This window comes from Ursus maritimus, unplaced genomic scaffold (assembly GCF_017311325.1).
Source record: "Ursus maritimus isolate PB19 unplaced genomic scaffold, ASM1731132v1 scaffold_12, whole genome shotgun sequence".
Taxonomy (NCBI): Eukaryota; Metazoa; Chordata; class Mammalia; order Carnivora; family Ursidae; genus Ursus; species Ursus maritimus.
The window spans coordinates 49,916,393-50,044,103 of record NW_024423564.1 but is presented as its reverse complement, the minus strand read 5'-3'; the positions used below and the strand labels follow the sequence as shown (position 1 = coordinate 50,044,103).

General features: G+C 42.1%; 1 protein-coding gene and 3 long non-coding RNA genes across 6 annotated transcripts; 2 read left to right on the top strand and 2 right to left on the bottom strand.

The window, feature by feature from the left end:
• The first annotated feature begins 32,075 nt into the window (after positions 1–32,075).
• On the top strand, positions 32,076–72,377 carry PDE4B (phosphodiesterase 4B). The gene is made up of 10 exons (XM_008690765.2): positions 32,076–32,628; positions 53,726–53,819; positions 59,929–60,107; positions 61,356–61,454; positions 61,600–61,764; positions 63,823–63,922; positions 65,822–65,976; positions 66,084–66,206; positions 66,918–67,100; positions 70,079–72,377. Exons 1-10 carry the CDS (start codon positions 32,398–32,400, stop codon positions 70,442–70,444), a joined length of 1,695 nt encoding a protein of 564 aa, XP_008688987.2. The 5' UTR covers positions 32,076–32,397; the 3' UTR covers positions 70,445–72,377.
• LOC103663043 lies at positions 33,220–40,289 on the bottom strand. 2 transcript variants are annotated; one of them, XR_005834143.1, is made up of 3 exons: positions 35,560–40,289; positions 35,263–35,325; positions 33,220–34,535 (listed from the first exon to the last, which is right to left on the bottom strand). It is a non-coding gene; the product is annotated as an uncharacterized LOC103663043 (long non-coding RNA). The 2 variants fall into 2 exon arrangements; XR_005834144.1 differs by having other exon boundaries at positions 35,263–35,322.
• A 137-nt stretch (positions 72,378–72,514) lies between the features above and the next one.
• LOC103663042 lies at positions 72,515–94,043 on the bottom strand. Of its 2 annotated transcripts, XR_568642.2 has the most exons (4): positions 93,918–94,043; positions 80,161–80,573; positions 76,391–76,468; positions 72,515–72,892 (listed from the first exon to the last, which is right to left on the bottom strand). It is a non-coding gene; the product is annotated as an uncharacterized LOC103663042 (long non-coding RNA). The 2 variants fall into 2 exon arrangements; XR_568643.2 differs by lacking the exon at positions 76,391–76,468.
• A 1,050-nt stretch (positions 94,044–95,093) lies between these two features.
• Positions 95,094–101,492, top strand: LOC121102077. The gene is made up of 2 exons (XR_005834142.1): positions 95,094–95,230; positions 101,168–101,492. It is a non-coding gene; the product is annotated as an uncharacterized LOC121102077 (long non-coding RNA).
• The last annotated feature ends 26,219 nt before the right edge of the window (positions 101,493–127,711 follow it).

The window sequence follows — 127,711 nt, the reverse complement described above, 5'->3', positions numbered from 1 at the left end:
AACATTGGTCTTCCTAAAGAAGGTTGTATTTCATGCTGTTAGGATAGAATTTTTAGCCTTTTCAAAGTTGATTTCATGGAGGTTCTTTAGTTCTCTTTTTGAGTTGCCACGTATATGGCTGTTTGATTCTTGCTTTGTTCCTTATCTCTCTCTTCTAGTTCCATGAGCCATATCATCATTCACTACGTGTTCAGTAGACTCATGCAGATTCTGATTCAGGGTCTTGAGGAAAATGACTGCATTTCTCAGTGTTCCTAGACTTGTTTCCCTCCCTTCCTCTACAGAGATTTTGTGTGAGATCCATAAAGATGGAAAATCCATTATTACCTAATGTCCTTCACTGTTTCCCATATCATGAATGGATGTTTGTATTCCAAGGTCTCATCTTAGGCCTTTCCCATTTTCAGTACTTTTATAAGTCACTTCTTGTGCCACATAATAAAGGTATTGTTTTAAGTTTTTCCGAATGTCATCAGCTTACAGACATCTCTCATTTCTACCAGGAAGAAAAACAAAGAAACAAATTTTAAAAAGCAATTCTCAAACTCCTCCACAAACCAGGACAAATAAAGTGATGGCATTGCTTATTTTTATAATCCATCCAAATGAAAAGAATAAAAAGAATTCTCATAAGCACATACTCACCTAGCCTTCACTTCTTCATGCATTTATTCAAAATCCACTTGATTATAATATTTGCCACAGAATCTTTTAAGTAGTTGTGTTAAATGATCCAGATTATAGCCATTGTGTTTGCTTGCCTTATATTTCACATGGTAAGAACAGGGTTGTCCTATTATTCCCTACTCTATATAAAGGTCTTCCAAAAGCTGTTTTACTCATTTGTGAATGAATTTAGGTATCGTTTCAAAGTGTATTCCTTATCATAAATTCCTCAGATATATACTAAGAAACCATGTATTAAAAAGAATGGTACATCCTGTGATATTATGCTAATTTAATATCTTACTAAATTCATCAACAGAATGATACATTACAACATTTTTGTTCTCACATTGATTTTTGTTCTCAAACTTATGATTACGCCTATCACTATAGTCATATCAGGCTGGTGAGGCTCTTCATTAAAATTTTGGAAATAGGAGGACAACTATATTTTGGGGGAAAGAGAATACATTTTGGTAAGTGGAATTAAAAGAAGGAGAAGCTGGGGCGCCTGGGTGGCACAACGGTTAAGCATCTGCCTTCGGCTCAGGGCGTGATCCCGGCGTTATGGGATCGAGCCCCACATCGAGCCCCACATCGTGCTCCTCCGCTATGAGCCTGCTTCTTCCTCTCCCACTCCCCCTGCTTGTGTTCCCTCTCTCGCTGGCTGTCTCTATCTCTGTCGAATAAATAAAATCTTAAAAAAAAAAAAAAGAAAGAGAAGCTTGCCTGACTAGGCAATAGGTCTCACTTAGTGGGTTCAGCGACGAGGGACAGAGGAGACCACAGAAGGGCAGAGCTTTCAGGAGAAACAAAGATGGTTAACATTTACGGGGCACCTACTATGTGCTAAGTGCTTCCCAGTCTTTTACATCCACACTGAAACTATGGGGAAGCTTATTGCATATGTTTGAAAGATAAGTAAACTACTGCCCATAGAAACAAAATTTTTTTAGTCACCTGTCCAAAGTCACTCAGCTCTAGGAGGCAGAGTTCAGACATGAACCCATGTCTTTAAAAACTCGTGCTCTCTCAATTGACTACACAGTCCCAGGATACTCCAACCTCTATGCAGCCATTCAGGTGCATGTTGCACTTGACATCATCTAGATTTCCACCTTAAAAGCATTCCCAGACAAACTGAGGAGAGGTTCCACGCAGTGGAATTGAGATATCATTTTCTCCATCTTGTACCCTGAGGCCATCGCTATAGCCTGAAATGTCTTTTATATGGATCTGAAAACATACAGTGAAGCAGAAAGCACTGTGTTCATGGTAGCCATTCCTATAGTACTTCTAAATAATAATAAATTTGATTGCAGAATGAAAATATTACAAGGAAAATAGCATACTATGATATAAACTCATAAAGGCGTGAATATTAAAATCCAACTGAATGCATCTTGGGGCCATTTGCTCTATTGCACAAACACAGGCATCCAGAGGGATGTTTCTCTACAGGGTTCTTGCTTCTATCTCCATGTGAGAAGACTTTCAAGGGTCCTGTTTCATTCTCAGAGTTGAAAGGTTTATCCTGCAGTTAGCAGAGTGGCTGGTTGAAGCCAATATTTTTCTTGAGTAAATTTATTTTCTGGTGATTTTAGTTCCCCTCATGATGAGACTTCCTGAGATACCGACTCTAGAAGGGAATATTATCAGTTTAGTTCTGGGAGCCTGGTCAGCACTCAGATTGCATTACTGGCTGCAGCCTGGGACATCGCTTCTGGCTGGACTCACTTTTCCTTCCCGCCCAGCTGCCTGAAAACTTTAGTATGGTGGAGAGGAGACTGTAGCAACATCTCCCAGCTAAGAGATCAGCTAAGTCACTGCATTTTATTGATTGTGAGCTCCTTATTTATTCTACCCTCTCATTTCATAGGTGAGGGGCAGATTTGGAATGACTTCCTTATGCTCACAGTGCTGATGATAGAGTATGGGCTCAAATCACATCCCCTGGTTTGAGTCCAGAACTCCTTCCATTCCCCAGCCACTCACTTATTAATACATTCATCAAACATTTATTGGATGCCTACAGCGTGTGAGTAGCTGTGAGTTCAAAGGTGAATTATGACTTGGACCCTGCATTCAAGGCCTTTTACCCTGCTTGGTGTTTTTTATTTCCCAGAGGGTCTGAGTTCTACTCAGAAAGTGACTCATTGCCAGGGCAATCTCTCTACCTTGGATGGATTGGACAATCACATTTGGTCATGTACAACTCCATTTCTAGTATCCAAATATATTCTTCATAAATGGCCTATTCTTTGGTCTTCTAACTTTCTGACAGGGGTGCCTCAACCAAACATGGCATTATTGATAAACAGTATTTAAATGGGTGAACTCTGAAGATCAAGCTAGTAATACTACCAGTAGGCTCCATCTTCTCCCTAGTAAAAGAGAGTCAGTACAGACACATATGCTTGAGTGTATATGTGTGCATATGTGTGCATATATGTGCATGGGGTATGGTTCTCTGAAACAGAAGAAGAGTGTTTGTTTGCTCATGAATGGACCACAGTAGAAACTACGAATATATTCTTGCCCTTACACAGCTGCAACACTCATCAGTCTACCACTATTGATTGAATAAGCAGAATTTTTGTCAATTGGTAATTTTTAAGAATTTAAGAACACTCTCTTCCCTTTATTTTAAGAACCTATCGTAGAACTTCTCCATTTGACTGGCCAGTATTTCCTGAGGGCTTGCTGCGTTCCCAGCCCCGTAAGCCCTTTGGGCTATGGGAGACTGAGTCAGAGGTCCTGATCCTCAAGCCACTTTCACATTCTTCTTGGGGCTGTCATTCTTTATCCAGCTGATCCTGAGGTAGAACTCATAATGTTATCTCTGTGTCACAGAGAAGGAAGCTGAATCCCAGAGAGGTTTAGTGACGTGCCAAGACCCTCAACACTAGTGACTAATAAAACTGGGACTGGATCCCCATTCTTCTTGCCACTAGGACAGTGCTCTTTTTGGTTTTTGTCCTGTTTTGTTTTGTTTTGTGTTGTTTTCATCTATACCAGTTTGCCCGCCCTTTTTAAAAAAAGCAAAAACCAAAGCAGAGATTAGAGAAATTCTTGCAAACTTGTGTGACCTCATGATACAAGTATGAAATAAAAATGGTAAACTTCATTTTAAATACTACCTGAAACTTGGTCACAAATCTCTTCTGTAATTCTTTCTTCCCCTGGGCATAACCAAGTTCCTTTCCCAAATGACAGGTTTGGTTTTTCCATGCATGTGAGTTGTTACAAGGACCTTTTCCTTGCAGGAATTGCTGCTGAACTTCTCCTAAGGAATGACTTTGTGATGGGAGAAATACAAGAAACATGTTCACTAGACTTTTACAACTGTGGAGAAAGCTCCTGCTGAAGCTTGGAGCTTGCTGTTCACGCAGCTGATCAACTTTGCTGGAAGGTGGCCATTAGCCTCCTGAACCACAGAGGCTTGCACTAGTCAGTTACAGTAAGCCTAGAAGCAGAGAGGGATTAGAACACAGCTTCACCCAGTGAAAATGGGGAAAACTACACTGCTTGCAGATCCTACTGCGCTGTTTCTATACTGGTTGCTAGAGGATTTAAGAAGGACCAGAAAAGAAGGGACCCAGGGGCTTTGGAGAAAGGAGGTGATAGAAACAAAACAGACCCTGTGTAGCACCACTCCCTAGTTGGGTGACATTCATGAGACCTTCCCCTGCACCAGTTTCCACATTTGTCAAATGAGCAAGAAAAACAAAAAGAATTACAGCTTGCTCAGTTTGCTAAGTTTCCCTGATGGTCATCCTCCTGTTATCTGTGACCACAGCGTGGGCCCTCATGTTGTGTGGTGTGGGAGAATCTAAAAACTGGTTTTTGGCTGCTGATCACCTTATTTGATTTATTGTCAGCAGATGACATTCAAATGAGCTTGCATTTGCTGAGCAAATCTGGATGGGCAGTGGAAGGTGGAAACAGGGAGTGGCCTGGGTGGCGGCAGGAATTAGAATAATAATCCCTTGCATTTTAGAGATTGCAGAGCACTTTCCCACACATTGTGCCATTGGATCCCTGCAAAGTCCTGAGAGGGCAGGTGGTATTTTTAGCCCCATTTGACAAATCAGAAAATTGATATGCTAAAAGGTGAAGTAATGGCCAGAATTCACAAAAAAATGCTAGTGGTAATATAAAAAGTAGAATAAAAGCCAAGCCCTTGCTTCCTTTTGCAACACACCAGAGAGTGATTAGAATCTACCATAAGGCATTTTAGCTATACTCAGATAATCGGCAACTGATTGTAGCATACTGTTAACACAGGACTCCGACATCATTTTCCTTCTGGGCCTTTAGAACTTCTTTGCCTTCACCTCCCCTCCCCAGCCTCCTCTTCACCCAGTAATTCCTTCATTTTATCAGTCAGATGCCACATTCTTCAAGAAGTCCCCAAGACTGTGTTAGGTGACCATCCTATAGGTTCTCTTGACTCCCAACGATCACCATTCTCTCCTTACCACTGTGATTTAATTGCCTGTATCGAAATATAACTCTACCTAGACACTAAGATTAGTTATTCATAAATCATTCAGTAGTGGTTATTTCTTCACCATTATAACCCCAACCCCTAGCACGATAAACTGTCTAGATAAATATTTCTTGAATAAATGCTGCATGATCTGCTGTAGCCAAGAGGGCATTTTGCTTCCACATTACCGTCAGCACTAGTCAGAGGAGATTGAAAGCTCTTTTAAAACCATCTAGGACAGTACTGTTTCCAGAAGAAGGCTCTTAGGAAATGAAACTCCAGCCATTTGCCTAAAATGTTAGGTCATTCCCAGAAGAGGTAGAGTTGAAAGAGGACAAGAAGTGTGATAAGGATGGAGGTTAGTGTTCGTGTAGCTATATGGGGAAAGAGGTAAGAGCAGATATTTTTGGAGTTACTGGAAAACTTAGCCATGACACCCGGACTGCTCATGTGTCTGGTGCTATTGCTGGGAACCAAGCTTCACGCCATTCCTCTATCAGATACCAGTTTCCAGAAAGAGACTTGAACTTGCTATGGGGTTATTTATAACTGTATCTTACTAGTTTGTGCCAGGTTAAAATACCCTACTATACCACTGATGTATATTATCAGAACCACATATACATAGAATATGATAAATATGGTAGATGAAGAGCAAGGCTTAGGACTCACAAGTCGTCCATGAAACCCAGCACTTAACCTAGTACCTAAATATACAAAATCCGTTGAAGTATTCAGGAATTAACGAATATATGAATGTAATCATCATAAAAAATCAATTAGTCCAACCTTGGCAGTGAGGCCATTTCTGCAGTGGCAGAATCTTAAAGAACATGCAGAGCTTGACAAGGGAGGAGCATTACAGGCACTGGACTGAACTTTTAGCAAAAGCAGTCATAGGCAGTAGTAAACAGATGGGCAGCATTCTAGTAAAACATTATTTGCAAAAATAGGCAGCCGATTGTGTTTGGTACACCATAGTTTCCTGACCCAGGTGTAAATTAATAGCTACTCAGTCTCATTTTTACGATTTCATTTCCTTCTGAAAAATCTCTCCTTTGTTCTCTGTTGCCTACAGACTGAAGCACAAACTCCTGATCTGGGTGGTGCTTTCATACCCCCCTGATACTTTTTCTTCTTTGTGCTCAACTCACATTGTTCTGTACCAGTGACACCACTCCTAATGCTTTCTACTTAACCAAATTCTACCCATTCTTCATAGTAGATATTCCCAAATGGGGATAGAGGGGACATATCAGAGTCATCTGGGAAGCCTTTGACATTAACAGTGCTCATCTCCCACCCTAAATTCTGATAATGGGTGGTGGGGAGGTGGGGGTAGGGACAGGTATAGCTTGAAAATGTTGCTAAGCTTATTCAGACAATTCACAATTCCCACTCTCCCCTCAAACCACTGCTTTATAGCACTACTAAAATCCCACTTCCTCCAAGAAGCCTTCCCATACCCCACTCTCTTTCTTTGGACTCCCTTAGCCCCTCATTGGTCAAAAAATTCATTTTTAGCACTTATGATATTTTTTGGCTATTTAAGTGTTTCACGTGCCCCGGCATTGCTCTAGGTTCTGGGGATACAGTAATGAACAGGACAGTAAAGGGCCTTCCCTCTGCAGATTACATTCTAGTGACAAGAGAGACAGAAAATAAACACGTGCCCATGAGAGTGAAGAAGATCATTTCAGATAATGAAAACAAAACAAGCTAATGGGATAAGGAGTGACTGGAGAGGGTAGATGGAAGGATACAAAGGTGCTACTTTATTTAGGAGAGTCAGGAAGGGCTTAGGGAATCTATCACTGAGCTAAAATCTGAGTGCAGAGACCCAGGGGAAGATAATTATAAGCCAAGGGGATAACACATTTACCTTTCTTTTCTCTGAAAATGTCATTGAACATAGCATGCTGTAGTAGAAAGCCTAGGAGATGATTAAGAACAGTTCTCTCATTTAGGATTGCCAGATAAAATATGGATGCTCTTTTCAAATGTGAATTTCAGATAAATAACAACTATTTCTACTTTTAGGGCTAATTATAGTATAAGAACTAAAAATATATATGTTATTTATCCGAAATTTAAATTTAACTGGATTCTTTGTTTGTTTCTTGCCAAATCTGACAACTCTACATTTTACTCATAGGAAAAAGTGACCCAGGGCGATTTGTGTCTAACATCATCCAACTTCTTGGAGCTGAGCTAGAATAAAATCTGAATCTAAAGCAGAAGCAATTCAATTTCGTGTTGATATTTTAGAAAATTTTATATTGCTTTCTAATTGTTTCACTGGGTAGTAATTTGTCTCCTTGACAACTCCTCAAAGGCATGTTCTCCGTGAATATTTATTTATTTATTTATTTATTTATTTATTTATTTATTTATTTTTTGTCATACACTAAGTACATTAATATTTAATTCATTCTTGTGTCCCCCTACAATTGCAGGACTGCAATAGAAGTACTATTCTGGGTACAAAAGGGACATGGCCTCTGTCATCCAGATAATAGGGAAAATGTGAATCCCTAAGTCATTTTAAGTCAGCTTAGAACATGACAATGGGTCCCTGCAGCAGAATGCGATGGCACTGGTATTTCTAGCAGGGAGAGATGGCCTCCAGTGTGGGAATCAAGGAAGCCTTCAAGTGGAAGTTAACATCTGACTTGGGTTTTGATTGTGGTAAGGATTTCAGCGAAGGGGATAGGGCATCATCCAGGCACAGAAAACAGCACATGCTAGGATTGGGTGGTGAAAATAATAGGACTTGTCTGGGGAGCGAGTCCATCTCTGTGGTCGCAGCACAGAAGAAGAGGAGAAGAGTGTGTGACGTTGGACCTGGGTTATGTAGAACTGTGAATACCGAATGACGGTATTCAGATGCATTTGATAGGTCATGGGAGTCATGACCAAAAACTTAAAGAAGTTTTTGAGTTGGCACTCAATGTAAGAAGAGGTACAGATGAAGAAACTCAGTCGTTCAGTGGTGCAAAACATGGAGAACCATGAGAAAGTGACTGTAAATGCCCTGGCTAGTTAAGTGAGGGCCGGACTCTAATGGACAATGAGAAAAAAGAGGAACTGGATGCAATGGATATTTCTGCAGTAGAACCCACTGAGCCTGCTAACTGGTGGATTATAGAAATTGAGAAAAGATGGAGGCATGAAGAGAAAGCTGGGATTTGAAGTTTAGATGAGTAAGAGAATGGTGGCACCATTCATAAAAATATGGAGGTCTGGGTAAAGGGTGGATGGTAGGTCAGAAGAAGATAATGGCTTTATCTTTTTAAACACAGCATTATGGAATTTCATAGCTACAAAAAGTCATGATTATGCCCAATCCCTTTGCATGAAGGGGTACAGGTGATGGAGTTCAACTTGGCCTTTATCTTGTCAGTGAGGTAGGAAATTGTATCTAGGGTAAAAGTGAGAAGACAGAAGTGGGAATGTTCACCTGTGGGGAATCTGTATCGAGATGATAAAACTGCACTTAGGGCCCTGCTGGGGTTAGAGTCAGGCATGTGGGGTGGATGTAATGAACTTCGCCTTGGTGCTTTCAACTATGGCAGCAGAAGAGAAAATATGGGCAGTGGGGTTTCCTAGGAGTTCCCAGGTGGTGGTGAGTGTCGCTGTTTTATGTATCACTGTTGATGGGATTTGTGTTGGATAGAGTCAAGCAGACCAGGCGATATGGGGAGGAATTAAGGGCAAAAGTCACGTTTACATTTATGAGATTCATCCCTCTTGTCCGTGGCGATTGAATGATTGATTTGACCACCACACAACCTTGCAAATACATAGCTACCCCCTTCTCTAGTGGAAAGAGAGTCTGATTATGGGAGGTGGTTAAACAAAGGGTTATTTACATTTCTTTTCTATATGCTTTCCTTGGGTAGAAAATGGGGGGGGCTTGATAGATATGTTTCTGATATATACAAAACTCTGTTAAAATTGCATTTAGACACAGTTTGTAGAAGATTTGCTAACAAGGTCTTCATGATCTACTCTATAGCACTACATACACCCTGTGTGTAGAAAAGAGGTTGCAACATGTTCTACGTAGTTTTCGTATACCCTGTCAACTCAGTCAAGAGGGTGAGGTTCAATGAACATACTGGTATTTTGAAAGAAGAAAATTGTAACATTATGAGGGTTTGAAACTTTAGCATTCACTGAACTATTCTTAGTTATGTGGAAATGATACACACTTAGTCCTGGAAAAAGATGTAAGGGAATACTAACTGCCATTTGGTCATATCTCTCCGGGAAGGCCCTCTGCTAACCACTGTGCAATCCAAATATAAATAACTGGGTACACTTTAAGACGTAAGACATAATGTTCTGAAAAATGATGTACCAGAATGGTCAGAAATGTAGACAAGTATGTGATTGGTATGTCAAGTGGGTTTAAGAAACCTCCAAATTACTCAACCTCCCTTGAGACTCAGTTTCTTCTTCTATAAAATAGAGATAATGCTCCTTCTAACTCTCCAGCATCTATGAGAATCAGATGACGGGACATATGAAAGAGCACTTTGCAAATCGTAAGGTAAGTATGATATGATGCTTAGTGGGTGTATGTCCTTTTCAGTCGCTCATTGCAGGTGAAAGTGAAGGAAGACTACCCAGATTGGAAGCCTCAGAAGTGTACAAAGTGTAGCAGGAGGATGAAGAGCTGTGCCTTTGAAGTCGGACCGTGAGGGTAGAACATACTAGGGCTATGGTTTCAGGCAAGGTATTTAACCCTCTTGAGACACAGATTCATCTGTAGAGTAGAGATAAGAACACTCCGTACATTTACCAAGAGAAATAGATAGTTGTAAGAAAGCGCTCCTCGTGGCACCTTGTGCGTAGAAGACTCCCCATGAATGGTGTTTGTTACTGGAATTCTGTAACGACAATAGCAATTGTAATAGTATCAAAGCCTCCAGCAGCCACTTAGTGCTGCTGATGTGCAAGCTATCTGACAAACATGGACCTCTTGGGTACCTGTTTTATGGTTTCATTGTTTAGGGGAACCCTTGCCAGGCTGAGAACAGAGAGCAGGCCTGGGACCCTGGCAGCTCGAGTCAGGCGGCCACTGGGCACTTATAAGACTCCGTGCCAAAGGCATCTCAGGTAGGAGGGCTTCTGAGGAGGTGAACTATTCTCTCCCTTCCCACCCCACTCTCCCAGCTAAGCCCTTTCCCTGTACTTCTTGATGAGTCTTAGAATAATAGAACATCAGAGCTAAAAGAGACCCCAGGACATCATCTCTTCCAACACTTGCTTTTCACAGCTGAAGACATGGAGCTCAGAGAAGCTGAGGAGCTTGTCTAGGGTGAAGTGATGATAAACCTGGAATGAGAACCCAAATCTTTTACTCTCAGTTCAGAACTTGCCCTTGGGAGGTGGTTTCACCCTCATTGTCTCAGTGCGAGTGCAGGATTATCTCCTTGAGAGTTGGACTTGAATCTGCACGGAATTCCCTGGACAATGCTTTGCACCTAATAATTACCCTGAAAAATATTTTTAAATGGAATCAAATTTCTGGAATACTTAATTTCTCATATTCAGTTTTTAGAACTGGAGATCAACTTGGAGATCGTCTTTAAATGACCTGGTTCGTTTCTCTATGCTTCAGTACATTCAAATGCACCCTTCCGGCGGCAAGCTTCCTTCTCGAATTCTGCCGGACAGCCGATCCGTCTGTCCCCGGCTCTCTCGCTATCCCAGTGCAGAGCTCTGTGCCAGTGCTTTTGTTGACATAACACAGGATAGTGACTAAGAGTGAGATCTGGAATCAGCAGAGAATGAAGATCCTGGCTGCAACTTACAAGATACTCAGTGACTCTAACCCTACGTTTCCTTGTCTGTAAAACGGGGAAGATGATACGTACGTCCTAAGGTGTTCAACATTAACAGTGTGCAAAGTCCTTAGTACGGGGCCTGGCGCATGGAGCACTGAGTCAGTGCCTTAGATTGTATCTGCATTTGCGCCTTGGTGTGTCTGCTTGCCCCCGCTAAACCCCGATCTTTTTCAGGTGCAGAAACTTGTCTTGGTTAGTTTTGTTTCTGTGGGGCCTTGGATGGTGTTGTCTGGTACATGATAGATACTCAGTGTTTCCAGAAGGGAGGAAGAAAGAGAAAGGAAGGAAGAAGGGAGGGAGGAACCCTTGTGGGATGCGGCTGAGCTCCAACCGAAGGAACCAAAAACCTGGCTTCAGGCCCCACTTCCCAGTTGCTAGCTGTGGAGTGTTCAACTAGTCACTCAACGTGTGTGAAACTCATCCGCTTTATCAGCAAAGCGGGTTTCCTAGCATCTTCACCGCATCCTTAGGAGGATAATTTGAGGCAATGTACGTGAGAATGTTTTGTAAATTAAAATGGACTTGCTGAATTTGTTACGAGAATCATCATCGTTATGACAAGATCCACCTTCTCTGTCTTCTTGAATTTACTTAATAATTAGTTAGCCACTGTGCAGCGATGCCTGTCTGTGGAGTAGAAGGCACTGTGTCAGCCGCTGTGACAAGGTCTCTGCCTTCAAGATGTTTACAGCATGGAAGGGAGGTTAGGACCCGTGGCTTCGACCTGCCTCCGTGAGTGGCCAGCGGCTGTGGCTTCCGAAGTGACCCCTAACAGCACACACATGCCAGGCTTGCCCAAGCTCGTCTTTGGAATGCTGCCTCCTTTGTGAAATGTCACCAGCGTCATGTTCTCATTTCCCTCATAACACACATTTTAAAGCAGCAAGCTGTATTCCCCATGACGTAAATGGTACAGTGGCACAGCAGCAGGGCAGAGGGGGGCATGATGCCAACGGAACAGAAAGTCAGGGGCTGATTCCCGGCAGCCACTTCCCCACTCTGAGCACCGCATACGGGACGCTCTGGGACTTCCGTCTTCACTCCCACGCCCAGACCATCTCTTTCCTTAGGTATAAATCCCCAAGTGTGTAGGTCTGAGAGCCCCTGGAGAAACACAAATAAAGAGAAATTTTGTTTCAGTGCCTCTTATACTCCATCAGGGAGCCATAAAGCCTTTTCAGTGTAAAAGTAGCTCCTTATTATAGACACTCCCTGAAAGCATTGCCTCATTTCCCCAAATCCAAATGCAGATTTTTTTTTTTTCACCTACTCCTTTCATCTAAATGAAGCATTTAAGTGGATAGGAAACCTGCCTTCTTAACTCTGGAGGCTCTGCTTTCTCCAGAGTGTTTAGAAGGTTTAGCTCACGTGGGTATTGTATTAGTTTTCTATTGCTCTTGTAACAAATTGCACAAACTTTGTGGCTTGAAGCAACACAAATCAGGGTCTTGGCAAGGCCGTTCCTTTCTGGAGATTCTAAAGGAAAATCCATTTTCTTGCCTTTTCCAGCTTCTAAAGGCTGCCTGCATTCCTTGGCTCTTGGCCCTAGTCCATATTCAAAGCCAGCAATGGCTGGTTGAATCTTTCTCACATTCCATCACTCTGACACTGACACATCTGCTTCCCTCTTCCACAAAGACTTTTATACACTGGGTCTTCGGTGATAATCCAAAGCAATCTCCTTATTTTAAGGTTAGCTCATAAGCAACCTTATTCTCATCTGCTACCTTAATTCTCCTTTGCCATGTGAGATAATATATTCACAGGTTGCAAGGATTAGTGCAGACTTCTCTTTGAGAGACCATTGCTCTGTGTACCACAAGTATTGAGAGTGACGTCAAGATCTCTGGATGTCTCTATAGCAGTGTTTGGCAAACAGGGTCCGTGGCCAGCCACTTGTTTTTGCAAATAAAGTTTTATTGGAACCCAGCCATGTGCATTTGTTTATGTATTGTCTGTGGCTGCTTTCATGCTTAAATGACAGAGCCAAATATTCACACAGAGACCATATGGGCCACAAACTTGAAAGGATTTCTGTCTGGCCTTTTTAAAAAGTTCACTGACTATTCTCTGTAGCACCGCATCTATCTCTGATTGTGAGCATACCTCCACAGAACATCGCTCGGGGAACTTCTGGATAGCTTCTTCATGTTCCACTCCCTACCCCACCCCCAACACTTGTACTTTGTAAAGTTCTAGCAGTGCTTTGCCTGCCTCTCCTGCTCTTCCCCTCAATGCCAGAAAACTACTGAATCTTCATAGTAACTCCAAGCACTGTACTGTATTCTCTCTTTACTTTGATACATGCTGGTCCCTTTGCTTAGAGTGAATTTACCTTCTTTCTCTGTCTCCTGCCAGGCAAGCTCCTACTCATCCTTTAAAATCCTCCCAAGGCATAATTTCCTCCAAGAAGCCTTCCCCAGCACCCCTACCCAAGGAGAAGTAATTACTCCTATTCTCAAAACAGTCTCTCAGACTATAAGTACCTTGGTGGCAATGACGGCTGTATTTACCCTTCTTGGTATCCTAGCATAGGGGCTGATGTATTATGTATTCAATAATTATTAGTCTAATTGAATAGTACTTTAAATATTGCCAGTCAGAGATGAGGCACAATATAGTGGCAATTACAACAAGTTCTATAAAAATTCAGAATTGGTGTCTGCTGTTACATGGAGGCTGTATGATCTTGCAGATGTCAATTCTCTTCTCCTGGCCTTGGTCTCAATGCCTATGAACCAAGGAGTTGGGTCTCTGAGACCCCTCCAGCTCTAATGGTTCTCTCCATTATGGAAAATTTGGCCTGGTTCCTTGCTGATGCTGAGGATAGAGAAATCTCCTGCATTAGGTTTGTGCCCTGCAGAGCTGGAAATCACCCAAGGTATATATCACTCATGGCATTGCTTTGACTGTGTGGCAACTGGGAACTGAGGAAATGGGGGAGGAGGCAGTGGAGGAAAATAAGGAGTTGGTGAGCTAATCTGGGGGAATTATGAATTTGTTATTGACCTTTCTCCTGGAACCAATTAGAAGATAGACACATGCCTTCAAGAGCCATGTCCAAGTAGTATGTGCTCACAATCCCTAGCCTATGATCCTTGTGGCAATCCATGCCCAGAGCTCTGACCACTCACTAGAGACACACCCCAAATCCTTGTAACCGTATGGGAATCACACCAAACTCAATGTGGTCCATGTTTCTCCCTCCCTCTCCTCCAAATCCCTCACATCTGTCCGTGGTTCTCTTCTTATGTCCCACTATAGGACTAGAAACCTTGGTGACAGTTTTGGACACCTTCCTCTCCCTAGTCCTCTATATACCATCTCTTACGAAGAGACATCTTTTTTTTCTTCCAGGCATTACTTAGTATTTAACTCTTTTCTTCTATCCTATTGTCACCCTCTATTCTAGCCTGCATTGTTTTTAACTTAAGTCCCTGCCCTAGGGTCTTCCTGGGGTCCCTAACTCTAGCTACTTCCCATTGAGAACCATCTGACATAGTCCTGCTGGCCTACTTGTCCTCAATCGCAACTTCCCTCATGTGTATCCTCTGTTTAAGAGTCTTCAGTAGTCCAGATTCTTCTGCTTCGCTTCATAATTAGACCCATTCTGACTCTCTAACCATTTTTCTTCAACACCCTCTGCTCAGTAAGACTTGTCTCCCCACTGCTTTGCATTTCAGTATGGATTCCATGTCTTTCCTTCTTTGGTTACCTTTACCTGGCTCTTAATTAAGTTCAGTGCTCTTCCACAAACATTTATTAAGCACCTGTTCTGTTCATAGCACAGCACACCTTTGCGGCTCCCAGTTCTTTTCCAGTGGTCTGATGCTCAGTCCAGGGCACCCTTGCCATTTTCATTCTGTGTCCGTGCATCCCTGCCCCCCTCCCAGACTACACATTCCTTGAGGATGGCAATGACTGTGTCTTGTACTTCTGTGTACTCCCCACCGGGGCCCGCCATTAAGTCCAGATGCCCAGGCCACCTTTCCAGCCTCATTTCCCATCTCCCTTCCCACCTGTTCTGTCTTCTATACATTAATGATAATGCAGTCCACCTCACAAGGTTCTTTTGCAGATTAGAGATATTTTTTTCACGCCGACTCTCAGTTAATTATTGCTGTGATTAACAAGCTCTGTCTTATCCATCCTTCCCGTAGTTCTCCGGGTTTTGGTGTGCAGGCTCTTGAGCATTTGGAGTTAGAGAAAGTAACAAAAGAGATTTTATCACTACTAGACATAGAATTGCTTTTGCCTCCACATCCTGATTGGGACATTCCACACTCGACCCCATCGATGATGGAGGTTATTGCATTTTATTTTGCCTGTATATAAGGCAAGCATTTATTAAGTGCCTGCTGTTTGCCGGGTACTGTTCAGGGCTTGCCATTAGCAAATTTCAGTGGCCTTTTTTGTAGATGAGTCATTTTGGCTTCCTCATCTCAGACCCAGCCCTCCCTCCCTAAGAGGAAGTGCGGTATGGGAACTGCAATTCAAAGTTTTCACTGAGGGCTTGGTCCGGAGCCTTGGCCATGTAAAACTCACTCGCTCTCCACCCTCTCCAGTTCTCCTGAGGCCGCCAGGTGCCAGCTGGGGCCTTCTGTCTGCTGGCTGCCTGGGTTATTCAGTTTCAGAAAAATAATTTCTAATCCAAACTACAACCATTTGAAATTCATTCAAAGTGTAGCAGTAATTCATTCATTCAGTAAATTCAGTCAGTGAATAAATTCAATTCAGTAAGCGTTCGCTAAATTAAAGCAATCGCTCACCTGGACTGACTTAATCTCAAAATGCCTACATTGTATGGTTCCACAGTGAGCTTTGTAGTATAAGCTGTGTTTTAAAAGATCACGATTCCCTTGTTTACTCCTATTTCAAATAATACAAAGTCTCATAATTCAAGGACACTTTTTAAACTAGATGACATGGCAGTGTGTGGTGAGTGCTAGAACCGCCGCCATACAAAAACAAAACAAAACAAATTAAATAACAACACACCTTGGCTAGAGAAACAACTTTTTGAAAAATCACTATGGGAACCTATTATCTAGATTACGCCAGTTTTAAGGCTGCTCTGAGTCTGTGTTAAATTGATAGATGTGCGAAGCTGAAGCAAAGAGGCCAGAACGTCAGAAGTGACACATAAAACATTTACAGCCCTTCTCTGTATGTGTGTGTTCAGGGGGAGATTGATTTAGGCCAATATTTTTTACCTCGCCTGCACATTTTTGTTGGCGGGATTTCCCTGGTAAATATTGGTTTAAACCAAACACTGAAATCTTGAATCACGGTTAAACAGACACTGCATTATACTGCGTTAGACACTGCATGCGAAAGGGAGAAGCAGAGAAAGAGTGAGCACAGCTTATAGCTACCATCTTTCAAAGACAGAAAGGGAAAGTTAGAATTAACTGAAATTCTTCAGAGCTCGAGATGCCAAGAAAACCATTGCTGAAATACAAAATTCTGTTTTTCTACTGTCTGGAGTTGAGTTCAGTTAAGTGACGTAGTTTACAAACCAGGGGAAATGAGGGCAAGAGCGGAAGTACTGCTAAATCAGGAGAGATTGGCCAAAGGAAGCCAAGCTGTCTGTGCCATACGGGCTTGACTTCTTCTATATCCTCAATTTTTGTTCGCTGCTGTGTCAAGTTGGGTTGCCATGAAACTTGGGACCTGATTTTATATTTCGATGCTTTCTAGTTAGAAGTTCTGAATCTGTCACAGAAAACGACCGCTTGTCTACCTGCAAACAAGGCTGCAAAAATCATACTATTAACCTTTCTTACCACACACACACATGCACAAACCCCACCCCAAGGGAGTTGCTTGACTTTATTCATTCTGTGTCTACATTCACATCCAGAACTCCATAAATCGCCTGGAGAGCCTCTAAGTCTTGGTCTATGTTCCTTCCTTCCACCCCCACCACACCTGCACTCCCTACATTCCCACCCATCTCATTTTGGACACAGCCCAGGGCTGCTCAGGTGTTTCTAAGAATGTCTTCAGGAGGACCAGCTGTTCTATCTCTGAAATCTATGATTATCTCTGTTTAATTAAGTCATTGCAGCCCGCATTTGGGGGTAGATGATGATCAGATTTGAAAGAAGCAGGGACCCTGCTGAAATGAATGGTCAGCTCTACTGGAGACTGCCTGAGGGGAATACTGTTTTTATGTGGTTCCTTTGGTTTTGTTTGATTTTGTTCGGTCTCTCTTCTCTTTCTTTTCTTCCTTTTCTTTTCTTTCTTGTCTTTCTTTTCTGTCTTGTCTTTCTTTTTCTTTCTTTCTTTCTTTCTTTCTTTCTTTCTTTCTTTCTTTCTTCCTCCTTTCCTCCCTTCCTCCCTACCTCCCCTCCTTCCTCCCTTTTCTAAAAAATGTTTTTCATCAAATCCCAGGAGAGTTTGAGGTGGCAGAACTTGTAGGAAAAAAAAATTACTGAAAATGAAATACTCATCACACCTGGCTGAGGATGGGGGTCATCTGGACCAATTTTTTTTTTCTTATGTTCAGTTAGCCACCGTATAGTACATCATTAGTTTTTGATGTACTGTTCAAAGAATTCTAAATAGGACAAACTTCCAGAGGCCACCCTCGAGAGAGACTGTGTCAGTTCTAAAAGGTTTAGCCTGGGAATCACCCCCAGGAGACCAACATAATGATCGAGTATCAACTTTAGATTCAGACTTGGTTAAAAACTGAGTTCCAGCATGTATGTAGTATAACTTTGGGCAGACCTCAGTTTGCTCACCTATAAAATAGGAATAATAACTACTTAACGGGGTTGTTGCAAAAATTAAATGAGATAATATATAAAGTCTCTCGGATTAAAATAAAATGAAGCCCATCCGAATGTCTCCTTGGGATTTAGTAAACAGAGGCAGCCACGGAGGCATTCCTAATGGCACTGGAAGTAGACTGCCTAACTTTGAATTCCGGCTCTACTAAATCTCTGACCCTGGGAAAGTTACTGAATTTCTATGTTTCTCGTCTGTAAAATAAAATGATCTATTATATATAAAATAATACTCAGGTCACAAAATTCTGATGAAGATAAAATTAGTTCATGAATGTAAAGTGCCTAGAAAGTGTGACTGGTACTCAATGAATATTAACTATGATCATTATCGTTATTACTATGCCTTTTAAGACAAGCATCTGTGGGGTTATGAATGTTGGGGTGTTCAAGTCCTGGCTACAGGCTATGACCTAAAACAGTGCTGTCCAACAAAAATAAAATGCAAGCCCCATAGATAGTTCTAAATTTTATACTAAACATATAAAAAGAAACAGATGCAATTAGATTTAATAATGTACTTTACTTAATATCTAAAATATTGTAATTTCAACATTAACCAAATATGAAAATTTATTGAGCTATTTTGCATCATTTTTTTCCACCCAAAGTCCATGAACTCCAGTGTGTATATTACCCATGCACACTGACTAGCCACATCATATCACATCAGACTAGCCAAGTCTTAGTGCTCGGTAGCCACACATGACTGGTAACTTCCATGTTGGACAAGGCAGAAATTCCAGATTCTAAAGCAAGTCCCTTTGCCTTGATGAGCCTCAGTGATTTCATTTGTAAACATGGAGATGACTTTCATGGCTTTGTTTGCAGAAGAAAATGAGCAAACTTGAAAGTGCTTTGTCAACTAGAAAAGGCTATATGGAGTAGGCTTTCTGCTCTCTGCAACTCTTGACTGTCAAATGCAATACCGTTCTCACATGGTGAAGTTCCCAAAGTCCTGTGATCTGAGACGTCACCCAGGAGAGCACCAGGTGAGTGGAGCTTTTCTACAGGTAGTTGAAAGAGATTTGGCTAATAATATCTTGAGAGGCAGGAAAATTTCTAGCCCTCTTTTATTCCCCACCTACCATGTTTATTCCTAATGGCAAAAACCTTTGCTTCTACTCTTCTACTCTCTATTCTTGAAATTCCTTTGACAACTTTCATTCTACAGGCAAAAATAAAGTTAAGGTATAAATGACCCTTCCACTCCCTCTGATAACACCCTAGTTTGGGACCCCATTTCTTCTTAAGTCCTAACTTTTCCTGCAAGTAATAATCCCTGATATTAATAATTTATCTAGTGCTTATTCTTTACTCCATCCTATAATCCTTACAATTTACTGCTATCAGATCAATAATTCATTTTCATATAAGCATCATTGTAATAGCAAGAACATTGAACTTGGAGTCAGAAAGCCTTGATTCAATCTCTAGGTTCTACTTTTACCACTTATGGGATTTGGAATGAGACACTAAAACTCCCTGGACATCGGTCTCTTCCTCCATAAAATAGAGACAATAATACATCTCTCATAAAGTATGGTGAAGATTGAAAGAGAGTATACATATGAAAGAAATCTATAACTGCAAAGCATTGCACAACTGTAAAACAGTGTAAAGTATTTATAAACCACTTCTGTGTGCCATTCTTCTGTTGAACAATTTTCAATAACTCTTCATTGCCTGATAAGTCAAGTCAGTTACCTTAGTCTAGCATAAAAAGTTCTTCAAAATTGCCCTGATCACCCTACTTTTGCAAATTTATTCCACTCTACTCCCTTACTAAGACCCAGTGTTCTAACCAAATAGAACTGTTGTGTTCGATCGCCCCAAACAGAACAAAATGGTGTGGCATGTTTCTACTTTTATACCTTTATTCATGCTGTTCATTGCCTCACCTCATTTTTTTCATCTCTCAAAATTCCATCCATTCTTCTTTACCTGGCCTCCAAATCTCTCTTGATCTCCCTTTCCCCTATGTCTTTAAGATATATCTCTGCTGCTTCTGAACTTTCTTGTATCTTTCTTATGACAGTTGTCAAAATATTTGGGATTCTAGTATTGCTTGATGTACAGAGACCTTCAGTAAGGGGCCTGAATATAGCTCTTCAGTGAGAGTCAAATAACAAGTTCTACGTGTGATTTTGCCGAAGTCTCCTTAAATGTCCCTCATATTAAAATTAGCCAGCCTAGCGGCACCTAGCTGATTCAGTTTGTAGAGCATGTGACTCTTGGTCTCGGGGTCATGAGTTCAAGCACCATGTTGGGCTTGGAGCCTACTTAAAAAAAAAAAAAACAACTTAACCAACCTAGAAATGTAATCAAGATATGAATGCAAAAGAAACGTAGAGCCCACTAATTATGGTAACTTTGAATAAATCAGCAAAAAAGAAGGTAGTTTATTTGATAACTAATAAAAAAGAGTACCAAGAACGAGAATTCCTGACATTGTTTCTCCAATACTGTTCAGTAGCAGCGGCCCCATTCCTCTTGGTTAATTGAGATTCCATCTATTGATATGTTGGGCAAGTCAGCAGGGCAAACAATATTTTTTCAGCTTCTACTAGACAATAGATGCTGTGCTGCATAAATGATCAGGCAAAAAGTTATGTTCCCTTCTCTCAAGAGGGTTATCTAATGGGTGTGATAAACCAAGAGAAAGAATTTAAATGAAATGTGGTCAGTCGGACGTAAAGGGAAGGGAGCTTAATCCAACCTTAAAATACTTAGAAAACTTTGTAAAGAGACAACTCTAGACTGAATCCTAAAAGAGATGTAAAAATTAGCCAGGTGAATAAAGCTGGGAAGGGTACTTCAGATAGAGCAGAAAAAACTACAATCTGCTTCAGCAGTGGAGTTGAGTATATCAGGCTTGAGGAAAGCGGCGTAATCATCCCACTAACCCCTCCGCTCTGATTTCATGCTTGCCCAGCAATCTTATGAATAGAAATTGGTCTCCCATGTCAAGGAATGTGGAATGACTAGATGACATGAAAAACTCCCCATAAATTATTACTGTCTGTAAATTGATTGTTTGGTCTCTTCTCAGTGTGTTCTTGTGAATTGGACTAATATAAACAGAATGAAGTCAAATCACACTGACAAAAATCACATTCTGGACCTGAAAAGCCAAAGTGACTGGGAGTTTTGGTCACCAGCCAAATACCACCCTCCTAGGGGCCATTTGATTTCGACTCCTGAGCATCTCAAGCCCATTTACCTGTCTCCATCTCCATTGCTCTGTAATTCTAGCCACACCAGCTCCTGCACAGGTTACTGCAATAAAATACATAATAATGCTACTAGCAACTGGCATGCAGACTTTAGTAGGTGCTGGGTACTATGCTACGTGTTTTGATGTGGATACTTCTTTTACTCTGCATACAACCTGGTGGGAAAGATATACAATGCTGTGGGAAAGATGAGGAAATTAAGACTTAAAAGAAATGAAGTAACTTGTCCAGGTTCACACTGCTAATAAAACAAATGGTAGAGCCAGAAATCAAACTCCTATTTGTCTTCCGCCAGACCCTAGGCTTTTAAATGCAATTTAGCTGGCCTCCTTCCTACCTTCAGATTTATTCTCCAAATTGCAGGTAGAGTGATCTTTTTAAAATGCAAATTTGACTAGGCCACTCATTGAATAAAGCTCCATAGAAGGTTTCCCATTACTTTCAGAACAAGGTCCAAAGTCCTCTCCATGGCCTTCCTTGGCTCTGTATGACCTGATCTAAACTTCTCGTACTAGTCTTTTCTGTCTGTGTTCCTGCCACAGGTACTGCTCTCTGTTCCATGAGCATACCCTGCTATTATCCCTGCCTAGAATGCTGCCTTTTCTCTTTGCACCCAAGTCTTGTGGATTTGTTTTGTTTTGTTTTTTTAAGATTTATTTATTTATTTATTTATTTATTATTTATTTATGAGAGAGAGAGTGGGAGAGCACACTCGTGAGAGAGAGAGACCGAGCTAGGGAAATGGGCAGAGGAAGGGACTCTCAAGCAGACTCCTTGCCTACGCAGGGCTCAGTCCCACGACCCCGAGATCACAACCTGAGCCAAAACCAAGAGTCGGACATTCAACCCCAATTCTTATTCCTTTGAATCTCATAACCTCTCCTGAACTCTCTCTGTCACATCCCTGCTCCTCAAAGTTTTGGGTCCCTTGTTATCCCTGTGGCAAATTCCTAAGACAATTGCACTTGTTACTGGCTCCTTTCCCAATTTTAATTAAATAAGTTCTTGTTTAAGCGTTTATTTCTGCTAGAATATAGCCTTCAAATAAGCAAAAACAATGTCTATAAAATTTACCACTGTATCCTTAGAGTTTCCTGCTGAGCCTAAGACATAATAGGCTCAAAAAATATATTAATTAATATGGTGTGTATGTATGTTGGTGTGTGTGTATATGTATGTATATATATAGGTATACATATATAATAGTGTATATATAGTGTATATGTGTGTGTATATATATTACATATACATATATGTCTATTACACAGTCATAAAAAAGGATGAAATGCCGTTTGCTGTGGCATCAATGGACCTAGAGGGGATTATGTTAAGTGAAATAAGTCAGACTGAGAAAAGCAAATACCATATGATTTCACTCATATGTGGGATCTAAAAGAACAAATGAATAAGCAAACAAAAAAAACCCAGAATCACACCTGTAAATTTAGGGAATAAAATGATGGTTGCAGGAGGTGGCAAGGAGGAGGGGCAAAATGAGTGAAGGGGAGTGGGAGACACAGGCCTCCAGTTACGGAATGAATAAGTCACAGGAATAAAGGACACAGCATAGGGAATGTGGTTGATGACATGGTAACCGTGTTGTGTGCTGACAGCGGATAGCTGCACGTGTCGTGAGCATAGCATAACTTTTGGGAAGTTGAACCACTATGTTGTGCACCTGAAACTAATTGTGTGTCAAATATACTCAAAACATTTTTTAAAAATCGGCTCATTATTTATTGGGTCATATTCAACAAACAACAAATAATCAGTATTTCTCTGGTATTTATAATACACCAGGTACTGCCCTAAGCATTTTACATGTATTTACTAATTAAATACTCCAATCTATTATATAGTTACTGTTTTTTTCTCATTACATGGGTGAGGAAACGGAGACATAGAGAAGTTAAGTTAACTTCTTTAGTGTTAGTTAACTGTAAGTGGTGGTATTGGAATGTGAGCCCAGGAGTCTGGTTCTAGAGACTAAGCTTTTAACCACTATTGCGTATTCTTCATAAATATTTCTTGCATAGAGTTAACGTATTAGAAAAATATTTGGATAGCAGCTTACCTCCATCTCTGATCCCCTTCTTGGGTCGCTGCGCTTTAACGCTAACGCAGGTGGACAATGAAGTTCCTTGAGTTAATGCTTAGATGAGTACAGATGCCCCTCAGTAAGTAAAGACCTTCTGAAGAGCTGGTTTCTGTAAGGGGAAGGACATTGGAAGAGGGGTAGGTGGGACAGAAGGGAATAGAGCTTGAAGCTGGCACATCAAAACCATAGTTTTACCCTGTCTAAGCCCACCTGGGTGAAAGAAAAAGTTGGACCATGTGTTTATAACAGGCCCCATTGTTTAGTAAAAATTTCCATGGAATTTAGAATCAGAGAAGTTAGGTTCTCTCCCTCAGTGCTGGCTGTCCCCTTTCCCTCTCCCTCCCTCCTTCCTCTCAATCATCTCTCTCTCTCTCTCTCTCTCTCTCTCTCATTGGATGACTTTGACCAAATTATTAAACACCAACAAGCCCCAATTTCTCACATGCATAGTGGAAAATGTTTAATAATAATGCATAGTAATGGTTTCTTTTTCATGAGATTTCTTTTTCAGGGAAAAAAACTAAGATTTGCAAGTGAAGGTACTTGGTAAACTGTCAAGTTGTAGGTACAAAAGCTAGTTCTGATTGGAGGTTTTTTTAACTTGCAGTCTTAGAGGAGTTTGCTAAAGAAATCTGCATCAAAATGACCTACTTTTCACTGTTATTTCTCTGGAGGGCAGTGAACCTCTTCTTCCGTGAATCCCCCCACAGTGAAATCCCTGTCATATGCAATTGCAGAGTTCCATATTTGTAAAGACACATTGGCAAAGTCCTGCCTAGAGAAAAGACCACATAGGGCTTACAGACTGCCTTTGGAAGAACTGTGTTACAGAATGTGTAAATGTCCTCCAGTTTCTGTGATTTATTCTAAGAATGTTTTACTCAAGGTTAAACAAGGCACCTTCTTGAAATGTTGCACTCTAACACAGGTACATTTCATTTACCAGATATTCATCAGAAGAAAAGAAGTACCTTTGGACATAAGAACTTACAATGAAAAGAAAACTGCTAATGTAAGGGGAAAAATCATAACCAAGACCACTAAATAAATAGGCCAATAGCTGCAACTTAACACCTTGAAATAAAGAGAGGCTGATTTCCATATGTATGAAACTGTTTTGCATTTTAACAAATACTTATTGCACTGTGAGGAGCAACAGAGGAATGAAATAAGCCTGCTAACTTCAAGGCACAAAGAACCTAGAGAGGACATCTACAGGGTGAGAAGCTTGTGGCTAAAGCTAGAGTCATAAGCTGAATACAGAGAATCCAATTAATACACACTTCTCACTTCCAAGGATCAGAAGAGTGGTTTCTTAGTTTTCCTGATGAAGGACTTCTTTAATATTTTTCTTCCTCCTGTGGAGCCCTTGCTTTAGAAGTTTTGTCTACAAAAACAAAAACTGTATTTAAGGGGAATAATTAGTCTATCAAATTAAATTTTTAAGCTGTTTTATAGAGGCCTATTTAATGCTATTTCGGTTATTATGATATTCACAAATTAGGAGCTAGGGAAGGTCTTGGGATACTTTCCTTTCAATGTCAAGGGTTTGCTTTATTTTGAGGTTAAAAGTGTGGATTTTGCTGTGACTCTGTTCTGTGCTCTGCTCTCACAGAGCACTCCCGGTCATGTGAGGGAAAGCTCCATGCTGGTTTGCCCCCGTATCCATGTGCCACTGGGCCATTGCGTAAGGTCATGGTGTAGTTTGGATACTGATCAAAGGTACTCAGCCAGGTGATGGGGAGAGCTGAAATTCAGCCCATGCATCACTTCCCAAGCTTTCTGCCCAAGGGCTATGTCTGCCAAGAGAGGCACATTTTTTAAATTTTCACCAAGGCAATGTATACATTTGGGACAGGGGGCAGTGGTGTGGAGGAAGCTGCTAAGGCCCCCAGTTTCACAGACAGACCATTTTGGAGAATGGGAAAGGCGTTTCTTATTTAATCATTCAGTGCAATGGACCATGCCTTGTTCGTTGCTGTAACACCCAGCCCCTAGCATGAGGCGTGGCATATACCAAATACTCAATGTATTTTTGTGGAATGAATAAATGAACAAACAGCTGTCTTGAATAGTTTTCTACATCTGAAGGTCCACTGATCTGGTGTATCAGTCAGGATTTGGTGAAAGCAGAATGATCTCTCAGGCCAGGTCTGTATTTTAGAAGTGAACACCAACAAACTCTAACCTAACCAAGAGGCGGGTCTGTCTGAGGTCAGACAGTGGGAGGGACACTTTGGGATTTCATGGCCACTTACACATACTCCTCTCCCTAGGACCAGACCAAAACTCCACCCAAATATGTGGCAATCTCCCTTCAGGAGAGTGACCAGGAATGAGGAGAGGGGTGGGGATTGGGGGAGGGGGGGCAACAAAATTTCCTGACATGTGCCAGCGCTGGACCAAACCCTTGGCATAGGTTGCTTCCCTTCATTCTCACAGCTGTTTATGCCATCTTCCTGTTTTACAGGTAGAGAAACAGAGGTATAGTCAGGAGACTCACCTCGTCTGAGGTTACACAGCTAGTAAATGAAAGGGCACCATCAGGATTTATAAACGTCTGGGTCAGACTCCCATGTGTGCCACTGAATTTTGAGTTAGTAGAAGCACCCTGGTCTGTGTGATATAAACTTAACATATTTGGGGGAGCTGTTTTTCAGCTGTGTTAGGTTTATTCAAATTCTGTTCATACCCATTGCTGTAGTTCAACAAAAGGAAAGGAAATGTGTGTTTTTTTAGAAATCCTGTTCTTTGTTTTTTAAAGTGGGCTTCCCTAGATGGGACTATCTGTTGAAAGCATGCATGGAAAATCAGAAAGATGGAGAACAGTGCACAAATCACAAGAGTTAGGAGTCAGTGAATTTTCATAGAATGAACACACTCATGTAACCAGTAGTCAGAGCAAAGAATGGACCCTTACCAGCCCTGTAGAAGCCCCCCCTTAAGTCCCTTCCAGTCACTAGCCCTCCACAGTAACTAGCATCTTGACTTCTGATTTCATAGATCCGTTTTTTCCCTCTTTTGAACTTTATTTAAATGAATCCCATTTTTGTGTCCTTTGCAATATCTGGTTTCTTTTGCTGGGCATTTACATTTATTAGATTCAGCCCTGTTGTTGCATGTGGCACTTGTTCTGATTGATTTAACGACTACATAACCTTGCAAATTACTACCACCTTTGCTACTGGGAAGAGTTTGATTATGTGAGGCAGCTAAGTAAGAGGTTCTTTACATTTCTTTTCTGTGTGCTATCTTTGGGTAGAAAGTGGAATGACTTGATGGCTATGTTTCTGATACATATGGAGCTATCTTAAAATTGCAGTTAGAATGATCCGATCCCTTCTATCAGGAATCTAGAATAGTAAAACAGATAAAAACTGAGAGTGGAATGGTACTTAGCAAGTCTTGGGGGAAAGGGGATGGGGAAGGTGTTGGTCAAAAGGTACATAGTTTCAGATATGAAAGTGAGTAAGTCCTAAAGATTATAGCATGGTGCATATAGTTAGCAATCATGTATCATATACTTAAAAATTGGTTAAGAGGGTAGATCCTATGTTAAATATTCTCATAATACACACATGCACACCCACATACACACACACAGAGGGAGGGAGAAAGCTTTTAGAGGTGATGGTTAAGTTTATGACATTGTTTATAGTGATGGCCTCACAGGTGTATGCTTATCTTCAAACTCATCAAGATGTACACATTAAATATGCACAGCTCTTTTGTATGTCAATCATGCCTCAGTAAAAAATTGCATTGAGATATCATTTGTAGAAAATTTATATTGGGGCTATAATGTGATGCTCTCACTTGCTAAATTCTCATCTGTATTAAGAGTTATGATACTTAAGGTTTCAAAGTTTAAATGATATCGGTGTGTAAATGGCCTCTGTCTCCACTTTTCCCAGAGATCAGGGGGATAATAACACTTCCCTGCACTGAGTGTGGGACCAACTCTTAGCGTACCTGAGGTCTGTCGCTACCTGGGCCACTAACTTCATTCCTGCTAAAATCTATTTCCATGTTTTCCAGCCATGAGAAGCTAGCTCTTTGTGGTGGGCTGAGATTTCTTATTACACTTTCCTTTCCCATCTCTGGGTCTGTCCTTTCCCACACCTCTCTCTCTCTCCACATACACACACACACACACACATACACACACATACACACACATACACTTCTACCTGATTTGTGTGGAAAAAAACCTGGGGAAATTGGAATGTGGGCTAACTATTAGCTGAATTGGAAAATTATTAAAACAGAAAAGGGGACATCATTGACTGAAAAGAAAGAGTGTAACTCAATAGTTTATGGTAGTATGATCTCCACGCACATACAGGACCAGATATGCACATTCACGAACAGATATGCACGTTAATAACGGTGACCTTAGTAGAAAGGTGACATTTTTGCTATTTCAAATTTTTGCTTCTCTGTAATGTTCTCTAATGTACCTATATCCCATCTGTACTAATGCATGTGATATTTACAAAATGTGCACAGTACTTGAAAGTTGACAGTCTGGTTTTGTGTGCATTCTCTTATTTTACCTTCCCTGTGAGAACATGGTACGTCTTCTTCTTAACCCTCATTCTCCAGATAAAGAAATTTAGTCTCAGCACACTTAGGTAACTTGCCTTAGGTCAGCCACTGAAGCAAGATGAAGGGTCAGAACCACACCAGATCTTCTGAGTAAATACTGCACAGCTTCCCTGCGCTACTGACTGCGTTAGATACAGGAGAAAAGGGAAGAGACTCAAGAAGGTGACAACATTTAAGAAAGCAGTTACACAATTTTAAGTAGAAAATACCCAAGGGTAAGACGCCACTTTAAATCAGCATTTTCAGGGATTCGTGCATTTTTAGTGTGAAGCTGAATCCTTTAGTTCATGGACCAAGATATGGTCTTGCCGGGAATCTTGCTCTAGTAATTTAACCTCTGACTTCTTGGCTTGTGCCTTAAGGTGAATTGGAGATAATCATACCTCTTCAGTGGCTATCACAGAGATGTTGCAAGGATAAATGAGTAGCATGCTTGGAGCTCCTTTGAGAAGAGGGCTTGATGAATGTCACATATTATTACCAGATGAATATTAACTATAATTATTTATCCATTCTCTCTTCCTGTTTCTCAGGGTCAAATACAATACCTGCCAGTCCTACAAGAGGAAGTAAATCTCCCTTTGCCACTCTTATTAGAGGGAAGGACAGATAGGAGGTTGGTTCTCCTTTTCCCTCTGGAAATTTGTGACAAATAGGGTCAACCCCATGACCATACATGGTCCCTTCATCTGCTCTTATCCCCTTGAGGCTTGCTCCTGGTGGTATTAAGCATTGTTCCTTCTCAGAGCCATTTTGGCAAGACAGGACATGACCAGCTTCGTGGGCATGTGACCCGCACAGGATGCATAGAGCCCCACATCCAGCAAGGCCCCATCGCTGCTGTCTTGAAACATGTAATAATTTTATCTTTGATCTTGTGTTTGGAAGTGAAGTCTGAGGGGAAAATAGAGTATGCTCCAGTGGCTTGGAGCCTTGGTTCATATGCTGTCCCACCTTTTTTTGGCTACTTGCCTGCCCCCCGGACATGTTCTCGGGCACCCATTTCCCTGATCCCTGGCACCCCAAAACTCATCCAGTGTCCCTTATCCTTGCCATCCGTTCCCAGAGGGGCCCTGGGTGCAGGTGCAGAGAGGGCCTGAGTTGGGCATGTGTGCCTTGCAAAGTCTCAGGTGGGGCATGGTAGCAGCCATCCCTGGCCTGGGCTGGCCTGGCTGTACCATGGTAGACGAGGCTATGTCTTGGTGGGAGTGAGCCTCTTGTCCAGCCCTGACCTAGGTATCTAGTATGTCCCAATGCAGAGCTTGTGGCCTCCTTAGGAGCCAGCTATCTGCTGTGGAGTGAGGCATCAGTACTGTGGGGAAGGGATATGTCCGACTTCCCCAGAGCCTGCCCCTGGCTGGGGCACAGCACATCAGTCTGGCAGCTGGTGGATAGGGGTACCCCAGTAGCTTGTGAACTGTGTATTATCCTAAGTCACCAGATACAGGGCTTGGGGTCCTCTGAGGGTCTTCCCTCTCCTCATGGTATCCTTATGCCTGAGGGAGCACAATACCAGAGAGTAAATAAAACACACCATGCCATTCATTAACTGTGCTAAACGTGCCATGATCATGTAAGATGTCAACAATAGGGAAACCTAAATGTGGGTTATCTGCGAACTCTCTATATTAGCTTTGCAGCTTTTCTGTAAATCTGGAGTTACTCTAAAATAAAAAATTTAAACAAAAAACAAAAAAACACCACTATGACAGGTTGAGAGAGACTCCAGAAGAAAGAAAAAAAGCTTCATATTTTACTACCTTCCACAGCACTTTTCCTGCTGTTCGAATAAGGGCCCCCCCCTTTTCATTTTGCACTGAACCCTGCAAATTATGTAGCTGATTGTGCCTGTAAAGCCCTTCATGAAGAACACAAGTCCTCTATCCTCCCTACTCCCACAGGCCAGGCCCCTGGGGTACTTTGATTACCACCAATAGTTATGCTCCTATGTATTGATCATCTACTGAGAACTGGCTACCATACCAGAAGCTTTGTATACTTTATCTCTAATCCCTTTATAACTTTATGAGGTAAGTATTCTTACCCTTATTTTAAGATGTAGGAAATTGAGATCCGGGATCACACAGTAAACAGTAGAAGAGAAACTCAAAATGCGTGAGTCTCACTCCAAAGCTCGTGCTCTCTCCGTAGTAAGACAGATGGCCATTCAGCCTCTAGATAGCCAAGTATTTGCAGGCTGCTTGGGCAGGCCCTTTGGTCACCATTCCTCTGCGTATTTACTGAGCATCCGGTAGGCACCCAATGTGGCTCTGGTGCTGGAGCCAGGAAGGTAGAGTGTGGAGGCCAGTCCTGAGCAGCACCGGTCCTTTGACTGTACCCAGAAGTAGCAGGGGTATGATTTCCATACACTCAGCCCACTGACATTGTGCCTCCAGCCTTAGTTACTGGGATAAGAAGGATCTAAAATGGGACACGAAGTGTTGACTATAATTAAAAATCTGAAAAGGAGCAAATCCTCAATAACTTCAACGCTAAGTTCAAAAAACTTTCACTTAAAAAATGTAGCTGACCACAATGAGAAAGGGCAGTAGTGTAAGGGTCTGTCACATCCACTGGCCGGCCACTGGTATGTCACTACTATTCCAATTCTAGGAGTTCACCTGGGCTTATTCTGGGTCATAGACCGTGAATGAGCTATGCAGGTAACCCTTCATCGGTGGATCTTTGAAAAGTCCTCCTTCTTCCTAGTACTTCTGCTGCTATAATTATTATATTTCCATTGTCAACCCTGAGTGGAAATTGGATCCCTTTTTTCCCCTCTCCATGAAGGAGAAATGGGATAGATCATCTTACAGTCCTTTTGCATATTGTCCCATTCAAAAGGCTCAGAGCATCCTAGGTACCGAGAACCATAGGTTGCGATGCAGAAGAAACCAAGGTCGTAAAGCCCAAGTCATTGGGAAGTGGCTGGACTTTTCCTTTGATGAGAGGCTGGGAATGGGACGGGGAGTTCTGGCACTTCAGGAAAAGCTGCTTCCTTGGCAGAAGTGCTCCTCTGGAAGGAACTAGAGGAGACAAAGGGGTGCTTTGGACACACTAGAGAGTAAGTGCCGAGATCCTGCATGTTGAAGCAGCCCAGCAAGACTGAGGAGGAAAGGAGAGAAGGTATGTGTAAGTCTGGCTTGAAATGAGTTTTACTGAAAACACCTCAATTCTTGTCTGCATATTTTTGAGGAGTGTGAAAAAATGGAGGAAGTCACCTCCAGTGGTTTTGTGGCTTTTTAAGTATGACATACAGGATATTGAGTTTTAACCCCACATTATCCTGAGGTGTATGCATATTTGAGGGGTAAATAAAACATCTATTCTTTGAAATGTGCATCTGTGGACAAGCGATCCCCGTCCCTTGGGGGTCTCTACTTTTCTGCTTCAAGTGTGAGTGTCACACAAAATGTCAAATAATAATAAAAGGGTATGTGGTCTCCCTCGGATTTCTGTATGAACATAGGAAAAATGTATTCTAAATTTGACAGGAATGTATGTGGCCTTCTCTATAATAGAATTCCATGCAAGACTTTTGGTTGTATTAGTGCCTATTGTGAGTTGTATTCCAGAAAGCTTGAGAGAATTAATGAACGTTGTTCCCCTCAAAATCAGGCACGGATGCAGGAGAGTCTGACTGGCTTTTATCACTGTCTATAGAATCATTCATTCATCCAGCATTTATAAAGCTAATTCAGTGTTTATTAGCATAGAGTTCTTAAGTCAATACTCTTGAGTATTCGACTCACAAACGTTTGGGTAGGGAATGACATGCTGTGACCATTCAGAAAGAGCTTTATTAACCAGCAAAAAACATGATCTTAAAAACAGTGTTTTTTGAATGGACCACTAAGAAATATTTCCAGAAAGTCTTGAGAGCCCCTGGCTTTAATCGAAGTGAAAATCTGTGGTGTTCACATCTGGCTCCACCTGAAAGTCCGGTTCAGCATTTCCCTGTGATCCTGGCAGTTGCAGAAGAGAAGTTTTAGCTTTGTTTAGTATAACAAGAGCTGCGACTGGGGGCCAATAAATGTGTTCCTATAAAACTCCAGTTTCTCTTAGACCTACGTCTTATCAGGGAAACCTCATTTTGCCTTTACTTAAAGGAGGGATTCAGAAGAGGGGAGGAGTAGTCTACTCCTCTTGCTTGTGTGGGTCAGTGTTTGCTGAGTTAAAAGTTACTCCAACATGTACACGTTCCCCGGAATGAATGACTGCCTAGCCTTCCAACGTAACCGTCCCTCCCCCCGCCGCCCCTCCAAGCTTTTGACTGTGTGTTTCATTTAGAAGAAAAGCAAAATGAGAAAATGCTTTCCTCATTTCTCCTCCAGACTGCAAACACTCAGAAATGACATCACGCACCCTAAAGAGCCCCAGGATGACTAAGGCAGAGAGAGCCTGAGAAAACTCACTGCTTCTGCCTTTAGTTTTAGGACACATGTATGCAGATGAGCTTCTAAGAGATGGTTCCCCGCCTCCTTGCTCAGAGGAAGTTTCTTGGTAGATCGCGGACACCTCATCGCCGCGGGGGGGTGGGTAGGAGGGGTGGTGGTGAAAACTTGGCACCAACCGTCCCAGGCAGAGCACCGCGGTGATTTGTTCTCCTGGTGGAGAGAGCTGGAAGGAAGGAGTCGGCGCGCAAATAATGAAGGAGCACGGGGCCACCTTCAGTAGCTCCGGAATCAGCGGCGGCAGCGGGGGCTCGGCTATGGACAGCCTGCAGCCGCTCCAGCCTAACTACATGCCTGTGTGTTTGTTTGCAGAAGAATCTTATCAAAAATTAGCAATGGAGACGCTGGAGGAATTGGACTGGTGCTTAGACCAGCTAGAGACCATCCAGACCTACCGCTCTGTCAGTGAGATGGCTTCGAACAAGGTAAGAGATGAGCGTGTTCATTAAAGCTCCCCCGCTCCCCTGGGCTCCCCTGGGCTCTGGCTGCGGCGGAGGGGCACCCGAGGACGCCGGCGGTCGGAATGAGTTTGCTGACCTGCCTCAGAAGATTCTGTCCCCAAGTGCCACACTTTGCTTGTATCTGGATGCTACAGCAAAAGTTAAATAACCCTCAGTACGGTTTAATTCTCAGAAACCAAACTTCGTTGTTATTGATGTAGTTTGGGAATATGTTTAAGGGGAGAGGTGCTTATAAATCTTATTCATGTACAAATGAAAATCCTTTTTTAAAAAACAATTATCAGGAAGATAAAATCTGAATGAATTCATAGGGTAAAATGGATAACCCCCGTTGCACTGCATTCAGGTGTTAGACATGTTTTTTTGAACAAGAAAATAACAGTGATCTCCACATATCAGTGGAGAGAATGGGCTGCTCTGAAGTTTTATGAATTCTGAAATTCTTTGCAGAGGGACATTCTGGGATTTTCTAACATTTCTTTTGTGATGCTGGCATGACCTAAAATAAAGAAAGAAAGAAAGAAAGAAAGAAAGAAAGAAAGAAAGAAAGAAAGAATATACTTTATCTCCAAAAAAGAAAGTTATTTTCTAAAAGTTCACTGCTTTTCAAAGTAGAATAATTTGAAATTAAGTTCCACCCGTACTGCAAAGAAATAGTTTTGTTTACAATCCCCAGACAAAACTTAGTGTGGAACAGTTTTAATTGTCTATCATTATATCATTTGTTTAATTAACGCCTGGATTTAGAGTGCTAATTTATGTAGTGAGAGTTGTTGCTTTTCGTTTGTTTTCCCCCCCTTGGAGAATGTTAACTTTATAAATATATATAGGATGTGCGTGCATATATGTATATACGTACTGCTTTGTTTTTAATGGAAAACCTTACCACTGTACCTTTTTAAGTACACATTTTAAGAATCCTCAGTCATCCTAGCCTGAGGTATTGTCTTACTGTCTTATGGTTCTGAGGCCAGGAAAAGATTTTGCTCCACACCTGCCAACATGCCCTTTCCAGCACGAGGTTCACTAGGGAATGTGTGTCCCTCCTCCCTCTTTCCTGGGGTTAAAAGTATCACCTTCCTATCAAGGCTTACTGGCTCTTGCTGAAAGGATCCGAGCAGAGGGAGCATTGTGTCCTTAGGTCTTGAAGGGGGCTAGAGGTGGGGGGATAGACTCTTCTTACTCTACTTATTGGTTAATGAAAGGGCAAAAAATGATTTAAGTCTCTTTCTCACATTTTAGCTTAGATTCAAGTTGGAAAAAAGAAGAAGAGTTTTGAGATTTAACTCTTTGCTGATTTTTTTCTGAAGTTCTTAATTGAAAGCCAAATTCTGGGATTTTCCAGGCTGTTGTAAATCTCAACCAACTGCTTCCCCATGAGGAGGGCTTAAGTGCGTAACTTCTCCAAACCACGCTGGGTTCTGAGTAGAAAGATTTTCACACATGCTTTAGCCTACAGAGGAGCATTCACAGATCCTCTATTTCCTGCGTGTTGTGAGCACTGATACCCATATGAGATGTGGATCCAATATTTAAGGGTAGTTTTTCATCAGGTTTCGCCATAAAAGACATGCTGAACTTCCTTCTTGAGTTGCTAAAATAAAGGAGCCAACTAACTCCAGGGGAGAAAAAGAATACTCACCGAGAAACTGCAAATTGTCATGATTTTTCATTTTGAGTGTTGATGCCCTACAGATTCTAACCAGGTCTGTGGCTGGAGTACTGAAATTATACATCGTCTGTTTTGCAAATTTACTTTAAAAACTTCTCGTGTTCAGTGTAATGGTCAATCAGGCTCTGAGACCGAGGACTGTGTAGGTCCTGGTGAGAATTCCAATCACTTCAGGCTTCCGCTCCTCCTTTATGGTGTCCTGTGCAGGAAGCAATGAAAGTTGAATAGAGCTAACCCTAAAGAAAGGGTAAACTTAATGCTGACACAGTTAGCTTTAGTAGAAGGCATGCACCTATTTTCTACATCTACAGTGGAAAGGTTGTAGGGCGAAGCAATTATCCAGTGCTCAACTAACAGCGAAAGTCAATTTCATTTGTAAAAAGATCTTTTTCTTTTTTTACTTAGCAACCATGTCCCCCCCATCTTGATTATGCAGATAATTGTCTCAGGTAACGCTTAATCTGTGGCACATATGACATAATAAGAATATTCTGGTGGCCACCAAAAAGAAATGGATCTATATCAGCTACATTTGATGTGTGGTAAAAATAAAGTCCCACATTTAATTTCAAATGTTGTTGAAATTATTTGAACATTCCATCCAAGTCACTGTTCAAAAATGTCATCATCATCGTCATCATCGTCATCATCGTCATCATCATCACTGTGTATTTAGTTGTATCTAAGCTTTTGCTTCCCCTCACTGAACAAAACAGCCATGGCAAATCTCTGAGTTACAGACTCGGAAGTGAGTCTGAAGACGTTCTATACAGGAAGTATGTGAAAAGCATGGGCTCTGGAGTCAAAAGATCATGCTTCAAATCCTATCTCTAGCATTTACTAGCTATTTGACCTCGGCTAACTTACATGACTGTTCTAAGACTTAATTTACTTATCTGGAATACAGGGATAAAAATGGTACCTACCTTACTGGGTCACCGTGAAGATTAAATGAGATAATGCATCTGAAACACTCCACAAGGCACCTGCTGGGTAGTAAAGATTCAATAAATGATGGCTTTGTAATAGCATCCGCTACATCTTTGCAAAAATATATGCCCTTAGGTTTGATCAGCTAAGTGATTTACTGAGTTTTTACCTACTCAGCAGTGGTGATGGGAAAGCCAGTGCTTTACGTGGGGGGTGTTTGGGAACTTGTGAGTGGTAGAGAGTTGACTGTGCCCAGTGGAGGACAAGCAAGCAGTCTTTCATATTTACCTCACCTGGGTAGGGTTGTGTGTTTGTTGTTTTTCTCAGTCCTTTTATATTTTGAAGAAAATTATGACTCAAAGATTATGACTGGTTTTCCCAAGTATGTTTCAGAGCCTGAGAGATAAGGAACTGTTTCTGTGACCTATAGAAACGTAGTCTCCTCCTTGGCCCCAATTTCCCTCATCTCTGAATGCTGGCCACAGGCCAGGTGGAATTCCAGGATTATAGAGAAAGACGTAGCCGGGTGGGTGAATATAGTAGGTTATTTTTCCCCAAGAATTACAAGACGAAATAAGCAGTTTTACGAGGCAATGACACTGTTTTGCAAGATGAAAAGGATGTCGAGTGAACCTTCTGCCAGCAGTCCAAGTTCAGTTAGACGTGTTAGAACTGTTTTCTGTAACGACAGATTGGCTTCTTAGACTTGTTCATTAATTTTTGTTTCGACTTTTATCGCCTCCTGAATTAGAAGAATTGTCTTACACTTCAGCGAAGTGCATCAGAGCATGAGTTCCTCGGTGGCAAAACAGTCAGATGTTTTCAAAACAGGATGCTTTGGCTCTGCGTTATAAAAAGAGGAACGGAAAGAGAAACAGTATAGCAAGGAAGAAAGCGAATAGCCTCAGCAGGGTCCCCAGCCCAACAACGGCATAAACACTGACCTATCTTCCTGACCTTCACTGTGGCTCAGTTCCTGACCTCGTGTCACCAAAGCCAACCGACGTCATTGGAGGAGGATAGGAGGAATGGCGCAGCTGCTGTGCGGGTGACTAGAATTTCCTGTCTCCTTCCTGACAGACTCAGTCAGAAAAGTACAGAGTTGCAACAACAGTGACTGAGGAAGGACCAGCACAGGCTACAAAACAATCCTAGTGAGGCGTAGTTGTGACTGACAAGGACAGGGAGCTTTTACTGAGAAACAGAGTCTCTCGCCTCAACTTTTCAGGAGAAAGTGTCAAAGGGGTCATTTGTGCCCAGCATGTGGAAGGTTTTCAAAAGAAGAACAGCCTGTGGTATGCAGCAAGGAGCTATCTTCACGCAACTTGTCACTATCCTGACTTCCCCACCAACACTCTCCATTCTCCTGTTCTTTCTTGACTGGCTTTGCCCTGGGGCTGTTTTATGTGGAGGACAAAGGTTTGGGGCTCTGTCTGTGAAAATGGATGTTTCATTGTTGAAAAGAGCAGTCCTGCATAATATCAGTAGTCTCTTTAGAATGAAGCCTCAGGACCTAGCACTTCAGTCCATGTTTGCGAAGGAAATCTGTAAGATAAGAACGGGAGATAGAAGGTCCTTTTGCTTTGAAGGTACCATGGAGTCAGCTGCAGATACCATCACAGGGGAAGTGAGTCCTTCTGGCTACACAGGTTTATTTTTCCGGTTCTTCTGGTGTGTCTGTACCGGTGTATTGAAAGTAAAGTCAAATAATTGCCTGTGCTCGTGGGTGGGAAGGAATAAACGCATGTAATTCTACCAGCCTGGAGCCACTTGGGACTCAAGCTGCTTGATACTGGAATGTGACCGTGACAGGCTGTTTGCCCTGCACTTGGGCGAGTCATTTTCTACCTAACTGAATAATCAATAAGTATGGGAAATGTCAGATTCAGCAGAACCAAAAAAAAAATAGATCTTCTTGGCCAACACATTCATCTCAGAGCTATGCCGGGAAGATGATAGGCAGGTGACCAATCACTGGAGGGGATCACTTCTACTTTTGCCCCAAATTATATGATACGACTAGAGCATTCCCACCCTGAGGGCAAGACGGTCCTTTTCCAGGACCCTTTGCTTTAAGAGAGGCCTAGCCTGGTCTTCCTCCAGCTGCTCTTTGCTCCAGGAGGTGGGGAGCCGGTGGGGCCGAGGAGCAGCTCTGGTGCCTGCTCCAGACAAGACTGCATCCACTGGACCCCCTACATTCTCTGCCCAGTGGTTCTGAACCCTGTTCCAGGGCCTGTACAGGCCGCTTTCCTGGATGTGCTGCAGGAATTTACACCCTTAGGCCCCCAAAGCAGCCAAGAGGCAGAAGTTGGGCTTGGAAGAAGTGTGTGAGAGGAGCTTGGACAGGCAGCTGGTGGCAGAGGATGTACGAAGGCCTGCCCATGAGTTCCTTGAGGAAGAAATGGGACAGGGCACGGTCCCAGCTAGGTCCCCATGCACTGCCATAATCAAGGAATTCAAGAATTCGTATTTCATGCTGGCCTTCCAGCTGCTAGGCAGGGACGTCTGTTGAGGCAGGAGTATTGGAGGTAGCTCGATTCAGATCTTTATTCAGACGTACGTATGTGGCCCCACATGTGTTAGAGGTGAGCTGGATTCAAGGGAAGAATAGGAAGAAAATCAGTTCTGACAGCCTGGTGGGGCACTTGAACATTTTCAATCCAACTTTTCTCTCTTCACCCTCAGATTTATATAGAACTGGAGGCAGCAAAGGGAAAAGAGCCTAGGTAGAAGACATGAGTTTGAAGTCTAGCTCTGCTTCCATTTAGAAATATTATCTTAAACAGTTAATTCATTTGGAATCTTTGCCTTTCTTTATCCACAAAACAAAATAGTTGGAGAAGACTGTGTCCATGGTCTCCTGCAGCTCTTGCATTTATTGTTGGGACAGTAAGAGTCGGCAGCCAAACTACTTTTACAGGTGTCTAGTATCTGTGCAGACAGGGTGCTAAGCCCCTGAACTACATTCTGTCATTATTACTCCCAGCAACCCTTGGAAATACATACTGTTATTATCTCCATTTTACAGTAAAATGAGGTTTAAAGAGTTGAATTACATTGCCTAAGGTAAAGAAGAGAACAGGATTCACACCCAGGGCCATCTGACTCACCATCAGTGATCCCAGTGGGACAGATAAATCTAGAGAGGTATTTAATAACTCTTACAAGGGAATTTTTCATTTCTGGGAGGTCTTATTCTTCTAACTCTGGCCGTCATTGCTTGTTTAGGTCTGGTTCAGAATCGTAATCTGCAATTACCATATTCTGGACCTCTAGGCCAGCCATTAATAACCTTAAACTCAGTTGTCCCAGCTGGGAAGCAGTGTCCGTTAACAGATAAGAGGGAGGAGAATAACCATAGCTATAGAAGATGGTTGTAAAGCACTCATCAAAATGTAAATAACTATTAAACTAATCTGCTGCTTCTAGTGGACCCCTTTGCTAAATTCAAGATCTATTTGTTCCCCTAAATTCTCTAACATGGCCTAAGAGAAGACAGTGAAGTTTTGTTTAAAAGACAACCAACCCCCCCCCAATTCCCTTTTTACCTCCCTCCCCAACATAAAAAGAAAATGGAGAGAGGCTATTCTTTTTCTGAAAATTATCATCCAAAAAGTTGGAGTAATTTCGTCATATATTACATCCTTTCTAATACATGCCCCAAGACCATGAAACAGAGGAGCGATGCTTCAGTAGCAATAATTAATACAGGGAAATTTCCTAGAGGTAAGATACTGACTGTCTGCATTAGACTTTGTCTTCCAACAAAGAAGAAAGAGAGGATTAAGCTGTTTGTTTATCTGGCATTATTTCAGTTACTCTTTCTATGATAAAATAAGTTGTATTATTGAGAGTGTAATTGCATGTTCTAAGTTCTGCTCTTTGAAAACTTAACAAATCAAAGATTTTGAAAGTTTAGTGTTTTGTAATAAGTTTGATTTTTAATCTGTTTTGCTTAAGTTAAATATTTCTTCATTGGTATTTTCAGAACCATTTCCTTCATTGAGTTCTAATCCATTCACCCCAGTCTTTCTGCCAGTTCACTTGGAAGTCCCCGAGTGATCAATAGGAGTGAAGTCAGGGCACGTTACCTTTGATCATTGCACCCCTGACTAGCTGGGAAGACAAGATTGTATTATCAAAATCTGATAAATAAATCATTTTAAGGGGAGCCTTTCTCTCCATATGGAAAAAAAAAAAATCAGACAACTAAGTTTGGAGTATCAAATAGAAATCCGGAACACTAGTTGTAAAAAATAGAGTTACAGTATTTTCATGGAGTAAACGTCTGTTTCACATTTTTTTATACTTCTTTCTTGTCTTTTATTTTTCTTTTTGAATGTGTCCTAATCTAAAAGGCTTCCAAAATCGATGCCATTCCTATCTATGAAAGAAAACCCAAGGGCGGAGCTTAGCCTTGTGCTCTTCTTCCCAAAATTTGACTCCTGAGTGACAGTGTGCTCAGCAAGGGTAGATACATCAGCTTTCTGGAAGCCAGGACTGACCAAACCAAAGCTCCGAGGGCAGACTTGTGCCACAGTCAATAGATTTCACACTCCAGAAGGCAGCGTGCCAACAGTGGATGTGCGTCTCAGCACATCCCTCCACTTTAGCATTTTTCAGGGACCTGCCAGCCCTCTCTGTCTTGCCCATTTGTACGTGATGTTTCCCTCAACTGGTGCCAAACTGTTTAGTCTCCTGGATATTTTACTGTAACTTCCTTTGTTTGATTTACTTTAAAGTAGCCAAGTGTTTCCACAAAGAAAGGACTGTTAAGTTATTTAGAAATGAAGAAGACAGTAAAACTTCTGTTTCTTTTGTTTCTGTTTTGGGAAGTGCCTGATAATCTTCTTCTCTTTAAGAAGTACCTGATAGTCTTTTTCTCTTTATGAAGCCGCGTTTAAAGGCTGCAAATCAGGCGTTCCTGCTCATCAATCCTGTGGTTCCTTCTGCTAATTACGTGCAGTTTAAAAATGTACCACCTTTGAAACCTAAAGCCTTCGGAAATGGAAGTTTAGTGAATTTATTGAAAATAAATTTCATCTTCGTGGCTCAGTTTCACTTCTTTATATTTTGTAGCTGTTCAAAATATGGCAGTCTTGGAAATGTTCCTTAAAAACTTTAAAGTTCCTTTCAGCCTTTGTTAGCAGCACAGTGCACGATGTTATAACCTTCAGCAACTGTGAAAATGAAATTTGAGTACAGATACCGGTCATAAAAGTGATTAAGTGATTAAAAAATGTAGATTCAGGACAAGAGTTTTTGTCACTTGCTATCTGAAAAGGTAAATTTTAGTAACTTATTTTGGAAAAGAAAACAGTAAGAAGTTATCGTTAAATAAAAATACCTTTCCAACTCAGCCATCTATAAAGCTCATCAGACAGGGCAGAGTGCAGTGGTAATTTGGAGACTATGTAATGTCTTTGGTCAGTAAGGATGGCGAAAATTGATAAATCAAGCCAGAAAAAGATTGAAATATATTCTTTCCAGTTATAGTCTCACATGGCTGCATTAAACAAAATCCTAGAACTTTAAACCCAATAGGGAACCGTAGATATCCTTGATTTGAAGACCTTGTTTTATAGATGAGGATGATAAAAGCTGAGGATTAAATATCTCATGTATTCCAAAGATCTCTGTAAAATATAAAACACCATCTAAATGAAATATAATTTCATTATGACATGACTTCTGCAGAGTTGCAAGGTTAATCAGTGGAAGATGAAGGTAGTAAAATACAGGTACGATTACAAATCTAGTTTGCTGTTCATCTTCAGCAAAAGCCTGATTACACTTAAGAAAGACATAGGACGGTCCCTCTGTCAGTTGCATTGATTTTTAACCTTCTTTCTCATTGTCCTTCTTATTACTTTTCTTGAGTAAAAGCTATACATGTCTTAGCCACTTCAAGTAAAGAGAACTAATTTAGGAAACTTGTGTGCTCAAAATCCAGAAGGAAATCATTGGAATGGATTACTTTAAATGCCTTTGGCATTGCTGGGTTTTTCTTTTTTTTCCCACTTTTTACTGTTTTATTTCTAAATTAAAATATGTGTATATATCATCAAACTATATATATGTATACTATCAGGAAAGAAAATCTCATTTTACAAAAGTAGCCAGGATTAACATTTTTATCCTTGAGTATTTGAAATGATACTCAAGGTGTAGTAGGTCCTATTGGCCAAATGGTGGACTTCCAACTTCCTCTCTTCCCTTGATGTCAGAAGACCTATTGAAAACCTGGCTTAGGAATATAAGTAAGAGTTTTATGATAACTTGAGAATGAAGAAATACAGACCTTTACCCTCTCTTGCCATACCATTGCCTTAAGACTTCCCTCGGCTCAAAACATCATCAGGCCTATGCTATGAACCTACTCCCGGTATGCCACACTTCTTGGCTTTCTTTTTTTGAAACCTTGACTTAGGTACTCTGACTTTGATCAGATTTTCATAATTCATTTTCTTACCTAGCTTATTGGTTAATATCATAGCTAATATTTTAGTTCTCTGAGGTTTTATTTATGTCTACTCCAGATGGAAAGCTCTTGAGGCCTGCAGTCGTGTCTTGGATTTTTTGAGACTCCATGTATGTTCATAGTAGTAGGACTAAAAAGTGTCAGAGTCATAGCTCTATTTCTGTCTAATGGTCAGGAGAATAGCAAAAAACAAATGAAGGTTTTTGTCTGTTGCTGGTAGTTGATTTGGGGTTTATCTATTCTAAAAAGGTCTCTGAAATTCTTCTTGAGTTGGTCGTTTAAGAAATGTGTTGACATGAGGAATTTTGATGGATACTAGGACAGGTAATGACCTCACTACTGGGCACAGCATGATATTAAAGATGGAAATATTTTTTAGTGTTTTCAAAAAATTTAAATTCATGGCACATGCTTAGACTATCCAGTGGTAATATGAATTTCTGGTATACTCTTGCACACCCATTTGATTGTGAGAACCTAGGGACTCTGATAGATCACTAATGAATAGTCTCCAACCTCTGCTCTAGATGGTCCACTCATAGCCCAGACAGGTCAGGTTAGCCAGCCAGAGGCTACCCACCTACCCAGCTGAGAGGCCACAGTGCCCTCCCTGCCTGAGCCCCTGTCCGTTTGATTGCTATTGCCAGCTCCACTCTGTAACTGAGTCAGAATGATTTAAATATATCTACATTTACCTGGCCAAGTCCAGTACATCATTTATGTTTATGACAGCGTGAGCTGTCACTGAATTTTTCCCTGCTGTATTTTAACACATTCAGGATCTAGTTGCACAAAATTCATTTGCATCTTTCTTACCCATTGCATGGAAGATTCCCTGATAATATCTCATAGGGTTTACCAGTATGATTTTTAAAATATTTTTAAATCAGTATAATTTAATTTCAAAGAATTTATCTAATTTTGATTACAATAATTAAAAATACTATTTTGTTAATACTCTCCTTCTGTATGAAGATAAGGTCATTGTCCAATGCTGCATTGTAGATGGGGCATAGAACAATTTTCAAACTAAGAAAGGCCATACGTTGCTTTTCAAGAAACACGCTTCAGAGCCCTTAGTAAATCCTAAAATAAGAGAGCTTTACCAAAAATAAATAAAAACATCTACCCCTGGACAGGAATGGGTTCTTTTTCTTTAAAGCGAGAGAATGTATTGGGTTAAAGTGAGTAAAATACGATCCCTTTTTCATAAAGGTAATAAAAGACGAGGAGACATCAGTGAGGAAGAACTCAGGAAAGATTTTTCTGTTTTGATCACTGCTTTTCAGATCTAGCCCTGTGATCCAGGACTGCATTGCCCAGAGAACTCTGATTCTGCCTGAGGGAACATTAGTTTTTTAAGGTCCTTTTCTTCACTGTAAAGCTTATTTGCTCTCAAAGTTCCCTGTGGTCCTGGGATAGGGCATTAAATAAAGGACCACTTTCTTCAATTGTATAGCTGTTTGTTAGTTTTGTGTTGCCAGATCCAAGGTAGCAAGGTAAGGAAACATACCTGAAGAGGGCTTTCCTGCTTACACAGAGCTCTCCCTGCGTGATCTCATTCTGATGCTCACCAGGAGGAAAGTATTACTACATCCCCCTTTTCAGTGTGAAGCAGGAGGCAAGGGATAGCACTGATTTGGCCAAGCCCGTCCGCTACTCACTGCTGATGCCCTAGAATCAGACCTTGCTCTTTTTGCTCCAAAGTCAAATGATTTAAGAATCAAAATTAAAGGGAAATCCACAAGGTTATTTAGTATATTCTTATATGATTTGGTAACAAATCATATAATCACAGACTTTGAAAGCTGGAGCTCAATCAAAGTCCCTTCTTTTTTTCAGGCCTCAGTTTAGATGTTATCTCTTCGGAGAGAACTTCTCTAATTATCCTAACCCAGTACCTTGCCGGTTTTACAATCGGCTATCACAATTTATGATTTTGATTTTCTGTTGTGGAACTTGGTTTTTACTCATCTCCTCCCTTAGACTGTAAAGTTACGGAGACATGAATTGTGTCTACCTTGTTCGTTATAGTAGTCCCCAGCGTTTAAAAGAGCTCTAGACACATGGTAGTCATTCAAATAAATATCCCTTGCGTAAGGCTCCGAAATATAATCTAATTCGTCCAGAACCAATGATGTTGTTAGCCACAAACTCATTAGAACCCAGGAATCCTGTTCCCTGTTGCACTACACCGTGCCACGTGCAGGTGTGTGCCATGCCCAGTTCATTTTTCTAATTGTCCAGCTGAATGAGAAACTCTCGTCTGGTTTACAGTGAATCTTCAAGTACCCTCAGAAGCTGCAGATGCTTGCTCCTGAGCCTTCTCCCAAATTCAAAGTCAGATAATGAAGAAAAAAGTCATCAGGGTCAAATGCTCTTTCCTTGTGAACAGAAATGTGAAGCACATTGTGGGTGTTGTTTGGTCCAGCATTGGGGCATTTGATTTACCTTTCTCTTGGAGAGTCTGCATCCTGTGGCCAAGGATCTAAGCCCTTCGGAGACTGGCCATGCACGCTCAGCTGGGAGCATGCGTATGAACACGTGCTGTGTCTGAAACTCAGCCACTCTACATGTCTGTTGTGTCTGGAGTGTAGCCGTTGAGTCCTTCTGTCATTGTCTGGTTATATTTTTTGTTCCTGACATATTGCTGATACTCCTCTCACTGTTCTCCCATTCAATTAATTCAGATGTGTTACTGGACTGACCTCAGCTGTGGCAATCTGAGCAAAATGAATACTTGGTGCAGTTATCCTTACGTCAGGCAACTCGTGGCCACTCATGGCTTTGGTTAGTACATGAACAGTTCCAAAGTCTTTTAGTCTCTTAATTTGAGGAAATTGGCTAAGTCATGGAATCATGAGTGGATAGAGTTAGCAACAGCAAGACATGTCAGAATAGGCTCTTTTTTTTTTTTTTTTAATGATACAGTTTTAACACCAGGCCGTTTTGAGTTATGGCTTCATTTGACGGGCTTCATCTATCTTCCTGGCAATTCTGGTTTACACTCCTTAGACTAGTGAATAATTTAAATGTCAACCAGAGAGCCAGAACTTCTGTGAGTAACTCATGTGTCATGTAATCAGAATGACATAGGACTGCGTCACACCTGCAGTAGCTTATTGTGGGAATTCTGTAGTTAATTATACCAGCTACTGTCAACTACAAGAAGAGTTTAGATGCCAGAGAGCCAGCTGAAAGCTCCACCCAAATGCAAACCCACCTGAAAACTGTACCTTTTAAAAATCAGAGACAAAACTGGGACCCCTGGGTGGCTCAGTCAGTTGAGCATCTGACCCTTGATTTCTGCTCAGGTCATGATCTCAGGGTCATGAGATCGAGCCCTGCAACGGCTCCTCACTGGGAGTGAAACCTGCTTGAGATTCTGTCTCTCTCTCTGCTCCCCCCCACTAAATTAAATTAAATTCAGAGACAAAACTGAGAAATAAAACATCAGCTTCAAGTATAAATCCTGTGGCATGAAGGACAGGTGCTACAGACACTTTGCCAGTTCCTTTACATATATTATTTCTAACCTTCCCATTTTAAAGTTGGAAAAACAGTCTCTGAGAGGCTCAATGACTTGCCAAGTTTCTCAGACTAGTAGTTTATTTCCAGACTGAACTGGATGCTCACCTGATCTGATGGCATGTTCGTATGATGGTGAGTTTGCTGTTAGAGTCCTCTTTATGCTGTTAGATCTCCCCGGGCAGGCCAACTATAACCAGAACCCCCTCTGCTTCATGTATGACCTCTACCTCCAACTCTGAAACTACTCTTATAAGCCTTCCATGAACCGACAAACTATACGTCTCGAGGTGCACTGTTGTACAGAGCACTCATCCATCTAGTTTAAATTGTGGTAGCTAACAATAAGAAAATGAGATACACAATGCAATTTTTTAATAGAATAAAATTAGATAAGACCACTATTTTCATCCTTTATAGTTTAAAAATATATTCTAGCCTCCACCATGTGGCAGATTCTTCTCAGTTTGCAAGTGCATAGTCTAGTGTAGGGATTATCAGAATGCCAAAAGAGAGAACACGTAATTTTTCAGGGAATCAAATGATATGTCTATGTAGCCCGTGGGTTTCCTTTATTTATTAGATGGTTCCTGGGGTTGATCTTATAAATTTCCAGCCCTGGGAAACTGTTAATCCAGAAATAGTGATTTCCACAGCAGGCTTTGAAGCACCACGTTATCTTTTATCTCAAAGGGAATGTGAACATAGTTAGTAGAAATCAATATAATTAATATTAAACACAATACATGTCACATGCTGTATTTAAAGGGGTAGAGTAGTAATCTCAAAAACAAGCTATGGTAGATTTCTGTGGCTGCAAAAATATTGAGAATTCTAATAAGGTAATACTGAGTGCAGAATTGTAAACAACCCAGGAGATGTTACAGAATAAAACTGAAAATCGGTTTTAAAGAGAATCATGACCAAAGCTTATGGGGTTATGAAAAGAAAGCACATGTTTGGGGGGTGATTTTTCTGTTCTGCGTCAGTGGCTTTCAAGTCAGATATGAAGGTCTTGAGGCAAAGGTCTTGTTTTCTGCTAGTTAATAGAGGGTACTAGACTGGATGGTCTATGGGTCTGATGCATGGTAAGATTTCTAATTTTAAAATTATAATAAGTTGTAGACCTTCTGGCCGTGAAGTGGTTCAACAGAAACCTTTGTCATCTGGTTTGGAATCACATTAACACCCCATGGCCCTAGAACTGGCTTTAGAAGCTTAAGATTAAATATTAGCCGTTATGCACAGAAAAAAATTATAGATCGCTTAAATGCAAAAACAATAGGGTAACTAAATAGTGTGCCTCGATCCCTTGCTTTTTCTCAGTTGCTGCAACGATTTATGTCATCTGCTGAAGAAAGGCCTTGCTGGCTTTGTCAGGCCAGCACCCCAGATTTGCCAACATACCTCTTTTTTTTTTTTTTTTTTGGTCCATTTCTATTAACAGCCAGATTAAAAGAAAAGGCTCAAATACGTAAAATGATATTGTGAAGCTCTGGTAACAGATGCAGTGTTGCTGTGTTTCTCACCAGAAGGGAAGACCTCTGTGAAAAAGTACAAGTTTGAACATTTTCAATTATCTAAAAATATATAATACTTCTAAACCTGACACGATATGAGTATAGCATTTTGAAATCCAGTCTCTTTAGGGAGTATTTGGGACGTGAAATATCTAGAACACATTTATACTAAAAAAAAAAAACTGTTGTTTGTCTAAAATTTAAATATGTCTTTGGGTATAAATATACTACTGCCTTTTGTCTATTTAATTGTGTCACTGCAGCAACTTTCGGAATTAAGGGAATGTTAAGTCATGAGAAGTGTCTCTAAACATTCTTAAGGGAATTCGTTAGGGTGTAGGAGAGGTCAATTTTTTAGTGTCCCCGTAATGTGTGCCATATCTCCTCTTGAAAAGTTTCAGAAATTCCAAGAAAAATGGACCGCAGATCGGTAGGAAGAAACAGCTAATAATTTTGAGGGCTGTTGGAGACCTACTATCAAGTTGTAGAGTGTTGTGTTTCGATTCTTTTGAGGTTGTTTTGTTTTGTTTTGTTTTTCAGTTCTGTGTATGAAAGCCGTAATGGTCTGTCCCTCTTTTGACTTTTAAAATGTCACCGGAGCAGATACTTGTCCTTTAAGCAGCAAGGGGAGTTTATTCAATTTTAGCTTCATCATAAATACCAATGTTTTGTTGCAGAATATGCCAGAGACGTTCGTGCTTGTTTTCATTCTCTGTTTGTTGTGCATTTCTGCATCACTGGGCAGTTAAGAAGAGAATCATTCCATTCTGGTGTGCTTAGATGAATTTTGTTCTGATGTGGCACATGGACAGTTAGAATGAGCTAACTTTATTCCCTGGTGTATCAACGGTATGCTCCCGATAGGCACAAAGCAGACCTTCTTTTCTGGGATGGCGCACCATGGAACTCTGGTTTCTAGTGGAGTAGATGTTAATGGATAACGAGTTCTTCTATCCTGAATCCTGTTACCAACTCACTCAGTTCAATTTCATCTTCCTCTCAAATAAGAGAAAAAGGTCATTAACGCAACTGTGACATCAAGTTTCAAACAGATGGTAGATAAGGAAAGATCAAAAGGAGACAAGAGATGGGACGCTCACTGTCAGATGATCTGAAATGCTAAGAGTTGTGGAAATCATGAGTTTGATAAAGGGTTCTAGAGAAAGCACAGTATATCCCTGGTGTTTTTGTTTACATCAGGTTCTGCAAAGGTGCTTAGCAATTAGAGGTCTTCACGTCTGCGGGTCTTCTTTCCATGTGAAAATAAGGGTATGAAAGAAGCAATGTTTTGGAATCAGAAAGAACCTTCGAAATTAGCCATTTTATAGCTAAAGAAACTGTGCCCATCACTAAAAACAACCTGAGCCCCCCAAAGTCAGTTTATCTTACCCAAGATCATACACGGAGTTCGTGCCAAAACTGAGACAGAGACGAGCCTTCCTGACGTGCACGTTGCCCTGAGCCCTTGTAACTCCCTCTACCACCACTAGCATTCTGAGGAAGAATTTTCAGTCCCTTTGCTTTCCTGATGCCCAGGAATTCTGATTAAGTTGTGACTAACAAAGTGTAAAATATGAGTCAAAATGCAGTCCCTAATAAAGTCATTGTGACTTTAATGACTTGGGCAGTTGTTTCATACTGCGAAAACAGGAAGGTCCCACACAATAAGGCGCCTGTCTCACAGATGGGCTCCTGCGTAGACGGCCACCCACAAGGGTAACTGCTGGAGCGCTCTTCCTCTCTTTGGCTCCTTTTTTTTTTTTTTCCTTTCTTTCTTTTTTTTTTTTTTCTCCACACGGTTTTCACCTACTGACTTCAGCATGAGGTTATCAATGAGAAGAAGGTGTCTGTTTATCTAGCTTTGATCAGCTAAAGATACATTGGTCACTAAAGATTCACTCCTCGGTGACATGCAGGTCACCCCCTCCCAAGCCCAGATGAGTCTTAAAAGTAGCTCTTCTACGTGCTTGATACTAGCCCCTCATATGATTACTCTTTTATTTTATTGTTTTATTCTTAGAAACATAAAACCCCCAAGTTTTAGAACTGGGATGAATCTCTGAGATCCTTCTACTCTGTCTCCTGTGCGGTTAGTGTAGCTAAGACCTTTTTACCAAGAGAGCTCCTAAGTGCCTTGTGAATCTTTGCACAAAGCTCAAACCAGTCCTCTCATGAGAAAGCTAGAAAAATGATGAAGTGTTCCGTCCTGTCACAAAAACAAAAAACAAACCAAAAAAACTGGCTCCGAAGAAAATAATCTCTGTATGTAGCACTGAAGGTAAAGAAAAATCGAAGCCATAAAACCACATGTTCGTATCAAGTGTAATTGAATTTCAGGTTTGCTACTATATATTTTAAATAACTTCCCACTATTAAAGGTAGCCTATCCAGAGACATTCACGTGTGATTTTATAGAAAGATGTGTTCGAGGCAAGCAAGATTACAACATTTATAGAGAATGATATCTTTTTCCATTTTCAAAAAGGAGCTGCAATTTCTAACAGTGTTCGCAAGTCTAGTGGCAGGCATAAGCTTAAGGAAGCAGTGGAGGAATTTGTGTTACTAAGGGTCCATTCACAAACTTTGCTCGTCTGTACTCAAAAAGGGCTTTGGCCATTTCCTCTGGGGACATTATTTCTAGGTAGGCTCTAACAGGATCTTCTTGTGAAGGCAGATTCTTAACAGAAAAATAGGATCTGTGTACGTTAGGTAGTAAAGACAACATTTATCTTTGAAATAGTGTGCTTCTCTTTGTGGATTTCTCTACTGCATTTGACAAAATAAAAAATGTCCATTCCCTTTCAGTCCTGTAACTGCTTGGGACACGGTGTCACGGTTTCACTTAGGAGCTATTTTACTTTCCTATTTAGACTGAACACCCAACCTGATAAGTAGACAGGGAGATTGCAAGAGTCTTGGAATATCACACTCTGGAGGCATTAATAAATGCTTCTTTTCCATTGTTGGTGACTTATTCTTACAGGCTGAAGCGTTTCCAATTTGGGTTGTTTTTCTCAGTAGTATTGAGAGAGTTTTGTTTTCTGGGAAATATCAGTTGCTGGTGTACTGTGTCCAGTCTACAGGAGACAGCCGCGGAACTTGTCATAGAATCATGACAGGTTCAGACTGAAAGGTTGAGAGCTGAAAACCATGCATCATTTTCATGTTATGTATGAGAGGTGAAGTGACTTCACGGGGCTGTTGGTGAGAGCTGACAGTGACAGTCAGGATTTGTCAACTACATTGTGGCTAACTCTGGCTCAACAGGAACAGTTCTCATATGGGGTCTGACCCTGAAAACCCAACTAAACCAAGTTTCCCAGCTGTCCCCTTTGCCTTAACCTCAAGCACAGTTCCTGTCTGCTCCATCCCTTGATGTGTCTCATCACACAGGCCAGCACTAATCATACTGATGGTCTTCTACATTTACTAGAATGCAAACGATGCTCCTGTCTGCTGCCTTTCTTGGTTTATACTGAGCCCAACATAAGTGGGCCCTTCATAAATGCCTTTTGATGAGAGCAGTGATGGCCTTAGTCAGTGTGGTTGGGCCCTCCCTTATGGAGGAAGAAAACCAACGTTGTTGCTAAGCAGCATTTTAGGATTGGGTCAGTTTCTGACCCTGAGTGACCTCCCTATGCCTACCTCATCATGTTAAATGCTTTATGGTTACCTTAGGATGACCTGGCTTTTTGGTGGCATTGCCGTGCCCGTAGCGAAAGACCCATAGAGCAATTTTAAGCGTGAGAAGGAGGGAGGTGGTATTCATCTGTCACTACTTACATAGCTTTCTCCTCCTGTAATCAATGCAGGAAAGGTGAGGAATTTGGCTCCTTCTCAGCGCTGTAGCTGAGAGCCACTTCCCCTGCTCCCACGTTGGGACTGAATGACAGTGTTCCCCAACAGGATTTTTGTGGCCATGGGAAGTCATAGAAGGAAAGGAAAGAGACAAGTCTTCCCCTCCCTAGCCTTTAATTATTGAATTTCTACCCGCTCCTATATTCTAAGCAGAAGAGCCAATATGACTAGTAAACAACTGGCCCCCTCTTTCCAGACTAATATCTGTTATGGTCAACTAACGTGCCCTAATGTATCTGACTAGTCCTACTAGGATGAAAACGGATTAAAACAGTGGTTTTTTGTTTCGTTTTGCTCTTTGTTTTTGTTTTACTTCTCTGTCTTTAATGCTTTGCCTGGCATATTTTAGATGCTCAAAAAATATTTATCAAATACGTGATAAAATGGTTGTATTTGAACTAGTACACACCTGACTGACTCCAAAATCTTCCTGAATACTTTACCGACCAAAGGAACCAAAATGAGAATGGAGCGTTTGAATGTTACATTTGGCTAAGTCTTATGCAGAGACATAATTAAAGAAATCATCTGTCTCTGCTTTTTTTTCAAGATATGTTTGCAGTGCTCCAAGTACAGGTTCCCTCTTTGCCCAAAATGAGCTGATCAGTCGGAGCATACAAACCTGTCTTTTCCAGCTTCTAAGTCTTTAGCGAAAGTGCCTGACTTTTGAGAAGTAAAAATGAGAGGCCACTATGACCAAGCAGGTTTGTCTTCAAAAATAAAGAATTTGGAACTTACGCGATTGACTCGGAGTTCAAAACTGCATAGAGGTTCAATCAGTACAACACACTAGCTGAGACAATCGATCCCGACATCCCTGGTCACTGTTACTCACATATTGTATCATGGGAAAACACACAGACGCAAGCAGGGTTCCCCCAGAACCTCTCTGAGGACAATGCATGGTGCAGTGAGCCAGCAGGCAACAATGCTAAGTTGCGTTGCTCCTTGCTCGCAGCTAGAAAGTCCAGGTCTCCTGGGCACAGGCAGTGGCCTGACGGGGGCTCGGATGCTTGAAGGGGAGCCATTGTTGGTGCAGGATGCTCATTTGAAAGGAGAAAGCCTCACAGGAAAGAGAGCCAATTGCGTGTGGGGGCTGTTGCCATGGTGCTTTGCTCTTGCTTTAACATGCTGTACTTGAACTTCTGGGAGTCCAAGGGTGGGGTAACAGAGAGGAGGGAGATGGAGGGGAGTGGGATGGGCCTGGGAAGCTCACTGCGGTAGGACTCTCCTCTCCGCCTTTCCTCTTGCCTGTGCTGAGGCTGACAAGGAAAGGGGGCGGGTGGGGGCGGGAGGGCAGGAGGGAGGGGGAGATGGAGTCTAGAGGAAGGGAATGACTTTCTCAACATGCCCTAGATTGCTAAAATGAAATAAAATTTAGTTTAACTCCTAAATATTTCTAACATGAATTAGAAGATGTTTAACACTAAAATACCAAAACACTGTAGTCCTTCATAACCCAAATATGCAGCAAATGATAGCTTATATTTCCTAACACATTGTAGATCCCAGATTGAACGTGTTAAATTCATTTGTCGGATGCAATCTAATATGCATATTAATGAGCTGATGGAGTGGAGAAAACTGCATTCTGCAAATGAAGTACTGTTTTAAAAGAAGTAAGTTAATTCTATTCCCACTTGTTTCATTGTGAAGGAAGTCTGAACGTACTGTCACACACCATCAGTGTGCAAAAAATCCTCCCAAAAGCTAGCTTTAAAAAAAAAAAATCTTTGTATTCTGAAAGCCTAGTCTGACGACAGGCGCAGTTCTAACCTGTTCTCAATTTTCTAAAAATGTTGAGAAAGTAAAGGACTCAAATGCACCAACACTCTGAAACCATTAGGACGGTCTGTGCAGTGGAGAGAGGGTTAAGAGCACCTAGCTGAAATGGGGGAGGGTACTGACTTCAGATTTACTTAAATATTCATGGGGCTTCCTCCATTTTAATCTTCTCCTTTTTAAAAGATGGCTGTGTTTCCCAGTCTGGCAACCCCTCAGGAAAGAAGAATCGCTCCTTCCTTGCAGAGTTGAGCTGAGCAGGACTAATCTAGAGTGGAAGCCCCTTCGGCCACCAGGACTATTCATAATTCATAAGTGCTGCAAGCCAGGCAGCTGAGTACATTTAGACAGGCTCTTGTTTCTTCGTGCAATTCCTGATTGCATTGCTCTCTCTGCCAGGAAAGAAGCAGGGAGCATAGGCTTCTTGTAAGAATGGAGTGCGAAGATGGGCTTTGTTTGGATTAGGAAATGCCCTAAATTTTGGAGACTTTGTCTTTTCTAAGTTTTGATTATTTTACCACTGAATCTGCTCCTGCTCGGCTTTCCCGGTCCTTTCGGGGGTGCTCTCTCAGAACAGTGAATTCTTTCGAAGGGATTTGTGGATTGTGGCAAGGAGAGCATTCCAAAATGCCTGAGGCAAACTATTTGTTATCTGTATCTTGGGGTTACATCAAGGTGGGTTAATTTGATTCTGTTATGTGTCTTTGATAGAATGTGAAACACGTACCTCTGTATGCTTTCTGCGGAGTAGAAAAACATCTGTAATGATTTAATTTGTGTTATCCCTTAGCCCACGGAGGCCGCTTACCGTATAATAAGGGCATGTTATTTTACATCGTATTTGAGTAGACTGTGCTGTATTTTAATCCTATTCTTTTTATGCAGCTCGATTTTTAAAGGATGCTTCTTTTTCCCCTTAGTGTTCTCTTCAACTTTTCACATATGATCTCCTCTCAAGGAGTATTTTTGAGTTAATTTCCAATAAATGTGTTTTAAGAGTTGTCACATTTTCAAGTGGAATGACCTTGACTCTATTAAAATTCCTTTCCCTATGTTTGCATCTTCAGAAGAAATCAGATGTTAATTCTAAGAAATCTTAAGAAAACCTCTTTTTTCCCTAAGGTGACGCTGGAATGATTTCGCGTTAAGGGGGTGTTTTGTAGAAGCAGTATCATTTATTTAATGGTATCTGCTCCTCTGATCTCTTGGTTCTTAGTGAAGTTGAAAACATCTTAAGTGATCGTTTGCTAATTTTTAGGTGATTAATACATTTTTCTTCTTTATATACAGTTCAAAAGAATGCTGAACCGGGAGCTGACACACCTCTCAGAGATGAGCCGATCAGGGAACCAGGTTTCTGAATACATTTCAAATACTTTCTTAGGTAAGATATTAACTGGGAAACCTGGCCCATAATTGAGATTTTTCAGTATTAATCTCTGCAACCCATCAGCGACATCCCTATGTGAGTTTGGAATGGGGTCAAGTCACAGAAAAAGCCATTTCAAGTAAGAACTAAGGAGATAACATTTAAAGTAAAAAAAAAAAAAAAAGGCAGGAAGACGTTAAAAAAAAAGAGAGAGAAAAGAATGACATCAAAGACAGAAGGTTATTATAGGCTGATTATATTTCTATGTACCTCAGGTCACCCCTTATCCACCCACCCACTTCCATCTTGGCCAAGACCTCTGAAAGGGGTGGGGGTGGGGCCCGGCCAGTCATCCAAACCTGAGGGACCAGTCTGATGGCTCTTCTGACATAGTATTCTTTACATTCTTCCAATAACTGGACTTGGAGCAAAAGATTTCCTCTTAGGTGGTTTGTAAAAGATATGGTTGGAAAATAACGGTGTGGTGATTTGACCCATGGGAATAAGCTTTGGAAGTAATTTGACTATTGCTTTGCTAAGTTATTGCTTAAAGATCAATGGGAAGAAAAGAATCTTCCCATCTCTGAAAGATTTGGCTTTCTGCAAGCTGTATCATTATCTTCCCGATCTGATGCTTTTTATCTGTTGTGCTCTGTTGTCACATTGCTGGTATGTAACACCTGACACTGTCAGAAAAGGTTTGCATCAAAGAGCCTCAGCTACTGTCAGGCATCCTGTTGGATTACTCGGGATTTCTGATCTCAGGTTTAAAGTCATTCTACTGTATTGTGAACCTATTTGGATTATATTTTTCTTTAATAAGACCTGCAAAATATGCAAATCTGTACTTTAATCTAAAGGTAGCCTTTAAATTCTGATTCTGTTGACTTTCAAATACTGCTGAATTATGCCCCTTTCTAGAACTCCACTATGCAGGGAACCAACCCGTTCTTACAGCTGGACTTCACACCTCCCTTCTTTTTGGCATCGAGACACATTCATTAAATCCATGACCGTTTGCCTTGGGGCCTTATGGAAACACACACCTCTCTCTTCTGGTTTTATTTTTAAAAATCAGTCCTATTTCTCGAATTCCAAAGCGGTTTCTGCTGTCAGCCGATCAGTCTTTGATCAGCCCAGTGCAGAGCGCATGGCATTACCAGGCAGCAGGCGGGCAGGGGCACGATGAAGTGCCTTCCCCGCTGTTTCCTTGGGGCGGGGGGGGGGGGGCTTCCACACCGGGCCTTTCTCCTGGTTTTCTGCAGCGCAGTTACAACACCTTTGTCAGGGAACAAAGGAGAAGAATTTTCATATAGCCTAGCTCCGAGAGGCAGCTAGAATCTAATTGAACAGCAAGTGTTACACACGGATCCCTTTTTCTTCATCATACCCCCTTCACTCCTTTGAAGACAGACATCTTCCACTGTCCCTGTCAGACGTACTCTGTTCTGTGCAACACCCAGTCAGTTTTCATACACTGGAAGTCTTACATTTTCCAGGTTAATGACTGTGGGAGAGAAGAACAAAGTCGAGTATTGCAAGAACTCATTTTTGTTCTCACAAACATTGCGTTTTAAAATGCCGGGGCTTGTCTGTCGTCTCGGGAGAGACTCTCAAGACTGGAGTAAAGCTGCAGGGGCACTTTGTCGTCCAAGACAGCACGGAGGCAGCTCTGTGCACCTGCGGTAGCTTTCACCAGCGCCTTGCCGAGGATGGCAAGGGCAGTTTAGCACGCTGATCTCTTTTTTATCATCATAAGCTATTAAGTGAGAAAGCTGATAAGATAATAAAGTTGAGCTCTCAGGGTCAACACTGTGTGTCTCAAGAACAGGCAGTTGTCAACGCTTTCTTGAATATTTCATTCGCAATTTGGCACATCTCTCGAGGAATACCAATTTTTTGGCTTCTTCTTATTCCAAAAATTAAATTATCAAGAACAGGTTGTGGGGGAAGGTGTTAGAATCTCAATTCTTAGAGACTCAGCCTTAGGAGGGCGTGTATGTGTGTGTGTGTGTGTGTGTGTGTGTGTGTGTGAGTGTGAACGCGTGCACGCACAAGGTGGTCCTGATCAAACAGACTAGACAGATTAAAATTTTAAATATTCTTGGGAAAATATAGGGAGAAAAAAAATCCCTTGTATCAACAAAAGATACATCAGTTGCCTCATCTGTACAATGGGAGCACTGGAATAGGCGACATTTCAGATCCCTTCCAGCTCTAACATTCTATGACTCTGATATGGACTGAGTTGATCAGTTTTGCTAAGACATACCTGGCAGTCTGAATTCTCTATAATGGACTGTAGGCTTGCAATTGGATAGTCCTAAAAAGCAAACAAACCAAACAACCAACCTTGCTTCCAAACTGCAAATGTGGGACATGGAACTCTTTTTTTTTTTTTTTTAAGATTTTTATTTATTTATTTGACAGAAATAGAGACAGCCAGCGAGAGAGGGAACACAAGCAGGGGGAGTGGGAGAGGAAGAAGCAGGCTCATAGCGGAGGGGCCTGATGTGGGGCTCGATCCCATAATGCCGGGATCACGCCCTGAGCCAAAGGCAGACGCTTAACCGCTGTGCCACCCAGGCGCCCCAGGGACATGGAACTCTTAATCCTATCTTGTGGGGTGAATATTCCTGGAGGAATATTCCTGGAGAAGCATGAATGAAGCCTTCTTTATAAACTGTCAGATCCACAAGGGATCTTATTGGCCTTGTAGTCTAATTTCCTCATTTTATGGGAGAGAAAACAGGCCCCGAAAGGCGAAGTGACCTAATCAAGATTACTTGGCTACCATATCCCTGAGCCAGAACTAAGGCTTTGCTATCTCGACTCCCAGACCTAAATACCCTGTCACTTTAACTAGGAAAGAAGGAATTGTTAGGAATTGAGACCATATAGAAGAAAATCACATCAAAGGGCGTTTAAGTGATAGCTATATTCTTTTGGAGAAAAGTCTTTAGGAATCATGATTGTTGGACCTGAACATAAAATATGTTTTTAACCTTTCCCAGCAATATAAAAGAATCTTGTCAGAGCACGGCAGCCATCTCAGTGAGCAAAAAATGGGAAGACCTTCGAGCTTTAAGTTAAAATTAAAGAGCATTTTTGCAATAAGAGCCATTGAATGTTAAAATGTGTCATCCGGGAAGGAGGGAATCCCTACTCCAAGGATCTGTGAAACTTGTGCTGTTTCCATCGAAGAGGATGGTGTCTAGCTGGACAAGTTGAAAGGCAGGCAAGAGTCCCTTTGCGAAAGCAGGCACTTACTGATACTTTTACATGACAATGAGCTCCAGGTTGCCAGCCTGAGGAAGTAAGGCAGGATCTGCAGGAAGGGAGCATAGGCAAAGCAAGATATTTAGATATGATATTATAATTTAGTATGTATTTTTACCGGCAGAGAAAGCTCATTCTTGTAAATCCCCGACTACGTCTCAAAAGCAAAAACATAGAATTTCAAAGATGCAAGGAAAAGAACTTAGAAAATTTGCATGATCAAATGCCGTGCTCTAGTAAGAAAAGCACTTCAAATTATGCCCTTAACAAGGGGAAATGAACCATGAGAGACTATGGACTCTGGGAAACAAACTGAGGGCTTCAGAGGGGAGGGGGGTGGGGGAATGGGATAGGCCGGTGATGGGTATTAAGGAGGGCACATATTGCATGGTGCACTGGGTGTTATATGCAAATAATGAATCCTGGAACATTGCATCAAAAACTGGGGATGTACTATATGGTGACTAATATAACAAAATAAAAATTATTTAAAAAAATTATGCCCTTAACAGTGTTTTGACATGACCATATTTTACATTCGTTTTGTTTGTTTGTTTGTTTCTTTGTTTTATGCTGGCCCACGATTTCCCCACTGTATTCTAACCATTCTGTGAATATAAATCCACTAAGTGTTTATGGTGATCCTTTGAGTCTGTGTTTCAGGTTATTTCCACAATGCCCCGGCTAAGCTTTTAAGAGAGGAAATTCAGAATAGGGAAACCCATCAGTTCTTCCAGTGCCTGCCTGTATAGGGAGACACCCATTAATGTCGAACTGGCGCTGTCTGTGAATAATGGCTCTCTTCTTTACTGCGATGTTCCGGATGCGGTAGCGGTTCCGCTCGATTACTGGCTGTTGCAAGGAATCTTTAGTTAACACGGGGGAAAGCTGCTAGGCCCACTAGAGGTTTCTCTATCTGCTGTGGCCTAGGGGAATTGGACAGTCTCTTAGATAACCAGACGTGAGGAATGGTGAGGAACGGGGTCGGGAAAGACAGGGGCTACTGTGACCTTTCATTTTAGCAAAAAGTTATGATTATTAGGAGTGAAGTGACAGAGAGAAAAGTAATGTCAGAAATAACATAATAGGTAGTGTGTTTTGCCAGAGATTGTGAGACCAGAAAGAAATGTTTAACAGGAACTTCAAGGCCTGGGTTCTCTGCTATGAAGTCACTGTGTCTGGAACTGAGTAATTGCAAAATAAATATCTGTTGAATAAATTGCCCTTTGAGTTTGGACAAATTGCTGACTTCATCCGAAAAGTGAGAGTGTGGGATTATTTTTGGTTCCCAAACCTGGCTCTGATCGTCAGCGTCATTTAGGAAGCTTTTTGAAACATACTGGTTCAGTAGGCCCGGGTAGGGCTCATGAATCTGTGATTTTCTAAAGTTCCCTGGGTGCTTCTGATGCTGATGCAGATTGGAAACCCCTAAACAAATTGAAATGACCAGTAAAATTCCTCTCCAGGCAAAAGCCATGGACTGACGAGGCTCGGTGCTTGCGGGCCCCTAAAGAGAACACGGGGGATGCTAGGGAGAGAGACTAGCCTTGCTCGAGGTGCTGACATGTCCAGGGCCCTGCTTCTGTGTCCCTGTGCTGGCTCGGCTTTGCTACATTGTCCACAGGGCCCTGGGAGCAGGCAGAGGTCTCTGGGGGAAACATGTGACCTATGCCATCATCTTGCAAGAGTTGGAAACCAATAGTCTAGGTCCCAGCATGCCATCTGGAAATACGTCATTTTCTAATGGAGAAGTCGTCTTTGTCCTAATTTTTACTGTAACAAGCAGAGATACACGTAAGAACTTCTGAGAGCTGCATTAACTCTTTCAGCCACAGGGTGTCATTCAGTTCAGTGAAGTAGCTGTTAAAGCAGTTTAATGAATGATTGCCTCCGGGCACCCACGGGCATCCCTGCGGCCTGAAAGAGTTAATGCATTTTTTCAGAAGCACTCAGGATAAAGCCCCCTGTGAAGTGAAATGGGATATTTGGTTGCTGATACTTTTAATAGCATGATATAAAGGGAAGAACCTCTGTGAGAAGGTAGATACTTTCGTCCCTAATCGTAGCTCTGCTATTACCTTGTAGCAGAATTTTTTAAACGAGTAAATGAGATCAGCATACATATTTAATAAGCATAAATAGTTTAATAAATTTAATGCCTGTGACAAACGAGAGGCATCGTTTATTATTAATTAGCAGAATGAATAAAAATAAAGCGTGAAGTAAAACTGATGTACTTTTCCTCTGAACTTCAAATGATGGTAATAAGCCAAGGTTTCAAGTCATTATTTGTAGATTATAAACCATTTATTTCTCTAACTTACAGACTGCTCGTCTAAACCGAAATGATAAGTTTTATCCAGTTAAAGTTGTTTGGATTTTTTAAATTAAAAAAATGAATACAAACATGACAAAAAGAGCAGAACATAAAGCCTGTTTTTATTAACCTGGACCTGGCTACATGAACCTTTTCTATTATACAGCCATATAAGTTATTTAATTAAAAAAATTTACATGTACATATTGATGCCCTACCTTGAAAATATAGAAGCGTAATTCTAAATTATGCTACAGATAGAAGGTGGAGGATTGAGTCCTACCTGTCCTGCTTGGACAACTTATTTCACTCCTTTGGGCCTCGGTTTATTTCGCAATAAAATGAAACAAAAAAAGTTTCCTATTTCTCCCATCGGGCTCCCAGGATTGTCCTGGAGATCAAGTGGGATAAGGTAGGACCGTCCTTTATAAGATGTAAAATCCATTACAGGACATTAGAAGTTGTTTTGGATGTTGCAGTGGGTTCTCACTGGCACGCAGGGGCTGAAAAATGTTTCCCTTGTTGCAGACAAGCAGAATGATGTGGAGATTCCGTCTCCCACCCAGAAAGACCGAGAGAAGAAGAAAAAGCAACAGCTCATGACACAGATAAGTGGTGTGAAAAAACTGATGCATAGTTCAAGCTTGAACAATACAAGCATCTCACGCTTTGGCGTCAACACAGAAAACGAAGATCATCTGGCCAAGGTGTGTCTGAGCTGGGGGCGCGCACATGCAGCTCTCTGCTCTACGGCAGGTAGCTGCCCAAAACGACCTACTAGAAAATAGCAGGGATCATTGTTGCTTTATGATTAAATTATAGAAGGCGGCTGGTGTGGCCTCTTTGTCCATTGCTGGGCACCGAATTTGAGACCCTTTTCCGACAACAAAGGACCAATTTTTTTAATTCAGAGTTGGATTTGTAAATGGAAGTTCCTCATGAATGAGAATCCTACAGAAGGCATACTGGGAGAATCCACAGGGTGGCCAGGAGACAGGACTGAATTGTCCCAGAGGACAGATCTGGGACTATATGCCAAGGACTATTTGGAAAATCTGCACTGATTGGCAGAGCTAAAGAAGAAATGAGAGAGGTCGACAGCACTGACTCAGAGCCCAAACCCCACCAGTGGAGGAAGGCACAGAATTCACACGTCCCCTAGGGGGTCGTCTAAGGTGACCACTGAGGTCCTTGAAGCCTTGTGACAGTAGGAAATGAGCTCCTTGTGAGCAAACAGACATTCAGGGAGGCTTTCTGAGAGATGCCATTAGAGCAAGGGGCAGGCCTCTGGAGAGAGCCTAGATCCCTTGTTCTGGGCAAGAATTCAGAATGGAATAAATTACGCCTTTAATCAGATAATCTTGGAATAATCCCACAACACAGGACCAAATAAGGTTTCTCCCAGGTCAATCTGTGGCCCAAGAGCTCTAAGATAGAATAATCCATGGTTGGCATTCTTCATGACCTTTTACATTAAGTTAGGGTTGACTTCTGCACATTCTAGCAACTGAGTTTCCCCAACCTGGCCCTTTGTGATAATAACCAAAGGGTAAAGGAGTTCCCCTAAGATGGTTTTCTAGCTGTTACTAATGGGGCAGTGCTCAGTGAAGAGGAGAGACAGGGAAATGGAGCTAGAGGGACCCTAGGCACTTGCAGCTACCTCTGAATGCAACTTGGTTGAGGACTGATGTGTGGCAAATACAGGTCAGCAACTAAATCTGTATATTAGGCACACACTCTCCCTTTTCTGAAAAAAATATACAGAAATTTGTAACTAAAATAAAGAGGATACCCAACCTCCTAGGCCATTCCATTTTCAAATTTTCCTGCAACTAGAACACTCGAAATAGACACTCTAAAGACTTAGCCAGCCATTGTCCAAAAACTAAATAAAAATAATGAAGCATGCTAACAAAACTGGCCTTATTCCTAAATTCCTCTAATTTTGATTACAGGAGCTGGAAGACCTGAACAAATGGGGCCTTAACATCTTCAATGTGGCTGGCTATTCACACAATAGGCCCCTCACCTGCATCATGTATGCCATCTTCCAGGTGAGTAAAAAGGAGAGAGTATTGCTTATTGAATTCGATGGCTCTTTATGATTTTTTTTTCCATCCCAGTTTACTTTCCTGATTTGACTTTTTCCTCATTTTTGGACATCCACTTATTTATTTTCTAATCCATTTTACTACATAGGAAAGAGACCTCCTAAAGACATTCAAAATCTCATCTGATACATTTGTAACCTACATGATGACTTTAGAAGACCATTACCATTCTGACGTGGCATATCATAACAGCCTACACGCTGCTGACGTAGCCCAGTCAACCCATGTTCTTCTTTCTACGCCAGCATTAGATGTGAGTAGTTATGATCTGGTTTGCATACCTGCCCATCCTCTTTTAAAAGGTGCTACACAACATGTAACATATTTACGGAAATAATTGCACGTGTTCGAGCTGGTTCCTTATTAATGTGTAGCATCCATCAATTGGGTCGCTAGTAAAAACAAATGGCACTTCTACTTACGCTGCTTTCGAATATCAGAGTAACTCTCTCTTATGTCTCTTACGATTGAAATTGTTTAATTATCAAGCAATTAACAGGGCGCTTTATTTTTTTAAGATTTATTTATTTATTTGAGAGAGAGAGAGTGCACATAAGTGGGGGGAGGGTCAGGGGAGAGGGAAAGAGAGAATCTCAAGCAGACTCCCCACTGAATGCAGAGCCTGACGTGGGGCTCAATCTCATGATCCTGAGATCATGACCTGAGTGGAAATCTAGAGTCAGACGCTTAACAGAATAAGCCACCCAGGTGCCCCCAGGGTGCTGTATTTTTCATTCATCTCCAGTATCCAGTAAGTGGCCAGTTCAGCATCTAGTATGTAGTTTATGCTTAATATGCATATCCTGATCTGAAAGGCCCACATCATCCCAAACACTGTGAGGGATAGCACAGAAATATACTCTAAAATGTCTTATATAGTTCCTGTTGGGAGTAAGCATCCTATAGGCTTATTCTCCTGAGAATTCATAAAACTGATTCTATGGGTTGAAGAAAAAGTAAGTGAATATCTAGAACTGAATATCTAGAATTAATAATGCTGAAGCAAAGGGGAACAGTGTTCCATTTTGCTAGACATCTTGCTGAAGGTGGCTGTGACTCCTTCCTTAGTAGATTAATGCATTTCCACGCACCAGTATTAGCAGCAATGTGCCCAGCAGGCCATATTCTTCTTTGACATACAGCAATGGTAGTCAGGTCCTTCCAAAATGTGTAGGCTCACTACAGAAGGGGACTTGTCAACCCCTATCCAGCCCCACCAGATTCACAGGTTCAGTTTGGAAGGTGAAGAAAGATTCAACTGGCCCCAGCTCTATTGTTTGGATTCCATATTTCCTGAGAAAAGAAATCCAAGAAGATAGGAAAGTGAGTTGGAGCTGAGGCTGTTTTATGCCCTGAAGGAGACAGTATTATTTGTATGTTCTGTATAAGGATTATAGAGTGGGTCAACACTGTTTGTCAACTACCCGCTGTTATTGATAGGATACCTATTGTGTAGCCAGAAATTGACCACTGGGGGCCACACGTGTTTAGAGAAGGGAAAGCTCAACGTGTCCTTAAGCAGTTAGCCTTCACAGGAGAGGTGGACACTGAGCTGGCATTTAAGGAATCACAGAGGATGAAGAAAGACATTACAGCCAAAGAAAGACCTTTTAGTCAGAAGAAATATATACCTATACAAATACTAGGTTTAAGTTATCGTGTACAAGTGGGGCAGAAGAGGCTTCACAACATGGCATGAAGGAGTAGAGCAGTGGGGCATTAGGTTTCCCTTCTTAGGAATGTTCTCAGATCTTGACCATAGTAAACATTTAGTGGATAGGAATTGAAGGAATGGATGAATGAATGAATGAATGAATGAATATATGAAAGCTTCTGACCACACTACAAATTTAGCTTTGGGAAATAATTTATTGCCAGTCTTATGAGTTTAGAATTTAGCCTTTCTTCTTTAAGTTACTTAGCCTGAAAACATGAATGTTGTTGTATCTCAGAGCAGAGCCAGTCTGACTTGCTTTTTTTGACTTGTATGTGCTTGTGTTATGTAAGCACCATTCTGCTGTACCGCTTACCCAACAAACAAACATCAGGCCCCACCTGATCACTCACCATGAGCATGGTGCTACTGCCTTCCTGTAAGCTCCATGTGGGCGTGGGCTTCCGCCATCATCCCTCTCACACTAGACCTTATGATGATGGATATAATCTATGTTTAATTGTGCATTGAGACAATATGTACATCAGCAAACAATCCTTCTCTCAAAAGAATGAAACAGGATACTTTAATATGAAACTGAATAAGCAGGATAGGCCAGTGGGACATGGAGTTAAATGTTTTCGTTTTGCTCTGCAGGCCGTCTTCACCGATTTGGAAATTCTGGCCGCCATTTTCGCAGCTGCTATCCATGACGTTGATCACCCTGGAGTCTCCAACCAGTTTCTCATCAACACAAGTGAGTTCACTACTAGAGCAGTCATTTGAGATAATTGTATGATTCATTGCTTCATTTCCCCCCCTAATGTTTTCATTATGGATGATAATAAGGGTAATAATGAGGTAATCCTTCCATTCCACTCAGGCTGGTCAGACCTTTCCTGGATACTGTGTCCAGTCTGGCAACATAATTTTTGAGCTGCATAGAGAACTTGGGAAGGGTCAGAGGAGAGCCATAAAAAGTACTCAACATTTGGAAAATACAATACATGAGGAAAGAGTAACAGATGTGGAATTATCCAGTAAGGACAAGGAAAGGCTTGGGGATAACGTGATAATGATTTTCAGTGTTATGCAGGGCTCTCACATAGAATGATGCGACTCACTAGTGTCCCTCTCTACTGAGGAGGCCCAAAATGAGCATGGGAACCTCCAAAAAGAAATAAGACTCCAAAGAAAGCACTGGAATGCTTGGTCTATAGTAGGGAAGATGACCCCGGTGACATTTAGTGCTGGTCCAGCCTTATGATCGATCGCAAGCTATACTCAGTGATTTTGTCTTGCTGAAAATGTTCAGTATCCATGCCAATGAAAATCCACGAATTTCTGCTAGTGCACTATTTCTAAATGCTAAAAATCTCAGTACTTTTTCTTCTGAGAATATTAGCTATCCAGTTGTGGTCATGATTAACATCAAGTCCTGATGGTTTTATAGAAATGTTTGAGCTACTTGGCTATAAGAGTCCCTGTCCTACTTCATCACCAGAACATCTGCATGATCAGGATGTGGGGTAGATTCATTTCTAACCTCGTTCTTCTACTGAAAGAATATTAACTTTGGGCAACTACTTGGCTATTGGGTTGTATCAGCTGGCAGAGTGTGTGTCACAAATCAATCTATATACTGGCCAGTTAGCTTCACACAGAACAAATGGCTTTTCTGCTACAGCCACAGAAAGCACTAGAACATATACAGCCAGTTTGCCGAGCTGGGATTGATCACAGGGTGAACAGGGCCACGTATTCGGAGGATGTAACACAAAGAACACAGTTACAGCAGTGGTATATGAGTGACAACATGTGCAATGAGTAACCTGTCACCACACCACCATCATCACCATCACCAAAGGCTATTATTCTTTATTAAGAGAAAATGTTCCTTCCAGAATTTGTTGGCCGTATTCTCCAGTGCAGACCAGGGCTCTGCCTAACAAAAGATGTCTGATTCTTCTGTGTGAACGGCAGGCTGGAAGCTATCATTTAGGTATCCAGATGTTGCTATTTCTGACATATAGGGCCAGAGGACAGAAACTCTGACATCAAGATTGTTCTGAAAAACTATTAATGTTTTGTTGCCATATTTGTAGAAAGCTCCAAAGAGCTAAATTATGTGGATAAAAGAAAATTTCATACTCACACTATTATCATCTTTGAAAAATCAAAAAGTCACAGTGGACAAGACTGGGGCATCTATAAAAAAGTGAAACAGTTTGAAAATCCTAATACATAGGATAAAGTTTAGTGGCATTTTCAGTTTCTTCCTTTCCAAAGCACAAAATGTGTGAAGACATAAAGGAAATTACAAACTGAGATAAAAATAGGGTTTAGTTGCTTGGAAATGCACTGACCTAATGTTAAATTCTTCATCTGAAATGAAGAAGGAGAAAAAGGATTTTAAAATACCGTGAATTTTAGTCAGAGAGAAAGCTTAGGCACCCACATCTATGACAAGCGTGTTTTGCTTGGAAACGGACTACTTCCCTTAAAGAGGGAAACGGTTTCTCTGATGAGAAATGACATGTGGATCTTGGTTCCTGACATCATTTGGAGAGAACTGGTTCTGATTTCACACTGAGGTCATCCAACGTTGGAATTCTGTCCCTTTCTTACTAAGTCATCATTTCCCCTTGTTTACTAGATTCAGAACTCGCTTTGATGTATAATGATGAATCTGTGTTGGAAAACCATCACCTTGCCGTGGGCTTCAAACTGCTGCAGGAAGAACACTGTGACATCTTCCAGAATCTTACCAAGAGGCAGCGCCAGACGCTCAGGAAAATGGTTATCGATATGGTAAGACTTCCTTTTGAACCCTTCACTCACTTTCCCTTCCCAGAAGGAGAAACGCCATTCTCTCTGATAAACTGAGTTTCCTGAGACTCATGTTCCTTTTACCCTAGGTGTTAGCAACTGATATGTCCAAACACATGAGCCTGCTGGCAGACCTGAAGACCATGGTAGAAACAAAGAAAGTTACAAGTTCAGGTGTTCTTCTCCTGGACAACTACACAGATCGCATACAGGTATTTGACGAAAGCCTTTGATTTAACACAGAGCCAAACCAAACTAAACCAAACAACAGTTAAGAAATGAAAACAAACATCGGTTCAGTTAGTCGCATATCTGGTTATTATTACGACTTGGGCTTATTTTAAGAACAAGCTAAGGAAAATGGACATTCAAGTTTATCCTCGAATTTATGAAGAAAAACATAACCCTATTTATTGAATTGCTGAGTTCTAAAAATAAATGGCAAAATTCATTTGTAATAGGGGATACGTGACTGCTGGTCCCAAAAGCTCGAGTTTGGATATAAATCCCATCAACTTGAAGATTGTTAGGTCTGTTTTGATTATACAAACTGCCATCAGCTGGTCTCTTTCCACAAGTGGAAAATATGAAGACATCTACTTTGAGTAATTCTTTGCATTTTTTCCAAATTGGGGAAGGGAAACGATGGCAGGATTTGACCTCTAATGTCCCTTTCAGTTTTTACATTCAGTGACTGTCAGTCCGAGAAGACACACATTTTCCCTTTCAGGACTTCTATAATGGTAAATAACCAAGTCTGGCCAGCGTCACTGTAATACTATTTTTTGGTCAACACACCACAATTATAATGCAACTAAAATGTTCTTGGGGTTGGTACCAAATGTACTAGTACAAGAGGCAGGAGATGTTCTGGTGGTATTTACGCTGTATTTTATGGGATTTTCAAAACTTGATGATTCCAGGTCCTTCGCAACATGGTACACTGTGCAGACCTGAGCAACCCCACCAAGTCCTTGGAATTGTATCGGCAATGGACGGACCGCATCATGGAGGAATTTTTCCAGCAGGGAGACAAAGAGCGGGAGAGGGGAATGGAGATTAGCCCAATGTGCGACAAGCACACGGCTTCTGTGGAAAAATCCCAGGTATCTAATATGAAATTTTCAAAGTTTCTGTGAGCTCTGCTGATTGTAGAACTGGAGGGGTCTATCTAATTCTGAAGTTATAAGGAAGCAGCAACCCATTTAGTTCCATTCTGTTTGTGACTCATTTGTCTTCTCCATTACACTCAATTTCACAGGGCGGAGGCAAAGCCGTCCTCAGAAACTCATCGAAGTTTGGTCTGTGTATTCTCAAGCGGTTTAGAGAGTTGTCTATGACCTTAGCAAATCCAGCTGACTGAACTCAGAGCTGCTGCCTCCCCCCATCCCTCCAGATTTCTCTTATCCCTGTCCTTATCCAGGAGCTCAACTCTTCATCCTTGCTTCCTCCCCCGTCTGTTGTCTCTCCGTAATCAAGTGCACTGCCAAGGGTAATCTCATTCCGCATACCTCTCCTACCTCACAGCCGACGCCCTGTCCTGTGTCCCCTTCCAAGGTTGCTTCTCTACCTCTGAGAACACGCTGACATCTTTGGGTTGTGTCCAAAGCTACAAATCCCCTGTGCGCGGAGGACTGGGGACGATATGCTGACGGCCGGGGGACGCAGAAATGCCTCAGCTACCTCTAGCTGATACTAGAAAGTATCAGTGTCCTTACAGAGGCTTCAGGGCATGCTGAAATGTTATTTTTTTTTTCAGGGCACCAAATGGCCTGAGCCAAGTAGTCCTGAGTAAGAATGGGTCTATAGGCTATGCCAGGTCTTTATCACAAAACCATGAAGGATGCTTTTTGTTAGTGTTTATCCTATTTCCCCATTACCTGCTACCCCCAAACTTACGTATACTTGTAATATTGATGCAGAGTTCCCTTGCAGTTGTTTTTTTTTGTTGTTTTTTAAAGAAACCCAGTCAAATGAGTTTGAAATCTGTGAAAGTGCTCTAAAATTCTAATAAGCTATAAAAATGTATCCTAACATTCAGTTGTCAGGGCCAATTCAAATTCCCTAAAACCTTAATTCGAACAATTAGTTATTAGTTAATTAGTCAATTAGAATAATGCCCATTTATTATCAACAGTGATGTTTTATATTTATATGGCATTCTGTGTGGTTTTCCACACACTTTCCCAGACCTTGTCCTATTTGAACCCCCACACAGCTTTGTGAAATAGACACAGTGGCTACTTTCCCAGTGCATCAGGTGGAGACGCTGTCCCCTTGGCTCATTTCACCAGTTCCTGAGTGACCCAGCTGCCCTCCGCCCAGAGCTCTTCACTCTCCATCACCGTAGGCAGGTCTCCCTGTTGCCATGACATCATTGTCCACTCTGGTGTTTCCCGCAGATGGGCTCTGGCAAGCATTGTCTGAGTCGCCTGGCAATATAGCCCTTGACAAGGTGCTCTTAGGATTTGTAGAGCTCTCTCCTCCCGGAGCCCAGCAAATAAGCAACTAGAGGCTACCTTTCAAAAAAGTGCTGAGCATTTAGCAGAAGCAAAACAAATAAAGAAAGGAAACGACTGCACGGTGTTCAGTTGATTCCATTTTCTCCATTGCCTTGGGCTTGTTTTTTCAGGTCCCTGGAAAACACCTTGAAAGTAGTCTCTAAAATCGATTAAATACACATAAAGAAGGAAAAGGGAGGAAAAGGGATTGGGTGGAAGCAAGAGAAATATCTGAATCATCTGCAGTCAAGTTCACGTAACCAATGCAGATCAGAGATGTCCCTGACTTTGGTGTGAGTTATGTTAAGACTAGGGAAGCACCAGGGAGGAGAAGATAAATGATACATAGGTCAACAGATAGGTGATAGGCAATGAGATAGATAGATAGATGATGATAGATAGATAGATAGATAGATAGATAGATAGATAGATGGAAAGAAATATATAGCTATAGGTAGATATAGATAAAAAAGAGTCACATATGAACTTTGATATATTGAATGATTTGCCGAAAACCAGAATGTTGTTACAGGAAAGGTTTCCAGTAGTGTGGAAAGAACAGCTGAACCATGTCCCATGGATGCATATACGTTGCTCTTGCTCATTTACCTCCAGATCCGGACCCAGCATCTCTCCAGTCCCCCAGACCAGGACAGGGGAATTCCATTCCCTCATTCAACTACTGCCTATTCTTTTTCACAACCTGCTCCCACCCCCAGTGTTTCCTGTTTGTCCGACAATGGGGAGGTCAGCATAAGGCCACGGAGCCAGCTCATGCAGGATGCATAGCCCCTGTGTAAACCATAACAGAGCCATAAGCCTCGTATTTATTCACAGGAACACTAGCAAAGGAACTGCTTGATTGTTTTTATTTTCCCTCCTTTCTCCTGATGGAAGTGACTGTACCCTGTGGATCTAGGACAATTGCAGACATGTCCACAGAGAGGTTGTTTGTTTGTTTAGGCACTGGAAGTATCTTCAGATGTTTTACCAAAGTCATCTACAAACAAAAGCATTCCACGGAACTTGAGAGATTTCAGAGTCGTCAGGGGCTGTCTCCTCTTCATTTTGGAACAGCGGCATATTTTAAATTTATCAGGGAAAGAATCTTGAGTCAGAACTCATTAGACCTGGAGCTTCCTTCTTCGGAGAATGACTCACAGAATCCAAGTAGTGACAAAGTCATTCCCAGCCAGGGTTGCATCCAGACTTCTTATCTGGCACACAGAAGAGGAAAAGTAGTCAGTTATAGTGAGACAAACCCAGGCTTCAACACTGGGTTGAAGTCCCAGCTCTACCACTTACTGGCTCTGTGATCTCTGACAAGATATTTCATCTCAGTGAGTCTTAGTTTCCTCCTTTGTAAAGTACAGGTAATAATACTTCGCGGACATAAGAGCAATAATGTATGTATTACATCCAGTGCAGGGTGTACTGTGTAGTGTATGCTCAAATTGGGGAATCCATCATTATTGATCTCTCTTGGCTTCTTGTGGCTCTTTCTTTGTCTAGAAAGCAGGACAGCTTGTTTGGTTTTCAAGAGCTCATCATAATAATCGATGTGTAACCTTCTTTTTTTCCAGGTTGGTTTCATTGACTACATCGTGCATCCACTGTGGGAGACCTGGGCAGATCTGGTGCAGCCTGACGCCCAGGACATTCTGGACACATTAGAAGATAACAGGAACTGGTATCAAAGCATGATACCCCAGAGTCCCTCACCCCCACTGGACGAGCAGAACAGAGACTGTCAGGGTCTGATGGAGAAGTTTCAGTTTGAACTCACCCTTGAAGAGGAGGATTCCGAAGGCCCTGACAAAGAGGGAGAGGGTCACAATTATTTCAGCAGCACAAAGACACTTTGTGTGATCGACCCCGACCATCGGGATTCGCTAGGAGAGACTGATGGAGACACTGGGGCAGAAGACAAGTCCCCGATCGACACATAATCGCCTTCTCCGTGTGGAGATGAACATTCCACCTTTGACAAGCATGCCAGCTGGATGGTAGGGCCAGCCCGTCACGGGGGCGTAGGCCTGCACGGGACAAGGGCCATGTGGCCTTTCCAGTTACTTGAGTTTGGAGCCAGAATGCGAGACCGTGAAGCAAACAGCAGTTCAGAAAATCCCACGGTTGACTTGCCTTGTTTGCAAGCTTAGTGGAGAGCTGAAGCTTTATCTGGTACTGGAGGCCAAGATCAGATCCTGAGTAAATGGCTTGAAAATGGAAGACACAAAACTGAGAGATTTTTCTGCACTAAGTTTTGGGAATCTGTCCCCTCTAGTGACTGAACTGACTGATTAATAACTTCATTTATAAATCTGTTCACCTGTCCCCTTGTCTGCCAACCTGTGTGCCTTTTTTGTAAAACATTTTCACGTCTTTAAAAGGCCTGTTGAATACCTAGAGTTTAGTATCAACTTCTACACAGATAAGCGTTCAAAGGTGACATAATCTTTTTTGAGTCTTTCTGGGGAAAAAAAAAGGAAAGAAAATGGTCTTCCTTCTTTCTTGGGCAATATCTTTCACTTTACTACAGTTACTTTTGCAAATAGGATAACCACATTCTACTTCCTTCCGCTCCCATCCCATCCAGCTTCACAGTGCCTGTATAACTTATCTCTGTCTGCCCGCTTATAGCAGTATTTTTTTCTCCTCTTAGAACTTCACTTATTGTGCTGCAAACAGAATAAAAGTGAACAAATGAAGAGGTAGGAAGGGATAGTCATGTCGTTCCCAGTAACAGTCTGTGTAAAATTCAGCTCTGTGAGGCAGTGCGCCATGTTGTGTCCCGAAGCCCTGAGCCACTGGGCGCTGCACGCCCCCCGCCATCATGTCCCCTCCCCCACATCGCTCTCTACCCAGTGACACACCGTTTTCAATTTGATGCTGCCGTCTTTCTCTTGCACTGCCTTCTGCGCTAACACCTCCATTTCTGTTTATAACAGTATATTTATTACTTCATGTATATAATGTAATGTTTTGTAAGTTATTAATTTATATATCTAACATTGCCTGCCAATGGTGGTGTTATATTTGTGTAGAAAACTCTGCCTAAGAGTTGCGACTTTTCTTGTAACGTTTTGTATTGTGTATTATATAACCTGGACATCGCTTAAGAGAGACATACGACCCCCTCCCTGGTGAGGACATTTGTGGGCTTTTATTGAGATGGTCTGCCCTCTTCCCTGAGTTGCTCATACCGCACAACCCCTTTGTGAACCAGTTTTGGAAATAGGATTCTCACATTCGATACTAAATGGTTTATACTGAGCTTTTACTTTTGTATAGTTTGATAGGGGGAGGGGGCAAGGGGATGTGGTTTTCACCCATGTTCGATCCAAATCTGTGTACGCATGAGCTGGGTTGTAACTGGGTCCTGCTGTCATCGTGGCTTTGGTTTAAACAGCAACACTACACTTGCTCACAGATGGTTCTTCGGAGTGTTCCCAAACTACTGACTTTGAAGCGAAAGCCTCCTGCCTGCCATTAAGCAGGAATGTTATGTTCCAATTAATTACAAAAACAAACACAATAAAACAATGTGAATTTTATAATAAAATGTGAACTGATGTAGTAAATTATGCAAATGTGAAGCTTCTGATAACACTTGTTAGCCCTCTTATTGGCTTCAGTCTCCATTTGTAAAATATATTCCACGCTTTCAGTTCAGCATTGTAACTCACTAGTTAAAGAAATGGCACAAATGTGCATGACCAATGGGTGTGTATGTCTATGAACACTGCATTATTTCAGGTGGACACTTTCTTGTTTTCAAACGTTGCTCACAATGTATGTTATAGTATTATTATTATTATATATTGTGCTCAGACGCATTCGTAAGAGACTTTTATATGAAGTGAATAAACAAAAGCATGATTAGATTAGACTGTAGGCCCAATTATTTTGCGGTTAGTTCTGACCTATTAAAAGCAGATCTTTCTTTCTCTTCTCTCCTACCCTACCCCACAAAGAAAACCAACCACTTTGCCTGGCCAACCTCTCAACTGAAGTTTCAGAATCTGTGTCCAAAAAGTCCCCTAGCTTGGAACGTTTCACATGCTCTTAGCAAATACCCGCACAGCTCAGTGGTGCGGGAGGCGGCTAAAGAAAAGCAAACAAACCGCTTTAAGAATCTGAAACGTTTAATCCACTAGATAAACCAAGGGAATCTCCAGCTTGGCTGGGTCCTCCAGAAAACTGAATCACAGAATCACAGAACACGAGCTTATGTAGTCAGATGGTCCCACTGATTCATTCGACACATGAAGAATCTGAGGTCCGAAGAGTCATCTTCAAGCGCCATTGACAGAGCCGTGGTTGACTCTCATGGTCTTTTCGGTGATTCCTGGGGTCTCCTATTGATCATATGCTTATGCTTTTCTTTTTGGAAAGAGCTGTAGAAATATCATAGGCAGAATACTTCAATGCTTTGTTGAAATTTTAAAATCAGCTTTAAAAAATGTTATCCTAAGAAGTGTGTGTGTGTGTGTGTGTGTGTGTGTGTGTGTGGTGAGGAGGGCCACAAACAAGAATCAGAATATTTTAACCATAGGGAACAGTGAACTAGTAAGTGGGTCTGCTCTAGAAGAATTCCCCTCAAGAAACTAAAGTTACTGAATTTCTTTACAAAGACAAGTTGAGCCAACATTGCAGAACCAGTCTGTCTGCCGGATGCAGAGCTAATGTTTGCGGCACTTAGCTACCATCCCTGATTTCTGACTCCACCCCCACCATCCCTGAGCTCTTACAGACTAAGTAACAAAATGAATTGGTTAGCATAGTCACAGGTGTGACTTTTATAATGTCTACAGCTATAAATATTTACAAATATGTGCAGGTATGTTTTCTATAGAGAAAGGGTTTTTAATCCTTGCTACAAATGAGAGTCACCTGGAGAATATTTTTTTAAAATTATTAATGGCTGAGTCCCACCCACCCTCCTAGATTCTGTTTGAATTGGTCTTGGGCACCAAGAGCTTTGGGAACCAGATTTTTTAAAATTCTCCCCCAGGTAATTCTACGTGCAGTCGGAGTGGAGAGCTACTGCTCCTGAAGAGAGAGCCATGCTTGGAGCTATGGCTTTTTTTTTTTTTTTTACAATCTTATTTATTTATTTGTCAGAGAGAGACAGAGACAAAGAGAGCACAAGCAGGAGGCGCAGCAGGCTGAGGGAGAAGCAGGCTCCCTGCTGAGTAAGGATCCCAATGCGGGTTCGATCCTAGGGCGCCGGGGTCATGACCTGAGCCAAAGGCAAGAGGCCTAGCAGACTGAGCCGCCCAGGCGTCCCTGGAGCTAAGGGTTTTGTCAGTCCATTTCCGCTGCTGTGATAAAGTACCACAGACGGGGCAGCTTACAAACAACAGGAGTTTATTCCTCACAATTCCAGAGGCTCGGAAGCCCAAGACTAAGTGCCAGCATAGTCACGTTCTGGTGAGGGCCCACTTTCTGGATCATAGCTGGTGGAAATAGGCTCCCCACTTGGTGGAAAGGGCTGGAGATCTCTCAGGACCCTGTCATGGTAAGGCACTAACGCCATTCATGAAGGCCCCACCGTCATGCCTTAAGTACTTCCCCCAAGGCCTCACTTCCTAATACCATCATCTTTGGGAGTTGGAATTTCAACAGCTGGATTTGGGAGGGGACACAAACATTCAGGCCACAGCAACTTCCTTTCACTACGACTGTCTTCAGATACTGTGCACCCACCATGGCCAGGTGCTGGTGCAGGTACAGAGATGAGACCAGGCACCGGAGCTGGGTAAGACAGAGCTCTACAGTCCAGGAGCTTGCAGTCTGCTGCGTTGCTCACCATCAGCCCTGCAGACCACAAAATCATAATTATATTCTCAGGAAAACCACAATGAAGATAAATCTAAAAGAAAGTTAATCATCCGGTTCTAGAACATCGGCCATAAGAGTAACCGTTCTCTTATCTATGACGGCATATCAGCGTTCCTAATGGCAGGGAGCTACTGCAGAAGCAGAAATTACGACGGCATCTTTGCCAAGGCTGAGGGTGATAGCTTAGTACTTAACAAAATGTGTAGGAGCCTCAGGCTGACCTAGAGTCAGGAGCTGTCGGAGTTCCACAGGATGGCCTTCCCTCGACCTTTTCCCACAGGCTTATTTTGACATGAGTTGGAAGTCATGGAAGTTCTCCGTCCACTGAACAAAGCCTAATGGAGTTCAAGTGAAGGAGGGTGGTTTTTTTGCATGGGTTCTGGAGTTAAGTGGCCTGAGTTTACATCCTATCTCCTCCATTTACTAACCATATGACTTTAGACAAGTCACCTACTCTCTGGGCTTTAGCAAAATGGGGATTATTAATTTGTTAGGTGGAGGTAATAATTCCAGGCATTTTCCAACCCTTCCATTGCTACTTCTCAGAGCCTTCGTCTTAGTGATTGATCAAATCAATGATCATGAGCTTTAAAACCTGTGAAACCCAGGTGAGGCAGGAAAGCTGACAAATTCCCTTTATAAACCCACACTTCATGCATCCTGTAGCCCTTGTGAAGAATTCTGCAAGCTGGTTCTCACCCACATTCCTCAAGATTCAGATCAGGTGTCCTCCTACAGGAAGCTTCCCTGATCCCTAAGTTGGGATAAGGACTCTTACTTGAGCTCCTAGGACATCCTGTGCTTTACCTGTGTAATTAGCTACGTGACCTTGGGCAAGTCACTTAACTCTCCTGTGCCTCAGCTTTATCATCTGTAGAACAAAGAATTATAATAATACCTAGATTATAGCAAATTATGCAAGAATTGCATGAGTTGATATACATAAAATTCTGAAAAATATTCTAATTATTAACACCTACTGCTGTATGTTGAAGTAGGGTTTCTGTCTTTTCTAAAAGACTAACTCATTGAAGTCTGAAGCTGGATCTTATTCCCTGTTGAACTTCCATGTCCAATCCAATATCTGGAACAAATACACATTCGTCAAACTGAACTGGATCAAGTGGTTTTATGCTAAAGTAAAACGCAACCCCGTGCCTAAAACTTTTCAAACCAAAAGAAGGTGTTGGAAGGGGCACCTGGGTGGCTCAGTCAGTTAAGTGTCTGACTCTTGATTTCAGCTCAGGTCATGATCTCAGGATCATGAGATTGAGCCTTGCATCAGGCTCTGTGCCCAGCTGGGAGTCTATTTGAGATTCCCTCTCTCTCTCAAATAAATAAATAAATACATACATACATACATACATACATACATAAAAAGGTGTTGGTCTCTGAGTCCTGAAATGGGGAACCATGTAATTTTAGAACCAAAGGGTCCTCAGAGATCATCTGGTCTACCCCTTTACTTTTATAAATAAAGGAACTGAGGCTCAGAGATGGCCAGGGACCTGCCTGAGGTCACACAGTGTATTAGTGCCACAGAGCCACCATAAACAAGCATTGTAAACCACAGTGGGGGTTGGTGAGTGGGTTGTGGGGGGTTAAACAGTGGAAATTTACTGCCTCACAGTTCTGGAGGCTAGAAGTACAAGGTTATGGTGGTGTCAGGGACAGTTCCTTCCCAGAGCTATGAGAATCTGTCCATGCCTCTCCCCTAACTTCTGATCATTTGGGGCAATCTTTGACATTCTTGGCGTATAGATGCAACACCCTAATCTCTGCCTTCATGCTTATGTGGTGTTCTCTGTGTTTGCATGCCTGCATCCAAATTTCCCCGTTTTGTAAGGACACCAGTCATATTGGGTTAAGGGCCCACCCTACTCCTGTATGACTTCATTTTAACAAATTACATCTAATTAACTAATTACATCTGTTTCCAAATAAAGTCACATTCTGAGGTACTGGTGGTTAGGACTTCAACATACAAATCGGAGGGAGGTTATAATTCAACCCGTAATACACAGTTACCAGAAGAGTTCCCAATTCCTTACTCAGGTGTCTTTTGTTCACATCATGGATTTTGGGGGCCTTAGACACCTGTTCAGCTTCTCTGCACCTCAAACTTCTCTCTAAAATAGAGGAAGAGACTATATGTCTGAACAGGTACTACCCAGTTATAAAAAGTTTAATGCTTTATACCGAAGCATTTTTGTTTTCTTAAGGTCTTTCTGAGTTCTTCAAACTTATTAATTATTTAATTATTAATTATTTCCTTGGTGTAGCTAGGTGCCACATGGAGAAGAGAAAGAAGAACCTTAGAGTAGTAGGAAAAACATAGCCCAGGGGTTAAGAGCTTAGGCTCTGAAGGCGAACAGATCCCAGGACAAATCCCTGCTCTTCCACGTCCTGGTTGTGTCACATGGGGCAAACAGTTAACCTCCTCAAGACACGGTTCCCTCCTCACTAAAATGAGGAACATAATAGCAACCCTTTGATGAGGTTGCTGTAAAGACTAGTGAACAATGCCTAAAAAGTGCCTCACTGTCAGCCATTATGTATGGATAGCAACTAAGGCTTCATTCCTTCCACAAATATTTCTAGAATGCCAATGATGTGCCAGGCACTGTGTGATGAGCAAAACACACAAAGTCCCTGCCCTTATGAAATTTATATTTTTTGGTGAGGGAGAAAGACCCCGAGGAAACAAGAAGATAAATACTACATTATCTGGTAGTGTGATATGTGCTATGCGGTTGGCAAGTGACAGTAGTCTAAGAGCAATGGCTCTGGAGCTCCACAGCCCATGGAATCCCAGCCTTACCCTTTGCTAATGGTGCAGACCGGGGTACAGCAAACACAAAGTGTGTCTGTCAACTTCAAAGAACAGCAGGAACGCCAGCTAAGGGAGAGGAGCAGGAAATGAAGTTGGCAGCCAGGTCACAGAGAATTGTTAGGCTTTTGTAAGGACTTCGCAAAGTCATTGGATGGTTTTGAGCGCAGGATTGACATGAGCAGACCTGCATTTCTTTAAGATTACTCTGTGAGGAGAATAAACTATACTGAGGCAAACACAGAATTGGTGAAAACAGTTAGGAGGCTGCTGCTGTCATCCTCCGAAGTGACAGGAACTTGACAAGATTAGCAGTGGTAGAGGCGGTTGAGAGTTGGAAGATTTGGGATATATTTTCAAGGTGGGGCCAACAGGACTTGCTGTTGGATTTGAAAATGGAAGCACAGGAAAAGGAATGAGAAAGATCCCAAGAGTGTGGCCTGGGCAGCCCGTTGAATGGTAGGAATGTTTCCCCTGATGGGTAGCATTTGGAGGGGAACAGATTTTGGTGGGTCAGAGGTGCGTTTTGGTCATCCAAGTGGACATATTGCGGAGGCAATAAGGTACGAGGCTGAAGCTCAGGGCAGAGGGCATGAAAGTCCTAAACTTATCAGTGAGTAGGTTCCCCATCTACTTGTCCATGTGGACTAAATCTGTTTTACCCCAAATCATCCCTGACCCAAAATGTGGCCTCTTCAGGAGGTTCCTCAAGAAATCTCTGCACACCAAGCCTTTTGTGATTTTATAGAAATTTATAGAAGCAGCCGTTGGGGCTGGGGAGGTCGCTTTCCACAACATGCTGCTCTCTGGACTGCACAGCTGCCTCATTCCCTCTTCTCGCTTCACTCTGTCCTTGAACCCACTGGACCGCCCTCTCAGGAGCAAAACCAATTATTTTTCGTGGCTTTTGCACCATATTTAGCATTCATCTATTGTTCATGGGGTATGATTTGGGGAAATCTGCCTTCAAAACTACAGAGCTTCTTGATATGTTCTTTGTGCAATTATAATCGTTGCTCTCCCAAGAGAAATTCAGATATAAGAACCTTTCTCCATCTTATTCTCTCTTCCCCCAATAAAAATGGGAGGTCTCTCTCACAAACTTTCTGAGGTAGGTGAGGAGAAGGCAGAGCTCAAGGGTTTCCTTACGGCTCTCAAGCCTTCCCTACCTCATGGTCCAACCCTGCCCGTGCCCTTTGTCAGATCTGCACTGATGCCTTGAGCATTGCCCTCCAGCTCTGCTCAGTGGTGAGGACTTGGGCTCTCAGGTTATGATCTTATCTCCTGTTCTTTTTGCCTTCCCCTCGAATTTCACGCCATCACTTCAAGGGCATGAACTGCTCTCCATGTCTTTGATAGAACAATTCTAGCAGGCCCTTTTGTTGCTTGAGAATGCTCTTTGCATCTCCTGCTTTACCCTAAGCAGCTCTCACATCTCTCTGTAGCTCAGTGTCCTGAGGGCAGGCTCTAGTGTGAGTGTTGAGTGGAGATGCACAAGTAAAAACAAATAAAAAGTGGTTTGTTATGGGGCGCCTGGGTGGCTCAGTCGTTGAGCGTCTGCCTTCGGCTCAGGGCGTGATCCTGGAGTTCTGGGATCGAGCCCCACATCAGGCTCTTCCACTGGGAGCCTGCTTCTTCCTCTCCCACTCCCCCTGCTTGTGTTCCCTCTCTTGCTGGCTGTCTCTCTATGTCAAATGAATAAATAAAATCTTTTAAAAAAAAAGTGGTGTGTTACAATACAGGGGGAAAGAACAAAAGTGGCCGTTCTGGATGCTTTGAGATACAGTATGTCATGTCCAGTATATCTATGTTCAATACTAATTTTGTTTGCATTCTATTTTTGTCTTTTTCATAGACTTCTAACCTAGCTTTCAAGTAAGATGTGTCTCCACGCTCTCTAGCGTCCTACATGGAAATCTCAAGAAGAGCCCAGCAGGAGTGCCTGAAACCAAGCAACTGTAACCTCTGGGAGGGCAGAGACCAGGTCTGGTGCTTTGTTCTCTGTTTCCAGAATGCCTAGCACCATACCTGGCACAGAATTGATGCTCAAACATTTATTGAATAAACCTGGATGTTGATTACAGAAAGAGCCCAGTTTATAGGAAGTTAATAGGAACAGGAGAAGAATGTCCATTCCAGGCAAGTTGACTCTTAGCTTCTCTCACTGGATTGCAATGATCTATTTCCAGATCCATCTCCCTACTCAACACTGAGCCCCTCCAAGCTAAGACGATGTTTTTCATTTTGTTTCTTTTTTAATCTTTGTGTTCCTCATCACCAACGACACTATGCTGGCCTCAAGTGAAAGGAGTGTCCAATGAGGTTTGTTGAGAGAGTGACTGAAGAAACCAGAAAGATAACCTTGCTATTGAAATTATTTGTGAACTGTATCCATCTACTTGATTTTCTTTTCTTTTTTTTTTTAAAGATTTTATTTATTTATTCGACAGAGATAGAGACAGCCAGCGGGAGAGGGAACACAAGCAGGGGGAGTGGGAGAGGAAGAAGCAGGCTCGTAGCGGAGGAGCCTGATGTGGGGCTCGATCCCGTAACGCCGGGATCACACCCTGAGCCGAAGGCAGACGCTTAACCGCTGTGCCACCCAGGCACCCCTCATCTACTTGATTTTCTTGGGGAAGGAATAGAGTGCGCTGGGGAAAGCAAGTTATGCTCAATTCATGTTATGGGCCTTGTTCTGCCCCTTCCTAGTTGTGGGAATTTGGGCATCACTTAAATTTTCTGAGCCTAAATTTTCTCATAATTAATTGGAATGAGCAATAGACAACTAAAGTTGGGATCAGATATAACATTACATACAGGAGGTACTCAACTGTCTGGATGTATGTTCTTATGGACGGAAGGATAAATGAATATTAAAATCCTTTTTAAAAAATCACCTCTGTCTTTGAAAAGCATAATGCAGCAATATCTTTCGATCGACTTAGGGTTCTATAACTAAGCTCCAGTTAATCTAGATTTTTCTAAACATACCTCAAGGTTCCAGGGGGATAAATGCTCACATTCCACTCCACCAATATGGGGCCATGCTGACACTGATGAGCTCAAGGAAACACAAAGAAACACGTAGATCATATTAGCTTACGCTGCTCCAATGCAGCAAATCCCTCAAAAATACGCCTGACTGAAAGCTTCTACTAATAGAAAACTCAGCAAAATTCCTTTGAGATATTGTAAAGCAATATTGTTTTTGAGATGGAATTCAGTTGTGCTCTTCTAGAACATTCTCTCTGGTTTATTTTTTTTTTCTTCTGTAGCCAAGTAATGTATATAATTCCTCTTCTAATTTCTTCTTCCAATTGAAGACAGGAGCCAAACTTTCAGAGTTTGTGACTCTGTGACCCTGGGAAGCGTGCTATAACCACTCTGAGTCTCAGCTTCTTTATCTGTAAAACAGAAGTGATCATAACAAAAGCTATGTCAAAAATAATTATTGTGAGGATTAAATGAATTATGGCCGAAAACTTTTAGATTAGTGTCTGGACCACAGGATACATTAGCCGATGTTAACTATATATAGCTAGAAGTAGCATGCTTGCTACGGTGTAGTTCCTTCAACCATATTTCATCTGACTTAGATTTATCATTCTGGTCAAATTATCCTGGACTTGCTCACATTAACAGTACTTTCTTAGGATGAGTGTCCCAGAAGCAAGCACCATATTTCAGTCATGGTAGAGCACAGGATGACTCTTGCCCTTCTTTGTTCTGAGCACTGTTCCATAGCCCAAGATTGTATTCATTTGGGGAGAAGTCGACTAGTGACTCACCCTGATGATTCATAAGGTGCTTACAGGCAAACAAACCCTTCACACCTTTTCACATGAACCACAGTGAAACCACATCTCCTCCTTTCTGTGCTCACAGTGTTGGGTTTCTTCAACCAAGTGTAGCATTTACACTTTACTGATACATTTCATCTGAAAAACCAGTGGAGTATAGGGAAAAGCATTTTCAGTCGGGGTGTCAGACGGACCTGTGTGTAAATACCAGCTACAGCACTAGTTTTGAGACCTTTAGAGAAAGCACTTAACTTGTTTGATTTTTGTTTTCTTTTCTGTAAAATGGACGAATGATACCCATATCAAAAGATTATTTAGAAAGACGAAGTGACATAATTTATGCAAAGAGTCTAGCACCTTCCTGCCTGCAATAAAAGACTAGTAATATCAATGCCCTACTATATATAATAATTGAGATAATATATGTATGGGAAAAATCTTTATATTTTTCATTTTAATTCTAAAACATACATTGTTTTTAGCCTAAAAATAATTTAAAATTATGATTCCAATAATCCATTAGCTTTGACCCACCCCCCAGGATCTGTTAGCTAAATCTTTGGTTATCATGTATTCTATATTTTCATTTACATTGTTAATAAAATGTTAACCAAGACAAGACAAGGAATGGAAATGTATTAAGTTACCAGCAGCCTTCCAGATCAGCATTCGTCCATTAGGCAGTGTTCCATGCGCAATGACAGTGAGTCTACTATAAATTCACTTGTGTGCACCAACTATAAAGTCACCTATGTGCACCAGCATATCAGGAAAAACGTGATCAAAAGGTTTTGTGAAATTGAGACATACCATGTCTAAAGCACTTGCCTCCTTGGTACAATCTACTAACCCTAACTGGGAGGAGAATCCTTTATAGCATGACTTGATCTTAGGGAATTCCTCTGCCAAATGACCTACAAACCATATCTTAATAATCTGTTTTAGAATTTCTCAGACAATTGATGTCATGCCTGACAATCTGTACTAGATTCTTTCTTTCTAATGAATGGGATAATATTTGTCTATCACACACACTCAGATTTATGACATATTTTGTGTTCTCTCTGATTTCTCAAAGATCAGCAATTATGAGTCAAAAACACATTGACAAGTCCTTTCAATAGACTGGCAAATAATGTGCCTAGAAACATGAAACCAGTTAAAGAACAGAGATGCTCTCCTGACACCTCTTTGCTTTATTTGGCAAGTCTAGCAGAAGAGCATGGTACTTGTGTACTCTTGGCTAAGGGCTTATGTCCTTCTAGCTGAAGAAAACTGCCCTTTTCCACCAAATATACGATTTCAGAAAGGATGTCAATAGAGCAGTGAAGGAGGAAAGGGGATCCTATCTACTATTTCGAGTAATGGTTCTTTAGCACCTACCATTGTTTAATTCAATAAACATATATTGAGTCCTAATATTTTGCAGACAGTTTAAGACAAAGTTCTTGCTCCTTATGTACTGGAGGATATAGGAAAACAGATATGCACATAAAGTATTCAAGCACTGTCAGAAGTGTTAAAGTAGAGATACGTGTAGAGAACGCAAAGGCCAGAGCACCTCACTCTTTTTTTGGAAGGGAATAAGAGACTCACTTCTCTTAGAAAGACTAGGTTAAGTATTCAAGGTTGAGTCTTCAGGGATGTAAGAGCAGTCAACAGACCAAAAGGATCAGGAGAAGAAGGGGAGGAAGGGCTATATTCCAGGAGGAAGGAAGAACACATGAAAAGAATACATAGGCCTATGAAAGGGTATCGTTGAGGCCCACCCATACATTCATGTTTTCCACAAGTATTTATTGAGTGCATACTGTGGGCCAGGTACTCTACGAGATGGGGCTACAGAAATATGCAAACAGAGGAAAGCTCTACTATCATTGAATAAAGTTGGTTAGAGACAGATATTAACTAAACTTTTAAAAAGTGAATGTGTTATTCAGGACTGATAGAACTTCTACAAAGTTTGGAAATACAGTTATATGAGAATAATTAGCAGAAATCACCTTAGACGATTTATAAGGAAAGAGAGAAGGAAGCATTTTACGACTATAAAAACGATGTTTGCCACAGTGCTGTAGCAGGAAGGAGCAGAGTGCCTCGGAGGGGCTGAGAGAGGGCCGGCTTGACTGCAGGTTGTGGAATAATAGGACATGAGCCTGGTGAAGCAGGCACAGGCTATATCTCACAAGAAATTTTAAGAATCTTGCTCTTACTTACACAATGAGAATCCCCCAAACATTTTAAGCAGGGAAGTTAAGATCAGACTTGAATATCAGAGAGATCATTCTAATTATGGTGTGGAGGGCAGATCCTGAGAGGATGATAAAAATTGTGGAAGACAAGTTAGCAGGTGATTGCAATAGTCCAGCCAAAATGATAGGAACTAAGGTGGGGCTGTGGAGATGGAGAGAAATGCACGGATGTGAAATTAGTTAGGTGTTACATTTACAGATCTTGGTGATGGATGATTTAGAGAAGAAAAAAGGAAAAAAGACAAAAGAATAAATTCCAAGTTTTTGGCTCACACAAGTGGAAAGTGATGAAGTCAGTTTCTGAAAAAAGGGAATACCAGGGAACACTACTTGGGGAAGGGGGAGGGAACATGATTCCAGTTTGGGGTACGTTGATTTTTAGACATCTTTGTGACTTCCAAGCAGATGTGAAAGAGACAACTGAATATGATAGTCTGGAATGCAAAGAAGCCTGGGCTGGGAGGTATCCACAGATCATACACGTGGTACTTAACGCCATGGGATGTCTAACTATATAGTAAGAAAAGAGGGTTGGGGGTAGGACTAACCCTTGAGGATATCTGTTATTTAATGGGAGAATATAAAAAGATTAGGCCTATAAAGGAGATTAAGAAAGACAAATAAAGGAACTAGGAGTGTACCAAGAGAATCTGGTGTCTAAGAAGACTAAAGGAAGAAAATATTTTAAGAAAGAAGTGTTCCATAAAATTGAATCCTGCTGAGAGTTGAAGTAAAATAAAAAAGGAAAAATACTTTAGTTAGAAATATGGATATTACTGGTGAACTCAGATCATTTCCAGTAAAATGATGGCCCAATAGCCAGTTTTCAGTGAATAAAGAGTAAGGGGAGGTGAAAAATGGAGGCAGTAAGAACAGACAAGAAGCTCAGTTATGAAGGGAAAGGTGTGAGAGACTGAGGGAAGAAAGACTGAGGGATTACTGATAATGTCTGCCTGGGAAGGTGGAAATGGTGTGGTGGAAAGGACTGGTAGAGAATTCTTCTTTTTTTTTTTAAATATATCTTTTTTTTTTTAAAGATTTTATTTATTTATTCGACAGAGATAGAGACAGCCAGCGAGAGAGGGAACACAAGCAGGGGGAGTGGGAGAGGAAGAAGCAGGCTCATAGAGGAGGAGCCTGATGTGGGGCTAGATCCCATAACCCCGCCGGGATCACGCCCTGAGCTGAAGGCAGACGCTTAACCACTGTGCCACCCAGGCGCCCCGAGAATTCTTCTTAGAAGAAAGGTTACTTTCTCTAGTATACCAGAAAAAGAGGGGAACGGGTTTAAGTGGATTTGGTGGAGGGAAGCTCAAAGAATTCCTTCTGATATCTTATTTTCTTTTTAGCAAAAGAACATTGGTCCTTTCTCACTCACTGTTTCTTTTAACCAGGAAGAACATTTGGTTAAAATCAAGTGAAAACACTTCCAGAGGATTCTAAAGAAATTCAACTATCCAACTGTTATAGGAAAATAAGAGTGCTAAGCCTGAAGAAGTGACAGCTCTCCTTGGAGAGCGGAAATGGTAGCAATCTCTGAGTATGTAATAAAGTCAGTTTTACATAAAAAGAAAATTAGTTTACTCTTAATTACACTAAGGGTGAGACCCAGGACAATGGAAGGTATGGGAAGATTTGTTTGGACTCAGCATTTACACAAACTAGATTTTCTAACTGTTCTTGTTGTGCAAAGATGAACTGATCTGATTAAAGATGTGGTGAATCCTTAGATACTAGAGTTTGTTTAAAACTTTTACTTGTTGGGCTCATGTCAAGGGGGAAATTCAAGATGAGATCGGAGGCTCTATGTTGGGAGTTCTATTTGACTGTTTCTCTCCCCTTTATAGCTTGAAGGCCATTTGTTCTCCTTCTCTTCATCTTGAACTTTATTCTCCCTGAAAAGAGAGAAAGATGGGAAGATAGGAAAGAAGAGATGATAAGAAGTGAGAATGACGGGTAGGGTTTCCTGTGGGCTGTTGCTTCTACACTATTGGTTCTACACTATTGGCTATAAGACTTTCCTGTCCTTCCCTGATGGGTTGGTTTGTTTGTTTTTCTCATGTGTGTGCATGTGCGTGTGCGTGTGCGTGTGTGTGTGTGTTGTTTGACTTGATTTCCGTCAGAGCTTTGAATACTCCCTCTATTGTCCTCAGCAGTTTTTCACCTAGCGTATTTTTATTGTTTGCTTACTAAACGCATACTCACATTCATCAAGTGGCCTTCCTGCCTCTTTTTTTTAATGATCCCAATCTTTTGTATTCACTCTGGGAAGTTGTTCCTCTTCCTACCATTTTTATACCTATTATTTTACTACCTGAGCTTTTCAGAGCACATCCTTGTGCAGTTACATGGGTAACTAGGATCTAGGATCCAGGAGTCATGGTCATTTGTATAATACTTTATAAATGTTGTGGCATCCTTTCTGGTCATCGTTGCATTTGATTATCACAAAGACTCCTTGAGATGCAAATTCTGTGCCACCGGCTCCAACAGCAGCACTACTGCCCATAACCACCATCCTAATCATCTCCACCTTTGTTTTAAAGATAGAGGTCCAAAGAAGACTAGGAAAGTGCCTCAAGTCATTCCACTGCACAGTCTAAAAGCAGAGACTCAAACTGAGATCTGTGCAATCCGAACAGCCAGGCTCTTTTTATATGTAAAGCTGCTTCCCCAGGACTTGTTTCCTCAGCTATTGTAAATTTGGAGTTGGCATAATCACTTTCTCCAAAATCACCTGTTATTTCCTCAACATGCTCTTCCTCTTTGGTTGTAATTATGTGGAATTGCAGTTCCTTTAGTCACTTCCTCAATTATAAAGAATTTTTATGAATTATTGACTGAATTTTCTGAGACCCTGCTTTTCTAAATTCTCATGAATTCTAATGTTTCTTAGGTAGTCTGAGCCATCTCATCTGAGTCAAATTGTTCTTCCCCTTTTGAGCTCTCTGTGTCTAAATTGTCTTCAGAGGCATATAAATACCCACTTGGACCGTGCATCTAACCTTTCGGTCTATTGGTCAGTCAGTCAATCAAAAACTAAGAATTGCAGGACATATGCCAAGCACTGTCTAGGCTCTTAGTATAGATTAGTGAAAGAGAAATATATAAACCATATAGAGAGAAATTAATCAAGTAATTGCAAAAATAAATGTAAGTCGAGTATTTGTTTGTTCTTTTTTGCCCTTTGTTAAGACTTTCATTTTTCCCTTTGTTAGATTTCTTGCAGTTAATATGACAAACCTACCCTATAAACTTATACCTTTAACATACTACAACTTTTCCACAACGTACCTTGTTCTCTTAGAACTTTAGAGTGAGAAGGCAACTTTGAAATTAGTCAGTCTGGCACTTCTCAAACTTTAATGTACATACAAATCAACTGGGGATCTTATTAAATGTAGCTTCTGAATTAGTCGGTCTTGAATGAGATCTGACTCTGCGATCTTAGCAAGGTCCCAGATCGTGTAGGTGCTGCTAATACCTGGACTACGCTTTGAATAACAAAGATCTAGTCCTCTGGTTTATAACTAGGAGTGTTCATCAGAACATCTTGCTTTTCCAAAATACAGATTCTGAATCAGATTTTAGCAGGGGCTGGGGCATATGAAAATTGAAAACGCAGCCTCAGACTTCCAGTTAATATGAAAAAATAGGAACTGGGTTTACCATTCTGCCTAAAACAACCAAAAGAAAAAAAAATAATAAAACCTGACTAAATAGGATACAATGGTTTTTAAGATACTAGACATGAGTCAACAAAGGAAAGTGATCTCTGAGAAACAGGAAACAAGTGAGGTGAGCCCAACAAACTTCCCTGAGAGAATTTCCAAGCTATGGCATAGAGAGCAGCAACCCAAGCAAAGCCCAGCTGACTCCCTGAGTTGAAGAGAAAGAGCTGAGAGTCAGAGGAGAACAAGGTAACTAGAGTTCTCAGGGAGGAGCCCCAGAAAGGAGGGAGCAGCACAAAGAGAAAACTCCAGAGGTCTGCAGAAAGCCCCCCTCAAGTATGGCAGAGTATTGATCAGCACATATCTATGAGAAAATGACCCAAGGCAAAGGTAGTAAGTACTAGAACAGATGAGATGACAGTTGTCTTGTGCTCACAGAGAGCTAGAAAGAGTGCCTGTAGCTACCATCCAGACTAGAAAACCTTACGATTCATGCGGTACTAGAGTACTCAGGAAGCAATGCCTCAGCTAGGGAATAATTAGCCCAGACTGAGCACTGCTGTGTCTCATCTAATAAATCTGAAAAGCAAGACCAAAAGGGTCAAACTGTTTCCAAGTAACTTAACTGCAGCACAGAATAAAGCTTGGGTATGTTTCTAGGAACACAAATTATTCGGCACCAAACAAGGTAAAATTCAAAATGTATGGCATCTAACTTATCAGGTGTGGAAATAAGTAAGAGAACATCACCCATAATTAGGAGAAAAATCAGTCAAGTAAAATTGACTCTGACCTGACAGAAATGTTAGAATTAGGTGGTAGGAATACTTTTGGAGTTATATTCCAAATGTTAGAACTGGAAGGAAAAATAAGAAAGATATAAAAATACGAGTAGGATTAATAACAGATTAGCTATTGTAAAATAAAAGATTAGTGAACTTAAAGGTATAGCGATGGGAAGTATTCAAAATGAAACACAAAGAGAGAAGAATAAAAAAGAAGAAGAAATGAACCAGTCATCATTGTCTTTTGAGACAAACTCAAGGGAGATAATAATGTGTAATGAGAGTCCCCGAGGGAGGGGAGGGGTTTATTAAAATCTTTTAAAAAAAATAAATGCTGGAAAATTTCCAAATTTGATGAAAACTATAAACCCACAAAAAAAACCTTCTAAAATTTAAGAAACTCAGTGAAGCCCAAGAACAAGAAACTTGAGGAAAACTGTATCACAGCACATCACAATCAAGTGGCTTAAAGACAGTGATTAAAAAAAAAAAAAAATCTTAAACGCAACCAAGGGAGTGACGGGCAGGACAAGGGATCATGTTATGCACAGAAGAACCAAGATTAAACATGGCAACAGATTTATTGTCAGAAATAATGGAAGCAAGAAGGACAATGGAACAGCATCATTAAAGTACTAAAAGAAAAAACTTAACCAAGATTTCTGTAGCAAGTGAAAATACTTTTCAAAAATGAAGGAGAAACCAAAGCTTTTTCAGACATACAAAACGTGACAGTCCAATAGACTCCCAGTACAAGAAATGTTAAAGGAGGCCCTCCAGCAAAAGAGAAAGGAAACCAGATGGAAACTTGGGTCTATAGCAAGAAATGAGGAACACGGGAAATGGAAACTATAACGTTAAATACATAATTCTTTCTTATGAAAAAAATCGTTTTAAAAGATAACATACTCTTTAAGCAAACTGAAAATATTGTAGCATGGAGCTTATAAGATATGTAAAAGTAAAATGAATGACAACTATAGTATAAATATTGAAAGTGAAGAAACGGAAGTCTGTTATACGGCTTTTTGTTATATGTATGTATAAAAAAATCTTCAGATCAATTCATATAAAATCAATGTCATCATTTTGGGTAGCAAACCTTTAACATTTGTCTAGCTTAAAGCTAACAACTTTTTATATCATTTCAATGCCTTTTTCCAGAAGTACACTTTGTTACCAATGCATTTTGGAGAAAACATGAGGATACTACATTTCTCAAAGTTTTATATTCAATGAATAATAATAATAACTAAAATGTATTGAAGCTTTATATATAATAACCCACCTAATAACCCATCTAAGCCTTGCCATAGCCCATTGAGGCAGGTCTTCTATGAGACTGATTGTATAGAAGAAAGAGCAAAGGGACAAGTTAATACGGAATACAGACAGGACACAAACCCAGGAGCTCAGTCCTTTTAACAATAGAACATTGAGAGTCTGAAAGCTTAGCCACTGTACACACTGCCCTCCCATTTGTTTACTTGGTTTCATTGTTGTTTTCTGAGAATTTCTGCTTGTTAAAATCTTCCAAGTTAAAATTTTTGTGGCCTCACTGGGCATATCCAAGAATGGGTACCTTGATTATTTTCCTCAAAAAATCTAAAAAACAGCTATATATATATATTATATAGATTATATATCTATATAGAGAGGGAAGAAGGGGGAGGGAGGGAGAGGAGAGGGAGAGAGAGAGAGACCGAGAGAGAGTAAGAGAGAAAGTCCTGGAGAAATAGAGATCTGTAAAGACCATCTTTGACTTTACGGAGCCCACAGTTAATGGGGGGAGGAGGCAGGTAAGAATGTAATGACCAGGGCACTTGGTGGCACAGTCGGTTAAGCATTCCATTCTTGGTTTCAGCTCAGGTCGTGATCTGAGGGTCGTGAGACTGAGCCCCGTGTCAGGCTCTGCACCCAGCCCAGAGTCTGCTTCAGACTTCCTCTCCCTTTCCCTCTGCCCCTCTCTCCCATTACCCCGCCCCATGCTCTCCCTCTCTAAAATAAATAAATAAATAAATAAATAAATAAATAAATAAATAAATCTTTAAAAAGAAGAAGAAGAATGTGTCATTACCACCCAGTGGAGAAAGTGCCATGCTGGCAGAAAACAGAGGGTATTATGAAATCACAGAGAGCTTTTGCTAGGTTTCTTTGAGAGATGGGAGAAATATGGCAAGAATGCTGGGAAAAGCTGATTAGAATTCTGCAGTTGCTTCACAATTTAGTTCTGTCTCTTAATATTTGATTTAAATCATCACGTCTGTGCTTGGCAAGCATGGGCCCATGTGTGTGCGAGCCCCACACTGCCTAACACAAGGGGCTGGCAAATAGAGAGTACTCAAATATTCGATAAATCAACAACAATTTACACACACACACACACACACACACACACACATATATTTAACCCACCAGAAACTGTCTTTAACTTTTTATTTTGTGCCTGTATTTCTCTCTCCACACTTCGGAACACCTGCAGCTTCTCCAGCTGGGACCCGAGGCTGGAGGTTTCCCCTCAGTCTGGCTTACAAACCTGCCACCAACACATGTGCCTCTGGAGCTGTAGGGATTCCAAGGGCTGCCAGAACAAGGTATCATGGACTTGGTGGCTTATAACAACAGAAACTTATTCTTTCACAGTCTGGATGCCAGAATGCTCAAATCAAGTGGTTGGCAGGGCTGTGCTCCCTCCAAAGGCTCTAAGGAAGGATCTTGCCTGCTTCTTCCAGCTTCTGGTCATTACTTGGCCTGTGGTTGCCTGACTTCATCTCTACTGCTGTCCTCACGAGCCTGTCTCCTCTGTGCATCCATGCCACCTCCTCTTCTGTCTAAGGATATCTGTCAGTGGATTTAGGGCCCACCCAGATAGACCCTCTCTCCGAGCTCCTTAATGATGTCTATAAAGACTCTTCTTCCAAGTAAGGGCACACCCACCGATTCTGAGTGCGAGAAGGTGGGCATATCTTTCCGGGACCGCAATTCGATTCACGACAGAGGCATCTCCAGCAGGGTCAGGACTAGGGTGAGGAAGTGAGGCATTCAACTCCGGTGCAAAGTTTAAGGGAGTGCCAAAAAATCCCCAGTAATATAAAAAAATAACAAATTAATAATACGAAATAAATATTAAAAGTAAATACTGTAACCAAATATTTCGAAAAGTCAAAATTAATGTAGAAAGTGAACGCTTTAAAAATATGAAATTTCAAATACAAATGGGATCAGTATTATGGATTTTTTTTCCTTGTAGGTCTCCAGTATGGCTTAGCACGTCACTCTGTTCCAGAAGAGCCCACACCTCTGATCCATCGTAAGGAGGAGCTGAGCCAAATCCACCATTTCCCCGGTCACAATTTCAATCACCCTTCCCAGAAACATTGCTCCGGGGAGCTTTACTCAGGAGACGAGGCTCGCTAGGCATTGGGCTTCCCGCTTCCAAAGCAGGCTTGTTTGTCTTAGGAATTGTGCAAACACCTCCTGAGAAGCTAATTAAAATGGAAACCCATGCTGCCAATTCTGGGAAGCCTCCAAATAAGCATCATGAGACTGCCAGAAAGTGTTATTAATACACACACCCAACCTCTCACTGTGGCAGAAGGGGGGCAGAGGACTGTGAAGGACAAACTCTGAAAGGTAAGTGCGAGGTGAAAGTTTCTGAGCCCCGCTGCCAAGCACAGCACGGAGCGAACGGGTGTACTCAGTGCGTGTAGGAATGAATAGTGTTGCATGCTGAGTGGATGCGGTTGAGGAGCAAGAATAAAAGTGTATTTCCTGCTTCCCAGCACCACTCAGAAAGAAACACTAGATATACTTGATTGGTCTGCCAACGCCAAACGCTAAATCAATACTATTGATTGATTATTTAATGCTAAGTAATTAGTATGAAATAATAACCAGTGAGAAAGTGTAATAAAAAATATGATCACATTGCAAAATATTTTAAAATACATAGCAAAAAAAATTTTTTTTAAACATAGAAACAGACAAGAGAAAACAGGCGGGAACTATAAGAAAAACAGAGACTTAAGGGCATAAAGACAGACTTTCCGCAGTGGCAGCACACACTACACTCCTGGGTGGAAAGACTCAATACCCAAATGATATAAATTAACCTCACCTTGGCATATGAACTTCATGTAATTTCAAAAAAAAATCAATGGTAGTTTGGGGGAGGAAATTTAACAAACTGATATTAAAATTCATCTAAAAGATCAAAGCAGGGACACCTGGGTGGCTCAGTCAGTTGAGTGTCTGACTCTCGGTTTCAGTTCAGGTCCTGGGACTGAGCCCTGCATCAGACTCTACAGTTAGGTCAGAGTCTGCTCGTTCCTCTCCCTCTGCTCCTCACCCTGGCTCTCTCTCTCTGAAATAAATAAACTGCATCTTTAAAAGATAAATAAATAATAAATAAATAAATAAATAAATAAATAAATAAAATTATCAAAGTGAGAACAGCTGAAGATCTTTTGAAAGAACAAATTATGAATAATGTGAACTTCCAGGTAATTAAAATTGATTATAAAACTATAATAAGTAAGGCACAGGACAGTGTTATGGGATAAGAAGATGGACAGAGGTAATAGAAAACCTAGAAACTGAACTTTCTATATACAGGTCTTTAATATGTGGTGTCAAAATATCATATCAAATCACTTTTAAAAAGAAGGCTTGATTAATATTGTTTAAACCTAGAGGTATTTATTATAAGAGAAAAATAGATTCCCATTTTATATTATATACAAATTAAATTTAAATTGGCTATAGAGTGAAAGGTAGAAATGAATTATAAGGAATTATGGGAGACTACCTTATCTCTAGGTGGAGATAGGTTTTCTAAGCATAAATACAAAGAAGGAAACTTCGAAGAAAAGACTGATCAGTTTTTCTCCATAAATATTAAAATATGTGTGTTAAAACTCACCATAAACCAAGTAAAGGAAGCAATAAAGGTAGAAAATATAGGCCACATATATGAAAAGTGAGGACTAGAATACCTTGTATGACAGGCTTCCCAAAAATCAATAAGGGCTCTCAAAAATCAGTAAGAGAAAGAAGAGATGGGTATTCAAAAAAAATGCATGAAGCTCATAAATACATAGTTCATTTAAAAAGAAATTACATGGCCAATTATTATTATGTGACAAATATTAGCCTAAGAAAAGAAATGCAAGGTAAAGTAAGTGAGAAACCATTTCTCAAGTGGACAAAATTATTTTAAAAGATCAAACCTAATACTCCAGTGAAATTCACATTCACACATACTCATTTCTTTTTATTTATTTATTTAATTTTTAAAAAATATTTTATTTATTTATTTGACAGAGAGAGAGGCAGTGAGAGAGGGAACACAAGCAGGGGGAGTGGGAGAGGGAGAAGGAGGCTTCCCACTGAGCAGGGACCCCAATGCAGGGCTCGATCCCAGGATCCTGGGATCCTGACCTGAGCCGAGGAAGGCAGACGCTTAACGACTGAGCCACCCAGGTGCCCCACACATACTCATTTCTGGAAGAAGTATCAACTAATACAAGTCTTCTGAAAGGAATTTGGGTACTATACAGCAAAAGCCTAAAAATAATTCTAGTTCTTTAATTTAGTAATTCTATTTTTAAGTGAAATTGAAGAAGGAAATGATTTAAGTATACACATAGGTTTATGGATAAGATATTCATATAGTATTATCTATATTGCCAAAAGCTTAAAACAGTCTCAATGTCCAACAGCATAAAGAAAAATGATGGGATTTTATGATGCCATTAAAATATTTTTATAATATTTAATTATATATGCTAGTATATTTTGGTTTATATTTATTAAAAACTACGCAATAAACATGTAAAACAAGCTAGCGCATAAACACATAAATGCATACTACAAGAAAAAGAGTACTTAACACCAATATATTATTGTTAGGTTTCTCTGAGGCCCAAGTTTTTGACTGGCTTCTGTTTTGCAGTTTCCCACATACTCCACCATGAGAATACATCATTTTATAATCAGAAAAGAAAAAAGAATAAAAACTATGCTTAAGAGACTTCATCCCCAGCTCACAGGACGTCAACACTTGAAAGAGCAGTAGGGAGAACCTAACCCAGTTCCTTTGTTTTTCAGATAAAGAAAACGAAACCCCAGAAAGCTAGCCGATTGGAAAGGCCGAGTGTTATCTGGAAGCCTAGTAGAGGTGTCTCCAAACCCCAGACTAGCTCAGAGGACCCCTGTGCAGTCATGAAAAGGAGGACCCACCTGCCTGTGGTGCTCCTGGGGACTTGGAAGGCCAGTGGCAATTCTCCCACTCATCTTAAGCTCTGGCCATTTCAGCTTAAGACTAGAGAGCGGAGGCTATGCTGCCTAAGACGGCAACCCTCACCTGCCCAGATCCTGAAGCAGAGTCTGAGTTCCCTGCCCAGAACCTGGAAGGCTTCCTACATATTGGAGAATTGAAGGAACTGAGGGAACCTGGGAATCCTACCCACCTCACGTCCAAATATACCATGGCTCTCCACTCCTGCCCTGATACCGAAAGTATGTGCAGTGGGTGGAGGTGGTGGTGTCATTTCCGTAGACTACTATAGGGTTGGCAGCGTCGTGCCATGTGGTGGCTGTGGTCTTGATGGACGTGGAGTGTGCCATTTAGAGCGGGCAGAAATGGGAAGGCTTGACAGAGAAGTGCGTGTGGGGAGGCACCGAGTTCTGACGTGCGCGATGAGACGTCCAGCAGCATGGGATGCCTGGGGGCGGGAGGCGATGGCACCCAGCATGGCTGGCCTGCAGAATGCCCTGCAGACTGTGCAGAGGACGGCTGTGCGACGGTAAGAGCAGAGTGGGCAATGGGAAGGAAGGAACTGAGCAAAGCAGGGCCTAGCCCCTGACAGAGGATGAGCAATGACCAAGAGTGGGGCAAACTGGCCGAGCAGAGAATCAGAAGCACGCCCTGGAGGGGACCACAGCCACGGTCCTCCGGTGCCCCCAGGCCCAGGCCCAGGCCAGCCTGGACGTCCTCAGTGGGAGCATCTGGATTGCCAGGACCACATTCCTGCCCTGGCTGTATACTTGCTCTCATGTGCCTGGGAGCGGACAGCCAACAGGAGATCTGTGGTTTCAAACGAAAAGGGTAAGGCTGAGGCCGAGCTGAAGCTAACCCTAGAGAGGAAGTGGCCGAACTTCGCTGAGATGAGACTTCAGCTGTGAGAAAAGTCCTCCAGAAATGCTGAAGGGAGGCCCGGTCCACAGCTGCTGGGCTGAGGGCTGCCAGCTCAGTTCACGGATGATGGACCTGCCTGGGTGGAGGAGAGCTTAGGAGACCAGGCCTGCGCTCACGTCCCGCCCCACCACCTCCTAGCAGTCACGGACAAGTTCCTTACCCTCGCCAAGACTCCGCTTTCTCACATGTAAAATGGGATGAGCCATGCCTACCTCACAGGGTTATGGAGAAGATAAAAGGAGGTATGGCCTAGAGCGCAAATACCACTGAATTATTATTAACTCTTCCTTCTCTATTCATCTACCTGGGACCCCGATGCATTATTTGCATTGATATTAAAAGAGTGAGGACAAGGGTAAGTAAATAGCTACTTAGTGAATCTCTGCTTCATGCTTTACGCTAATGACCCTCTTAGTCTTCCCAGGTCCCCCAGGACGGCATTCCGATCTCTCACTAGCAGAGAAGTTGCAACTCAGGGAAGTTAAGTCACTTATGTAAGATGCTAAACTAATTCAAGGCAGGAAAAAAAAAAAGAATTCTGCTGGCCTCCAAAATTCCTGGCTGTCCCACCAGCCTGAGCTGCCTCCCCAGCCCCGATCTCCCCAAGCTTAGTGCCTCCCACCCCTGCACACGTGCCGCCATGGGAAGAGGGCTCCTCACCCCTCCATCAGTGCAGCCCTGGAACGTGGCCCATGTTTTCCTGGCCGTGGTGACCCAGGCCAGGGCACAGCCAGACGCACCATCCCTGGGCTCAGCACTGCTGTGGGTCATGGGCACCCTTTTGCCAGATGCCACGCCCGGAGCCCACTGCCCGGCAAAACATGGCAACGCAGGGGAAAACACTGACCAGAGAAATCTGTGGGTAAGTCCGTAGGGATTTTCCGGGGCTGGAGGAAGCCTGTCAGGGTACAAAGAACCCAGAAGGATGAGGGGCTGGGAATGACTTTAATAGGGTCAGATCACATGGGGTGGAGTGAGTGGTGGGGTGGAACCGGGGGAGGCTTCTTCATGCGACGCATCACTCTGACATGGCTCAGCCCTTTTCCTCGACAGAGTGGGAAACCGAGGCTCACACATGCCAGATGTGACCAAAGAGCTGGGTTTGCGACGCTCTGCGATGTTAGTTCCAATTCCGGTTGATGTACTTAGGTTGCCAGGGATCTAGGGCGAATGGCTTCGCGGCTGGAGGGACACAGCTGAGCTCACACCCGGTGCCGACGAAGGACCGGCCCTGTCCTGAGCTCCCAACAGTCACTGTCCCACCGCGTGCTCAGAACACCGCAGGAGATGGGAGCCGTTCTTTCCCTTCTCTCGTGGGTGAGACCGAGGCCGTCTGCAGACTCGAAGCCCTTCTGTTAGGGCTCCGAGGGCTCAGTCTCTGCCCTGAGGCCCCCCGGGGCAGATGCTTCTGCTTCACGGAGCAAGGTGACTCTGACACTCAAAGGGCCAATGTCAGAATTTTTTTTTCCTTTGAAAGCCGTCACTGGGGATGATGCTATTTGAGGAGGTTCCTAGAGACACATTCATGATGGTTCGGAAGGGCAGGGGCAGCATGGCTGAAGTCTATTCGCTCAACTCAATCACCAGGACTCCCTCCCATTCAGAGGAACAGAGCTCCCCTCCCCTGGGCTGGGCTCTGCATTTCCGGAACCTTGAGCTTGCTCTCGAAGAGCCTCAGCTGTGTTGAAACTCTGTAGAATTCAGGGGAAATCTGTGCCAGGTCAGAGCCTGTGCACTTATCCCTCTGGGAGTTTCCAGCTTTGTGTGGGTTCAATGTCAACAAGTTTTGTCCGAGAAACTGAGAGCTCAAGCGCCAAAGTTCTCTTTACTGTGTCCAGGTGACTGGCGAGAAAACTCAAAAGGTTTCACTTTTATAAAAGAAAGGGAAATTGCCCAGCCTGATTGTCATGAGAGGAAAGAGCCAACACTGGTCTTATGCTCAGTGTGTGCAGGGGTTTTTACATGCGTTATCTGTCTTGGCTCTCACCCCGGAGGCAGGGAGGGTTATCCCCGGTTCAGACAAGAAAGAATTGAGTTGGCCAAGGTCACCCAACAAATAGTGAAACTGGGAGACTTTTTCCTTCTCAAAGCCCAAGATCTTCTCACTGCCTATGATTTCTTGCTAATTCTCTGGCCAAGAGATGGTATCATGTATGGTCTAAGAGCTTAAAGAAACTATTTGGGTTTAACTCCTGGCCCGGGAAAGATGAGCTGTGTGACTCTGGGGAAGTTACTTATCTCTCTGAAACTCCATTTCCTCATCTGTAAAATGAGGCTGACAGTCCTAGAACTTGCTTGATAGGGCTCTTGCAAGTTTAAATGGGTTCAGATGGGAGGAATGTTTAGAATCATGTGCCATGACATAATGTCAGCTATTTTAATTATACAACTTGCTTGAAGAAACGCACTGTTGCTTTACCAAGTGTGTATTGTACTCTGGGAGAAGGAAGAATTCCTGTACAAGTCAGCATCCATGCTAGACAGGCGCTTCAGATTCGTTTATCCTCCTGTATCTCCACAGCAATCCTACGAGCGAGGGATTTGACAGATGAGGACATTGAGGAACAGAGAAGTTAAGCCACATGACAAACGTTGCACAGTGACAGAGTATTGGAGCTGGGATTCAAACCCCAGCCTGACTCCAGCACTTCTACCTTCTCTTTTACCGCTCTGCCTACCGCCTTCGGGTGGAAATGGAGCAGCCCTGCAAGAGAGCATGTGTGTGCACGCATGAGACATGGGGCAAGTCAGGGAAGGGGGAGTTGCCATCTGACTCGTGTTGCCTCATTTCACAAATGCATTATTTCCTGACAGGCCCTCTGCACAAATTTATTATTATTAATATTTTAAATTTTATAAACACACAAACCACAAAGGAAGCTTTCAGGGGACTCCTGTACTGATTTGAAACTTCAAGACATTGGTCTGTATTTATTTGGTTGTTTATCTGTCTGCCCACGCTGTGCCACATGCTGGGGCTATGGAAGTAAATGGAGACATGATAGAATCGATTACATATTGACACAATGAATGCACATTCCCAAACCATGATAAGCTCCATGAAAGAAAGCTCTATAACGCCAAAAGGGATAGATGAGGGTTTGGCCTGATCTAATTGGGGCTCAAGAGACAGCATGCAGAGGTCTAAAGGAAGAAGAGAAGTTAACCAGGTAAGGAAGGAGGGGATAAATATTACTGAGAGAAGGAATGGCACGTGCAAAGGCCCTGAGGAAGAAGGGAGAATCAACTATTTAAGGAACTAAAAGGTTCCCACGTGTCCAGAGGACAGAAAAAGGGGGAGAAAGAGATTCACATTGAAGTTGTGAAGAAAGGAAGGAACCAGAGTATATAAAACACTGAAGAGCACATACATTTTTTGTTCTAAGAGAATGGAAAGGGATTTAGTTTTAAAAATTAAGAGTTTTGGTAGATGTTGTAAAAAGTCTGTTTAGGATATGGTTACTACAACAGTATCCATCGTATCATGAAGGGATGACACATGGTCTTCAACTTGCCTGCCAACTCTGAAGGGTAATTAGTGGCCATGGGAATAAGGTGCTGAGGGCTTTGTGGGTGTATCTAGATCCAGTGGGAATAAGTATCATTATCCACTAATGACGTAGGCCGAGGGTGGGCTGCAGCTAGCTGTTCGACAGAGGCCGCAGAAAGCACAGACTCACCCGGGTTTGGATCACAAGCTGCTCTCTGTCAGAACTGAGGCAGTTTATTTAATAACTCAGAATCTCAGCTTCCCAAACTGTAAAATAGACGCAACAGTATCTTTCCTTGGAGGGGTTTGCGAGGATTCTAGGAATGGAGATGGTAAACAATCCAGCACATGAGGGCCTCCATGATAATGAACTTCCTTAGTCTGTAAAGGAGATTTGGAAGCATAATTGTGGAATGACAAACATTGAAATAACCTTAAAGTGCATGGAAAGGAAACGCTAGGAAGGCCAATTTACCTCACCTCTTCACAACAGATTTGTGGTCTGCGTCCTCTGTGCGGCTCAGATGAAGCACGGGGAGCTGACAGCCCACACGTAGGCTCTGTTGAGTCACGCTTCCAGGGCACAGAGCAACGCTTTGGAGAAGACAACTTGGCCTCAGGAATGAATGCTGCGCCTTTTATGGAAATGACCAAGTGGGCTGGTTCGTGCTCCGCATTCATTGACCATGTTTGATAAATGGGCTAGCGGCCTGTTCACCTCAGTAGTGTAAGAGGACGTAAACTGAGGCAAGAGCGACCGGACCGGACGGACGTTAGACCCTGCAGGGTCCACCCAGGAGGCCTGTGAAAAGGCAGAAATCAGGAACCGATAGGATGACTCAAATACACGGAGAGGGTAAGAGAGTTGGGATGTTGAAGAGGAAGAGAGGATTCGCGAAGAGGATTTCTTCAGAGAGAGCTCCCCCGAGGTTAGTGTACATTATGGCACTTCTGGCACAGTGCCAGGCCCAGAATTGATATTCAACAAGCATTTAGGGAACAGATAACTTATGAGGCATGAAATAACCTGGAATAGATGCGGAATAGGAAAGGAGCATAAAGATTCTTTCATGAACCTTGAGCCCCCAAATACACATTAATTGTAACCCACGGGGTTGAGAAAGCTCACAGGTATGATGAAGGAGTCGCTTTTTTTTTTTTTTAAGTAATCTCTAACAAGTAGGGATGTTCTAGAAAACTTAAAAAGAGGCAACATTTCTCATTTTCCAAAAGCTGAATTTCAGAAATGATAAAACTGTGCTATCAATATGGGCAAAGCCCTAGAGCATATTTCTAAACATTTTGGCATGAAAACAGTCCTCACTAGCAACCAGAAGTTGTCTGAGAGGGTTATTGGAGTAGCTTGATCAGGAACATGCTAGAAGTAATGTTTACTGAATTTAGAGGGAGATTTAACATCTAGGTTAATTGAAGGAGGGTGGGTCAACAATGATAAGACAGGGTCATAGCTGATAACCACCTTACTCACTGTCATTCTGGGCTTATTAGTCTAGACAAGTATCCCTAGACTTATGACGTAGGGCTGTGGTTCTCAGTCCTGGCCAACTGTTAGAATAAACAGGGGAGGGGCGCCTGGGTGGCACAGCGGTTAAGTGTCTGCCTTTGGCTCAGGGCGTGATCCTGGCGTTATGGGATCGAGCCCCACATCGGGCTCCTCTGCCATGAGCCTGCTTCTTCCTCTCCCACTCCCCCTGCTTGTGTTCCCTCTCTCATTGGCTGTCTCTATCTCTGTCGAATAAATAAATAAAATCTTAAAAAAAAAAAAAGAATAAACAGGGGAACTTTTAAAACACATCAGTATGCGGCCCTACCCTCAGATATTCCGATTTCATTTGTCTGGAGTGGACATCAGTCATATGTATATTTCAAAGACTCCCTCATGTTCTAATGTACAAAGACTTAGCACTATTAGTGTTCTATTTTTGACCATAGCCTTTACAAAATATCTTTAAGGAATATATTGAATGACGATGAAGAAGCCACCTGTGTTGCAGCTGTCAATAAGTCAAAAATAGGAAATGACAGACTTAAGCTTGAAATAAGCAAATAAAGACCTTCCGTAAGTTAAAAAAAAAATGAGCAAAGACACGAAGAAAATGCAATGCCTTGTTACAGAGATACTGCGTGAATTCAATGAATTAACACCTGTAAAGAGCTTATAGCAGAATCAGGCACATGGTCCCTGTGCTCAGGGCAGCTTTCACACCCAATCCTCTCACCCTATGAAGTCAATACGATCTCCACGTTGGAAAAACTGAGGCCCAAAGAAAGTGCACCTTTCCAGCCCAAGGTCATGAAGTCAGAGGCAAGAGGTATTCTAACTCCAGTGCTCAAGCTCTTGCTAGTGTTCAATTTGATTTTAGGGCGTCAAGGGGTGCTAGAAATCACTCCACACGTTTGAGAAAGGAAAACTGAGGTTCAGAGAATTTAACCTGCCCACGGGCGCATAGAAAGTGGTAGAGCCAGGACTTGGAGGTAAGTGTGTTAGAAGAAGGAGGAAGGGGGAGGGGAAAAGGAAAGAAGGAAATGAATGAAGGAAGACAGACAGGCAGGTAATTCCTATATTTAGGGCCCTCTCCAGAGGGAGAGAAATCTGAGAAGGTCCTGGCTTATCCCACAGAACTGGAATGCATTCGTAGGGAGTTCGGGCTCTGGAAACCCTCCAGGGATTGCCTGAGAAATGCTCACAAAGAGGTCCTTCTGGATTCTCACGGGTCAGTGCTGGATTTTTCACTCTCATCGTGAGACCACTCTAAGGGGCGGATTTCCTTCTCTTCACAGCCTTGTACCTGGACCGAGCGGTTTAATTAAAGAAGTGAGCTCCCACATCAAGAGAATGTCAAGCGGCAGGCGTTGAAGTTTGTTTTCATTGGCATGGGAAAATCCTGGCCCAGAGAAATGGAGAAGGAATCGAGGGTGTTTTATAACAAAGCACAAAACTTTTGACAAGGAGATAGTTCAGAAGGATCTCTAATGTCTATCATGGCGAGCCCTTGCCTCCACTTGCTCACGAAGGACCTCTAGGTCCCGGAGAGCGTGCTCCAGTGTTTGGGAGCCCCCAGGTCGGGACCCCGCATGTACTCATGAATAAGTTTTATTTGCCACCACATTGCTTCTACCCCAGTTTTCTTCTGCTCCCAAATGCCCATCCCCGGGATTTCAGTCCATGTGAGGAAGTGAGCACGGGGATTAACTGAGACGGTGTAACACCGACACACAGTAATGGCCGAAGAGCTGGTATTGCTGCTTCTTTTTTCTCCTTCACTTCTTACCCATAAAATGAGTGTATTGTGACAAATAAGTATCTGCTATAACATTTTAGGAATACATCAAGATTGTACTTAAAAAATGAGATGGGGGCGCCTGGCTGGCTCAGTTGGTAGAACGTGTGACTCTTGCTCTCAGGGTCCTGAGTTCAAGCCCTACCTTGAGCACAGAGCTTACTTAAAAAGAAGACTCAAAACCATGAGATGATACATAGCAAGCACTCAACAAATAAAAGTTTGTTGTAAAAAATAGCATCAACATTGGAGAAAAGCAGCTCTGCCGGTCCCTTCGGCCGACTTAACCTAAATGCCCACAGGAATCAAGAGGGACCAGTAGAAGCTAGTTTGGAATATTCTGTCAACGATGCTAATTCGGACTTTAAATGTAGGAGGATGGCCCAGTCGGGGGGCCACAGCAACCCCAGGCGTGAGTCGCTGCATGCTACAGGGGCTCCGCAGCGGACTCCTGGTGGACATTTGACCCGAAGTCCCGAGAGCCCAGACTCCGCCACCCGCGCCTCTCAGTCCCAGCCAGCTGGGAGAATGGGGATGAAGACTGCGGCTGCAGTCAGAGGGTGCAGGCTGAGGGTCAGGGCCTGAGCTAAATCCTCTAGATATGTGACCTCGCTTAGGCCGCACAGCAACCTGTGAAGCCAAAACTCTTACTATCGTCCCAATTTTACAGAAAGGGAAAGAAACAGTCAAAGGAGTTAAAGAACATGCCCAGGGAAGAGTCGGTTTTCTGATTCCAAGACGTGCCCTTCACTGCTTGGGCACCTCAGGAATCTCTGCCGATACTCCGTCCAGTCCTGCAGGAAGGGCCTCCTGCTCTGCTCGTTTGCTCTGACTCTAAAACCATCCCCAGCCCCTGGCCTCCCAGCGCTTGAGTCGGGGTGTTTTCCCTCTCCTGGGAGTCTTTGTGAAGGACAGATTTAGCTTCCTGGCTCAACACCTTGGCTTCGGCTCCACACAGAGGACTCGTGACTCTGAGCACTGGGTCCCTAGGGACAGTATGTGTAGATACCAGATGCAGCTGTGGCTCCTTTCGCACACACTGTTCTTGGAGGGGCTGAGCACGCTTTCCCCTTTTGGGTACTAAAATGACATCTGCGGGTCATCCTGTATGGGTCAAGATGCCTGATCCTCTGCAGAAAAAACCAGGCTCCCCCCACCGTTCCTGGTGTAGAAATGCCTGACATTAGGGAGAAAACTGAGAGCAAGTGGTAATGTGGCTGGACTGGCTCTCCCATTCCAGATGATTCTCATCTTCTCCTCTCTCTGGAATGGAGACAGCTGCAAAGCGTGTCCCTCCTGCTGGGAAGATGGCACAGTCTTCGCAGAATCTACACATAGCATTTTGGGGAAGAAACCTTGATCCATCCTCTAGGCTCAAAGCAGGAACTTTCTTCCTTTTTCTATGTAGACTTTTGAGAGGCATATCTGATAGAGACATATCTGTACTCTGTGCGCCTCAAGTTTCAAAATCCCACATCAGCTGCACAAGATAAGGTCTGCCACTTACTTGAATCCCCGCGTCCTTCTAGAAAATATTTGCCTTACTCCCACATTATTTTTAAGGTCTTCATAGAGAATTCTCTAAAGTCTATATTGAAGATTTCCTAGGAAGGTAATCCTGATGGTTGTCTGTAAGATATCCCAGTTTCTTGTCATCTAACCCATATACGGCAAGCCCAAAAATGTTCAGCTCAGAGACACTGACTGAGATTGCCCAAACTGCCTTTGGTCAGGTCGCCTGGCAGCAGCCTCTATGAGGCAGATTTGTACCCAGATGTTTCTTGGAGAGTGCTCATGGAACAACATCTATAAGGGGCTAAGGGAAATGGAACTCAGCAGAGGCAGAGGCAGAATTATAGTGAAACAGAGGATCCAGTTGATCCCACGTGAGAGCTCTGAAACTGGGCTGGTCTCTGAGAGGTCCTAACTTAGCTTCTCTGTACTTCGTACCTCTGCTCAGCCCTGCCCCCCAGGAGGGCGGATGTAAGTGTGGAGGAGGCAGTTACCCCTGGCTGAGAGTAATTCTCCCAGAGGAAGTCAGTTGTGAGCTGTCCACGTGTGGCCAACACTCCCAGCCATTGGGGGTACTGAGAGCCTTTCTTCCGGAGGGGGCTTTGGGGGGTACTCCAGGGCATTTCACTACACAGGCTAACTCTCTCACGCTGCAGGAAACAGGGTCCTAGAGAGGGGAGGTAGACGGCACTGGGTCACACAGTAAGGCGATGGAATAAATACAGTACCCAGGACTGTAAGCACCAAAGTGTTCTCCCTCTCCTACTGATAAATATATCACTTGCTGAGCATCTCCTGTGTGCCAGCCAATTGTTACTCATGTTTTATGGAGTCTTAACAATAACTAATCAGATCGAACAGGGGGTATTATTACCTTCATTTTCTAATGGAGGAAACTGAGGTCTCAAACATATGCAGTAGCCTAGCCAAGCACCTGGCACGTATGACACACCTGTTGGTCTCCAAAGCCTATACTGACAAGCCCCACCTCCATCCCTACAATTCACCTAGCAGCTTCCTCTCTATGGCTGCCAATGACCCTGCTGATCTGATCATCAACAATGAAATGAGGAACACGTTATCTTTCCTGCACAACAACCCCTCACCCCATGGAAACTGCTATTTTGGTTATCGTTTGAGATTCTTGCCCATTGCAATTCCCATGCATGCTTAATGAAATGAATTTCTACTTTATCCAACAAAGGAGGCCCATGGGTCAAACCTTGTGACTAAACATTGCTTCAGCCATTAAGCAAGTATTTAGTGGGTGTTTACCATGTGCTGGCATCAGGCTAAGCATTTCACATTTTCTCTCGGACTGCCCAATGGGGTCAGTGTTTTTATCCTTAATTTATAAATGAGGAAAATAGATGCTCAGAAAGTTCAATCACTCACCCAAGACCACACAGCCTGGATTTCAACGCAGATCTGCTTTGCTTCCACAGGGTTTTATTCATTCACGGTTAGTAAATAAATATGTATCAAATTCGTGTGCATCGCCCAGCATTCTGCAGGCATGTGCTGGGGACAGAGCTCTAATAGGGACAAATGCTCCCATTCCTTATCTTGGCTGATGTTGCATTCTAGAGCAGAAGTCACAAATACCAATGTCTGCAGGGGCTTGGAGGGAAGTGAATATGTGGAGACTATGTGGGACTGGAGGGTGACTCCCTGGCTTCTGTGGCTGGGGGCTACACAACTATATTGCTATGTGAAATATTGCTATGTGAAAATATGGGCCCAGGGCTGCCAGATTTCCCATTCCCCAAGAGCAGCCAGCAATCTGCATCTTATATAAAATACCTTGATATTTGAGAGCTGGGAACTAATCCATCCATTCTGTAATCATTACCGTGGGTCAAACAAAAGGCATATGCAGGCCTTGAAACCTGGCTTACCACAAATGCCATCTTACACTGAGGTTCCCAATCAGCCTGACTGAGTCCAGATCAGTCTCACACTGCAAGGTCAAGGGCACCCTACACTCTCCCCAGGTCTGGAGACCTGGCCCATGCTACATGAAGCTTTGAGTACTGTCTCTAAGTTTTCTTGCTAGAGGAATCCTACAGTCTCTGCAGAGCTGCTCTCTTATTCCTTGAAGCTCCATTCTTTCCTGAGCCAAGGCTATTAGCTGACCCACTTCTGTCAGGAAATAGCTTGATTGTGGGCGTCTGTAAGCAGTAAGACATGGCTACGTGACGATTGCTCAGAGCCTTCTTCCCCCTTCTCGTTCCTGCTGCCACCAGATGGTTCTGAGATAATGCCACGTCTTTCCTGCAAGAAATAACATTCCCAAGCCATTCAGCTAATCCTCTCTGATCATCCTGGGAATACAATTTCTCAGCCTCTCCCCTCTTGTCATCACTTCCCCTGTCTTATCTTCAGAGGGCTAGGGGACCTGAGCTGGTCACTTTCCAAAGAGAGTCAATCATTCCATGCTGGGAGGTCGGGGCTCACTTAGATGGTACAAACCGGCAGATTCAAAGCTCCGGCTCACCCATGGATGCTTACAATGTGATTGTGACCATACTGCCATTCCCCCAAATTATTTGTGATCCCAATCTCACTCATTCTCTCTACTGTTAAGATTTCATGTTCTCTGATCAAACAAGAGAAGTTCTTACCTCTCACAAATTCCCCTGGAGACAAAAACAAGATGATCTTTTTTCACAAACCTGGCATCCAGCCAAGCTTTGATATCTTATCCCAGCTCTTCCTTTGGTCCTCAACACGATTACAACTACATTTAGACATCCCTTTTTAGCTCTGCAGATGACAACAAACGCAAGGAGTGGGGACGGAATCATGGTTACCACCTGCTCCTGAATAGTAATTAGTAGGTGGGGGGATTTGGCTCCTGAGATGAGGTCATTATTAGCTGGAAGAAAAAGCTGGCAGGAAGAAAACGGCACCATTATTCTGGCTCATTCATCTTTTTAAGTGTGAAACTGATGGCTGACGCGCCAAGACCTGAGGGTTTAAAACCCAGGGAATATGGAAGATACTTGGAATAAGTTGCTTGACACAGGTGAATCTTGGCACTAGAAATGTTCATATTCGACGCTTCAGTTATTTTCAAGCTACTCTCCAAAGACCATGTTATGCCACCATTTTTAAATTTCGCCGAGGCACAAATCTGGATAACTATGAAAAGCAAGTTATCAGATTCTCTATGGAGTTTTAATACGTGATTTCACATAATCCTCACGAAGAGCCCTGTTGAGGGGATATTGTTATGCTCACTTCACAGATCATTATATAAGAGATCATGAGCTATGGTAATATTCATGAAGATGAGGACTTGAGAACGTCTCAAAAAGTATCTCCTTTGCAAGTCAGGAGTCTACTGAACTAATTTGCCTCTTCTCTACTTGGAACAATCCAGCCGAAAGAAAAATCATGAATGCAATGGTCTGGAAAAGTCTTCTAACCGTGACACAAGCATCAGTTGAGGCCTCCCTGGATTCTGAGATCTAACTAGAGCTTGCACAACTTCCCATTCGACCATCGAGGAGACCCTGACTCCCAGAGTCATTTGCCAGTTCTGTGGGCATTACACTCATATGGGCAGCTCCCCTGAGTACGAAAACAATCTCTATTCCTTTGGGAGAACCCCAGGCCAACCTTTTCAAAGGTTTCCATAAAAATCCAAACACATGTTTTAGGGTTTATAGACTTTGCAGAATTTTGGTTGGGGGGGGGTGTGTATAAAGCAGATAAAGAGGAGATAATACAAAGAAACACACAGCATGCCACCATTTTACTCACCCTTCCTTCCTCCTTTCTCCCCTTTTGATACTCTCATTCTCCTGGCAGAGAGTAACAACTCATCCCCTCTTATTCAATCCCCTGGTCCTTTTCACTAAAGCGGCACCAGCCAACTCCCAGAACTTGAGAGGCTTAGATTGGCCTCAGGTGAGGCTATCAATGCGTTTTCCTGTGCAAATGTTCTTGTATCTGCTGCTGAAAGAATACAAATCTCTCCCTTGATGATATAACCATGAGAACTACCCTAAAATGGAGCAGGCTGCCCATGGAAATAGGGTGATTGATTTCTTTTTGTAAACCAAACACATAGAGAGCCATTTAGGGGCACATGGGAGAAGGATTAAATGGATAGTTATGCCAAACTACTTTTAAGATCCTTCCAACCCAGAGAGTCTTTAGCGCAAGAATTCCGAGCACGGCCAGACGGACAGCAGACAGATCGGGACTGGAGTCCATATTCCATCTCTGCAGGAGTGTGGGCACATTATTTACCTCCTCCACCTCCACCACCCCTTCCCCACATCTGTAGAATACAAGTGATAACAAGGGACATTTATTTATGTGTTATTTAGCACAATGCCACAGTGTTATTTAGTGACGATGCTCTTACTGCGTGGGGCGAGTATCACACAAGCAGACGGCCGGCATGATCTCTATTTCATTCTCACTGTGTTGTTTGGCAGGGTGTCCAAGTCTGAGAGGCAGCAGAGTCTAATAAATAGAGTACCCAGTTAGGAGTCAAAGGAAATAATCTCTAACCCCACTCTTGGTACATGAGATCGAAGTGCTGGTCAAGAGACCAGCTGACTGCTCTGGGCCTCACTTTCTTCGCTTGAAACTGTGACGTGATGACCACGATCCTCTTTGACAACCTCAGTTGCCGTGAGAGGCACATGAGAAAATTCAGGTAACCGTGCTTTAAAATTTTTAATGACCTTAAAGATATTTGCCATATGTGCCCTAGATGCCTATTGCACCCATTCGTTGGTTCTCTTTTTTAAACTGAAGTATCATCAACATACCATATGCTATTAATTTCAGGTTTACAACGTACTGATTCAACAATTCTATACATTATTCAGTGTTCACCATGATAAGTGTAGTCAACATCTGTCACCATACAATGATATTATAATATCGTTGACTATATTTCTTAGGCTCTAGTTTTCATCTCCATGACTTATTCATTTTATAACCGGAAATGTGGATCTCTTAATCCCCTTTATCTATTTTTGCTCATGCTCCATCCCACACTTTCTGAGTGCTCCTCTCCCCAGTGCTTTTGTGTTGTCTCCAATTTGTCTGGGGCTCACCAGCTTATTCATGCCCCTAGAGAAATAACCCCAAATCTACTCCACCCTCAATGCCTCTCCCTCCCACCCCTGAAAGCCCACTGTTCAGTAGTCCTTACTGCCTGCCCATTTCAGAATTTATCAATGACTTTGTAAGCTACCATTCTTTGAAAACATATTTCTATTGTCAGTAGAAGTCTTCTGGAGACATTGCCCCATAAACCAACAGTAAGATAAAGGTAGTGGAATTACTTGAGAGGAGATGGACATTACGGTGTCTATGCAGTTTCAAACAGCCTGCTTGATTGACAGGTGGACCGACTCTGCTCTAGTTTGTTTCCTACTGGAGCACCTACCCCAAGCCCTGTTCATCAGGGGTAAGGTCCACAGACACCCATATCCTTGGAACAGCTTTCATTCTGTACCAGACTGCCTCTCCTGTATGGCCAGAGGCAGAGGCACGGACCAGATGACCTTAAACCTTCCCTTCCAATTCTTGGAATCAAATATCAAAGAGATTCCAAGCAAAGCAATTGCAACCTTTTCTCATTTCTTCAACAACAAACATTTACTAAATCCCTACAGTAAACCAGGCGCTATGCCAGAATCTGAGCACACGAAACTCTAAAAATGCAACATAGCCCCGAACTGGATACTTACCTCTTTCCATGAAACTAAGTAAAGGTACCATTAATTCCTAATATTCGAAAGAAAAAAAACAAAAACCTTTCACATGCAGTTTCTCATTTGTTCTTCAAATAACTCTGTGATATAATAACTGATATCCCCATTTAGCATAGGAGGCATCTGAGGCTCTGAAGGCTTGAGGGATTTGCATAATGTCAAAGAATCTCTAAGTAGTGGTGCTGGAATTTGAGATGGCAGGAACTTTAGGGGAAAGGCAAGCCCATTTTCCTTAGTCTGTGCCATCCGTCTTTGAGATTCTGGACCTGGTTAAATGACTAGGGCAAACCAAACAGAGAGGGATTAGACGATCAACTCACCTTAGTCCATCTGCTGTATCAGATGCCCTCTCCCCTTATATCCTTGCTCGCTCTATTGTAGATGCTGGGCTAAGGCAAATGCAAAGACAAGAGTGGATTTGCATGCTCCAAAAGGGCAGCATAGACCTTGAAGCCTGTGTCACCTGTTTGAGTCATTATCTTCCTCTTTATCAGAAGGGCCTGATTTCACAGCACATTTCAGAACTAGAGTGGGAGTGTTATGCACAAAACCAGAAGTCTAGTATTAGAATAGTCTTGAAGTCTCTAGGCTTTTTGGCTAGAGACAAAAATTTGGTCAGAGGGCTTTAACTCTTCATTCAGGTCCAAAGGGGACCGTAGCTATCTGCAGTTTCCATGACAACGGACTTTTTCTCTGTGAGTAGATCTGCCCCAAGCGCAGTGGAAGCTTGTAATCAGTTCTTAATAAATGTTCACAAATGACTGATCAATGACTGGAAATAGCATCTCCCTTCTCCCATATACACTTAATCATTCCCAACAGTGAGTTCATAAGAGCTTTTTTTGCATTATAAGGAAATTTATCCTAGTATTCACTGAAGCTAACAGAAGTAGATTTAGATAAATATTCTCTAAGCCATTAATAGTTCAACACTTTCTAAAAATAGCTTTTAACTAGAATTTCTCCAGGCTAAATCAACTTGGGTCTCAACAACTCAGTATCAAAATAGCATTTCTTGGGCTCCTCTCCCACCTGCTACCACTATAATTCTGGCCACCTCCAACTCCTCCCTTGCTCATTCTGGGAATCCCCAGGAAGTGGCCATCTTTGGTAGCACTCCTGGCTACCATTGTCCTCTTTTCTCATTAAGTCTTGTAGCAGTGATGTCTTCTGTCATGGCCAATGCCAAAGACTCCATGACATGATTTTGCTTCTGGAGCGTGGTGACCTCTCCATTCCAGATGTGAGCTGACTTTGGCTCAGGTGGTATTCCTTCCTGTGGACATGCCATTTTGAAGCCAAACCATCTGCTTTCCATATGTGTTCGGAACTGTATCCTAGGACAAGTATAACTTAAACAATCAAGCTGGGATCCCCACTAAAGCAAGCAACTGCATTGGTCTTTTTTCCAGATAGAGTGGAATTTGCCGAGGTTTGACGATCTGGTGATGATAAGTGTGTTGGCAACATTTGGTTTTCTTTTATTTCTGGTATAAATAGTTAAGCTAATCCTACCGTTCATTCATTGGGTGCCTGGAGGGAGGAGAACTGAGCTCATTTTCTCCCTCTTCTGGGAAAAGAAAGAAAAAGCAGAAACTTGGGGCACAGTCCCTTAATGGATCTGAGTGACATAATTTCTTCTACCAGAAGTTGAGACACATGTCTGACAAGTGAGTTTATAAGGGTAATGGAACAGATGATTTGAAATGAAGTTTCTTTAAGATGCTGAATTTGTTCGTTATTTCTGCCTTGCTCCATATAGCAGGTAATATAGCTGTCGGGGATATTTAAAGACAACAAAGAAACTTAAACAAGAAGCTCATATAAATAAAAAAGACAAACATGACTGGGGCATAAAATAGCGTTGGAATGAGGGTCATACAAAAATACTACTCACGAGGCTCTAAGCTTCCCAGTACCGACGTATAAAAAGAAGCCTGATCAGTTATGGGATTCCTAGATTTCTCAGGATTTGTTTTAAATTTCTCAAGAAAAGTTAGCTATTTTTGATACCAAATAAAAATAAATTGCTCCCAAGAGAATGTATAAAGTGAGCTCCATGAATAATTTTAGAAAATGCAGTCCACAAAACCAAAGAAAGCCTTCAATGGACAGAGGGTGATTCTAAGTACAGAAATGGAGGGTGAGAGGAGTCCCAGCCAGAGCTGTAGGCTCTTGCCCTCTTCCCCCCCCCCTCCTGCTGGCCTCTCCCTTTTCTGTGTTTTGCTCTGTCTGGCACTCCTCTTTCTACTCCTTTTTTCTCAGTGGCTCGATCCCTTAACTCTCTCTCTCCTTCAGTAAAGTTGTTTCCTCTTCCTGTCCTAAAGCTCAGAAAAAGCATTGTCCAAGGTCTTTGAATCAGATCTATGTTTCAGCCTGATCTCTATCCCTAAATATCCATTCAATACTTAGCAAGAGTTTCTGGAGCTCTGACTTCGGTGATCCCATGCAGTCTCAAGACTTGAAACATCACCTGTATACTCACATCTCCCAGGTTCACACATCTGGTCATGACCTCTCCCCTGGCATCCCAACTTGTATATCCAGTGCTTCCGAACAGCCATCCCCACTTAAATGTCTGAGAAGCCTCTCAAAGTGTCCATGTCCAAAGTACCATAAAATGTAGGTTTTTCTTCCAAAGCTTCGTCTGACCCAACCTACTACATTACAGGAAATGGATCTCCATTTACCCACCTACTCAAGTCAGTTTTCTTTTCCTGCCCCAATTAAAGAGATTAGGAAAGCTTTCTGCTCTAGCTTTGAAACAGACCCCCAAACCCAGACACTTCTTTCCATCCCCTATACCACCAGCCTCGTTTAAGTTCTCTCTCTCCTGTTCTACTGCTAAAATAACCTACACAATCTCCCTGTTTTGAATCTAGCTCCCTTCCCAGGCTGATCTCCACACAGCCTCTGCAGTAATCTAGTTAAAACTAAATCAGGTCGTGGCACTTTTTTGCTCAAAACCCTCCAATGCTGCCCTTGTCTTGAATAAAACCTAAATTCCCTATCAGGGACTGGCTTCAAGGTTATACGTGACCTGGCCCTGACTCACTGAACTCATCATTAAGCACTTTCCCCTTTATTCATTGTGCTCTAGACTTACTGGCCTTATTGTTCCCAGACAGGCCAAGTTCATTCCCACCTAGGGACTTTGCACACACTATTCCCAGCACCTGAGCGTGGTTCCCCAGATCTTCATGAGGGCTATCCTCTCCTTCATTCTGGTGTGTCAAGTGCCATCCCTTCAAAGAGGCCTTCCTCATCACCCTACCCCATTGCTCTCTATCCCCTCCTTTGCTTTTCCCCCTCGTGGCACTTACTGTGTTGGTTGTTGCATACCCTTGTTTATTTGTTGATGGTCTGTCTCCCTCAGGCAGAATGTGAATTCCCTGAGGCAGTCTTGCCTGCCTTGTTCCCACAGTGCCAAGTGATGGCAGTCGGCATGTTAGACAAATTCAAAGCATTGTTGTTCACTGAATGCTTAAATGTGCCAGACACGTAGTGGACCCTGAGTATCTGTAATTGAATGAATAAATATAACAGGTGCTGGGGAGACAACAGTGAACAAGACAGGCAGGTCTGTATGCTCATGGCACTTAGCCGAAAAGGTAGTCATGAAAATATTTAAGAATAAAATAAGAAGAATGTTATGATAGAGAAAGTTCAGGGAAGTAGCAGAGACCTCTAATATAATTTGGTATGAATTTAACACCTTCGATGTATGGCCTTAAAAGCTAATCTCTCCAGGAACTAGAATCTGCCTGTGTGCAAAGGTATTCTCAGTTTTAGTATTATCAGTTGCGTGGTTTTTGCAAGGAAGAAAGGATGTATGTTAAATGCCTGGCACATAGTAAATACTCAGTAAGTTTCAGCTACTATTGCTGTTATAATATATTAACATTCTTTTTAGTTCATGAAACCCCTCAACATCTTTTGAACTACCTTCCTACATTTGGGAGAATGGTTTACATTTTGAAATCTGCTGTGCCGAGTTAGAAGCCCAAAGTCTCTTTCCTAGCCTTCTGTGAAGCCCAGATGTCAGTACTTAAAGCTATGCTTCCCCCAGCAACTTCATGCTCTTTGATTAGGGAGAGAGCAAGGTGTTGGCGCAGGCACCCCATCGACACCATCTTTTAATGAAAAGGTGGCTGGAGTGTCCAGCTTTGAGGTACAGTATTGGCTGAGATTCAGACATTCTCAGTCTGGCATCATCAATGGGATCCAAGGTATTTGTTTCCATTAGTGACAGTGGTGTGACTCCCTTATCCACAAAGGGTCTGGGGTGTTGTTTCGAGTTAAATCCCCTAACCCTGATTCTCTGGCTCTCCTTGGAGATTCTGTGAGTTCCCTAAGATCCTTAATAAATTCCTTTCTGCTTAGATTAGTTAGGGTGAGCTCTGTGTTTGCAACTAAGAACCCAAGTGACATACAGATCATCTGGATTAAGTGGTTGAGGACCCTGTGCTGTGCACACCATATTGATTATTGATCAAGGGCTTGTTGAGGTCAAAGGTACCAAGGGAGGGACCCTAGGTAAGGGATCATTACTATCTCAAAGGCCACCTCTCCACACAGCCTTTCCTGATGGCAGCTGGAGGGGCTCCCTCCCTCCTCCGCCTCCCACATGGTTGACGCTGTTTATTAACACTTGCGTGATCACCTGGCCTGGGACGTGTGGAGGGCTATGTCTCATTCTTATCTTCCCTTCCAGTCTGCATTCATTCAGCTTTCACCGAGCGCCTGTTATGCGTCAGACATTAAAGACACAGCTCACTTCCAAAGAATTTACTGTCTCCGCAGATGACTAGCCTGCAAGCGACAACCGAGAGGCTCTGTGATGTTGGGTCAGCAGGATGTTAGGTTTGCAGGATAATGTAATGACTGCATGCCGAAGCTTTGGGAGCAGACTGACCCAGGTGCAATTTCCAGTTCTGACATGAGCTGGTGATTTTTGCTAAATTATTTCATCTATTATGCTTCAATTTCCTCACCCATAAAAAAAAACATTAATCATTACTAATAGGGTGGTTGCGAAAATTACATAAAATCCCATATATGAAGTACTAAAGCCTGTCTGATTCTTTGAAACGTTCAATACATGCCACTATTACAAACAATAGCAAACATGTCTGAGGATGTCAGGAAATCCTTCACGGAGGGAACAAGGCTTCTTACTGAAAGGAAGCGTTCTCAATCTGAGCAGGCAGGTGCACCTATTCATTCTGTTTCTTAGTCAACAATTTTTCATTTTTAAGAATGGTTTCTTATAACATCCTGGGATGAGGAGTATCCTGTTTTGTTTCTTCTATTTTTGCAAACAGAGAAAAATGTCAGAAGTTAATGAACTCATTCAAGCATGTATTCGTTCTGTTGCTCAACTAGTCAAGGCTTTCTGTGAGAGGAGACTGTGCCGTAAATCTGATTGGATACCTACTCTGTGCAAAGGCTTTCAGGAAACACAGAAACGCGTAACCACTAACAGACCCCACGGTGCTCGCGGTGAAGCTACTGGGATACACAAACACGCAGTGTAGCCAGAAGAGCCAGAGTGGCCATTCTGTGGTGTGGGGCTAGAGTTACAGGAATAAAGAAGAGCTCACAGTCCAGAGGACTGGTCTGAGAAGACATCATGAAGGAGGTAAACTTTAAAGCTGGGCTTCGAAAAATGAATAGAATTTAGACAGTGGGTGTCTAGAAGGGTCAAGGGAAGAGGATCAGAAAGCAGACAAGCTATAAACAAAGGGCACAGGGGTAAAGACACAGGCTCATTCTGGAGACCTCAGACAGCCAAACTGTGTCCAGCGAGTTCTTACAAGGGATGCAGAGAAGATCAGAATTTGGAGACAATTGCTAGATCAAGGAGTTTGGATTTCATCCTACAGACAGCAGCCGCTGCATGGTTTTGATGAGAAGATTTTAGGAATATAAGCAGACTGTAATGGGAGAGCATGAAGCAAGAATTCAAATCAGAAGTCATTGCCAGAATCCTCACCTAAGATTGGCATTGCCTAGGGATTGAAAGGGAGGGGCGAATGAAGCAGATATTTTGCCTGAATAATCACCAGCACTTAGTGATTAGCTAGCTACGACGGGAGATGGATAATCTACACAGCACGAGCTAGAGGGACCCTGAGCCCTGCAGTTATTTCTGAAAATGTTGTCGACAGACCAACTCTAGCAGAATCACTTAGGGTGCTTGTTAAAAAGTCAGATTCCTGTGTCCTATTTCAACCTACGAAATAAGAATCATGGGGACCAGGAGCCCGACAAGCATGCATTTTCATAAGATCCCCCAAGGGATTCTTAATGCTTGTTACAAGTTTGAGGATACCTGCCTTAGAGATTATTTGACCAACTATATTTGTTTTCAAGATGGGAAACCAGGGTTCAAAGAGGTCACATAACTTTCCCAAGGTCGCAAGCTATCTGGAACTAGGATGAGGGCTTCTAACTCAGAGGCTTGACTTGTTCTGCCATGCCCTGCAAGACTGATATCTGACAATTGGGTGTTGCAAGGAAGGCACTGTTTGCTCACTTTCAAAGTAGTGAGGCAGAAAAACTGGAACTAAAACCTAGCGGATGCAGATGTGGCTGGTTTGAAATTCCAGAAAGCTCATGTTGACCTGCTATGGCCCAGAGGACCATCCCCCAGGGAAGCTCTCACCGCGGCTTGACTCTCAAACTCTGAGCATGTGGGTTCAAGGGAATACCCAGATGACCTCCTCAGAGTGGCCCTAACACATGATCGTATGCGGGAGATTGGTCCACACAGCCAATCTTGCTCTCAGAGGGACAGCAGTGTAGGAGTATTCCTTGACTTATTACCCCAGACAGAGCAAGATTTGTAGGACTTTGGTTACCTGGTCTGAGTGTCATCCTCTTTGATAAGCCATGTTATTTAGAAGACTTATACTGAATTTAGAGAAAGAAGATCTCGGTTTAAGTCCTTTCCTAGCTGTGTAATTTGGGCCAATTATGATATATTGTTACCATGAGATTGACCATGCCAATCCCCCTATTTTATAGGTTAAAAAAAAAAAAAAACCCAGAGGCTCAGAAGAGAAAAATAATTTATTCAAAGTTACACAATATATTCACTCTCTAAATCTGCATTTCCTTAAAATTTCTTTCAATAGATGAACGGATAAGGAAGATGTGGTATATGTGTGCGTGCGTACGCGCACACACACACACACACACACACACACACAACGGAATATTATGCAGTCATAAAAAGGATGAACTCCTGCCGTTTGAAACAACATGGATGGACCTAAGGATATTATGCTAAGTGAAATAAGTAATACTGAGAAAGACAAATACCATATGATTCCATTCATAAGTGGAATCTAAAAAAAATTGAATAAATAAAAAAAAAGCAGAAGTATATGTAAATGCAGAGAACAAATTAATAGTTTCCAGACTGGAGGTGGGGGGTGGGGATGAGCAAAATGGGTGAAAGGCAGTGGGAGATGCAGGCTTCCAGTTAGGGAGTGAACAAGTCATGGGAATAAAAGGCACAGCAGAGGGAATGCAGTCAATGATACTGTAACAGTGATGTATCAAGATAGTTGGTAGCTACACTTGTGATGAAAATAGCAAAATGTATGCACTTGTTAAATCACCAAGTTGCACACCTAAAACTAATGTAATGTTGTGTCTCAACTATACTCAAATAAAAGTACACAAATGTTTTAAAAAATAATATCAACTCTACCTTCCTCATTAAGCTTTTATGAGGGTCAAATAAGAAAAAATATATATAAATACATCACGGTGTTTGATTTGAATGCCAGTCACTCTTAATCTTTTCTTTCTACATTGGTAAAATGGTAGCAAACATTCACACACACACACACACACGTAACACATGTATAACAATAGAATATGACACACGCATACACACCTAAGACTTCTGTAAGAGTTTTGAGAAGAAAAGGATAAAGCGTTAACTGAAGGTAAAAATGTGTTTATGAGCCCGTTTCTGGGCTGACAGTATAAACTCTATCATGTGGTTTCCTGGGGCAACACTTCTGCTGTAACGGGTGAGAGGTGTTCCAAGCCCTCCACGCCCTACGTTTGGAAGGGCAGCCACCAGCACATTATGTCGACCCACCTCACCTTTTCTGGGGACCGAGAGTAGGGGTCTAGCACAAGTGTGTCTAATCAGGTTGTCCAAAACAAGGGAAGCCTGAGCAGGTATTTGGCCTTTCATCAAATAAACCAATCTGTTATTTTTAACTCTTACCTATTTGTAGCCTTTGGGTCACTATCTCTCCTTAGAGGTCACCGAGATCTAGTGTTTAGCCTACGATTCAACCAAAGAACTTAGACGGAATATAAGGCTTCCTACTGGGAATCTTTACCCTTCTCTCTTCTTGCCTCAACTTTCTTCACAGAGATACAGCAGTAAAGTACACCATTCGTAAAGTTTTATTCTTATGCACACCAAAGCTTAAGAAACACTGCCCTCCCTCTGGTACAAGCCAGTGTTTATGACTAGTAGGCCAGGCACATGAGGAATTTGTGGTGAATGAGTCAGCGGGAGGAAGGAAGAGAAGGGGAGAAAAAATAAGGACAAGAAATGAAGGATCTGCATGGTTGTGGTGCCAGGAGCCAGTGGAGTAAAGTTCCGGTCCCCACTCTGTCATTAACTTAGTGGGGGACCTAGGATGAGTCACACCTCTTCTCTGGGCCATAGGGTACTCAACCAGGACCAGGCGGAATTCTCCAAGGCAGAGCTTCCCAACCTATGTGCCATATCACAGCAGTGTGCCACAAATGGATTCCAAGCACACTCTGAATCAGTGACTCTCTCAACACTCAGAGCACCCTGTGTGATGGGGAATGGCCGAGGTTCTGGGTCTGGGTGTCTCTAACCAAGAGAAGTCTCATCACAGGTTCCTTGGGGAGTGATCTGAGCAGTGCAGGAGTCCAAGGGCCACCCTCATAGTTCCCAGAGAAGACACAATGAGCCGTGTTTACCATGTATCGTTCTACTCTGATGCCCTGAGTGCAGCCAAGAAGGTGCGTGATAACCTGGGCGTCTCAGCCGCCAGCTTCAAAGTGCACCACTAACCGTCCTAGACAAAGTCTGAGGACCAGTAGGGAGTTTGTTGCCAGGTGCCCAGGGATTGGAGCCCAGCCCAAGATGCAGACACTTGGGGATCAATCAGTGGGGAGATATGGTGGGGCTTTCTGGTCTGCCGAGCAATAAATGGTAGCCCGGGATCTCTTGTGTTTACATGAATCAGATTCTCCTGCCCACATGCAGCTGATGGACAAGAAACCCATTTGGGAATTTCCACGCTCGCTGCAGGACAACTGTTTTTATAATGCATATGCGATGTATTTAATCAGCCTTTCGTTATTATTTTAAAATACAAGATATGTAGAAGTTAGAATTTGAAATATTTTTGCTTTATCATAAGAAATTTAAACATTGATTTGTCAGTATAAAAAAAAGAATAAATTAGTAAGTTTTTTTAAATTTCAAAAGTTACAAATCTTCAAGTGACTATAGACGATGGTTTTAAAATGTTTATCATCTACTCGTACAAATGAAGTTTCTTACTGATAGCGATCGCTAAGCACTTGAAGTGATCATGGTTAAAAAGTTCTGGTCAGAGTCGCATGTAGCCTTTTGAACATAATCTGTTGGTAAAAAGATAGGTCAGTGAAAGTAAGTTCAAATTTCTCATTTAAATTTTTGAATTAATTTTATTTAGAATTTATATAAGTTTAATGTGTAATATTTTCCTAAAGACTTTGTATTTTATTTTTTCTATAAATATATAGAGCTCAATACATTTTGTCACCAAGCTTTATACAGCTATTTCCAGATCCGGTCTCATTTACTCCTTTCCTATTCAAATATTTTCATTTTCTTTTAAGATTTTATTTTATTTATTTATTTGACAGAGATAGAGACAGCCAGCGAGAGAGGGAACACAAGCAGGGGGAGTGGGAGAGGAAGAAGCAGGCTCATAGCGGAGAGCCTGATGTGGGGCTCGATCCCATAATGCTGGGATCACGCCCTGAGCCGAAGGCAGACGCTTAACCGCTGTGCCACCCAGGCGCCCCAAATATTTTCATTTTCTATGGGTGTTCGAGGTGAGAAAGTTGGGGACAGTTGTCTAGAGGAGGAGTTTTCAGCTGAGGGTGATTTTTGCACCCGGGGGACATCTGACAATGCCTGGGGACATTTTTGCTTGTCACGGCTGTGGAGCTGCTTATTGGCATCTAGCGAAATGCCAGTGATGCTTCTAAAGGTCTTACAGAGCACAGGACGGTCCCCCATGAACAGAGTCACCGGACCCAAAGTGTCAACAGTGCCAAGGATAGAAGCCTGTTCTAGGGTCCCTCTCACCCTGAAGTTCTATGATTCTGAATTATGATTGTTCTTGTTGTTCATTGGATAGTCCGACTGGTAATAATGGGTGTGGCTGGGAATAGCCAGGTTTAACCTCCTAAGTCCATTTAGAATAGTAGGGCCCAGTAGGCAGGTAAAGCAAGCTTCCTGTATGCTTGCTGCAAATCAGACTGTGGGTATTTGCTTGAGATGGTGTACATTTCCAAGCAGCAGGTGTGTGACTTCTGTGGACACAACCTCAGCACCCCTAGGTGAGCATCGTCCCTTCCTCCCCCTTCACTTGTTTTCAAGTTCCATATTCTGGAATTAGCCTTTTTATTCCATTGGGCCATGACCTATCTTATTTGTCAGCCACTCCGCTCTCTGTACTGCAGGCCTCACGGGGACTAACGTGGCTCAGACGGGTCTCTGATAGGCAGAGCTTTGCACTGAACAGTTTTTCAAGCCACCCCAATCCCTTCTGCTCCTCCCTGCAATTTCTTTGGAAGTTGAAGGCCTGCTGTGTTTGGGCGTGAATGCCCTACCTCCAGGACTAAACAAACCTTCCACATCTTCCCTCCTTGATGCACCCTCCCTGTGCAGTTCTCACTACTTTAGGACGATTCAAGTGATGAAGGATTAAACCTATCAGGACAGCCTTCAGTCGATTTTTACAACCCATTCACATCTGCCACCTAGTACCAGCAGCAGGTTTAATGGAGCGTTAGGTTCTTTTATTTATCTTGGGATTTAACCGAAGGTGGGCAATTCTATCAATACTTGCTCTTGGGTGGAGGAAAGATCAATAGGCCCGGGGTCTCTGCAGGTAAACGCAAGCAAGCCATTGGTGCCTGGGGGGCTTCTGTGTAAAAGAGCCCCAGCCGCTGGAAGGGTGCTCAGATTCCATCCAACTTCAAACAAAAGAAAAAGCACTGACATTTTGACAAATACATCAGTATTAGGACACAGACACTCTATGGTACTGACTCACTGCTCATGGTGTCATTTCTACTGAAATGAGGAAGTTGGTTTTTACGGTTGGAGTCAGGAAATAGTTTACATCCTCTGTAAAGGTTAGGGTCCCTGGAAGATTATGGTCACTGATGTTAGCAGTGATAGCGCTTAAGTTGGAGAAACCAATCCTTTCATTCTCTTAAGGGACCTATATTCGGCCCCTATCATGCTCTTTCTTTGAATACAATAATATTTATCTTTATTTTGCAGATGAGAAAATTAAGGACCCGGTGGCTAAAGAGATCGTTCAAGGCAACCCCCGCAGTTTTGAGCAAGGAGGAAGGGGAAGGGCAGCAGGGCGCGAGGGGCTACGTCCAAAATGCTTAAAAAGTCCCCCTTCTCAGTTCCCTAATTTGAATGCTGAAGATTTGCTCCTCTGACCTACAGCGCACCCGCTGCAGCTGAACACTCGCTGTCCACGGCCTTCAGACGCCGTGTCACATTGTCGATCAGAAGCAAGAGCATAAGGTGATGTGTTTCTTTGGTCAGACTTCGCTTACTGTCCCGCTTGTTTAGAAAACCTACTAGAGTTTTTTTCCTCACACTGCTAGGTCGCGCTCACCAGATGGACGACGTATGTTGCCACAATTCGATAACCACCACCCCTGCTTTAATTTCCTTCTGATTCTTAGCAGATAGCTGAGTTGCAACATCAATCTTCAGTTCATGATGGCTATTTGAGCTGAGGAGACTGACAGCCCGGGGAAGAAGATGTGTCCTGCTCATGCACGTTCCAGTGTACAGGCCTCCCTTTCTACCTTCTTTCACAACGAGGCCTCGGGCTGCTTGCGTTAGTAAACCCCTACTTCCTGGTCCAGGTTTGGAGTCCTTTGGACCTCAGCGTGCTTGACAACTTCCAAGGCTCTCAAATCTTTTAGGGTCCCTAAGTGTTCAATGTTCCCAACATGGGAGGCGGATGACCACATCCTCGGGCCTCATTTTACTGCATTTACCCCAGACTTTGTTTCCCTAATTAGGTATGTGGATATGTAGCCAAAATGCTCAGGTACTGTTGGCGAAGCAAGGCAATTAGAAATGTGTTTAGAGAACTGCCTCCAGGCTCCATACCAGTTAGAGCTCTATAGCCTCACCAACACTTGGTGTTGTCCAGCCCTTCTGTTTTTAGCCAGTATGATAGATTGGAAGAGTATCACACTGCGGTTTTAATTTGCATTTCCCTAACGGTTCTTATTTTCTATATATAAAATCTAGTGTCTTGAGTTGATATGTATACTCATATAAAATCTATCAATCATTATATATAAATAAAATCACATCCTTTATCGGACATATGATCTGCAGGCATCTTCTGTTAGGCTGTAGCTTGGCTTTTCACTCTCTTGACAGAATTTTTAAAAGAGTACTGATTTCAAAATTTGATGAAATCCAAATAGTCAATTTTTAATTTTGTGGACTTTGCTTTTCATGTCATATCTAGAAAATTTTGCTTAATTCAAAGTCTTTAAAAGTTCCCTATATTTTAGAGGTTTAGATAGTGTAGTTTTAGATTTTAAATTCAGATCTATGATCCATTTGTGAGTTATTTTTTATATATTGTTCAAGATATGTATCAAACTTCATTTTTTTTCATACAGACATTTAATTGTCCCGGTGCTATTTGTTGGGAAGATTGTCCTCTCTCTACTGATTTCATTTGTACCTTTGTCAAAAATCAGTTGTCATATATATGTATATATAGTCTCTTTCTGGACCCTCTATTCTGATCTAATGATCTATTTGCCTATCTTGATGCCAACGATACAGTTTGCATTACTGTAACTTTTTCATAAGTATTAAAATCACATGGTACTACTCCTTCATCCTAGTTCTTCTTTTTCAAAGTTGTTTTGGCTGTTCTAAATCATTTGCATTTCCATTTGAACTTCACAATCAAATGACCACTTCTACATAAAGCCTGCTCAAGCTGTCCATCTGGCTTCTCTGTGTTCCTGTGCTGCACCTGAACCCTCTCAAGGAAATAAGCTAGGGTGCGGGGAGGGCACAACTTATCTGATTTTTCCATCTCAGGTGTCACTGTCTTTCATGGCCTGATGTTCAGTGTCTTGAAAAACATCGTTTCACACATTTTGTTTTTTCTTCCTCCCTTCCTTCCTTCCTGCCTTCCTTCCTCCCTCCCTCTTCCCTTCCTTTCCATTTTCTTTCTTTCTTTCCTTTTCTTTCTTTCTTTCTTTCTTTCTTTCTTTCTTTCTTTCTTTCTTTCTTTCTTTCTTTCTTCTTTCTTCTTCCTCTTTCTGTTAAGTCAGGCAAGAGGGTAAATCTAGTCTCTGTTACTTCATCTTAGCTAGAAGCAAACTTGTGGTTACAGTTTTCTGAAGTGTCCTTATCTTTTAGATTAACATACTGAGCTATGTTCAGAAATGACATGATATCTGAAATTTGCTTCATTGTACTCCTGACATCAGAAAATGTGTGGGGTATAGATGAAACACCGCTGGCTAAAAGTTGATAACTGTTCATACTGGATGATGGGTGCAATGGAGCTAACTGTACTTAAAACTAAAACGAAACTGTTCTATGGGCTTGAAATTTTCCACAAAAATTTTCAACATAAGGGTCTTAACGCCTGCCTATGTCACAGGATTGTTGTGAGGATTAAATGTGGAATTATATGTAAAGTGTTTAGCACTATGCTTTGAACTTAATGAAGAGTAGCTATTAATACTATATAATTGTATGAAGGCAACCATCAAAGATATACAGAAGAATGATTAAAAAAAACCTTCCAACAAAAACCTTTTAATTAAGAATAATTTTAACAATCGTGCCCTGGGCAATGGAGAATCAGTTTGGGCATCACCTCCTCTTGGTTTGGTGCCTTTCTCTGAATTGCCCTAGCACCCTGTTCCAGCCACTTTCAAAGCACTTAAATATGGCCTGATAGCTCTATATTTATGTATCTGCCTCCAATCTCCCAACATCTCCTTCCATTCATCTCTGTATCCTTAGAGCCTGGCCCAGTGTAGAAGGACACTTGATGAACTGGTTTACGTTGTCTTCTCACCTGCCCATCCCTGTGTTGCTCCCCCGTCTTGTACAGTCTGCCTTGGGCCAGGCAGCCAGAGCTCAGGGAGACAGTAAGGAGATAGCAGTGACAGGGGACCTCTGGGGGTGAGTTCAGACCTGCAAGGCACTGTTTCAGGCTAATCCAGAGCCCCATACCCTCTTGGTCTTCATGCAGGTGGACCAACGTGAAATATTCAACCAATAAAACTAAAGAACTTAGAACATAGCATGTTAGGATTAGAAGGGCCATTGAGACCATTGAGCCTTGTAATTTGTTCAAATTTTCTTTCAATAGAGTGTAATATTCTTAAAAACAAAACCAACAAAAAATGAAACAAAAGCACATATTTCCTACCCCCATCCCCAACAAGGAGCTATTCTGGTTAATAAGGTTGAAAGAGACGGTCCTGCCCTCATTCCTCTTTTGCACACACTGCAACAACCAAATGTGTCCACACACACACACACACACATACCCTTGGCAACTGGAAGCATCTCGGAAGAATCTTTAGGTCATTGAGGAGCAAGAGCACCCTGGGTGCTCAAATTCCTCGTTTCCTTTCTTTCTGTTAACTAATCGGCACTGCCACTCCCGACACAAACCACAAAATATTCCACAGATGTGTCTGTCTTCTGCACGTCTGAGCCAAAGGACCCCATTTTAGTAGAAGCGTTACTGGAACAATCACTGTTCTCAAGAATGAATCTGAGGGAGAGATGAACAGGCAGAACACAGGATCTTTCGGGCAGTGAAAATACTCGGTATGATATATCACTGTACATTTAACCAACTCTGTGGAATGTACACCACCAAGAATTAATCCTCGTGTAAACTATGGACTTTGGGTAATAATCACATGCAGATCCATCCGTTATAACAAATGTCCCACTCTGGTGGGTGATATTGATCAGGGGGTGGGGGAGTATGCATGTGTGGGAGCAGAGAGTATATGGGAAATCTGTATCTTCCTCTTAATTTTGCTGTAAAGCTAAACTGCTCTAAAAAATAAAGTCTAAAAAAAAAAAAAGAATGAATCAGAAATGTTTCTAGCTTTTTTCAGGGAAAAAAAGAAAAGGCTGCATGATGTCCAGATTGAGAGGGTTTGGAAAGCTGGGAAGTGAGAGCGATACCTTCTGCTTGGAAGGCTGGAAAGCATCAAAATGTTTGCGTGTGTGCATGTGAGAGTGGTTTAATAGCACCATCCAGTGGCACAAAGCAATACAGGCACGAAAGCTCAAAAACAGGGTTCACGGTCTTTTTATTGTTTATTTTTTAAATCAATCCACAAGTTTTAACTGGAAAGCCCGTGATATGTCAAGCTTTGCACTAGACACTGGGAATATAGCAAGCGTTATTTACAAGAATCCAAACACTGATTTCAGAAATACCTGTACATATTGCTCTCTTAGGCATCGCTAATTTGCTATCTTCACTACTAAAAACGGGAGCCAGGCCTCTAAGACAGGTTTCTAAGACAGATAGATCTTCCTCACTCTTTAATCTATGGTCCAAGGTGACGTCAGTCTGCTCAGAGCCTAGAAAATACAGACCTTTTAAACTCCAAGCTCCTGATGTGGGCATTTCTGGGGAAGCAAGACTTTTCCACATCTCCCCTAGAACACTACACCCAGTTGTTGTTAGTCTGGGAATGCAGACATATACACTTTTTTGAGTTTTAGAGAGAAAGGCATTTAGATTTGGGTCATTCTCATGGAATCTTGAAAAGAGGCAATCTATAATGTGTCCAGGACTCAAAAAGTGTCCGATTAATCGGCAATTTTTCTTCCTTCCTGGTTCTCATGACTCCACCTTATAAGTGCTGATCGGACTCAAGTTGGAAAGAGCTATGGTTTGTATGCCCAATGAGCGGAGGTGTCATCTTTGCTGGGCATCCAGGATGACTTGTATCTTTGCTGGGCATCCAGGATGACTTGTAAAGCCAAGCAGTCTGTTGCTAGCTGACCTCTTACTTTGCCATTTTCTTTTCATTTTTTTCTGAGTCTAATCCACAGACTGTTAGATAAACCTGAAATGTTTTTTGGTTCCCAGTGATCAGTATTCATCCTTTTTTTGGCGGGGGGGAGGGTTGTTTTTCAGTTGCAGAAGTAACTTGGACAAGTCATTTGCTCCCTCTGACCTTCATTTCCTTTGTTAGAAAAATAAAGTCTGGAATGATTGGACATGGATAATCGGAAGGTGTGTTATCTTCCTGACAAATGTATGAAAAACATTTTTGAGCTTCAGACAACCCAAACTCTTAGCCTGACCTGAAAATTAAACTTACCAAAAAAGGCTTGGATTTTAATTTCTGCCAGCTTGGCCAACTAGTTACCCTAAAGCGCCTTTCATATTAAATATAATTTGTTGGTGGATCAAGCAGACACAGTAAATACAATTTTGCTGCACTTACTAGAGTGAAGGGAAATTTTCTGAGGGCCTAAGAATTAATCCAACAGTAACAGTAACAATGAACTAAAGCCTGAGCAGGGAGTAGGAAGGAAGTGAGCAGAGGAAGGAGCTAGAGGATGGGGTTGCCTGGAAGTAAATATTCACATTGTTGCAGTCAACACGTCCGTCTTAGGCTCTTGGGAGTCTCCCAGATTTCATTCAATGAAATATAGGCCACAATTTTTTAAAAAGCCCACAAAAGGCACAAGGAATAAGTGAGACATAGCAGAAACAATAAGTAAAAGACTTAGATCTCCTCCCCAAAGACCTCAGATACTGGCATGGGCTGATGGAAATGTGTGATAATCCCTGTAAAAGGTTAAAGGAAAAAAAGGATAAATAAAAACAGGAAAGGAAAACTAGGATATTAAAAAAATGATAAGGCAGGTTTTAGAAAGAATTAAATAAAACTTGTAGATTTCAAGTACACACACAGATCCCAGTGACTGAGTGGAACGGACCTGAAGAGACAATGAGTCAGGAAATGTAATTTGAAGGAATTACTTATAATGAGGTCCAGAGAGAGAAAGAGATGATAACATGAATGGAAGATCAAGAGACATAGATCAGGGAAAACAAATTCTAACACGACTAACTGGAGTACAGAAGTAAAAATTGGTGCATGAGTGGGAGGAGGCCTTGAAGGGTACTGATTAAGAAGGTGGGCCCTGGACCTCACTGCCTGAACCCATAATCCAGTTCTCCCCTTTCGTAGCTTCGTGATAGGGGGCAAGTCAGGTAAGTTCGTCACGACTGTTAAGTAGGGATAAGAAAAGCCTCTATGGTGTTGTAAGCTTCGAATTAATTATTACCTGTACAACACAAAATGTTTTAAAAAATCCTGCCCAATGACACAATTTTTTTCAGCTAAAGACATGAAGATGTGGTAACTCTATTTGTTCTTCAGAGCCTCGTTATAAGTCTTCCTTTGGAACAGTTAGTTACAACTCCTGGAGGGCTCCCTTTTGAACTCATGACCAAGATCAAGCTAATCATTTTCTGCTGAATCTATAACAAATAAAATATAAAAATTTACAAATAACAAACTGATGTCCAGCAATGGAAGTTATAGCATTATAGTAGTGAGGAAAAAAATGGCAGCATCTGTTATAAAGAACAGAATAGCCTTAGAGACAAAATATATCTCCATGAGTAGGAGCTCACAGTGTCTTTTACTTTCATCAAAATAAAACGAAAAAAGTATAGCATACGATGTGTTATGTTTTTATCTAAAAGACAAATTATATGGGTAAGAGCTCACTTAGTCTTCAGGGAGAAATGTTTAGTCAAATAACAGTTTTTATCCAAGACGTTGTTTTGCTTCAATCTGTTAGAGGCTTCCCTCAAATGTTGGGTAGTGAGTTTTTAGGGCTGTTGTAACAAATACCACAGAGTGGCGTAAACAACAGAAATGTATTTTCCCATAATTCTGAAAGCTAAAAGTACAGGAACAAGGTGTCAGTGGGGTTGGTTTCCTCTGAGACCTCTCTCCATGGTCTCAGATATCTGTAGACGGCTGTCTTCTCTGTCCGCACACGGCCATTCCCTCTGCGTAGCAAGTGTCTCAACCTCCTCTTATAGTGACACCAGTCATACTGGATTAGGACCCACCCTGAGGATCTCATTTTACCTTCATTAACTCTTTAAGCGCCCTATCTCCAAATACAGGCACATTCAGATGCCAGAAGTTAGGACTTCAATATATGCATTTTGGTTGGCTGCATTCAGCCCGCTGTAGATTGTACTGTGCTCTGAAATGACTAACTTAGCTGGGCCGGACTGCTGGGTCTGCCACAAGACGAAGCTTATGAAACACGTACGTTGTTCTCATCAGGAGAATGGACACACAGGCCACTCAAAAAAGAATGACAGGTTCTTAGATTTAAGGAGAGGATCAGCCACTACGGAGAAGTAGGTGTGCGTGCATTGCTGGGGGGGGGGGGGGGG

Coding starts and splice junctions, on each gene's coding strand:
- PDE4B (XM_008690765.2), top strand. CDS start 32,398: ATGAAGGAGCACGGGGCCACCTTCAGTAGCTCCGGAATCAGCGGCGGC. Junction 32,629..53,725: donor GTGAGATGGCTTCGAACAAG/GTAAGAGATGAG, acceptor CTTTATATACAG/TTCAAAAGAATGCTGAACCG. Junction 60,108..61,355: donor ACGAAGATCATCTGGCCAAG/GTGTGTCTGAGC, acceptor TTTTGATTACAG/GAGCTGGAAGACCTGAACAA.